At 42.9% G+C, this 144,179-nt stretch overlaps 5 protein-coding genes across 11 annotated transcripts; 3 read left to right on the top strand and 2 right to left on the bottom strand.

Moving 5' to 3' along the window:
* The first annotated feature begins 35,315 nt into the window (after window positions 1–35,315).
* SP6 (Sp6 transcription factor) lies at window positions 35,316–51,354 on the top strand. Its single transcript, XM_040435289.1, has 2 exons — window positions 35,316–35,783; window positions 47,818–51,354. Exon 2 carries the CDS (start codon window positions 47,848–47,850, stop codon window positions 48,865–48,867), a length of 1,020 nt encoding a protein of 339 aa, XP_040291223.1. The 5' UTR covers window positions 35,316–35,783; window positions 47,818–47,847; the 3' UTR covers window positions 48,868–51,354.
* A 7,356-nt stretch (window positions 51,355–58,710) lies between these two features.
* On the top strand, window positions 58,711–72,570 carry SCRN2 (secernin 2). 5 transcript variants are annotated; one of them, XM_040435287.1, is made up of 8 exons: window positions 58,711–58,830; window positions 62,912–63,083; window positions 63,170–63,351; window positions 63,680–63,879; window positions 65,100–65,315; window positions 67,280–67,445; window positions 68,595–68,732; window positions 71,774–72,570. In XM_040435287.1, the coding sequence occupies exons 2-8, from the start codon at window positions 62,916–62,918 to the stop codon at window positions 71,856–71,858; spliced, it is 1,155 nt and encodes a 384-aa protein (XP_040291221.1). In that variant the 5' UTR covers window positions 58,711–58,830; window positions 62,912–62,915; the 3' UTR covers window positions 71,859–72,570. The 5 variants fall into 5 exon arrangements, with proteins under 5 accessions (XP_040291221.1, XP_040291217.1, XP_040291222.1 ...); XM_040435283.1 differs by having other exon boundaries at window positions 68,552–68,732; XM_040435288.1 differs by having other exon boundaries at window positions 58,739–58,836; window positions 68,552–68,732.
* A 66-nt stretch (window positions 72,571–72,636) lies between these two features.
* On the bottom strand, window positions 72,637–85,732 carry LRRC46 (leucine rich repeat containing 46). 2 transcript variants are annotated; one of them, XM_040435279.1, is made up of 8 exons: window positions 85,599–85,732; window positions 85,058–85,145; window positions 80,706–80,814; window positions 80,077–80,123; window positions 75,580–75,689; window positions 75,412–75,481; window positions 73,753–73,907; window positions 72,637–73,641 (listed from the first exon to the last, which is right to left on the bottom strand). In XM_040435279.1, exons 1-8 carry the CDS (start codon window positions 85,606–85,608, stop codon window positions 72,911–72,913), a joined length of 1,320 nt encoding a protein of 439 aa, XP_040291213.1. In that variant the 5' UTR covers window positions 85,609–85,732; the 3' UTR covers window positions 72,637–72,910. The 2 variants fall into 2 exon arrangements, with proteins under 2 accessions (XP_040291213.1, XP_040291214.1); XM_040435280.1 differs by lacking the exon at window positions 80,706–80,814 and having other exon boundaries at window positions 85,599–85,726.
* MRPL10 (mitochondrial ribosomal protein L10) lies at window positions 85,653–108,897 on the top strand. 2 transcript variants are annotated; one of them, XM_040435281.1, is made up of 5 exons: window positions 85,653–85,758; window positions 90,829–91,004; window positions 99,711–99,875; window positions 99,955–100,099; window positions 108,636–108,897. In XM_040435281.1, exons 1-5 carry the CDS (start codon window positions 85,719–85,721, stop codon window positions 108,845–108,847), a joined length of 738 nt encoding a protein of 245 aa, XP_040291215.1. In that variant the 5' UTR covers window positions 85,653–85,718; the 3' UTR covers window positions 108,848–108,897. The 2 variants fall into 2 exon arrangements, with proteins under 2 accessions (XP_040291215.1, XP_040291216.1); XM_040435282.1 differs by having other exon boundaries at window positions 85,713–85,823.
* A 148-nt stretch (window positions 108,898–109,045) lies between these two features.
* Window positions 109,046–137,338, bottom strand: TBX21 (T-box transcription factor 21). The gene is made up of 6 exons (XM_040435278.1): window positions 136,393–137,338; window positions 114,585–114,739; window positions 114,329–114,450; window positions 111,774–111,920; window positions 110,418–110,503; window positions 109,046–109,584 (listed from the first exon to the last, which is right to left on the bottom strand). The coding sequence occupies exons 1-6, from the start codon at window positions 137,004–137,006 to the stop codon at window positions 109,083–109,085; spliced, it is 1,626 nt and encodes a 541-aa protein (XP_040291212.1). The 5' UTR covers window positions 137,007–137,338; the 3' UTR covers window positions 109,046–109,082.
* Between the last annotated feature and the right edge of the window lie 6,841 nt (window positions 137,339–144,179).

The raw sequence follows: 144,179 nt of genomic DNA, 5'->3' as shown, positions 1-144,179 counted from the left end.
GGAACCTGTCACCTGGATTTTGGGTGTAGAGCTGCGGACATGGGTTGCTAGATGGCCACTAGCACATTCGCAATACCCAGTCCCCATAGCTCTGTGTGCTTTTATTGTGTAAAAAAAAATGATTTGATCCATATGCAAATTAACCTGAGATGAGTCAGAGCTTGAAAATATGACTCTTCTCTGGTCACCCAAGTAAGATATGACTCTTTTATGTAAATTTGCATAAAAGGCGGGAAGTACAAAAATGCATAATACTTATTGAATTCGTCTGCAAATGAAATTAAAAGTGTAATTTATATGTTTAGGGTAACACAATGAACATTTAGAAATGCTCAGTGAGGGTAGCATAGTAGAGGTGACAGGTTCCCTTTAATGTCTTAGTTGATATATAGAATTAGTGTATTAAAGGGCGGTCTAATATATCACCGTCTGCATCTTGTTCAATTGCTGACACAATCCTGTTAATCTTATTTTATATATAGAATTACTGTTCCTCAGTATTAAAGGGTGGTGAAATATAGCACCATCTGCATATTGTTGAACAGCTGACACATTTGCAGTTAATCTCTTATTTTATACATAGAATTACTGTGCCTCAGTAATAAAGGAGGGTCTAATATATTGCCATCTGCATCTTGTTCAACTGCTGAGACATTCATAGTTAATCTGTTGCATCACTTGTACAGTTACTGTACACTATGGCCAACCGACATTTGCCTTGGCCCTCCAAAGGAACCGCTGCATCTCCCATTCGCCCCCACCCTCTCTCCAGCAGTCAGGGCTCGTCAACGTGAGCAGAAGAAAGCTAACTTTCCTTCCCATCAACTTGTCTATTGCTCCTGATACTCCTTCTCCTTGTTACGTGTTTTGAAAGCAATCAACACAGAGGTGATTGCAAAGAAAAAAAACAGTATGCATGCACTCATCCAATGGCGCAGAAGATGAACATGCACCTGGTCAAGTTACTGGTACTACAGTCCCTTCCTTTCTATGTAGTTGACTACGGAAGTAGTATGTAGTAGAATATGGAAATCATTCTCTTTTTTATGCACCCCTTAGGCCTCTTTCAGACAGGCGTTGCGGGAAAAGGTTCGGGTACGTTGCGGGAACATGCACGATTTTTCAGCGCGAGTGCAAAACATTGTAATGCGTTTTGCACTTGCGTGAGAAAAATCATGCATGTTTGGTACCCAAACCCAAACTTCTTCACACAAGTTCGGGCTTGGGATCGGTGTTCTGCAGATTGTATTATTTTCCCTTATAACATGGTTATAAGGGAAAATAATAGCATTCTGAATACAGAATGCATAGTAAAATAGCGCTGGAGGGGTTAAAAAAAATAAAAATAAAAATTTAACTCACCTTAATCCACTTGATCGCGCAGCCGGCATCGCTTCTGTCTTCTTTCTTTGCTGTGTGCAGGAACAGGACCTGTGGGGACGTCACTCCGGTCATCACATGGTTCATCACATGGTTCATCACATGGTCCATCACATGGTCCATCACCATGGTAAAAGATCATAGACAGAAGCGATGCCGGCTGCGCGATCAAGTGGATTAAGGCGAGTTAAATTTATTTATTTATTTATTTTAACCCCTCCAGCGCTATTTTACTATGCATTCTGTATTCAGAATGCTATTATTTTCCCTTATAACCATGTTATAAGGGAAAATAATAATGATCGGGTCTCCATCCCGATCGTCTCCTAGCAACCGTGCGCGAAAATCGCACCGCATCCGCACTTGCTTGCAGATGCTTGCGATTTTCACGCAACCCCATTCATTTATATGGGGCCTGCGTTCCGTGAAAAACGCACAAAATAGAGCATGCTGCGATTTTCACGCAACGCACAAGTGATGCGTGAAAATCACCGCTCGTGTGAACAGCCCCATAGAAATGAATGGGTCGGGATTCAGTGCGGGTGCAATGAGTTCAACTTACGCATCGCATCCCCGCGGAATACTCGCCCGTGTGAAAGGGGCCTTAGGGGGGCCACGTCTTATGATGACAATCCTCATCTTTTGCTGGCTTTCTTCTTGTGTCACTCTGGAAATGCCCCATGACCGTTTCTCTCTTCTCATTTAACAGTTCATTGGATCCAACAGTCACCTACTGTACCACAAGGTACGCTTCATATGTAGTTTCAGGATGCAAGGGTTAAAGGTAAGTATAACTTTATTAGGTAAAATATATATAGTGGTCAACTATTGGCCCCTTTATGTAATTCTCATACAAAGGGGCATTTTCAGGAGATTGCCGGCCACAACAGCAATAATTTGCAAATTGTGCAACGCACCTAGCTAGCCAAACCCCATACCAGCAACAGCCCCTGTGTGGCTAACATATTGTATGGCAGCTACTCGTTTTCAGGCTCCTGTCCCTTATGGCAATAATCCTGTGTCCATGTTTGATCCATCCACCATGTTCAGTCCATCTGGTATTAACCGTAATACATGTTTTAAGCAAAATATCATCTGTTTCATAGTATATATTTGTATAGTTTTCGGTTTTACACTTGAAATACGGAAATCATAATTTCTACATGTTAAAAAATAATTTCAGTTTTTTCAGTAGTTTAGCCATAACTTTTTTAATTTTCCATTCATATATCTATATGAGGGGGTTATTTTTTGGGGAATAAGTTATACTATTTAGGAGCACCATTCAATTTACCATGTCTGTTCAAAAATTGGAAAAAAATTATTTGTGGGGTTAAATTGAAAAAAATAAAATAAATATATACTATAATTCCGCCAAGGTTTTTGGGGTTTTACCAGCACGGTGTTCACTGTGTGCTGAAAATGTTATAACATCCTTATTCTGCGGCTCAATACGAATATGGCGATAAACTTGAATATTTTTAAAGCTAGAATGTACAAATTAGCGGCTCACCTGAGGGACTCCTATAGACTAGGCGCACTCCTCTGGAATCACCCAACTCCAAAAATAAAAATAAATCAAGTATATGAGGGGCACTCAAATATCTGAGAGCTCTGGACAACAATATATATCATAAATCAATATTTGTTGTACACCACTAAAAATACCATAGAACAAAGAAATTATAATATAAAATCAAATGGGTTATTGGCACATCAAATAGTTTATTGTAGGTAGCTGATGAGCAAATAGCACAAAATTTCATATAAGGACCGCTAAAAATGCTCTGATGTACAAGCAGTATCTGACATACTGTATATAGCAAACCTAGTTGTTGCATTCAGTATCAGTATTGCTGTAAAATGTCCCAATAGAACAAACTGATAGGGATTATAAAATGGTAAGTCATGCCGCCTGTTGGAAAAAAGGGGCTGCTTGAGAATGTCCCGTATTGGATTAAATCATGTGATTTAATCCAATATAGGACATTCCCAAGCAGCCCCCCATATTATTATTTTATGTGTTCTATGGTATTTTTAGTGGTGTACAATAAATATTGATTTATGATATATATTGTTGTCCAGAGCTCTCAGATATTTGAGTGCCCCTCATATACTTGATTTAAACTTGAATATTTAATCTACTTTAAAAAAATAATAATAATAATTTGAAAAAATCAAAATGTTCTTTTCCTTCACCATTTCCTTCAGCCCCGTAACGTATGGGTATACCTGACTTATAGCGATTTGTGACAAATTAATTCGTAACAAATCAAATTTCTTGTTGAAGTTCGGCGAATTGACTGAATCGACTTTTTCAAAACTCATCACTAATTATTTGTTAGGATTTGGGGGTTCTATCTCTCCTTTGGGAGAGAGCGCCTTTATCGTCATGAGGAAACTTATAGGCCATACATGGTCCTCTGGAATTCTGGGAAGAAAGGGGTGAAAATGAGCTCTTAACAAGCTCTGCCTCTGATGCCACCAGATGTAAGGCAGCTATCCTATAAGTCAAAGCTTGACACTTTACATAGGCCTTGAGATATGACTCAGATATTAAATAAGCCAGCATCTCATCTGCAGACAGCTGTTTCAGGGTGATTGCCCCTCATCTTGTTAAGAGCTCATTTAATATGGCTGCCTTACATCTGGTGGCATCAAAGGAAGAGCTAATTATTTGTAAACTTGACTTATCTTTGGTCAGGTCAAGAATAAGTCAGCCTGAAAACCTATAACTTCTACATAAGTAAAACCACACCTGAAATATCCAGTGCAGTTTCGATCACTAAATTATAAGACTTTTACAATTGTTCTTAGATAATTATACTCATGTGCATCCAAATGATAAATGGCATAGCTCTTAATTATGAGGCAACTTTAAAGTAATGGTTCCAATAAAGGACATGGTGTTTGACAAATGAAATGTAATTGGTATGAAATATTTTAGCTTGTCTTATTTTGTTATACTGATATCTAAAGGCATTTCTACACGGTGGTATTTTGTGCAGTGGCTTAACCTCTTCAGGACACAGGGCGTACAGGCACGCCCTGATATCCTGGTACTTAAGGACACAGGCGTACCTGTACACCCTGTGTATTTCCGATCACCGCCGCGCGGCGGGCATCGGAAGCCGGTGCCTGCTCAAATCATTGAGCAGACACCTTGGCTAAATGCATGGGGGGGGGGGGGGGCCTGTGACCCCCCTCCCCCCGTGCGGGGATCGCCGCAAACCACAGGTCAATTTGCGGATTTTTATTGTGCTGGCGGCGGCGGTGCCATCGGGTCCCCATGGGGCTGTAGGGGGGACCCGATGCCATGGAAGGCAGCGCGATGCCTTCCTGAGGCATCGCCGCTGCCTTCCTGTGATGTGCCTGTGAGATCTAGCCCCTGGAAGCTGTATGAGTAATACACACAGTACAGGGAGTGCAGAATTATTAGGCAAGTTGTATTTTTGAGGATTAATTTTATTATTGAACAACAACCATGTTCTCAATGAACCCAAAAAACTCATTAATATCAAAGCTGAATATTTTTGGAAGTAGTTTTTAGTTTGTTTTTAGTTTTAGCTCTTTTAGGGGGATATCTGTGTGTGCAGGTGACTATTACTGTGCATAATTATTAGGCAACTTAACAAAAAACAAATATATACCCATTTCAATTATTTATTTTTACCAGTGAAACCAATATAACATCTCAACATTCACAAATATACATTTCTGACATTCAAAAACAAAACAAAAACAAATCAGTGACCAATATAGCCACCTTTCTTTGCAAGGACACTCAAAAGCCTGCCATCCATGGATTCTGTCAGTGTTTTGATCTGTTCACCATCAACATTGCGTGCAGCAGCAACCACAGCCTCCCAGACACTGTTCAGAGAGGTGTACTGTTTTCCCTCCTTGTAAATCTCACATTTGATGATGGACCACAGGTTCTCAATGGGGTTCAGATCAGGTGAACAAGGAGGCCATGTCATTAGATTTTCTTCTTTTATACCCTTTCTTGCCCATTCTGATCCAGCCTGATCAGGAGAGACCTTTTATTGTGGAGGTGGATGCGTCAGAGGACGGCGCAGGAGCAGTCCTTTCACAAGGTCCTGCTAGCCTCACTAATCTGAGACCATGTGCCTTCTTCTCCAGGAAATTCTCTCCCACTGAGAGAAACTACGACATAAGGAATAGGGAGCTGCTGGCCATTAAATGGGCATTTGAGGAGTGGAGGCATTTTCTGGAGGGGGCAAGGCATTGTGTAACTGTTGTCACTGACCATAAAAACCTTATGTTTCTCGAGTCTGCTAAGAGGTTGAATCCCCGTCAAGCCAGATGGGCTCTGTTTTTTACTCGTTTTGATTTTTCCATCACGTTCAGGCCGGGAAGTAAAAATGTGAAGGCGGACGCATTATCTCGGAGCTTCCAGGCTTTTCAACCTACTGAGGTACCACCTGAATCCATTCTACCAGCAAAAATCTTCCTAGCAGCTCTTACCCAGGATATCTCGGCTCGCATTAGGTCGGAACAACATCTGGCACCGGTATCCACCCCAACAGATAAGTTGTTTGTTCCCGTACAATTTCGTCTCCAGCTGTTGGAGTGTCACGATTCTGCCTTTTGTGGACATCCGGGTGTTGAGGGCACTAAGGATCTGGTTTCTAGATCTTATTGGTGGCCCACTCTAACTAGGGATGTCAAGTCCTATGTGTCAGCCTGTGAGGTTTGTGCCAGGTCCAAGACACCTAGGACTCGCCCTGCTGGTAACCTACGACCCCTACCCATTCCCAGTAGACCCTGGTCCCATATCTCGATGGACTTTATAACTGACCTACCGCCGGCGGAGGGTAAGACTGTAGTGTGGGTAGTGGTGGATAGGTTTAGCAAGATGGTCCATTTCATTCCCCTGTCTAAACTCCCGAATGCCAAAACCCTGGCGTCTATTTTTGTGAAAGAAATTGTTCGATTGCATGGTATCCCGGAAAATATTGTTTCTGACAGGGGTGTGCAGTTTGTGTCCAAATTCTGGAGGGCCTTCTGTCAAAAATGTAAAATTTCATTGTCTTTTTTCTCTGCCTACCACCCTGAGAGTAATGGGCAGACTGAACGCCTTAATCAGTCTGTCGAACAATTCTTGAGGTCGTATGTTGCTGATGACCAGCAATTATGGGTGAAATTTCTTCCATTGGCTGAATTTGCTTTGAATAACCGTGTCAATTCTTCCGCTGGGGTCTCCCCTTTCTTTTGTAACCATGGTTTTCATCCCCGTTTTCATTCTGGGTCGTCCGTCTCCTCCTCTAACCCTGAAGCGGATAAACTCTCCTCCGAACTGTGCACAGTTTGGGCCCGGGTTCAATCGAACCTAGAAAAGGCTCAATGTTCTCAGAAACTCAAGGCTGATAGGAGACGTTCAAGGGGGGTAAATTTTCAGGTTGGGGATAAAGTATGGTTGTCCTCCAAGAATCTATCTCTCAAGGTAACTTCTAAAAAATTTGCTCCTCGTTTTATTGGACCATATAAGATCACGGAAGTGATTAACCCGGTATCTTTTAGGTTGGAGCTGCCCGAGTCATTCCACATTCATAATGTGTTCCATAAATCTCTGCTTAAAAAATATTTTGAACCGGTAGTACCATCAAAAGCCTCACCTCCGCCGGTTCTTGTTAATGATGCTGTCGAGTATGTGGTGTCTAAAATAGTGGATGTCCGGAAGGTGCGTAATTCCTTGCAGTACCTGATTCACTGGAAGGGGTATGGACCTGAAGAGAGATCTTGGGTACCTGCCAGGGAGGTTCATGCTCCTAGACTTGTTCGTAAATTTCATTTAGAACACCCTGAAAAGCCATCGCCTGAAGTCTTGGGTCCGGTGGCCCCTCGTAAAAGGGGGGGTACTGTCACGGGGTTCCGAAGGTGCACTCGGTCCCCCATCGCCCGAAGACCTGTTGCTTAGCTTTGGGAATGAGGATCTGTGTTTGACCTCATTCCCAGGGCGGCTTTACTAGCTGGGTGGCTCCCTGCTCCTAAGTCTGCCTTGAGCGCCGAGCTGATCACTCGGTGCTCGACTGGTTGGTCTGTCGGTCATGTGACGCTGGCCACGTCACATGACCCTCACTCCCCACTATAAATACAGGCAGCCTGCTGGCTACAGGTTGCCTGTTAATTTCTAGGTTCCTGGCTATTTGTTGGACTGCTGAATACTTACCTGATCCTGTTCCTTGACCATCCTTTTGCCTGATCCTCCTGTACTGCGCATCCGTCCTGGTATTGTGACCTCGGCTCCCACCTGACTACTCTCTTAGGACTCCTCTTGTACTTCTCTGCTCTCCTGGTATTTGACCCCGGCTTCTCCTGACCATTCTTTGCTTAATCCTTTGTACTTTGTAGCTTTCCTGGTATTGACTCGGTCCGTTCACGTCCTGTTGCTTGTCTGTCTGTCATCCCTGCACTTATTCCAAGTTAGGGATTGCCGTCCAGTTGTCCCCTGTCATTAGGACTCGCGAGGCAAGTAGGCAGGGCCAGGGGTAAAGGGTGGAGCGCAGTGGTCACTTCCCTCCCCCCCTGTGTGTGTGTGTACGCGACCGTTACAGATGGGCTCACTCAAACACAAACAGCATCGGGAACTGCCTTCTATGGGAACCGAGGAGATCCAGCCTCAGGCTGGGTCTCCTCGGCAACCTGTTAGTGTATGACTCAGTGTCATACACTAACAGGCAATGCATTACAATACAGATGTATTGTAATGAATTGCAGAGGGGATCAGACCCCCAAAAGTTAACATCAGAAATAAAGTAAAGAAAAAAAAAAACACATATTAGGTATCGCCGCATCCATAATGACCAGCTCTATAAATATATCACATGATCCACCCTGTCCGATAAATACCATAAAAAAATAAAAATAAAAACGGTGTAAGAAAAAAGCCATTTTTGTCACCTTACATTACAAAAAGTGCAACACCAAGTGATCAAAATGGCGTATGCCCCCCAAAATAGTACCAATCTAACCGTCACCTTTGTTTAAAAAATGCTGGTATAGTGTAAAATTTAAGTAAAAAAAAGGTGTAAAAATAAAAAAAAAGAAATTTTTTGTCACCTTACAATCACAAAAAGTATAATAGCAAGTGATCAAAAAGTCATATGCACCCCAAAATAGTGCCAATCAAATCATACCCTACCCGAAATAATCACTAAAAAAACTATGGCTCTCAGACTATGGAGACACAAAAACATGATTTTATTTGTTTCAAAAATGAAATCATTGTGTAAAATTTACATAAATAAAAAAAAAGTAGACATTAGGTATCGGCGCGTCCAAAATAACCTGCTCTATAAAAATATCACATGACCTAACCCTTCAGGTGAATACCGTAAAAAAAAAGTGTAATAGCAAGTGATCAAAAAGTCATACGCACCCCAAAATAGTGCCAATCAAACCGTCATCTCATCCCGAAAAAAAATTAGCACCTACACAAGACAGTTGTCCAAAAAATAAATAAAACTATGGCTTTCAGAATGTGGAGACACTAAAGATTTTTAAAATGCTTTGTTATGTAAAAATGAAACAAATAACCGAAAAAAGGAGTCATATTTGGTATTGTCGCGTCCGTGACAACCTGCTCTATAAAAATATGACATGATCTAACTTGTTAGGTGAATGGTGTAAATAACAAAAAATAAAAACGGTGCCAAAACAGCTATTTCTTGTTACCTTGCCTCACAAAAAGTGTAATATAGAGCAACCAAAAATCATATGTACCCTAAAATAGTACCAACAAAACTGCCACCCTATCCCGTAGTTTCCAAAATGGGGTCACTTTTTTGGAGTTTCTACTCTAGGGGTGCATCAGGGGGGCTTCATATGGGACATGGTGTCAAAAAAACAGTCCAGCAAAATTTGCTTCCAAAAACCGTATCGCATTCCTTTCCTTCTGCACCCTGCTGTGTGCCCGTACAGCAGTTTACGACCACATATGGGGTGTTTCTGTAAACGACAGAATCAGGGCCATAAATATTGAGTTTTGTTTGGCTGTTAACTCTTGCTTTTTAACTGGTAAAAATGGATTCAAATGGAAAATCTGCCAAAAAAGTGAAATTTTATCTCTATTTTCCATTAATTCTTGTGGAACACCTAAAGTTTGTAAAAATCAGTTTTGAATCCCTTGAGGGGTGTAGTTTGTAAAATGGGGTCATTTTTGGGTGGTTTATACACTGCTCAAAAAAATAAAGGGAACACAAAAATAACACATCCTAGATCTGAATTAATTAAATATTCTTCTGAAATACTTTGTTCTTTACGTAGTTGAATGTGCTGACAACAAAATAACACAATAATTAAAAAATGGAAATCAAATTTTTCAACCCATGGAGGTCTGGATTTGGAGTCACACTCAAAATTAAAGTGGAAAAACACACTACAGGCTGATCCAACTTTGATGTAATGTCCTTAAAACAAGTCAAAATGAGGCTCAGTAGTGTGTGTGGCCTCCACATTGCCTGTATGACCTCCCTACAACGCCTGTGCATGCTCCTGATGAGGTGGCGGACGGTCTCCTGAGGGATCTCCTCCCAGACCTGGACTAAAGCATCTGCCAACTCCTGGACAGTCTGTGGTGCAACGTGACGTTGGTGGATAGAGCGAGACATGATGTCCCAGATGTGCTCAATTGGATTCAGGTCTGGGGAACGGGCGGGCCAGTCCATAGCATCAATGCCTTTGTCTTGCAGGAACTGCTGACATACTCCAGCCACATGAGGTCTAGCATTCTCTTGCATTAGGAGGAACCCAGGGCCAACCGCACCAGCATATGGTCTCACAAGGGGTCTGAGGATCTCATCTCGGTACCTAATGGCAGTCAGGCTACCTCTGGCGAGCACATGGAGGGCTGTGTGGCCCTCCAAAGAAATGCCACCCCACACCATTACTGACCCAATGCCAAAATGGTCATGCTGGAGGATGTTGCAGGGAGCAGAACGTTCTCCACGGCGTCTCAAGACTCTGTCACGTCTGTCACATGTGCTCAGTGTGAACCTGCTTTCATCTGTGAAGAGCACAGGGCGCCAGTGGCGAATTTGCCAATCTTGGTGTTCTCTCTGGCAAATGCCAAACGTCCTGCACGGTGTTGGGCTGTAAGCACAACCCCCACCTGTGGACGTCGGGCCCTCATATCACCCTCATGGAGTCTGTTTCTGACCGTTTGAGCAGACACATGCACATTTGTGGCCTGCTGGAGGTCATTTTGCAGGGCTCTGGCTGTGCTCCTACTGTTCCTCCTTGCACAAAGGAGGAGGTAGCGGTCCTGCTGCTGGGTTGTTTCCCTCCTACGGCCTCCTCCACGTCTCCTGATGTACTGGCCTGTCTCCTGGTAGCGCCTCCATGCTTTGGACACTACGCTGACAGCCACAGAAAACCTTCTTGCCACAGCTCGCATTGATGTGCCATCCTGGATAAGCTGCACTACCTGAGCCACTTGTGTGGGTTGTAGACTCTGTCTCATGCTACCACTAGAGTGAAAGCACCACCAGCATTCAAAAGTGACCAAAACATCAGCCAGGAAGCATAGGAACTGAGAACTGGTCTGTGGTCACCACCTGCAGAACCACTCCTTTATTGGGGGTGTCTTGCTAACTGCCTATAATTTCCACCTGTTGTCTATCCCATTTGCACAACAGCATGTGAAATTGATTGTCACTCAGTGTTGCTTCCTAAGTGGACAGTTTGATTTCACAGAAGTGTGATTGACTTGGAGTTACATTGTGTTGTTTAAGGGTTCCCTTTATTTTTTTGAGCAGTGTATTATGTAAGCCTCACAAAGTGACTTCAGACCTGAACTGGTCCTGAAAAAGTGGGTTTTAGAAATTTTCTGAAAAAATTCAAGATTTGCTTCTAAACTTCTAAGCCTTGTAACGTCCCCAAAAAATAAAATGGCATTCCTAAAATGATCCAAACATGAAGCAGACATATGGGGAATGTAAAATAACTAGTTTTGGAGGTATTACTATCTATTATAAAAGTAGAGAAATTTAAATTTAGAAATTTGCTAATATTTTCATTTTTTCATTTTACCAGTGTCATGAAGTACAATATGTGACAAAAAAAACAATCTCAGAACGTCCTGGATAAGTTAAAGTGTTTTAAAGTTATTCACACATAAAGTGACACTGGTCAGATTTGCAAAAAATGGCCTGGTCCTTAAGGTGAAATATGGCCGTGTCCTTAAGGGGTTAAGTTAGTCCGCTAAATTTTCCAACCAATGTACCCAATATCCAAGGGTCAAAAATAATTGGTTTCTTATTATAGACCCTCAGGATTTACAATAATACCACTTGTGGGCAGCTTAAAGGAGTTGGCTATAAATTGTAACAAAGGGTTTCCAGAAACAGCACCATTCTTGTCCATGGGCTGTGTCTAACAGTACAGTATGTTCACGCAACCTACCCGTCGTGTGGAATAATCTGGCAAAGATTCCACGGCAGTGGTCCAAGGCTGACCACTGAATTTCTGTAGTAGATTAGCAATTTGAACTGCTGAGGTTCCACACGTTATTTTGCCCCATCCAGTGGGCTAATGAGGTTACCCACCACGGTATACAAGTGGAATCCACATTGAGAATTTACATGTAACTTCTTGACATGAATGTCATATGTACACAAAAAAAATCTGCTGCCATCTGCATAGCAATGCAGATTCCTATTGAAAATAATGGGATACTGATTTCACATGGATTTCTATGTTAGAAAAACGCTGTGTGAACATACCCTTATAGAGAAAGTCAGCTGTGTGTAACCACTTAAGGACCCTTGCCATACATGTACATCACAGCTGGACGTGACGTAAGGAACAGCAACATACATGTACGGCAGGCTAATCGGGCGGGTGCAGGAGCTGCGCCCGCCTGATCAGCGGCACGGACCCGGCAGTCACTGACAGCCGGGTCCCTGCTGCATACGCCGGCGTATTAACCCCTTGTATGCGGCGGAGAAAGCTGACCGCGGCATGCAAAGAGTTCGGGGAGGGTACGGGTGCCCTCCACTTCCCCATCGGGTCCCTGCGCTGCAGTGGCAGGGACCTGAAGGCAGAGAAGGCAAGCCCGATGCCTTCCATAGGCATCGGGGCTTGCTTCCTACGGAAGCCTGTGAGATCCAGCCCTTAGGCGGGGTCTCACAGGCAGACTGTCAGCATAAAAGCTGAGAGCCAATGCATTAAACTACAGGTTGTATTGTAATGCATTGCAGAGGGGATCAGATCCCAGAAGTTGAAGTCTCATAGTGGGACAAAAATAAAAAAAAACAGTTTTTCATAATAAAAAAAGAAAGTTTCAAGTAAAAAATTCCCCAAATAAAACCTAAAAATTGTGAAAAAAAGAAAAACAGACATATTGGATATTGCCGCGTCCATAATGACCGACTCTATAAAAATATTACATGATCCACCCCCTCACCTGAACGCCATATAAAAAATAAAATAAAAACTGTGGTAAAACAACCATTTTTTTGTCATCTTACATCACAAAAAGGGCAACACCAAGCGATCAAAAAGGCGTATGCCCCCCAAATAGTACCAAACAGTCACCTCATCTCGCAAAAAATGAGCCCCTACCTAAGACAATCGCCCAAATTTTTTTTTATATATATGGCTCTCAGAATATGGAGACACTAAACTTTTGTTTCGAAAATGTTTTTATTGTGTTAAAAGTGAAAAAAAGATAAAAAAGTTGACAAATTAGGTATCGCCATGTCTGTAACAACCAGGTCTATCACATGACCTAACCCCTCAGGTGAACACTGTAAGAAAAGAAAAGAAAAACTGTGTCAAAAAAGCAATTTTTGTCACCTTACATCACAAAAAGTGAAATACCAAGCGATCAAAAAGTCATACGCACCCCAAAATTGTACCAATCGAACAGTCATCTCATCCGGCATAAAAGGAGACCCTTCCTAAGACAATCTCCCAAAAAATAAAAAAGCTATGACACTGAAAATATGTACACACTAAAACATGATTTTTTTGTTTCAAAAATGCATTTATTGTGTAAAACTTAAATAAATTTAAAAAGTAGACATATTAGGTATTGCCGCATCCGTAACAACCTGCTGTATAAAAATATCACATGACCTAACCCCTCAGATGAACACCGTAAAAAAAAAATGTCAAAAACATTTTTTTGTCACCTTATATCACAAAAAGTGTAATACCAAAAAATTATACCAGTGAAATCTGCCCTTCAAAAACCATATGGTGTTCCTCATCATTCTGCACCCTGCTGTGTGCCCGTACAGCAGTTTATGACCACATGTGGGGTGTTTCTGTAAACTACAGAATCAGGGTAACAAATATTGAGTTTTATTTGGCTGTTAGCCTTGCTTTGTTACTGGAAAAAATGGAAAATCTGCCAAGAAAGTGAAAATTATGAAATTTTATCTCCATTTTCCTTTAATTCTTGTGGAACACCTAAAGGGTTATCAAAGTTTGTAAAATCTGTTTTGAATACCTTGAGGGGTGTAGTGTCTAAAATGGGGCCATTTATGGATGGTTTCTATTATGTAAGCCCCACAAGATGACTTCAGACCTGAACTGGTCCTTAAAAATTGGGTTTTGGAAATGTTCAGAAAAATTTGAAGATTTGCTTCTAAACTTCAAAGCCTTCTAATGTCCCAAAAAAAGAAAATGTCATTTACAAAATGATCCAAACATGAAGTAGACATATGGGAAATGTAAAGTAATAACTATTTTAGGAGGTATCACTATCTGTTTTAAAAGCAGAAACATTTAAATTTAGAAAATTGCAAATTTTAAATTCTTTGTAAATTTGGTATTTTTTATATATAAAAATGAAATATTTTTACTCAAATTTACCACTGTCATAAAGTACAATATGTGACAAGAAAACATTCTCAGAATGTCTTGGATAAGTAAAAGCGTGTTAAAGTTATCACCACCTACAGTGAGAAACAGAAGTATTTTAACACCCTGCGATTTTGCAAGTTCTCCAACTTAGAAATCATGGAGGGGTCTGAAATTCACATTGTAGGTGCATTCCCACTCTGAGAGACAGAATAAAAAAAAAAATTCAGGAAAACACATTGTATGATTTTTTAAGAATTTGTCTTGCAATGCTGAACATACAGTAAGTATTTGAACACCTGAGAAAATCAGTGTTAATATTTGGTACAGAAGCCTTTGTTTGCAATTACAGAGGTCAAACGTTTCCTGTAGTTCTTGACCAGGTTTGCACACACTGCAACATGGATTTTGGCCCACTCCTCCACACAGATCTCCTCTAGATCTGTCAGGTTTCGAGGCTGTCGCTGAGCAACACGGAGTTTCAGCTCCCTCCAAAGATGTTCTATTGGATTTAGGTCTGGAGACTGGCTAGGCCACTCCAGAACCTTGATATGCTTCTTACGGAGCCACTCCTTGGTTATCCTGGCTGTGTGCTTCGGGTCGTTGTCATGTTGGAAGACCCAACCACGACCCATCTTCAATGCTCTGACTGAGGGAAGGAGGTTGTTGCTCAAAATCTCACAATAAATGGCCCCATTCATCCTCTCCTTAATACAGTGCAGTCATCCTGTCCCCTTCGCAGAAAAGCACCCCCATAGCATGATGTTACCACCCCTATGCTTCACAGTAGGGATGGTGTTCTTGGGATGCAACTCATCCTTTTTCCTCCAAACACGACGACTGAAGTTTATACCAAAAAGTTCTACTTTGGTCTCATCTGACCACATGACTTTCTCCCATGCCTCCTCTGGATCATCCAGATATTCACTGGCAGACAGGCCTGGACATGTGATGACTTGAGCAGGGGAACCTTCCGTGCAATGCATGATTTGAAGCCATGACGGCATAGTGTTCTACCGACAGTGACCTTTGAAACTGTGGTCCTAGCTCTCTTCATGTCATTGACCAGCTCCTCCGTTGTAGTTCTGGGCTGATTCCTCACCTTTCTTATCATCAGTGATACCCCATGAGGTGAGATCTTGCATGGAGCCCCAGTCCGAGGGAGACTGACAGTAGTCTTTAGCCTCTTCAATTTTCTAACAATTTCTCCAACAGTTGATCTATTTTCACCAAGCTGCTTGGCAATTGCCCCATAGCCCTTTCCAGCCTTGTGGATGTCCACAATTTTGTCTCTGGTGTCTTTTGACAGCTCTTTAGTCTTGCCCATGGTAGTAGTTGGCGTCTGACTGACTGTGGGGTGGACAGGTGTCTTTAAAGAGCTCAGACAGGTACTACTAAGTTAGATTAATGAGTGGTTAGATTAATGAGTGATCACCACTGAGGAAGGGGAGAGCCGTCCCTGAAACACGTATGGCATTGGAATATGACCCTTTTCTATGAAGAACGGACTTTATCATAGAAACTAACAGTGCACTGTAAGATTTTCACATTACCTTCGAGAGCATCGATTGTTGTAACGAAGATACCTACCAAGAAAGATTGAAAGCTCTGTCTTGCCTGCTGATCACGTCACTTCCGGAATTCCGAACTATTCTCCGGCTGTATTTTTCGAATACACGTGGGACGCCGACTGTGAGATAGCCGGGATGCCGTCACCCAGCGGATCCCGACGAACTAGACGGACCAGCCAGAAAAACTGAAGGTAAGCCCACAAACTGTGGGTTATCATTACTGGCTCTAACATTTAGAAGACCAGATAATAACATCGAACGAAAGAAAATCGATTATACTGAAAAGTAAAGCTGACCATTTTCTTTTCTCCAATACCACTGATACCAGTGCAGCAGTGGATAACAATCTACCTGCACTTTTTTCTATAAGGGACAAAATTAATGAAGTGACTTTTATATTACCTACTACCTAGGAATTTTTCTGCAAATGGATACAAATGACTTTTGGTATTAGGCACTCCATGAATCATAAAGGTGTATTTATATTTTATGTTATAATCATCGATGATATATTATGCAAATTTATTGATGTTTTAGCGATTATTGAATGTTCATTATACCACACTGAACATATTTTTTATTATTATAGCAAGATTTTATCTGTTCAATTTTATTTGCATGTATAATAAATTCTGCTGTTTTGAATCTAGCCTTTTTTTTTTTACAAATATCAGGCAACCCCTCCTAAAGGGGTTTTCATGGATTTCAATATCTGATTGGTGGGGCTCCAACTTCTGGTACCCCGACAAGCAGAAATTTCAAGGGGACATGGTGCTTCTGTGAGTGCTGCAGCTTCCTCCTAGGCCTGTGATGTCACATTTTCATCTGTCACATGGCCTATTTGCAGCTCAGTGCCATTTAAGTGAATGAGCCTGGGCTCCAATACCAAACCCCACTACTAAAAGGTGTTTGGTGGCACTGTGCTTAGTTTGCTGTGAAGATGCCGAAGCGCTCACCGGAGTGCTGCAGCCTCTTCGAACGGCTGGGTGTTGGGAATTAGGGATATTGATGACCTATGTATCCTGAGGATAGGTCATCAATATTATACTCAGAAAACCCCTTTCAGCTAGATGTAAGGACACATTTATAAAATAGAAAACCTGTGCTGAAATTGGAGAATACTCTGGTGTTATTTTTGGTGCTGTTTTTGCAGGTTGCCCTCATGACAGTTTTCAGGACCTATTTATCACAAGCATGTTCCAGATTTATAAAGCCCGTGACATCAGGTCACACCTGGTGTACATAAGATACAACAGTTCCATTAATTTTGTGACATTTGTCCGACATTTCAGTCTTTTGGTGGCATCCTCCAAAATCTACAGGGTGGCCCACGAAAAAGTAGCCCGCCTCCAGTGATAGTATGACAAGATGAATGAGCAAGTGGATCTTTTATTTTATTTTTTTTAATTACCCACAAGTCACAAAAGATGCTGAAAGTGGTCCCTGTTCACGTCTATGCATCTTTAGACACGTCAGATTGTGTTGGCTGATACTACTTGTGATGCTTGTTAGTGGATACTTTCTGTTTTACATTTCACCACAGATAAAAATCGCATGTGGACCAATCTGGGGAACGTGGTGGCCATAACCCCTCGCTCACAGTTCGCTTCTCCATAAACAGTTCATGGACCCGTGCCAGTGAGTTCCATGAGATGTGGCAGGTCGCCCCATCTTGGTGGAAAAAGCAGGACATTTTTTCTTCTGCAGCATCACTGTTGAAGAGCTGCAAGCAGTATCGACCAACATAATCCGACGTGCCCAAAGATGCATAGACTTGACCGTATACCACTTTCAGCATCTTTTGTGACTTGTAGGTAATAAAAAAAAAAATCCACTTGCTCGTTCATCTTGACATACTATCGCTGGAGGCGGGCTACTTTTTCGGTGGCCACCCTGTAGATTTTAGAGGATGTCACCAAAAGACTGAAATGTCTGACAAATGTCACAAAATTAATGGAACTGTTGTATCTTATGTACACCAGGTGTGACCTGATGTCACGGGCTTCTTAAATCTGCAACATGCTTGTGAAAAATAGGTCCTGAAAACTGACACGGGCTACTTTTTCGTGGGCCACCCTGTAGTACCTGCATCAAATGTATGTACGAACCTGGGACATTCTAGTAAATTAGGCACACGTCTGGTAAATGTTAAATAATTTTTACTAACAAAAAACATTCCTGATACATGTGTCTCAATGAGGTTCTTTTTGTTAATGTAATGACTGTACATCTGTGCGTGTGACTTTCTTTTGAATTGGTATAACTGGAATTGTGTGTCCCAGGGTGTGTGCAGCCTATGACTCACTGAATGTATGCCTCGTCCATCAATCACTTTTTATGTTTCTTGAAAGGCAACAAATTATTTCTTACAAGACACGATCTTCTGAATGACAAGAGTCAGCTCCGGGAGTGACCTCTTAAGTGGCAGACTCAATGTACAAGGTCTTTTTAGGTCTAGTTTCCAAAAGGTGGGTGTCGGCATTTGTAAAATTGTAAGCACATTGTGATATTTTTCATAAAACATAAACCATTGTGTCACTCACAACTAGTTACTGAACTGTTGGATCTTATGCAGCAGTGGAATCCGGGGAGTAAACTTGACTTCCTGTACTTTGTTTATTGGGGTGTGGAGCAAATTTTAGCACCTGTTAACAATGCCACAATTCTAGAAATTATTATTTTTCGATGACAATGACAATCTGAACATAGGCTTTGGTGATATACGTTAAAAAAGCTAATGTAAGACATCACTACATGTCATTTCTGTGCAGGGCCCACATGATCAATATATTGTATGCTACCAGCACTTATGCCGAATAGTGAGTAGCAAGGGCTGGTCTTCAAAAGTTCTTGTTGGAGAAAACTGGAGGAGATTTAGTAATACTTGCACAGTCAGTGTATGACTGGAGTGGTACGTCAGTCTTCCCCCTCAATACAGTGTGCGCCTCATTCATCAACAGGACGCACTTGGTGTTATTTGTGGTAAATTATTTGCATTTGGCACAAATCTGAAACCTTGACGCAAAATGCAGCCTAAAGGCAGTAGATGATGTCTTGCCTTAACACCATGGAGGAGGGGGGAACTTATCAAGCCTTGAACTCTAGGAATTTGTGATTTTGTTGGGGGGCTTTATCAGTATAAAAAAAATTCTGCCATTTAGCATTTTTACACCACACACTGCAGCTTTAAAGGGCTTCTGTCACCCCACTAAACCTTTTTTTTTTTTTTTGCTTACTTATAATCCCCACACTTCGATTTATGCCTACATAATCAAATTAATCACTTTGGTCCTGTAGATTTTGTTTAAAACATGCTTTTAAAATATGCAAATTACCTTGCTACCAGCAAGTAGGGCGGCTACTTGCTGGTAGCAGCCGCATCCTCCGATCCTAAAGACGCCCCCTCCGCATTGTGATTGACAGGGCCAGGGAACGGAATCGTTCTCTGCTGGCCCTGCCTGTTAGCATTCAAAATCTGGCGCCTGCGCCGCGGCCGTACCTGTCTTCAATCGGCGCAGGCGCACTGAGAGGCAGCCGCTCGCTCGGCCGCTCCATCCTCAATGCGCCTGCACCGGGTGTAGATGTGACGTCATCGGTGCAGGCGCATTGAGGATGGAGCGGCCGAGCGAGCGGCCGCCTCTCAGTGCACCTGCGCCGATTGAAGACTGGTACGGCCGCGGCGCAGGCGCCAGATTTTGAATGCTAACAGGCAGGGCCAGCAGAGAACGATTCCGTTCCCTGGCCCTGTCAATCACAATGCGGAGGGGGCGTCTTTAGGATTGGTGTGGGAGAGTCGATGTGGTTAGCTATGTTAATTAGCTTTACTTCAGATTTATCAACTGAAACTTTTCAAAAAGTTTACATTTTTTTCTCAGTGTTAAAGGGGTTGTCTCATCATGGACAATGGGGGCATATCGCTAGGATATGCCCCTATTGTTTTATAGGTGCTGGTCCGCACCTATATCGAGAACGTAGTCCCGCAAGTGAAGGAGGGCGCACTGCCTATGCGCAGCCACCCTCTATTCACTTTCTATGGGGCCTGCGAAAATACTGGCTCGGCTATTTCCGTCGGCCCCACAGAAATGAATGGGAGCGGGCTCCGTTCTCGATATAGATGCGGGTCCCAGCGGTGCATTCCGTATTTTGTGGAACGGAACAGCTGGCCCTTCATAGAACAGTACTATCCTTGTCCGTAATGCAGATAATAATAAGACATGTTCAATTTTTTTGCGGAACGGAAATACAGACATACAGAAACGGAATGCACACGGAGTAACTTCCGTTTTTTTTATGCGGACCCATTTAATTGAATGGTTCCGCATACGGTCCGCAAAAAAACCCCGGAACATACACAGAATGAAAATATGTTCATGTGCAAGAGGCCTAAGAGTAATTTTGACCAGGGGGTGCACAAACTTTTGCATGCCAGTGATATATACCCACCAAGGCAGATCACGACATGTGACTTGCTTCATAAGCTATGCACTGCCAATGTTGAAAGTAGGAAGTGATAATAATAATGTGACTAGACTGTGTAATTGTCTCATGTTTAGGGAGGAGAGCAGGACAGGTAGGTTGCTGGGTAGAGACCTCCCATATGTTTCTCAGAGGAATAAATATTCATTGCATCCTATTACTGCTTTTTACCCACTCCGAAACATAGAGTGCGTGTGTGTATACACTCACCTAAAGAATTATTAGGAACACCATACTAATACGGTTCTTTGTAAAAATGTTTGCACTGTGGCCCACTGGTTGGGGAGGTAGTTGGGGGGATGGGGTGGGGGGGGGTGGAGGCAGGTTGGGGGGGCCAAGGGGAGGAGGTCCCATAGATCAGTTTCGCACCGGGACTCCATGGATTGTGTGTATGCCACTGCTGAAAGTTCAACATGGCACATCATGGCAAAGAACTCTCTGGTGATCTGAAAAAAGAATTATTGCTTTACATAAAGATGTACTGGTTTATAAGAAGATTGCCTGAAACTGAACTGCAGGACAGTGGCCAAGACCATACAGCAGTTTAACAAGACAGGTTCCACTCAGAACAGGCCTCGCCATGGTCGACCAAAGAAGTTGAATGCACATGCTCAGAGTCATATCCAGAAATTGTCTTTTCAAAATAGACATATGAGTGCTGCCAGCATTGCTGCAGAGGTTAAATGGTGGGGGGTCAGCCTGTCAGTGTTCAGACCATACGCCGCAAACTGCATCAAATTGATCTGCATAGCTGTAGTCCCAGAAGGAAGCCTCTTCTAAAGATGATGCACAAGAAAGCCCACAAACAGTTTGCTGAAGAAAAGCAGACTAAGGACATGGATTACTGGAACCATGTCCTATGGTTTGATAAGACCAAGATAAATTTACTTGGTTCAGATGGTGTCAAGCGTGTGTGGCAGCAACCAGATGAGGAATACAAAGACAAGTGTGTCTTACCTACATTCAAGCATGATACTGGGAGTGTCATGGTTTGGGGCTGCATGAGTGCTGCCAGCTGTGGGGAACTGCATTTCATTGAGGGAACCATGAATGCCAACATGTACTGTGACATACTGAAGCAGAGCATGATCCCCTCCCTACAAAAACTGGGCCGCAGGGCAGTATTCCAAAATAATAACGACCCCAAACACACCTCCAAGATGACCACTGCCTTGCTAAAGAAACTGAGGGTAAAGGTGCTGGACTGGCCAAGCATGTCTCCAGACCTAAACCCTATTGAGCATCTGTGGGGCATCCTCAAAGAGAAGGTGGAGAAGCACCAATGTTTCTAACATCCACCAGCTCCGTAATGTCGTCATAGAGGAGTGGAAGAGGATTCCAGTGGCAACCTGTGGAGCTCTAGTGAATTCTATGCCCAAGAGAGTTAAGGCAGTGCTGGAAAATAATAGTGGAAACACAAAATATTGACCCTTTGGGGCACAATTTGGTCATTTTCACTTAGGGGTGTACTCACTTTTGTTGCCAGTGGTTTAGACATTAATGGCTGTGTGTTGAGTTATTTTGAGGGCACACCAAATTTACACTGTTATACAGGCTGTACACTGACTACTTTAGATTATATCAAAGTGTCCTATCTACAGTGCTGTCCCATGAAAAGGTAGAATAAAATAATTACAAAATTTGAGAGGTGTACTCACTTTTGTGAGATACTGTATATACACTCACTGTATTTTTCGCCCTATAAGATGCAATGTCAGTGCGTCTTATGGGGCGAATACTAATGAGCCCTTCCATTTTGGATGCGCTCATTAGTACAGGAGGACCAGGGAGCGGTGAATGCAGTGCTGCCCGTGCAAGCTCTGTACTCACTGCTTCCTGGTCTTCCTCGGCCACTCGCTGTGCTGTGTCCTGCGCACAGCATGAGGATGTTGGCACTTTGTGACCTCATGCTGTACCACATCTGGTCACAGCACAGTGCAGCAAGAAGACCTGGAAAAGCACTGGGTCTCAGGAGAGGCAACGGCATCCAGAGCAGAGGAGGCAAGTTGATTATTTTTTTTTCTCTGATCTGAGGTCTGCTTCACATGGGGGACTTATTAACATGGTCTGATCTGAGGCCTGATTAGGCATCTGATCTAAGGTTTGATTGGGGGTCTAATCTGAGGTCTGAATAAGGACCTTATTAACATTGGGGGTCTGATCTGAGGTCTGATTGGGGGTCTTATTAACACTGAAGGTCTGTTCTGAGGTTTAATTAACATTGGGGTCTGATTGGGGCTCTGAGCTGAGGTCTGAAAAATTTTTTTTTTCTTATTTCCTCCTCTAAAACCTAGGTGCATCTTATAGGCAAGTGCGTCTTATAGGGTATATATATAGGCTTGTGTCCCCATATCAACAAACCTGGCTAGGTCACATAAGAGACCTAGCGATGCTGCTAAAAAGGTACGGACGCTTGCAGCTGGTGAGCATGAGGAGAAGTTGCAAGGGGGACCAAAGCTGAACTTTTGCACTGGGGCCCATGAGCCTTTAGTTACGCCCCTGTACTGTAGTCTTATTATATTATCAGGTTTATATAATTATGCCATACATACAAGAATATAACTGGAATTTAAAAACTGAAACACTTAACAGTAGATAATATCCCATCCCCTGTACAATAATGTATTGCACCCTTCACCGTAGCAGCCTTATCTGTCTTATATACATTCTTTACTAAGGTTCTGTTCCTCAAGATAAGTGTGGTTATGCTGTATGCAGAATAGTCTAATTCTCTGGCATCTCCTTCACATGAAATCAAATTTTTTGTTCTTTCTGTTAATGACATTCTCCCAGTTTTGTAGTTCTGCCCTCCCCTGAGGTAGCAAGGAGCGGGTGGGGAGGGGGGTCAATTATATGTCAATAAATCTGCCAAAGGTATGGGTAATTAACCCGGGCGTTAACCCCTCCACCCCCAGAAATTTGTGTGACTGGTACTGTGTAGTCTTATGTAATATGGCATGCATTGTATTTTAGAGTCAGGAGGAAGAAGCTTGGCAAGACTGTACTCATGCCAGTTCCCAGCTCATCTGCTGTGGTAAACGGTGAAGTTCATACAGAGGATAATTACTGATATACAAATCAAAAGAATCGCATTAGTAAATTTCCACCATGCGCTGACAAATCTCTCAATATATCTTATAGCAGTTATATTTTTATGATACAGGGCCTCTATGCAGACATAGGGTCAAAAGAAAACATTCTAGCCGTCTGCAGCCACCACTAGGGAGCGCTTACTGCATGAATATTGTCCCTAATTGGTGTGGACAGGGTCTCTAGTGGAGATAGCTTATTAGGGACACTATCTATGCCAATTAGGGACAGTATCCAAACCAATTCAAACAGGGTCCACTCCAAGTAGGGACAGTATGTGCATCAATTAGGGACAGTGTCCACACCAATTAGGAACGCTATCCACACCAATTAAGGACAGTATCCAAACCAGTTATGGACAATACCCACTCCAATTAGGGACAGTTTGTGCTCCAATAAGGGACAGTGTCCACAGCAATTAGGGACAATATCCATGTCAATTGGGGACAATACCCCTGCCAGGTAGGAACAGTGTCTATGACAATAAGGGACATTATCCATGTTAATTAGGGACAGTATCCATGCCAATTAGGTACTGTATCAGTGGTGCCTTCCTGCCTTAAAGGGTTTCTGTCACCTGAAAAATGGGTATTAAGCTGGCTGACATTAGCGATGTGCTAATGTCAGCTAAACTTAACTATATTAGTGCCATCTCACTTCCTAAAGCCTTTATTGAGAAAAACTAACTTTTATAATATGCTAATTAGCCTCTAGGAGCATGGGGCGTTGTACCTGCTCCTAGAGGCTCAGTTTGCCCAGGCCCTTCTCTTGATTGACAGGGCCAGGCAGCGCTGCTCTCCTCCCGCCGCCTGTGTCTGCAGTGTAAATCTCGCGCCGTTCAGTATTCAATGCAGACGCAGTGAGGAAGCCAGCAGCCGCCGAGCGTCCTTCCCTCACTGCGCCTGGCGAGAGTTACACTGCAGACACGGCTGGCGGGAGGAGAGCAGCGCTGCCTGGCCCTGTCAATCAAGAGAAGGGCGTGAAAAGAGATGGGCAAACTGAGCCTCTAGGAGCAGATGCAACACCCCCCCCCCCCTGCTCCTAGGGGCTAATTACCATATTATAAAAAATGAAAGCTGCACTGTGATTGGTTGCTTTGGGCAACAAAGACAGTTTTTAAAAAAAAAAATTAACATGTTTCTCTCCTTTTGTGTAAACAACTACGCCCATCAGGATCCAAACGGGAATAGGTCTGTATTCCCTCTATCAAAAATGCTTAAATGTTACTTGATCTGCTCCACTGGAACAAAGAGAAGTCTCCTGAGAGGTAAGGGTACTTTCACACTTGCGGCCGAGAATTCCGGCAGGCATTTCTGTCGCAATGCGGACACAAGCTGATGGCATTTGTCAGACGGATCTGGATGCGGATCCGTCTGACAAATGCATTGAAATACCGGATCCGTCTCTCCGGTGTCATCTGGAAAAACGAATCCGGTATTAATTTTTTTTGCATTTTTAAAAGTCTGCACTAATACACTTCAATGTAAATTAATGCCGGATCCGGCATTCCGGCAAGTGTTCAGTATTTTTGGCTGGAGAGAAAACTGCAGCATGCTGCGATATTTTCTCCATCCAAAAAACGCAAGAGGGACAGAACTGATACATCCTGAACGGATTGCTCTCCATTCAGAATGCATTAGGATAAAACTGATAAGTTCTTTTCCGGTATTGAGCTCCTGTGACGGAACTCAATACCGGAAAACAAAAACGCTAGTGTGAAAGTACCCTAAGTATGTTCTTCCTTTCAAACGAAAGATGGAACAGCCGTACTACTTTTTGCTGATGTCGAACGAAAATCCTCACCGCTGCACATTTGAAACACAATCTACTGCTGGTAAGATCTCTCTGTGTAATGGTCCTCAATCTCTCCGTGTGGAAAACCTTGGTCAAAAGATTAACCACATAGTGAAGGTCCACTACAGCAGAAATCGCAATGACCATTTATTTACTTACAAGATAAAACTTGTGTATCAGCATGTAAAAGTTAGTCCAGAAACACCCGACCCGGGTTTTTCTCCGCTTCGTCAGGGGCAAACCATGGATTCAATTAATTCTGGGCAGTGTTTAAAAAGTTCACCTACTCAAACTCATGAATGGAACCAGTTTGTGCATTCTTACTTATCTTTACCCTTGTTCAAACTAGGGACGAATTTCGCATCCATCACTGTGCCATTTGTCTGTAAATAGAAGCGTTCCCTATACCAGAAATAGTTGTGCATTAGACAAAAATCAATGCACTCTAGGATAAACTTTTTTGTTCTCCACTCACACTATTATCTTTTTCTAGAAAATGTTTGACTGCTTTTAGTCCTATTTCTTTTGGAATGATCGTATATAAAGTGACATCGATGGTCACGAAGTACATATCTTCAAAAAACACTCTGTCTTCCCTTAATCACTTTAAAATGGCACCTGTGTCTTTAAGATATGAGCGAGCCAGTTTGACAGATATTTCTGCAGATAGACATCCACATATTCAGACACCCGACTAGATAGGGAGTCAGTCCTGGAAATCCAGGGGAATTTGTGTGATTTCTGTGCACTTTTGGCAAATAATAAATTACCAGAGTGATAGGATGAGTGATCAACATTAGGGTTATTCACTTTAGAAAAAAGACGACTGAGGGGAGATCTAATTACTATGTATACATGTATCAGGGGTCAGTACAGAGATCTATCCCATCATCTATTTATCCCCAGGACTGTGACTGTGACGAGGGGACATCCTCTGCATCTGGAGGAAAGAAGGTTTGTACACAAACATATTCTTTACGGTAAGAGCAGTGAGACTATGGAACTCTCTGCCTGAGGAGGTGGTGATGGTGAGTTCACTAAAAGAGTTAAAGAGGGACCTGGATGTATTTCTGGAGGGTAATAATATTACAGGCTATAGCTACTAGAGAGGGGTCGTTGATCCAGGGAGTTATTCTGATTGGCTGAGTGGGGAAAATTGGCTTCTACCTCACATGTTTTTTTTTGCCTTCCTCTGGATCAACTTGCAGGATAACAGGCCAAACTGGATGAACAAATGTCTTTTTTCGGCCTTATATACTAACTAAATAGCTATATTTAAATACTCAAACTCTTATTTAGAATTGTTTTTTCTCATCCTTTATTCAATAATTTTTGTACATTTTTTTTTAAACATATTAAGTGGATTGTATTTGTATCTGTCAGGAATTTTTCCATTTCATTTTCATATGGACTCCGGTCCAAAATCACAATATTCCCCCTTCCTCCCTTTTGTCAGCTGGCTTTATAACTATCTGATTGTTTTCTTCCAGTTTTTTGAGTGCTACTTTTTCATTTTTCGGCAAATTTTTATTTCTTTTATGTTTGGTGACCATTTCTTCCAAACCTTTTAATACTACTCTTTGAAAAGCTTGCAAACATTAATTTTCTTTGTTTTTTGGGTAAAATGTTGACTTAAAGATATATGAGTATGGGGATCCTTCTCTATATTTAGTTGGTTCTGATTAGCTGTATTTGAAGTCATATATTTGAAAATATTTTGTTTTTCTTACATATCTATGAACGTCCAGATGTAGTTGACATTTGGTACCTGTATAAGTTGGGGCAAATTTGAGACCCTTAGTCACTACTTGCTTTTCATCCTATGTAAGTTTAAAAGTACTGAGATTGAAGATCCCTGTATCTTCTCTCTCACTTTTTTGTTTGCGGACTTGCCTCTTTTTTTTCTTCCCTCTGCTTCCTCTGATAGTGGTCTTTTTACCGGGGTGTTTTTTGCATAAGATTTGGGTTCTAGACTTGTCTTTTCTTTTTCTAGTTGTGTCCCCTTGATGGTCTGGTGGGGAAAAATTTTCTCTTGTAGTTTTTCTTGTCTTAATTCCTCAAACCTACTTTTGGTCTCTGCTCCTTCTTTTTCCAGAAATTCTCTATTTCCTTTTTCAGTATTTGAATAGGCTGACCCTATATTGTGTGGTCTTGGTTGTGGATGTCTATCCTGATTCAATCTCCTGGGCTGGTAGGTTGATTTATGGTTGGTTCTATAGCCTCCTTCATTTCGGGGTCTCCAAGGTTGGAGATAAATATCGTAACCATGTCTTCATCTTCCATTAATCCCACTCCTATCTTCATAACCAAATCTTGGTCCTCTGTAAGGCACAAAATGGAAATAATCTTCATTCCTATAGTGACCATTGTTTGGGTTATAATATCTCCTATTTCCACCATGATACTGTCTGTTCTGTCTCAGGGGTCCTCCATTGTTACTCCTAATTATGTCATATTTGCGACCATCTGTTCTCCCTTGTATGGGTAAGAATGTAGTTTCCTTCTTCTTTATACTTGCCTCTCTTTCTATCTGTTCCTTTTTACCTCTCACCTTGTAAGTTTGATTCTTTTTATAATCTTCAGTAATTTTAAAATATTTTTGTGTTTCTTCATTTTCACTTCAGATTCTGTTTTCATTAGTTCTTTCTGACATTTCATGGAAAGTTCTTTATATTGTGCTATCTCTTTATATGGTTCCAGTTTTCATTTTATTTCTTCTACCTCCCTACAAAGTTTGACTAATTTCAGTTTTTTTTATTGATGATAAACCTGATGGCGTTCAGCCCACACTCATTTAAGAATTTCTCACATACTTACCTCTCAGACAGGTTTTTGTTTTAGACAGTTTTGCCCTTACAGTAGTGCTTGACAGTTTGTGAACTCTTCTGAATTTTTTATATAATTTTTATTTTCTGAATAACCAAATCAAACAAATGACTCAAAATATAAGGCTTGGTCATTTATTTATTGAGGAAAATTATCCAATATCACCTCTCTGCGAGTGGCAAAAGTATGTGAACCTTTGCTTTCAGTATCTGGTGTGACCCCTGTGTGCAGCAATAGCTATAACTAAACATTTCCAGTAATTGTTGATTAGTCCCATTCCTCATACAAAACAGTGTAAAGTCTTATGTTGGTTTCCTCCCATGAACTGCTTGCTTCAGGTCCTTCACAGCATTTCTTTTGGATTAAGGTCAAGACTTGACTTGGCCATTACAAAACTTTAACTTTATTCTTCTTTAACCATTCTTTGGTAAAAACGACTTGTGTGCTTAGGGTTGTTGTCTTGCTGCATGACCCATGTTTTTTTAAGATTCATCACACGGCTGGATGTCCTGACTTTTTTTTTTCTTTAGAATTTGCTGGTATAATTCAGAATTCATTGTTTCATCAATGATGACAAACTGTCCTGGCCCAGATACAGCAAAACAGACCCAAACCACGATTCTACCACCACAGTTTAAAGGATGGGATGAGGTTTTTATCCTGGAATGCAGTGTTTTCTATTTTGGTCTCTTCCATCCACAAGATGTTCTAATAGCCTCCTGGCTTGTCCAGATGATCTTTAGCAAACTGCAGATGGGCAGAAATGTTCTTTTTGGAGAGTTTTCTTCTTGCAATCCTGCCATACACACCATTGTTAATCAGTGTTCTCCCTGGGCTCATGAATATCAACAGCTAATGTGAGAAAGGCCTTTAGTTGCTTAGAGGTTACTTTGGGTTCTTGGCATGATCTTTGTTGGTCAACCACTTCTGGGGAGGATAATAATGGTCTTGAATTTCCTCCATTTGTTCACCATCTGTTGGACTGTGGATTGGTGGATTCAAAACTCTTTAGAGATGATTTTGAGATATGACTTTGTAACCCCTTCCTCAGAAATCTTCTTTGTTCGTGCTATGATATACTTCAACAAATGTGTTGTGAAGATCAGACTTTGATAGATCTCTGATCTCTGTTTTTTAAATAAAACAGGTCCCCCATCACACCTGATTGTTCTCCCATTGGTTGAAAACACCTGACTCCAATTTCCCTTTCAAATTATCTGCTAATCCTAAAGATTCACATATTTTGCTACTCACAGACATGTGATATTGGATAATTTTCCTAAATATATAAATGATCAAATCTTATATTTTTGACTCATTTGTTTAATTTGGTTATCTTTATTTACTTTTAGGATTTCCATCTGGTGGCATTAGAGGCAGAGCTTGTTAAGAGCTCATTTGCATACCTTTCCTCGTAGAATTGCAGAGGAGCATGTATAGCCTATAGGTCTCCTCAAGCCGCCAAAGCACTCTCTCCCTAAGGAAATATAGTACCCCCAAATCCTGGCCTCCTTAAAAAAGTGAATTAGGAATGAATAAAGCTCATACAAGAGGGATATTCTACATTAAAAGGGTTGGCCACTTTCTGGTTATTGTTGGAGAATGTGTATCTAAGATGACTATTTGACACCTACTAATGTGGCCTTTGTTTAAATTCTGTGCCATTTTCTATATTTTATAACATATACCCCATTGTTGGCCAAGTGTTTTCTGCTGTCCACACAGTGGTCCTGTCCATATAATGGCTGCTGATGGAGGGTCATGTTAGCAGACAAATCACTCAGTCTCCTCCATTCACATGCACTGCACCTGCCATCTGCACTTGCACTGTCGGAATTTTCTGAAGGTGCAGTGTATTAAAATGGAAGAGACTGGGTGATGTGTCTGGTCACATGACCCTCCCTCAGCAGCCATCTTATGGACAGGATCTTGGTGCTGAGAGCACAGGTGATTTGCCCAACAAGGGGACACGGCTTATGAAATTGAGCAAATATCACAGAATTTCAACACATGCTATATTAGTAAGTGCCACATAGTCATCTTCCATACACAATGGTCATCAGTAGCCAGAAGGTGGCCAATCCCTTTCAGTAAAAAATACACTAATCCTAGAAAGACTTTCTGCAGGCTCTTGAAATAAGTAGTTCTGCAGAAAATCTTCTATTCTTGGAATGTGATTTCAGGACTCTAAGAAAGGTTGGGAGTGTAATACATGCCTCCAAACTGAATCAAAGAAGAGAAGGTAGAGAACATCATGTAGTGTGTGATGTACTTTATAAACAGCAAAAATGGTCATGTTTTCAATGAAGACCATATAATGAACTGCGCATTGGACCTGCCATGGTATATACATGTGCTACATCCCATGGTACCCACGGCAATACACAGAAATGCTGGTCTGGCCAGGTGATTAGATCTATTTTTGAGGCTACAACATTTTGTAACCTTGTAATTCAGGCATACAGAGTGTATAATTAGGTGACTGAATTGGGTTTCTATTCTGTGTGTGGTCTGATCTCAGGCTCCCACCCAAGGGCAGACATGCAGGTTGGGGCAGAATTCCCAAAATATTATGCCCAATACAATAAGCTCATCACCTCTGGATTGCCTTCAGATCTTGTTATGGAAGACATTGGCTATATAAAATAGACAGCGATAACAATACATTTGTGAATGATTCTCAATGGGTCCCCTACAGTGTCACATTAATATTTTTTTGTTTATTATATTGCATATGGTCCCAGGGCCACAGGCGTTTAATATTCGTTACATTTACAGTGAGAAATTCAGTACTTCTATACCACATACCACAACCACAGAAGCTGCAGAATCTCATTTTAATGAAGTTATAGCTTAAAGGGGTTTTCCAAACTATAAAACATGCCCCCAATGCCTGGGCCCCTCATATACGTTTTGATCCATGCGACAGGGAGCTGCAGCGCCGGCCCTGTGGGGATCAGAAACAACGCGGGTGTCGGGGAGCGGGGTATGTATAATCTATATGAGGGGCCCGGGCATTGGAGGGCATGTTTTATAGTTTGGATAACCCCTTTAACGTCAATCATTAAGTTGTTTCCTTTTCAAAATGAGTTTCTTCACTAGCTGAAGTGTATATACCTTTCCAGGCAGTATTGCCTTCTTAAAATGCACACCTCATCCTCCAAAAATCAGCCATTGTGCCTTTGAAAGTCATGATTATCTGTAAAAACACCAGAGCCTTTCCATACCAAAACAAAAGTTTATTAAAAAATTACATAAATCACAATACGATTAATATCTAATTAAAAACATGATGAGTTCACAGGAATAGGTCGACATCACTGGACAGCAATTATATCAATCCATTATCTCAAATGGCGTCATCTGTTTATATATAGTCATATTGATGGGTATGTGATTTAATATTAAAGGATTATTCCCATCTCAGACATGGGGGGCATATCTCTGGGACCCGCACCTCTGCTTAGAACGTAGCCCGCAAAGTAGAAGTGAATGGAGAGCTCCCAAAGGATGAATGAATGGAGGGCAGCTGTGCATGTGCGGTGTGCCCTCTGGGACTTAGCGAGCTCTGTTCTAAGCATAGGTGAGGGTCCCAGAGGTGGGATCTGCACCTATCAGACATTGATATGCTCTCAATGTCTGAGATGGGAATAACTTCTTAACATAATAGCAACTCTGGCTGTAGTAATTGCTGTGTTTGCACTCGTTAGTCTGCTTTATGTCCACTAGCACTTTATGCATTAGAGATTTCTCTTTTACGTTCAGGGATATATCAGCTATTTTGCACATATTCATAGGACTACATACAATATGACCAGAGGATGCCATCTGAGATCATGGATTGATATAATTAATTATGCTGTCCAGTGATGTCACCCTTTTCCTGTTAACTGTTTTTAATCATATTGTTATTTATGTAATTGTTTAATAAACTTTACATTTTGGTATGGAAAGGCTCTGTTTTTTTGTAGGTAATTAGGTTTAGGGCCCATTCACACAACCGTATTTTTCTTTCCATATCCGTTCCGCATTTTTGCGGTTCAGATGCAGACCCATTCATTTCTATGGGACCACAAAATCCATCCGTATGTCCGTTCCGTATGTCCTCATAAAATATAGAACTTGTCCTATACTTGTCCGCAAAATGCGGTCCTTCGCCCCATTCAAGTCTATGGTTCTAAAAAAAATGCAGATTGCACACAGAATGTGTTCTGTATGCAATCTGTATTTTGCGGATCCGTGTCTGCAAACGTTAATTTTGAACAAACAATTCAGATGCAGTTGAAGTTCAGACTTTCAGCTTTAATTCTGTGGGTTGAACAAAATTATTGCATAAAAATGTGAGAAACTAAAATAATTTTTTTAACTCAATCCCTTCATTTCAGGGGCCCAAAAGTAATCGGACAAATTACATAATTGTAAATAAAATGTTAGTTTCTAATACTTGGTTGAAAACCCTTTGTTGGCAATGACTGCCTGAAGTCTTGAACTCGTGGACATCACCAGACGCTGTGTTTCCTCCTTTTTAATGCTCTGCCAGGCATCTACTGCAGCGGTTTTCAGTTGGTGTTTGTTTGTGGGCCTTTCTGTCTGAAGTTTAGTCTTTAACAAGTGAAATGCATGCTCTATTGGGTTCAGATGAGGTGACTGACTTGGCCATTCAAGAATATTCCACTTCTTTGCTTTAATAAACTCCTGCATTGCTTTGGCTTTATGTTTTGGGTCATTGTCCATCTGTATTATGACATTATCAGTTTGGCTGCATTTGAGCACACAGCATGTCTCTGAAAACCCCAGAATTCATCCGGCTGCTTCTGTCCTGTGTCACATTATCAATAAACACTAGGGATCCAGTGCCAATGGCAGCCATGCATGCCCAAGCCATCACATTGCCACCGCCGTGTTTTACAGATGATGTGGTATGATCTGGATCATGAGCTGTACCATGCCTTCACCATACTTTTTTCTTTCCATCATTCTGGTAGAGGTTGATCTTGGTTTCATCTGTCCAAAGAATGTTCTTGCAGAAGTGTGCTTGTTCTTTAAGATGTTTTTTTTTTTTTAGCAAAGTCCAATCTAGCCTTCTTATTCTTGAGGCTTATGAGTGGCTTGCACCGTGCAGTGAACCCTCTGTATTTACTTTCATGCAGTCTTCTCTTTATGGTAGATTTGGATATTGATACGCCTCTATCCTGGAGAGCGCTGTTCACTTGGTTGGCTGTTGTGAAGGGATTTCTCCTCACCATGGTAATTATTCTGCGATCATCCACCACTGTTGTCTTCTGTGGGCGTCCAGGTCTTTTTGCATTGTTGAGGTCACCAGTGCTTTCTTTCTTTCTCAGGATGTACCAAACCGTAGACTTTGCCACTTCTAATAGTGTAGCAATTTCTCAGATGTTTTTTTTCTATTTTCACAGATGAAGGATGGCTTGTTTCACCTGCATGGAGAGCTCCTTTGTTGGATTTTGTTATATGTTATGGGATAGTTGATTACTGTTGTATAGTGGCTATCCTGTATTGGCTGTTTTTTTACTATTATAATATGTGCTGTTTTGTATTATGAATAAAAAAATAAAATAAAAAAGAGAGCTCCTTTGACCGCATGTTTACTTCTCAGCAAAATCTTCAAAATGCAAGCACCACACCTCAAATCAACTCCAGGCCTTTTATGTGCTTAATTGAGAATTAAATAATGAAGAAATTGCCCACAACTGCCCATGAAACAGCCTTTGAGTTAATTGTCCAATTACTTTTCGTCCCTCTAAAAACAGAGTGCCACATATAAAGGTGCTGAAACTCCTAAACCCTTCATCCAATTTTAATGTGGATACCCTCAAATGAAAGCTAAAAGTCTGGACTTTATGTCCATATCCATTATATAACTATAACTTGAATCTGTTTTAGTAAACAGGTAATAAAAACAAAATTTGTGTCAGTGTCCAAATATTATTGCAACAGAAATATGATTGTAATATACACTGCATGGTATATTTATTTTCTTTGAAAGTCATGGTATAGTACATTTAGGCTACTTTCACATTTGCAGCACAGCTCCACAGGCTGTTCCGGCATAGGATGCCAGGAATTGGTCAGACAAAAAAACGTTGCGTGCAGCATTTTTTGGTCTGGCTGAATCCCGGCATATTTGCCCGGTAGCAGCTGGATCTCCGCCAGACCCCATTATAGTCAATGGGGCAGGCGACCATTCCGATAACATCCGTCAATGCTGGATCCAGAGAGAACTGTCTGCCAGAAAGCTGTGCCACAAATGTGAAAGTAGTCTTACTGTTCAAATTTTTGTTCTAATCGAAATCTGGATGAAAAAAAATTGGAAAGGGAAATCTGAAGGAAAAATGTATACATTACTTTTTGGATCCCATGTAGGTTATTGGGGGGTGGAGTAGAGGGCAACAAGCACCCAGCACTGTAAACGGGATATGTGACCACTGCATCACACCTGTAGAATGTACCAATGGAAATGTACATACACGGATTGGGAGGGAAACTGACTCCTGACACCTGGGCCATACATTATAGGAAAGATATATCATGCTGTCACATGGTACTGATACCAAATAAATAGTTATATAACGTCAATCAAGTATATTTTTAGATTCAGAAAATGCCTGGAGCACTATGGGGCCCTGACAGAAGAGTAGGACAAAGATACAATGAATGCGGCAAGTTCCATGCTATAGATCTGGGGCACGGGCCCCTTGTGCTCAATGCTAGCAACACCCCTGATTCAGAAGCCATCTGATCAGTTGCATCATTATTATTATTTTTTTATAATCTCCCCCAATGTTTACATAAAAATGTTGCATGGTACAGAATCAATGTATCACACGTAAGACAACCTAGTGTATATCAGATATTTGCTCTAGAACTTTTCAAATAGCATAAGGATTTTTTTAAAATATATAAATATTATAATATATAATATGTTTTAAAGATGCACTTATATGAATTTCTCTTAATGTAAGCACTGGGAACGTGAACTGTTGAGGTCTACAATATAATCCAGGTGTTCTCCAAATATCGCTTGATCACTATGGATGCAGTCATTGCTTCCTTCCTAAGCACTCGATACATCCTGTAGACTGTGAGGCGCTTTTTACATTTCCTTACTAAGGTATATCTCACAGGTAATCCTTCAAATCCTTCTTCCTTTCTTGTGTGTTTCAGCCGTCTGCTGGGTGACACACCCCTCTTTTTCATGAGTTAAACTTCACAGGGGAAAGCAATGCAAACTACATCAAGGGTTAAAGTCATCAGAGAGGTGGAGGTGGAGCCCCACTGGGAAAAAGACAGAGAGGTGCAACCTGGAAAGTTTAGGTGTGAGAGAGGAGCAGCCATGAACTGACAGTATTTCAGGAGCCGAGCGTGGATGGGATCAGATGCTGCTGCCGAGTTCTCGAAGCATGGATGTTTGCAGAAAGCTTGTAACAAGAAACCTTCAGAGATCTTCATAGGACACTTGGTCAGTGGATGTCCTCAGGCTACTCCTTTCAAGGCAATGACTACCCTAACACCATAGACAGCAATCAGTAGTTCAACAACTAAGATTATAAAGGCTTCAATGGACGATCGAAATTCCTTTAATTCTAAGGAAAGAATCCTTTTTCTATAGCCGTAAGAAGAAAAAGGAGCCCCAAGAGCATAGTGTGAGGAGTCATATGGTTAGTGTGTGTAGGTATCCTCAAGCTTAAAGACTAAGAGAATAGTCTCAAATGGACTTGATCACATGATATTCCAAGATTGGTGATCACCTTGCATCTCGAAGACATCTTCATTGGAAGTATCCAGATTGTTAAGGTATGTAGGTGAATCAGTACAGTAAGGCCTCTTTCACATGAGCCGGATGCGTTCTGGGTGCGTTCAGTGAAACTCGCACTATTTTGCAAGCAAGTTCAGTCAGTTTTGTCTGCGATTGCGTTCAGTTGTTTAGTTTTTTCAATGCAATGCATTTTGATGCGTTTTTCACGCGTGTGATAAAAAAACGGAAGGTTTACAGACAAGCAACCATCAGTGAAAAACGCATCGCACCCGCACTTGCTTGCGGATGCAATGCGTTTTTCACACAGCCCCATTCACTTCTATGGGGCCAGGGCTGCGTGAAAAACGCAGAATATAGAACATGCTGCGATTTTTACGCAACGCAGAACTGATGCGTGAAAAACAATGCTCATGTACACAGACCCATTGAAATGAATGGGTCAGGATTCAGTGCGGGCGCTATGCGTTCACTCACGCATTGCACCCGCGCGGAAAGCTCGCTCGTGTGAAAGGGGCCATAGAAGTGAAAATATAGGGTCTTTACATCCTGCGCATTTTCACCTTGAGCAAGACCCACACTAAGGTCTTGAATTGAATTTTTCTTCTATTTTTGTGAACTGGTAAGATATTCTGAACATAGAGTTTAGTTATGTTTAATGTATATGAATGATATTAAGCAAGAGACAGAACAAAGATTAAGACTAAATGTTGGCAATAAAAGAAGTTTTGCAATGCCTAAATAAAGAATTTGAATGGGAGATCTATTCTCAAGAATCTAGCTTATGAACAATCTAGCCTGGTTATGTTTTCATCTCTTCTCCTTTGTAGGAGCATTCCCTTAATTTACAATTTATTTATAGATTATTAGTTATGTTGAAATCTTGAAAGCATCATGTTGATCTTCTCGGAAAAATACTAGTTGTGACAACTCAACAATTGCATGTAGATTTTGAATTTCCCAACTCTATGGCGACAGTAAGGCCCCTTTCACATGAGTGAGTTTTCCGTGCGGTTGCAATGCGCGACGTGAATGCATAGCACCCGCACTGAATCCTGACCCATTCATTTTAATAGGTCTGTGTTTTTTTCATGCATCAGTTCTGCGTTGCGTGAAAAATGCAGCATGCTCTATATTCAGCGTTTTTTCACGCAGCCCGGGCCCCATAGAAGTGAACGGGGCTTCAGTGAAAAACGCATTGCATCCGGAAGCAAGTGCGGATGCAATGCGTTTTTCACTGATGGTTGCTAGGAGGTGTTGTTTGTAAACCTTCAGTTTTTTACCACGCGCGTGAAAAACGCATCAAAATGCATTGCACCCGCGCGAAAAAAACTGAATAACTGAACACAATTGCAGACAAAACTGACTGAACTTGCTTGCAAAATGGTGCGAGTTTCCCTGAATGCACCCAGAACGCATCCGGACCTAATCCGTCAAGCTCATGTGAAAGAGGCCTAAAGCTGCAGTAAACCCATGTGAAGAGCCAAAGTTTCCACTGATATACTTTTAGACAGTGTTGAACTTGTAATCTTTGTTATTGTGCTTGTCACGGTTATCAATAGGAAACCAACCCAAAGGAAATAGACACAAGTGGCAAGTGGCGACTGGACTTTTGGGGCTCATTAATGTGATCAGAGGATCTTCTGGTACTTCAGAAGACCAGAGGAGTACATAGCTAAAATTAAATTGGGCTCTCTTCCTGGTTCATATCACCACACCCACAATGCCAAGAAAGGAGGGCCCGTAATTTCTTCACCTTATCACTCATCCCTTGCTTCCCAACCGTTTGTGAGATGGGGCTTATTTTACCCTTTTAGGTGGGGTGAGCGGTGGCCATCTCATGACCCTTTCATTGTTGTGTTTTCCATTTTGTTTCATTCATAGATCCATGGAATTGCTTACATTATATACATTCTGACCCTTTACCTGGTTCTGTCAGTGGAAGTTTGTATCTGGGAATATATTCTTACCTGAGTTCTGCTCTGTCACTCCAATTTCCCTACACATTAAGAAAACAAATAATTTCTGAAAATAGTTTAACTTTAGGTTTAGGTATTGCATTTAGGTTTTGAGTGCATGGCTATACTATGGTTCTCCACAGAAGCTGTATATATAGTGCCAATGACAACTGCATCCTGTCCTGAAAAATCAGGACAGCGTCCCTAAAGCAACCTGAAACCATCATGGTTCATAGTGCTTTCTACCTTATCTTGTCAGGGGGCACCTGACGTGCCTGGAACTGATGTTCTGCTAATGCTTTTTGACCATATAAACAGAATTAAACTCAGGGCCACATTTATCATAAAGATATGCCACTTTTGTGGCATGAAAAAGTTTTGCGCAAATGCCATTACTCTGTGGCCTCACCTTGTTTCTGAAAAGGGGGAGTGGTGAGGGTGGGGCACCACATTTCTTATTTTCTATGTCAGTATTCTGGTGTAGTAGAACACTGAAATCTCGGAAAACTAAAATTTCAGTTCAGGCTCCTGGACTGCCGGAAGCAGCTCATCATAAATGAGGCCCATCATCTGGCAATGCACCTGGGTTTTATAGCCCAGTATACACCACTGGACTATGATAAATCTGAACCTCAGTTGCCAAATTACCAAACTACGTGTTTAGCCAATGAAAACCTAGAAATGTACAAATGACAATGCCTAGTAATTACAGGCTAGTGATTTAGACAAATAAATGCATAATCTCAAAATGTATCAAATTCTAATCCGGAACATAAAGGGGTATTCTAGTTTTTTGACATTGATGCCTACATTTTATACAGCTGGCAGCATCACACTCACTTTGCCAACAGCTATCTCTCCCAACTGTTCCATACTGCTCCATGTCCCATGTGTTCTTAATTGGGAGTCGGGAGAAATCTGTTGACAGACAACACGGGTGGTGGCTTATATCCATGGGAACAAAAAGATCGGACATGTTGAAATCCAACTGTCCAGTCCTTATCACCCCTTACAGCTGCCCTCCGAGGAGAGTCAGGAGGCTTTTATACACAGTAGATGGTCAGCCTGTCCTGCAGAACTCGGCAGGTTTGGCCAACATACATCTAAAGTGTTTGACCAGCTTTACTTACACGGAAAGAAATTATCCCCAGCAATGACATTCCTAATTGCTTGTTATGCAAATCTAATTTATCGCTGGCATAACTAGGGCACTGGATGGAACAAACTTTGAAAAGTTAAGAATGTAAACACATTAATTTGATCCTTCGAAAGCCTAGAATTCTATTACTAAATGCAGTGAGGTAGTTAAAGGGATTTTCTGAGATTTTCTAACTGATGACCTATCCTCAGGATAGGTCATCAGAATCCGATCGGTGGGGGTCCGACACCCAATACCCCTGCTGATCAGCTGGTTGAGAAGGCAGCCGCGACCTTCTCTCAGCTTTTTCTAGGCCAGTAACAACATGTTCATCAATCACATGGCCTAGGAGCAACTCATTCAAGTGAATGGGGCTGAGCTGCAATACTAGGCACAGCCACTATACTGATGCCTTCTCAGCAAGGGTCCCGGGTGTCAGACCCCCCAAGATCAGTTACTGATGACCTAGCCTGAGCCAAAGACTGTATCTGGCTCTCTATACTGATATTTGGGAAATAGACAAGCATGTTTTGATTAAAACCCTTCTTGACCCATGAGTCAAGTTGCAAAAGTACCGTGCGATTCACCTGACCATAAGACACACCTAGATTTTAGAGGAGGGAAATAAGATAAAAATGTTTTTCATCAGATCTCATTTCAGATCCCCAATCTTCATTAGACCCCTAAATCAGACAACTATTTTTCATCTGACCTCATATCAGGCTTCCAAATCAGACCCAATGAGATCTCAGTTTAGACCCCATTCCTCATGAGACCTCAGATCAAATTCCCATCAGATCCCCATTGCTCATCAGGCCTCAGATCAGAATCTCATCAGACCTCCCATCAAACCCCCATCAGACCTCAGATTAGACGCTCATCAGACGTCAGATTAGACGGCCATCAGACCTCAGATTAGACGGCCATCATACCTCAGAGGAGACATGAAATAAATTAACTTACCTCTCCTGCTCTGGACAGTGCCTCCACTTGCAGATCCAGTGTGCTCTTCCTGCATTCACCACCCCCTGGTCTTCTACCGACGCCTTGCTGCACTGTGACCTGATGTCAGGTCATAGTGAGAGCTTACGCTGTGCTATTACTGCCAGCACAAAGAGCACTGTATTCACCACTCCCTGGTCCTACAGTGTGCTAGTGAGTGCTTCCATAATGGAAGTGCTCTCTAGTGACATTTTTTCTTCACTTTTGAGGGAAAAAAGTGTATCTTATGGTGTGGGAAAGACGGTATATAGCATATGACCAGCTTTACAAAATCTCTCACTTGAGAAAAATGCGAAATTCTTTTAAGACCTGTTGGATTTGCTGACATTTATTTCCTGGCTATGGTTTTAATTAAAGGCATATTATTGATGTGGGCTATTTAGGAAGTGTTACAATATGGGAGTTGCAAGATGCTTGAGGTTGGTACACTACAATTAATATTGTTCTGAATTAAAATATATTATACAAGAGATATTAGTTCTCACAGCCATTACTCATTATATGGAAAGTCACACAATATCCTGATTGCCACAATTAAAGCTGCATGGTTCAGATGTCAATGATGCTGTGCAGCTGATTGTGGCCAAGCTATTTGGCTTCATGTTACATTTGATATAGGACACACTTTATAGTCTGTAAGGTACACATATTTCTGTATAATCCTGCATGGTTCAGGGTTGTGGTGGTATGTGGTCTTATTGTGTATATATTGGTTTCAGACTAGTGTAATAGGGACACATTTTTCCTTTATTAGGCCCACAAAATCTGCCACACCAGCATATCTAGTTCCCAGAACTAGACATATCATAGTGATCCATAGCGCTATTAGTTTAGGCATTAGGGTTTCAAACTAATGGGATTTGCAGGCACAATATGGATGCAGAAATGGGACCATAATAAACTTGTCTGTAATCAGTCTTATTGAATATCGACTAAACGTCCCTTTACATTGGCCAATTTTGCAGGTGATTGTCTGGAAAGAAGCGTTCCGTCCCGGCATGCACCTGCTAGTCAGTGAAGGAGACTGCTGTGGTTACATGTGGTAATCGCCTCCACAGTATGGGGAGGAGCGATCGCTAATGCCATCACCCGTTCCCATACAGACTCGTTGCTTACACAGCACAATTTGCTGCCAGCAAATGACAATTTAGGTGCCTATACAAATGATCCAATTACTTGACAAACTAAAGTTTGGCTCAATTATCGGGTAATCACCGCCAGATAATCTCTAATAAGCGTTCCTATGAATGCTCATTAGTGTTTATCTGCCGGATTTTCGGTCTATGTAAAGGGCCCTTAAGTAAAAACTCTTCAGCAGCTTTTCAATACACTTTTATGTAAAGAGTTTGTTTATATTCAGTGATGGCCAGTTCGCCGTGTTTGCCTGCGAACAGTTCCGAGAACAGCCCGATGAAGGCCCCCGGTGGCTGTTCTCGGAACTGCCAGGGCCCGGTGACCGCATTTGTTTCAGACCGGCTCGCGGTGCAGGCACAGGTAAGGACTCTTACCTGTGCCTCGCCGGACTTGTGATTTAAGATGGCAGCTCACATGTGTTCGCGGGCGAACTGGCCATCACTGCTTATATTACATCATGTAGCTTTTGTATAATGACAGATAATGTTAAACACTGATAAAAACATACACATACATAGGAAACATTGCTTTTATGAATGCAATAGATACAAGGGGACATGTAATGAGGTTGATTAATTTATGGAGGGTAGAATGGAATACCTTACACTACAATAATGCAAATGTTATGCCACTGCATGAGTAATGACAAGAGCCTCAGGCAGCAGAATGGTTAGGCCCACACTTAAGCTATAGATGATACTTCTATAATTATTTCAATTAATCATTTCTCATAGATAAAATGCCATAATCCCATTTTCAATTTGAAATCTGAATAATAATAATGTACCTAATCCTGCATCATCCTAACAAATTGCTTGAACAAAATGCTTTGCTGTCAATGACTGGAATCCATTCAAAATACTATTCAGAACTAATATAGTATCATAGTTTGAAAGGCTGAAAAAATACATACTTCCATCCAGTTCTGCCTGTTATCTTGCAAAGTTGATCCAGAGAAAGGCAAAACACACAATGAGTTCGAAGCTGTAGGGAAAAGACTTGACTTCTGACTCCATTCAGCCAATCAGAATAACTCCCTGGATGAACGACCCCTCTCTAGTAGCTATAGCCTGTAATATTATTACACTCCAGAAATACATCCAGGACCCTCTTGAATTCCTTTAGTGAACTCACCATCACCACCTCCTCAGGCAGAGAGCTCCATAGTCTCACTGCTCTTACCGTAAAGAATCCTCTTCTATGTTTGTGTACAAACCTTCTTTCCTCCAGACGCACAGGATGTCCCCTCGTCACAGTCACAGTCCTGGGGATAAATAGATGATGGGAGAGATCTCTGTACTGACCCCTGATATATTTATACATATTTATTAGATCTCCCCTCAGTCTAACCTTTTTCTACACTATATAACCATAATTTGATATTCTAGGTAATGTAGTGGGCTTTGACTATTTCCATGTATTATATATTATGTATTTTATCGCATAGTAAGCAAAACTTGACATCCTAAAAATCTAACCTGTAGTTAAGGTCCTATTAGACCCTTGAATCTTTTTGTAATAGCATAAAGCAATCAAACGATGAATGATAAATCGTTAGTTTTTCGTGGATCAGACAAATCTGTCTCCCCTCGTCTAATCAGTGTAAATGCTCTCGGAATGAACAATGATCACAATAAGGAGCAATGCAGTGAAAAATATTCAGCGATCATTGTTTCACATAATTAAAAGTGTTTTCAATACTGAAAGGGATTTAAATACTGATAACCTATCCTCTGGATATCTGATCGGTGGGGGTCCGACACGGTAGGATACCCGCCAATCAGCTGTTTGAGAAGGCAGAGACGCTCCTGTGAACACAGGGGTCTTCTCACAGCTCACCAAGCACAGCGCCCTTCATTGTATAGCGGCTGTGCTTGGTATTGCAGCTCAGCCCCATTCACTTCAATGAGGCTCAGCTGCACCTAGGCCATGTGATCGATGAATGAGAGGTCACTGGCCTAGGAAAAGCAGCGAGAGGGCTGCAGCGCTACTGCGAGCATCGGTGCCTTCTCAAACAGCTGATTGGCAGGGGTCCCGGGTGTCGGACCCCGACTGATCATAGGATTGTCATCAGTAAAAAGAAAAAATTGGAAAACTTCTTTAAACATTTTTGAAGGTAAAAAAACTCATAAAATTGTAGTTCGCTGCTCATTAATCAAAAAATACCTTCCTGTTTATGATGAATATTTTTGCCCCATCCTTTTGTCCTCCTGGGAGATAAGCTGTTACCAGAAGTGTCTGACAGTGACTTTTTCCGCTCTCCCCATAGAATGCGCGTACAAGTTTGTCCAAACTGAATGTGTATGGAGGAGCTGTTAAGGAGTCGGACGAGATAGCTATCATCCGAACGATCATTCATCCGTCAGCTTTCGAATGTGTATGCCCACATTTAGCCTTCAGCCACCAAGCCACATGCAATGGGTCAGCCAGCTTCATAGGTACATATCTGCTGACAGATGCCCTTTAAAGATTATTTGTGACATTATTTTTCATTCATTCATTTATTTTAAATTGAATTTTCATTTAATTTCTTTACAACTGACAAGGCCAGGCTAAAGATCACTAGGCAGATGTATAGATAGATTCCATCTGCCCGATGATCTTCAGCCATGTACTGCGCGTGCGCTGAACGCTCTCCCGTTATACTTCAGGGCCAGGCGTGAGTACATCTATACTGCCTGACTCTTTCAGTCAAAGTGGTGGGGGCGTTACCAGCAGGAAGAAAATGAGCCGAGCCTAGGGTACAACAAGGTGCAACGGCAACTCCCTCATTGCACCATGGGGTTACCGTAATTGGCATAGCATAAAGAGGCTTATTTCTCAGGATTGGTGGCACTTATCAAGATGGGACAAATAGCATTAGAGTATGCTGGCAAGTCCAGATCTACAGAGGCTGATGGTTTTAGTTATAGGTATGTGGTGATAGATTATTTTTAAAGGGGTTTTCCCACAAAACAAACATATTCCGCATCCCAAGGATCGGGATATCTGAGCGTTGTACTCGGCTAGCTCCAGAAGTCCTATGAAGGATGAATGGAGTGGTAGGACACATGCTGCTACATTCATTTGGTGGAGCAGGTCTACTATTCTTGTGATGAGTGTGGCTTCTGGTGGTTGGGCCCCTAATGATCAGATACTTATCCCCTATCCTATGGATAGACTGTATTGTGAGAAAACCCTTTTTATTCTCGGGTGCTCATCAGGATACATACATAACATAACACACATGAACTAAATAAATGACAGATTTAGGGCTCATGCACACGAACATATTTTGTTTCTGTGTCCATTACGTTTATTTTGCGGCCTGTATGCGGAACCGTTCACTTTAATGGATCCACAAATAAACGGAAATGACTATTGTGAGTATTCTGTTTCCGTATGTGCACAAATGGCCGTTCCGCAAAAAAAGATAGAACATGTCCTATTCTTGTCCGTTTTGCAGACAAGGTCGGCATTGTTACAAAGAATCCACAAAAAAAAGTGGATGCAACACAGATGTCACACGGACATCATCCGTATTTTTTGCGGATCCGTGTTTTGCGGACCGCAAAAAATCATACAGTCATGTGCATGATCCCTTGGACTGAGGGAGAAAGAACCCTGCCTGTGAGAGCATACAATCTACAAGATACGGTATCTTAATAAGAATTACTTTTCAAGAATGTACAAATATATATTTTTAATTTTATGCCATAGACACAATTCACCAATTCAGTTGGTCTTAGAGGAAATTATCTAATGATCTATGCAAAAAAAAAAATATCAAAGGGAGGTTCTTGGACGTAAAATACTGATGATTTCTTGTCAACTGTATCACTACAGTTAGCAAAATTTAGAATTGCGCTTTCACTACGGTTTTCAGATCATTGGATAATATCCTAGCATGTACAGTATATGGTTTATATATTTTGATAGCTGAACATTTGTCTGTGTAAAAAAAAAAGCTTTAGGGGAGATTTATCAAACTGGTGTAAAGGAAAACGGGCTTAGGGTACTTTCACACTTGCGGCAGGACGGATCCGACAGGCTGTTCACCCTGTCGGATACGTCCTTCCGCTATTTCGCCGTGCCGCCGGACCGGCTCTCCGTCCCCATTGACTATAATGGGGACGGGATGGAACTCCGGCGCAGTACGGCAGTTCGCGGTGAGAGGCCGCCGGACTAAAAAGTCGGACAGCCTGTCGGATCCGTCCTGCCGCAAGTGTGAAAGTAGCCTTAGCTGCCCATAGCAACTAGTTTTGATAAATCTCACCCGCTGTATTTATGCCTAAAATAAATAGGTTAAGGCATAGCTAATGTAACTAATACAGTGTATGAGCAAATTAAATAATGATCCAGAGTCCTGGACCATATTCAGACGATTTATTTATTGAATAATACATGATACCCATTATCGGAATTCTAGGACTAAAGATGCAGGTCTTGGGCCCTATTCACAGCAGGGACCAGGAGCGGTGCAGGGAGCAGGGAGCCAGGTAAGTAGATTCAGTGTGAGGGACCCAGCATATACGGGAGCATTTGTTAGTCTCGGATAAACCCTTTAAAAGGAATGTTTCATCAGAAAATGACCTGCTGTTTAAATCATTTTTTAGGTTTCACATATTTTTAAAGAATTTTTGATGTTATTTTTAATTTTCTACGTCCCTTCTTATATTTAACCTAAAACCCAAAATCCTGCAGTTTTCGCACTGACCACTATGTCTAATAATAGTTACCTGCTTATCTGTCATTCTAATTCCGCCTGTAATGATATCACCTCTGTGTATAGATAATTCAGGATCCACCATTCACAGTAGGTGATGTCAGAGCTTATCTATTCCTTCCTTGTACAATGACCTCTGCACAGGTCACAGAGCAGGCCTAGAAAACTCTCCCATAGAAGTCAAGAGGGTCCCCTACTGACCATCGTGTCTATGGCCCATGGGGTTGTTGCCATAAAGCAATTTTTTAATGCTTTGTAAATGCTGCTAAGAACAGCTCAGGAAAGATGGCCGCCCCCATCATCATGTTCAGCAACTAAAATAAAATAAAAATCTAAATTAAAACAGATTAGATAAAAAAGGATATGTCCTACTATCTGATTTTAACTGGCAGATGAAACATTTCCTTTAAGAATTGATCAACACTGAATGGGTTAATTGTCTGCTCCCCAGACCTTCTGACCCTAATATCCTTGGGGTCTCTCTCTGCCTCCAGCGCTCGTTACGACTCAGACAATAATGACTGTAATTTGCATCCAGCAGCCCTTTATTACAGCAGCTGGCTCCTGGAATAATCAGGATGAAAGATAAACTGTATTCACATTTGCTCTGTATATCTGAACCATCTAATCAGAGTGGGTGACATGGGATCATGATCTGACAATTCGCAATCTAGAAGATTTAGGACCCAAGAGAACATATCAGAAATGAAGGGCCTTTTACAGGGCCAAACAATCATAGGATTGTTTGTTCTCAATCATCATTTTTTTTTTGTTGGCAGTCATAATGATCAGTTTTGGGCCGCACATCGCCCCAGGTAAATAGGGTGTCTGCTGCCGACCATAATGGAAACAAATGGCAGCATGAACCATCATAAGTTATCAATGATTGTTTGTGTGGTTGTCCACCCAAGGCAATTGCCCAATTTGAAGGGAACCTGTCACATTGAACATGGTGTCTGTACGGCAGCATGTGATAGAGCAGGAGGAGCTGAGCAGAGTGATATATAGCTTTATGGGAAAAGATTCAGTATAACATATTATTTATTCATTTATATTCCTGCTCATTCTGGGCTTTTAAGTCAAGGAGACGGTCCTATCAGTGATGGACAGCCTTCCCTCTATGACCATGGTTACATATACAGCAGTTATATTCAGGAGGGCATGTGCCGTCACTGGCTGGGTACTGATTCTGACAGCGTTAATTACTACTGAAAGCTCATTATGTACCTGCCCAGCGGCAGAGAGGGGGGCTTGGGCGGCCCCCTGGGCATCAGCCCACAGTAAGGTCCCTGTTATGGCCAATCCGCCCCTGCACTTCAATCACTAAGGCAGCTTTTAGACCCAAGTTGTACCTAAACCCATGTAGAAAGTTTTAGTTCTCCCACCTTTGCAGTGCATTGATCCCCTTTTTCAGACATCATCTCCCCTTTGCTACACCTAGCCCACCTTCAATTTGCATCACCCCATGTTTCTATTCATTTTTCAGCGCTTTGTGTCCCCTTGAATTTTGAAGCAGTTTATGACCCCCTATGTTGTATCTTACTCCTCTTGTGTTTCTAAGATGTTATACCCATTGTCATCCATTTTCAAAACAGCTGAGTGCTGTTTTTAGTCACCCGGTCGTACAACCTACATAGGAGAAAAATGTTTTGCTTACTCCTTGCCTTTTCCCCTTTGTCTTGTCCATATTTATCAGTTTTGTGAGTGTTACCTCTATAGTCACATCACAGTAATTCCTTTTGTGCCTAGTTAAATGAGTCCATTAGGGAAAGGCATTGCTACATTAAGGTTGGAATGGTCATCTGTAATCCCAGCTATAATCGAGGAGCTGGGAACGCAAAGTCTTCCTGTGAAAGGCCTGTTTCTTTCTACTTTAATGTGTCTGAGTTACCGAGTAAAATAACCACTATTACCCACATTTATAGTTCACAATAAATTTCATTGGGTACAGGAGTATCTGGACATGGTGTTCTCTTGTAAGATGAAGCAATGGGTCATACTGAAGGTGCTCATAATTTATCTAATATAATCCATGTATTTACAGTCTTCAGCTATATTTGGTTGCATACGGCAAATATTTTATTGTATGGGTGGAAGAGAATTAGCTTTCTAAACCTTTCCTATTGATATTTTCACAGCTAACCCTTGCCTGGACAAATTCATCTGCAATGTTGACTGCTGTATGTAGCTCTTTGGGAAACCAACAACCGGAGGCTCCTGGTTCCCCAGCCACCTCTGAGCTCTCCCTGAAGTCATATACCATCCCCTCAGACTCTGATCCAGGACTTTCTCTTCAGCAAGAGTCACCCCAAGAACCATCCTATACTCCTCCTGAGAGATACACATCTCTTTCTTCTGTACGAATTCCCTGTCAAACATTTGCAGGCCGAGAATCTGCTGAGAGCGCTTCATTTACCAAGTTTCTGCACCCATCCTTTGAGATGTCTCACCCATATGAATCCTGGATGAGACCTCCACCCCCAGGGGCTCCTGGTGAAGAGGCTGGTGTTCCTTCATGGTGGGATCTCCATGCTGGCTTCAGTTGGATGGATACGCAGCCTGGAACTGGAGGTTTTACTACAACTTCACCCCACCCGGCCACTTTAGGTGTATATGGCTCTGAGCTGTGTATTCCCCCGGCAAACATGCTCCCTCCTACACCGCATCTCATGGGAACATTGGAAGCCACAATGGAATCTCACGCTGTTGAACAAAGTTCAGATAGTTCCCCTCGTCCCAAAAGTTCCAGGCGAGCAATGCCACGTAGCTCTGCCCAAACTGCCTGTCGTTGTCCCAACTGCCAGGAAGCAGAACGTGTTGGTACCAGCGGAGATGTAACAAAGAGAAAAAATATGCACAACTGCCACATCCCAGGCTGTGGGAAAGCATATGCCAAAACCTCCCATCTAAAGGCTCACTTACGCTGGCACAGTGGTGATCGTCCTTTTGTCTGCAACTGGCTCTTCTGTGGCAAGAGATTCACCAGAAGTGATGAGCTGCAAAGACACCTTCAGAGCCATACTGGAGCAAAAAAATACCCTTGCCCTTCCTGTAGTCGTGTATTCATGAGAAGCGATCATCTCACCAAACACATGAAGACCCATGATGGAGAGACCCGGGGGTCCACAGAGGCTTCTAGTAAGGCTAAGAGGGAGCCTGAAGAGAGTACTAGTAGTCATACAAACTGAGACCCCTTCCCGTCTGATTGAGAAAGCTCTGTGATGGTGTGAGGTGTCTTTTCCAACATGATGCTTCACTGTACAGTGCTTGATTTGTGGAGAAGCTCCTATTACATGTTAATTTATTTGTAGATAGACTGTTGCTTCTGACATTACCACATACTGTTCCTGGAGTAGAGCAAGAGGGGCCAGTACATGCGTGACGCGGCATAGGGAAATCTAGAGAAATTCTAGGGGCAGAGAAGAGGAGATCAGCTGATATTAAATGGGAAAGGAGAATCCTTAGGGCTTGTAGTTCTGCAATATTAGATGATCGCAGGGTGCCTAAAATAGTTTTGAAGATCGGATAAAGCATTTCACCTTAAGAAAAAAAATTAAAGAAGGCTGTGCACAGAGTATTATATCTTTTTCATGGGCTTCACTTTAACTCTTTCGTTTTTTCCAGAGTTCATGGATTACAGGGAACACCCACTGTGAGGGGCTGCCCCTCCCGCAGAGTCTCCTCATGTTATGGGGGAATGTCTCTATAAAACTGGGTGTGGAGGGATATGGGCAGAGAACACCTCCACACCCAGTGAAGCAGCGGCACGCACTGGCTGCACCCAGGGGACCTGTAGGGTGCTTTATTAACCCCTTCCATGCTATTAGTTGGCTAGTCACTGTTTGGAACCCAGGTGATCTGTAAGCAGTTTAATTAATCAAATGGTGCGTTCATTTTTTGTTTCTGCCATGGACTTTGCTTGCTTCAATTTCTGCATATGTGACAACATTGCTCCTAAACATATTTGCCAATGTACAATTGTCTTCATTATGTGCATCAGGCTTTCTATGGGTTAAAAGATGTTCTCTTTGTTATTGCGACCCTGAAGGGCTGTCATTACCTTAAAAAGGGGTCTACACGATGCCAATTGATTATTAGAAAAGTAATTCACAGTTACGGCAACCCTTAAAAGCTGCTCCATGAATTTGTTCGACATGCCATTGCAGGTCAAATCTTAGATTTCTTATCATTTTGGCTCAGTCTCCTGTCCAGCCTTTGCAGGTTTATATTATTTATTAGAACCAGTCCAGTGGGACGGCCAGTAACTAATCATATGTACTTTATTATGATTGACATGTGACTTGAATGAATTCCGCTCATAACAATGTGACATGTTCAAACTTGATTTACTACCCAGAAGGAGCTGATGTTGGACCCATTGTAGTTCATCGCATTGTAAATAGGCTATATTTATAGGTAGTTTGGCGCTTTTAAGTTAAAAACACAAACACTTCTCCTCTTTTTAAAATCCCTACTTTCAGAAGGGTCTCTTGACAATAAGATGAGCACAAAGTGTCCTGCTGCTGGAAACTCCCGACAATCAGCAGTAATCTTTGGGAAACTCGCCTGTAAGTATTCAACCTCTTTGTAGCGCCACCACAGGGCAAACTAAGAATTACACAGGGCCTATTCAGATCGGTGCGCGGTCTGCATAATGCTGGAGGGAACGTCTCCTTCCCAGTGAGATGTTCTCTTTGTATACTACGAGCCACGACATGAGAATCCTAAACAGGGGGCCCTCCTTCTATTAAAGAGGACCTGTCACCACTAAATGCAGTGCAATCTGCAGGCAACATGTTATAGAGCAGGAGGAGCTGAGCAGATTGATAGTTTTTGGGAGAAAAAAATTCACAATAACTTGGTATTTCATTCATTTAACTCTCTGCAGTATCTGACTTCACTTGTGCACGCAGGTCATTTTACCAACTGTCCCGGATTTCAGTGGCTGTCCCGGGCAGGGGAGGTATGTCCCGCTTTCAGCTGTCTTTGCTTCCATAGGACGCAGAGACAGCTGATTATAAGCTCTCCGCTCCCCACTTCACCATTTACCTGAGCTGCCCCTCCCCCACTTTCCACTTGCTTGCAGCGTTTTGGTGTCCGCCTGACGATGCGGAGCCAAACGGATTAGCAGTGGAGAGAACATACTGCGACTGATTTAATGTAAGAGGCTGAGAGCCTGGGATATGCTGGGGGCTGTAGTTCTCCTGCTTGGAGGGAGGGAGTGATTATTTGCCTAGCACCATAGCTTTGAAGTGAGGGGAGTGATGTTATCTACATGGGACTGTATGTTGGAGGGGGCTGGAGGGAGGGGATGATGATATTTACATGGGACTGTACATTGGAATAGGCTGAAGATAGATAGTGATGTTATGTACATGGGACTGTATGTTGGAGGGGCTGAAAGGAGGGGAGCGATGTTATTTAGCGAGCCTATAGGTAGTGTTGAGCGAACTTCTGCTTTCAAGTTCAGCGTACAAGATTCGGGTTATCTAAGAATTCCGTTACGACAGACTACAACTTATGGTCCGTGGTATCGGAATCCATAACGGAATTCTTAGATAATCCGAGCTCGAACCTTGTATGTCAAACTTGAAAACAGAAGTTCGCTCATCACTATCTATACGCGAAAAATGGCGGTGTGAGGGCAGTTTAAAGAGGACCTTTCACCTGGATATCCTTAATCTAATTATTATCCTACCTTATAGTGCGGCCCCCACTGATGTCTTGGCATGTTTTTTTTTTTCTAAAGAACCCCTCGTTCGTCCGCTGTGGTCCCCGTATCTTTTGGCACCGCATATGCTAATGGGGCGACTCGGTTATACTAGGCGTGGACGTGTATTTCTCCTGGGCGCGGTTATCTTCTCCCTGGCTGAGAGCGCATCCAATCAGAGTGCCCCGCTCTTGGCCAGGGAGAAGGAGCTCAAGTTCTCGCGGTAGAAGGAGCTGAGATTCTCGCGAGAACTTGAGCTCCTTCTCCCTGGCTAAGAGCGGGGCACTCTGATTGGATGCGCTCTCAGCCAGGGAGAAGATAACCTAGTATAACCGAGTCAGCTCATTAGCATATGAGGCGCCAAAAGATACGGGGACCACAGAAAAAAAGCCAAGACATCAGTGGGGGCCGCACTATAAGGTAGGATAATAATTAGATTAAGGATATCCAGGTGAAAGGTCCTCTTTAAGTAACAGATGTCACACGGCCATTTTTATAACCAATTAAAGTCTATGAGGCTGGTCACATGGCTGTTTCTTTAACGGCCAGAGAATAGCGGCTGTCAGAAAGTAGGACATGTTGTGGGATTAGGTGTTTTGTTATTTTTAAATCAAGTTAGCGGCGTGGCCTAGTGTAGAAATAATTGCCGTAGCGCGCAAAGCACGCCACACATTATGTCCCTCTTCTCTCTTGTTGGGAGGTATGGTGATTGATAGCATTCTCTGTGTAAGTGTGTATGCAGAGATAGCTGTCAGTCACTGATAGTTGTACACAGGGGTGGTCTTGAAGGGATATTACCATCTCACACAATGATGGCATATCGCTAAGATATGCCTTCAATGTCAGATAGCACCTGATAGGTTGATAGTGGTGGGACCCTCACCTATCTCCAGAACAAGCCCCCCGAAGTGAAGGGAGAGCAGCCATGCATGTACGGCCACCCTCCGCTTATGGCTATAGGAGTTCTGAAAGCAGCAGAGCGCTGGCTCAGCTATTTCCAGCAGTCCCATTGCAGTGAATAGAGAGGTGACCTTGCATGTGACGCTTGCTCTCTATTCACTGCCATGGGAGTTCTGAAAATAGTCAAGCAAGTGCATTTGGCTATTTTTGGAACTCCCATAGCAGTGAATAGATAGTACGCTGCGCATGTGCAGTGTGCTCTACTTCACTTGGGGGGCCCCAATCTGGCATTGATGGCATATCCTAGCGATATGTCATAAATGTCTGAGATGGGAATGCCCCTTTAAGTATAGAAAGAGTAGAGGTTTGAATGTATAAATGACACGTTTTACTGAACCTTTTCCCATAAAACTATATATCAATCTGCTCAGCTCCTCCTGCTCTATAACATGCTGCCCACAGATTGCACTGCATTTCATGGTGACAGGTTCTTTTAAACCAGACAAAGGTTTGGCCTGAAGTATAAATAGGAACCAATATGGTTCTAGCAAATAACAAGCAGTTATAAAGTAGAGTTTTCTATGCCCCAGAGCTTTATAATCTGATACCCTACCTTACAGTATATCACAAGAACAAAAATTTAGGACGCGTGCCTCAGTTTGCTACCCAGGATATCTGCTTAGACCCTCACAGGGTATTAACTTTAGGGAGTCCAAAGGTGTCGGTAATACCTGGGCCCTACTTTCACACTAGCGTTAAAGTTTTCCGCTATTGAGTTCCGTCATAGGGGCTCAATACCTGGAAAAAAGTGATCAGTTTTATCCTAATGCATTCTGAATGCAGAGCAATCCGTTCAGTATGCATCAGGATGTCTTCCGTTCAGTCCCTCTCATGGTATTTGGCCGGAGAAAATACCGCAGCATGCTGCAGTATTTTCTCCGTCCAAAATTCCGGAACACTTGCCGGAATGCTGGATCCGGCATTATTTTCCATTGAAATGCATTAATGCCCACGTGTTCCGGCAAAACTGATACGTTTTTCCGGATGATAACGGAGAGACGGATCCGGTGTTTCAATGCATTTGTTAGACGGATCCGCATCCGGATCCATCTACAAATGCTATCCGTTTGCACACGGATTTCCGGATCTGGGAGGCAGTCCGGCGACGGAGTATGAAAGTACTACTACGCAAGTATGAAAGTACCCTTAGGAGACCAGTACTACAAATTAATTGTAATATTTGGGGTTCCCTGTTACATATTTGCTTTGTGGCCCAAGTTATTGTTTTGGACCTTCACACCAATTACCTGTTGTTGAAAACAATGAATTTATGATAACGTTAAGAATATGAATAAAATAAATCTGTATGATTTGTGATGAGTTTGTGTATTTTGTTGGGGCAGACACAGGGAGGGGGCAGGAGCTCAGGTCTCAGTCTGCTCCTCAACAGGCGTCAAGATGGTGAGCACTTTGTATAATCCATGAATCAGCATCTCCTGTGAGGTTTGTGGTCTCTGCAGGGATGGGCTTGGCAGGACTGAAATATGGTGAGCACCAGCAGAAGACATACATTTACCCAACAGGTAGAGTGTGCAAAACAGGAACAGATGTTCCTTAAATGTAGTACACACAGTTGTATCTATCTATCTATCTATCTATCTATCTATCTATCTATCTATCTATCTATCTATCTAATCTATCTATCGGTGTAGCTAGGATTTCCTGCACCCAGGGCAAGGATTCAGATTTGCGCCCCGCCCCCCGAACTGTAGTTATGTCCTTCTTGTGGCCTCTCACTGTAGTTATGTCCACCTTTGTGCCCATCACAGTAGTTATGCCCACCTTTGTACCCCTTCACAGTAGTTAAGTATGTATGCCCAGTTTGTACCTCCTCACTGTAGTTATGCCCAAATATGTGCCCCTTCACTGTAGTTATTTCCAGATATGTGCTCCTCACAGTAGTTATACCAGATTATGTGCCCCCTCACAATAGTTATGCCAGATTAGGTGCCCCCTCAAAGTAGTTATGCCAGATTATGTGCACCCTCATTGTAGTTATGCCAGATTACAGTATGTGCCCCCTCATTGTAGTTATGCCAGATATGTGTCCCCTCACTGTAGTTATCCCAGATATGTACCCCCTCACTGTAGTTATGCCAGATATGTGCCCCCTTACTGTAGTTATCCCAGATTTGTGCCCCCCTCATTGTAGTTATGTCCTCCTTTGGCCCCCAGTGCCCTCTCCAGACTCCAGCTACATGAAGGAAAAAACAAAACACAATACTTACCTGCTCCCCTGACGACGCGCCCCCCCCCCCCCCCCCCCCCCACACACACACATCGCGCTGCTGGCTGTGCAGGAGGCTGGTTTCCGGGCTTTCAGCTCTCCTTCCACTGTCAGCAGCGCGATGTGCGGCCTGAGGGGGGAGCGCCGGCAGAACAGTGAAGCAGGGAGCGGACGGCTCCCTGCTTCACTCTGAAAACGAACTACCCGGCAGTGAAAAGAACTGCCCCCCCCCCCCAACATCTGGACCCGGGGCACATGCCCCGCCTGCCCCCCCCCTTTATACTCCCCTGTATCTATCTATCGACATATCTATTTTCTATGTATTTATCTATCATCTATCTTATATCTAATAATACTAATAATAACTAGAAAAGCTACAATTTCTGGGGAGTGGGCGGAGTAACTGGGTGGAGTGGCTTGAGTAACTGTTGTGTGGTTGGAGTGGCTGGAGTAACTGTGGAAAGGTTGGACTGGACAAAGTAACTTTATGGAGTGGGCAGAGTAACTGTGTGGAGTGTTTGAAGTGAGTACAGATAGTAAAATTTACACTAACCAATTGATTGATCATATTTAAAAAGTGCACATGGCAAGCTTGATAGTGAGATATGCATTTCAACTTTTATTTATATAGCACATTTAATTGCAATGTTGTTGCCCAAAGTGCTTCACAGTTACATTAAAACATACATTTATAAAAACATTAGCAGCCGATTTGTGTGGGTGGGCTTGAAAATGAGGGAGTGGTGGCAGTTTAGAAATTATGTAGCTCACACTCTAGCTTTTGTCACTCTGCTGGCTGCTCACACACCTGGGTTCCTCTGGCAACTCACTACAGCAAGGGCAGAGAAGAGCAGTTAAAAACAAACTGCTCCAACTTGCTCACTTCACTGGCGGTTGCCATCTTCAAACGGTTGTAGTTTAAAAATTATAAATCCTACTTATATTGTGAGAATTACAAGACCCAGAACTACATTTTGATGTATAGTATGTCTCTGAAATATTAAAAATGAAGGCACAGTCGCAGTTTAGAAATTGCCCTTCAAATTTGAGGTGGCTAGAGTGGAGTTTCAATAAATGTCAATGGGAAGCATGAGTTGCAGACAAATGGTCATATTGTGAAAACTATCAGGACTATGACTTAGCCGTGGACATTTTTGATATAAGATTTGTGTAGGGAGTGGTGGCAGTTTAGAAATCATGTCCTGATTTTTGAGCTCACACTCTAGTTTTGAACATTCTGCCATTCATTCCTATGGGACCAATTTTTCCACAATTTTCGTGAACCATTCGGCGAAACGATTCACAAAGTAATAGCACACCAATCGGAAACAATCCGCACGTTTCGGTATATTACTGTCTATGTAGTGTAAAAACTGTGGGAGGAGTTAGGGTGGTAAATTTGGCTATAATAATAAGAATATATATGTGCGATAAAAGTAAGTGGTCTTAACCATGCAATAACACTTAATAATAATTTTTATTTATATAGCACAAAATATTCCACAGTGCTTTACAATCAGAGGGTATATGTACAAACAGAGTCATGGCAACAACAAGTCAACAATTAAAACAAGAGGAACAAGGGCTATGCTGACAGGAGCTTTCAATTTAGCATCTATCTATCTATCTATCTATCTATCTATCTATCTGTATCTTTGTATTTTATCTTAAAAATCTGTATTTTCTTTAACTGTCATTTTAATTTTTTTATTTTTACTACATACAGAAACCGTTGCATTGATGTTCAAAGCATTCAACTGCATTAGAAAATTGAAAATCTGTTCTACATCTAAGTCCCCACTTCTAGGTGGGATTCATACATCCATTTTCCGGATATATCCGTATTATTTGCATGTGTCACGGCCCAACTGCTGGTTTAACTGACCCAAACTCACAGCATCATAGATCCCATCACACATGCAAGTAATATGTTCAGAACATAGATGAGTGAATCCGGCCTTAGTGAGAGTTGCAAATATTTCTGAGACTGTTCACTACCTCTTGCAGAAGTAAATGTGTAGTACCCCAGATGTGGGGGTATTGCAAATTGTATTATGTATTTTACTGTTTGTTTTTGGCCATTAATACCAGCAAGGAAGGTTGAAAACGGTTGGCAGGAACAGGGTTAACCACCCTGTTCCTCCCCTCTTGGTAGGAGTGGGCTGGTCCTGCTTCCTGCCGGGAGGGGTAGTTCCTGCTGAGACTGGGAAAGGAGAGAAAGGAAGTTGCAGTGCTCCTGTTACAAAACTCCCCAGAGAGATATCTACTCCACTGGTCCTTAAGTAAAGCCTTAATAGTCCAGACCGCAGAGTGACATGCCACACCTGCATCTGCAGACACTGCTGTGAAGTGAGGGAATGTTGAAATGTGCTCCAAATTGACCCAATGAATGGAAATTATCTCTGCAACTCATCTGCCTCATGTGAATATTCTCTTAGGCTACAGCCACATGATCAGGTTTCCCGATGCAGTTTTGGAAGCCAAAACCAGGAGTGGATTTTGAAACAAGGAGAGGTCCTATCTGTCCTTTATACTTTCCTTTTATGACCCACTCCTGATTTTGGCTTCCAAACTGCATTAAAAAAATCTGAACTTGCGTCCATGGGGTTGTCTCACTTCAGCAAATGGCATTTATCATGTAGACAAAGTTAATACAAGGCGCTTATTAATGTATTGTGATTGTCCATATTGCCTCCTTTGCTGGCTTCATTAATTTTTCCATCACATTATACACGCTCATGTCCAGGGGTTACGACCGCCCTGCAATCCATCAGCGGTGGTCGTGCTTGCACACTATAGAAAAAAGAACCAGCCTTTCTTGTGGATGGAACGTACGTACCCATGTGCTGCAGTTTCCGCCCCGTCCACCTCGTTCGTATCTGTGGTCGTAGAGGCAATATGGACAACCACAATACATTAGTAAGTGCCTTGTAGTAACTTTCTCTACATGATAAATGCCATTTGCTGACGTGAGACAACGCCTTTAAGGCCCTTTAAAACAGGCCAATAAAAGGGGCAATTATCGGGAAGGCGGGTACCTAGGAAAGCTGGTTCCCCATAATTGCCCCGTGTAAACATGCTCATTCATTGGGTGACAGCATTGCTGATGTGGTCACCTAATTCATTGCTTCTGGGCAGCAGATCGTCCTATGTAAACAGTTGGGGATAAGCGGCTGCAGCAGCTGTCCCTGGTTCCCAAACCGATGGTTCTGCATAATTTCCTGCGTCGATGGCCCATGTAAAGGAGCCTTTAGACTGGCACAGAGGGGGTCATTTACGAACATGTCCAACCCCCTTTTTTGAGACTTTTGAAACACTAGTGCGACAAAATTTTGTCATATGGGTGGTTTTTCACTGAATTCAACACTTAGGAGTGGCGAGCGCATGGTGGCGGCTGGGCCAGGGCATCGTCACCAACAAATTTACCAACATTTACTCCTGAAAACAGCCGTACATGTTGGTGAAAAACTACTTTTTGTAGCTTGACTGACTTTAACTATTGATTGAGAGCTGCAGTCCTCGAGATTGCATTCGGACTGGAGCTGTAGTTCGACATTCGAAATCAGTCGCGCCAAAACATTTGCAGTGTTGCCGAGGTCTTAGAGACGCTGCTGTTTTCTCTCCTTGGATTATCCCGCCAAGCAGCACTCACTTTTGTGAGAGAAGTGAAAAGTTGCAAATCATTCTTTTTTCATGCCTTGGTGCATACAGTTTCAGAAATGCCCCTAAATGTCTGGACAGGAAGTCAGTGTCTCCATTCCTATGAGACTGACATCGAAGCTCTCATAGGAACGAATAGATAAAGTGACTTCCTGCCCACGCGAGACGTTATGTCGGTAGGAAAGTCAGAATACTGGTAATATAGCTAAAATGACAGGATAACTTACAGATCCAGCCACCGGTGAGAAGACTACCCTCACTACACTTTACATTGTGTACCTTTCTAAAGAGCTAAAGAATTAACATTTTTGTGGGAGATGGTGCACAAAAGAAATACATAACTGACACACTCAGCTCTGCTACATCTGTTCTTTCTATTTGCTAAAAAGAAATTATATTATTGTGATGATGATAACCTGCACAAGCAAAAAAAAAAAAAAATTATGTAATTCCAGCTTCATCCATTAGGGGCACTAAGTAGCTGTGCGGCCTACACCGTCAGGCCTTGACAGTTCCAGAGTTCAGCCTGATCACAGCTCTGCCTGAACAAGCCGTATCCGAAGCACCAGCTATACGTACAGACCTGAGGAGGAGGAGGAGGTAAAGTATTCAGAAGTATTATAATGTGGGCTATAACCGGGCAGAAGCACAGACAATACTGGCACAATGCGGAAAGGCTTAAAATATTGTGAAGTTTATTATTTTTGGTAACTTTGTAACCTGCACCTGTCCAGCTATTGCATTCTCAGTTTGCACTGTCACCACTTGGATGTACATGTTTCTGTGCAGAGACAGGAGGAGGCAGGGCAATGTATCCCCTGAGAGGGGGGGCAATGTAACTAAAAGGGGCACCCTGATCAATTGTGACTGTCTGATCTTTTCTTTTTTTACTTTTCAACTTGAATCATAACAGAAAGGAAATTTGATGTCAAAACTGGTGAGCATTAACCCTTTCAGTGACCGAACTTTTGGAACTTTTATAAGATTTGCAGAATTGTCTGAATTGCTGGGGCGGAGTCTGAAAGTGCAGGGTGCCACTGATAATAGGGTGCTGAGATCACAGTCAGGGTGCACCGGCTAAAGTATTGTGCTCAAACAATTTGACAAATAACACCGTAACCATACAATTGCCCACACAGTCCAGATAGATGTACGGCACTGTACATGGTAAACAATGAAGAGGACACGGTATTCGCTGGAGCGTTGCGATTCAGTTGGGGGGTTGTCGGGAGTAAGACCCCACCAATCTGATACTGATGACCTATCATCAATAAGGGTTTTCAGATTTTTTTTTTTTTTTACACTTGACCTGTCCTCAGGATAGGTCATCAGTAGGGATGAGCAAACTTGTGATTTCAAGTTCGGTGTACAAGCTTCGGGACATCTAAGAATTGCGTATGGGCCGTGGTAGTGGAATCCATAACGGAATTCTTAGATAACCCGAACCTTGTACGCTGAACTTGAAAACACAAGTTTGCTCATCCCTAGTCATCAGTATCTAATCGGTGGGAGTCCAACACCCAGGACGCCTATTGATCAGCTGCTTGAGGAGACTGCGGCGCTTCACAGCTCACCAAGCACAGCGCCGTCCATTGTTTAGTGGCTGTATTTGGTATTGCTGCTCAGCCCCATTCAATTGACTTAAAGGGGTTGTCCCATGAAAAATATTCTACAGTTTTCAAACCAGCACGTGGATCTAAATACTTTTGTAATTGCATGTAATTAAAAAATTAGCATAGTCACTGAGTTATTCAATGCAATGTATCTATATAGCTCCATCTGCTGTTTGTTTTTTTCTCATTTCTTTGTCCTGCTTACTGAGAAGGCCGCACATGCTCAGTTTCATCCTTCAACTGCCATATCCTACCATTATGCCACAGATGTTCACCTGAGAATACCCCTTTAAGATTCGTGGTGGTCACAAACCTTGAGTGCCAGGCAATCAGAGGTGCCCCTCCAGCCTGCGCAGGTTTAACACTGCTATATACCCATATATATAATAAAGACCATATTATCTATGTGTCTGTGTGTTCCTTTAAAACGCATTACAAGGAAGGATAGTTACGGGAGCCAGGGACACGAGTACAGGACGCAGGTTCTAATAGCCTCGGTTTCAGCAAATTCCAGGGTTTAGCTTCTTGAAATGATTGACTTTGTACTTTGCCTCCATTGTTTTGTACTGTACGATGCCAGGTATTCAGGATGACCACAGGCCCTGTTATTCCACGGCTCGCTGCACATCAGTTATCAGTCACACAGCAGTTAGTGTAAGACCACACCGCGCGGCAGTGCTGCGTTGGAGAACTGCGCAGCTGTAAGGGCTGCAGCGGGCTCTAATTAAACTAATCAGACTGCACGGATTTACTTCGTCTTTATTGTTAATGGCTGCACGGCACCTTCAAACAGCTGAAATCTGTCAATCAAGCTGAGCCGATGGAAAGAAGTCGTAAGGGAGCAACACTTGTGGTTGTTCTTCCTCCTTCCTGGCTTGTTTTTAAGCAGTAAGGGCGCCTTCACACGTGGCAGATTTTGTGGCAGAGAAATTCTGCGAATGAAAATCGCTTCCATTCATCTGAATGGGGCAGCAAGCACATGGATTTGTGCAAGGCCCATTAAGGTGAATGGAACTCCAGAATTTTCTGCCACAAAATCTGCCGTATGTGAAGGCCCCCTAAGGCCTCTTTCAGACGGGCGTTGCGGGAAAAGGTGCGGGTACGTTGCGGGAACATGCACGATTTTTCCGCGCGAGTGCAAAACATTGTAATGCATTTTGCACGCGCGTGAGAAAAATCGTGCATGTTTGGTACCCAAACCCTAACTTCTTCACAGAAGTTCAGGTTTGGGATCGGTGTTCTGTAGATTGTATTATTTTCCCTTATAACATGGTTATAAGGGAAAATAATAGCATTCTGAATACAGAATGCATAGTAAAATAGCGCTGGAGGGGTTAAAAATAATAATCATAATAATTAAACTCACCTTAATCCATTTAATCGCGCAGCCGGCATCACTTCTGTCTTCTTTCTTTGCTGTGTGCAGGAACAGGACCTGTGGTGACGTCACTCCGGTCATCACATGATCCATCACATGACCTTTTACCATGGTGATGGATCATGTGATGACCGGAGTGACGTCACCAAAGGTCCTTTACCTGTAATTAATGCTCACCACAGGTCCTGTTCAGCAAAGGAGACAGAAGGAGATGCCGGGCTACGCGATCAAGTGGACTAAGGTGAGTTAAATTATATATATATTTTTTTTTTAACCCCTCCAGCGCTAGTTTACTATGCATTCTGTATTCAGAATGCTATTATTTTCCCTTATAACTATGTTATAAGGGGAAATAATACAATCTACAGAACACCGATCCCAAGCCCGAACTTCTGTGAAGAAGTTTGGGTACCAAACATGTGCGATTTTTCTCACACGAGTGCAAAACGCATTACAATGTTTTGCACTCGCGTGGAAAAATCGCGGGTGTTCCCGCAACGCACCCGCACATTTTCCCGCAACGCCCGTGTGAACCCAGCCTAAGAGTTATGAAGGTGGCTCCCCACCAGCTTCTCCAGGCCTGTCTTGATTGATAGGTCTCACTGTTTTTCCTGTGGTGGTACTGCAGAGGACTTATAGGGTACAGCCACAGATGGTGGATTTTCCACAGTGGGCTTTCCACAAACAATTTTGCTGTGATTCCGAGGCAAAATGCACATGTTACATGTCGATTTATTGTGGTTTTGGCTGCAAATATGCAGTGGAATTATTTAAAAATTAGCACCATGGCTCAATTTACAGGGGTAATCCAACTTTTTTTTAGACCTCAGAGTAGCTGGACCCACGGTGGTGATCATACTTACCTGGTCCCCACCGCTGGGCCGGCTTGATCGCTCCAACTCCGGCTCTTGTGACTGCTGCAGCCAATCACCTGTGTGGCACGTGACCCAGTGACATTCTGCATGGGTGACAGGTCACTGCTGCGGCCATTGATTGGCTGCAGCGGTCAAGTGCCCCACCATCAACAGGATGTTGATGCTGAGACATAAAAGTTACAGAGCCGGTGGTGGAGCAATAGAGCAGGCACCCAGCATTAGGGACAAGGTAAGTATGATCACCACCAGGGGTCCAGCCACTCTGAGATCTGGGTTGGACGGCCCCTTTAAGCTGCAGAATTTTTCCTAAGCATGAGGACAACATTTACTAAAGATTTCTGTTGAACAGGGATTCGCTGAAGATAAACACGCAATCAAGCGATGGAAAATCTGCAGTGTATCCACCACGTGTAAATATATCCATGCACTTGCTTGATTCCTCTGCAAATCACAGGGTACAATCCGTCACTTATAACTGAGGCCGAGTTCACATCACCATTTCGTTTTCCGTTCCTCTGATCTGCAGCACTTTTTTTTCGTCCAAAATAACGTATCTTAGGCGGAAATGGCTAAAACGGACGCGAAATATGCATAACTGAGCATAACGGATGCTTAAAATACAGGATCTGTTTTTTATTTGTTGACGGATCAGAACAGAAAACTAAATAGTGTTATGAACTTGGCCTAAAAGGGATTTTCCAAAGCAGACAACCCTTTAAATCCTGCAGACACACGGGAACAGCTTTCTTATCAGGGACAAAGAAAGAATAACTGTAATGTGCTAAACACCTCGTTTCATCTGTCTACAGCAACATGTCCATACCGGAGTACCCCAGTTCTTGTGACTGCCTTGTTTCGCTTCCTCCAGCTTCACTTTCACCAGTTGTTATTTTTGCAAAGAACTCGGACCGACCTTGTTTGGAGGTCCAAGAGATTGTGTACTATGGGGCTGCCACCCACCCACCAGGGTCAAAGGTCATGGTAAGATGGATCAACCCCTAGCAATAATACAAATTAGCGGTATGTCTATCAAATTGTGTAATTCATTTCTAACATTTATTGGTTAGTGTACCTACGTAGAAGTGGAGCAGACACCAAAGACACTAGCTGTACTGTTAAGTCGTCCAGCATGGTTGTGGGGTGCAGAAATGGGTGCTAATGAAATGGGGGTCTGCATCGGAAATGAAGCTGTGTGGACTAAGGAACCTGTAGAAGAGTATGATGCTCTCCTTGGCATGGATTTGGTCAGGTGAGAAATCTAAACCACTATTAAGGCCTATTGCACACGACCGTATGGCTTTTTCAGTATTTTGCGGTCCGGAAACGGAATGCATACGGAGTAAAATTCTTTTTTTTTTGCGGACCCATTGAAATGAATGGTTCCATATACGGACCGCAAAAAACAAAAAAAAAAAAATATATGTTTGTGTGCAACCCTATATTAGCAGACCACAGCATGTAAGGTATCTCTAGATATCTATTGCACTTCATATTCCCCTCAAAGTGTATTTTACTGCATAAAGCACAGTTGTGCGGACATCACATAAGCCATCATTCTTTTCCACTATTCTGTGCAGACTTGCTCTGGAGCGCGCCCCTTCTGCTAAAGTCGCTGCCAAGGTAATCACTGACCTGCTCGCCCAGTATGGACAGGGAGGGAGCTGCAAGGAGGAGCCCCAGCCCTTCATGTACCACAACACATTCTTGCTGTGTGACCGCTTGGAGGCATATGTGCTTGAGACTGCTGGTCCATACTGGGCAGTTGAGAGAATTACAGGTAAGCCTTTATTAAAGTCGTTATCCTATAAATTGAAAACTTTTTTTTTTTACTCACTTATCTGCTTGTCTGGAAGATTTTCTTCCCTTTCTGTGGGTGAGTAACAACTCAAATGGGACAGTCAAGCATCTGCGTCTCCCGGGATGCAGGCGTAAAATAGTCGCAAGACCCTTTTATGAACGCTATTGCGACAAAATGTTGCACGGATGTTTTTGTGCCGCACTCGAAACTTGGAAGTGGCGAGAGAGTGAAAGAAGAATAGAAACTACTCCGTTCAGGAGCTAGAGTAGTTTTAACTCCAGGTTTATGGACTGCTGGCGGTGCACCTAATTTATAACAAGGCCTGAGTCTCATCCGCCAGGGCAGGGGGAAAACAAAGACCAACCTAAAATTCTGGTCTTTGTAAATGACCCCCATTGAGTGAATCTGGATATTGACTCCATACACAGGAACTCTAACAATCAATTATTCCCTTTAGGGCTCATGCACATGAATGTATTTTCTTTCCGTGTCCGTTCTGGTTTTTTTGCGGACCGTATGCGGAACCATTCACTTCAATGGGTCCGCAAAAAAAAACTGAAGTTACTCCGTGTGCATTCCGTTTCCGTATGTCCTATTATTGTCCGCATTATGGACAAGGATAGTACTGTTCTATTAGGGGCCAGCTGTTCCGTTCCGCAAAATACAGAATGCGCACAGATGTCATCCGTATTTTTTGCGGATCGCAAAATACAGACAGACAGTCATGTGCATGAGCCCTTAGGTCCAATTTAAGGGTATGGCCACACAGTTTTTTTGGAGATGGTTTTGAGGCAGATCTGCCTGTGGGATTTTCTGCCAAAGCTAGAAGTGGATCCACCAGGAGGGAGAAGTATAATTACTTCCTTTATATTTCCGATTCCTTTGAAATCCACTTCTGGGTTTGGCAGAAAATCCCGCAGGCAGCTCTGCCTCAAAACCTCCCAAAAACCTCTGTGTGGCCGTACCCTAAAACGGACACAAGTGTATGGGGGGTGGCAATGTCTTGGGAAGCAGATCATCTTGCCCCTACTCACAACTAAAGGATCACCAAGGGTCATAATTAGCATTGCATAGTGCCAAGTAGAGAAGTTTGAAATCATGGGTAGGCCAGTTCTTGCTTTGGTAGGAAAGCATGAATAATTCAAAAGGTAAGCATTTCATAGAATGACAACCAACAATCTAATATTTTGCCTACACAGAGGGTGCTCGGAACATTTCTAACCAGCTGAGCATTGGCACCATGATATGGCAGGAGCACCCTCAGCTCCGTTCACATGCCCTGGCACAGGGTTGGTGGAATGGCACTGAAGAGTTCAACTTTAGACTTGTCTATTCTTTAAAGACACAGCCAGTGCGTATGGAGGCAGCAAAAGCAAGATACAAGGCCGGGCAAGAACTGCTGCACAAACGAGAAGGTGAAGAGCAATGTTCTGCCACACAGGCAGTTTAACTATTTGTTTCATCCTATTCTGATCATTTTTAGGGCAGCAGCATCTTTTGTTGATACCCCCTATCTACCTACAGCTCTGAGGACCTTTCAGACAAGTGAAGTTCACATCTGGGTGCTATAGAAGTGTAGAACGGACAGCACGCGGACTGACCACTGATATATTACAGTCAATGGGCCAATCCATGTGTACGACTTTCCTCACAGATTATTGGTCCGGGCAGAGAAACCACAGCATGCTCTGTTTTGGTCCAATTTTCTCACTAGGTTCGCCCATTCAAATGAATGGGTTTATGAGAAAAAGCAATGCCATCTGTGTGCAGTCCTTTTAAAAAGGAGTCCACTTATTGTGGCTGGCACATGGACGAGTTTAACATTGTTTGCCTGGATCGGGCCTAAGGCCACATTCACACAGTCAATATTTCACATCAGTATCTTACTAGGAATGAAACCCACAGTAAAGTACACAGGCTTCCCCGAGCTGCATGAGATGAAAATGTGCACAGTGGCTGAAACAACACCGGTATCAAATCAGTTGGGGTCTGACTCCAGGTACTCCCACCAATCAGCTTATTGAATGGGCCACGGTGCTTCAGTGATCCGCAGCGCTGTGTCCAGGCATTTCAGCTCAGTCCCATCAATGGCCATAGTCCCTTAGCAGGCCAGGTCCCTTAGCAGCAGAAGGACTCAGTCCCATCAATGGCCATAGTCCCTTAGCAGGCCAGGTCCCTTAGCAGCAGAAGGACTCAGTCCCATCAATGGCCATAGTCCCTTAGCAGGCCAGGTCCCTTAGCAGCAGAAGGACTCAGTCCCATCAATGGCCATAGTCCCTTAGCAGGCCAGGTCCCTTAGCAGCAGAAGGAGTCACTCAAGACCGGCCTTCTTCAATACAAGAAAGAGATGTCAGAGTAGAAAGCATCTGCAGGAGATTCATTTTCAAAAATGTTCATTATGGGAAAGAGCCCACAGTGCCCTCAAAACAGTGGAAAACAGACAAGCTGTTCTTTATGGATGGTCAGAGCACTCCGTATACAGGAGCACTCCCGTCTCATGGTTATTTCTATGGCGGCTGATGGCCACATGTAGCTTCTGTGGGACCAGTCTGACCTCACTGTATAATGCCTCATGCACACGACCACCACCGTGCGCATTTTTTCAGACCCATTGAATTCAATGGACTGCATTTTGTGAACATGTTTTATCTTTTTGCTGAACGGACATATGGCTGCAGAAAGCACACAGATCATCCATATGTCCATTCCAACAAAAAGAATATGTCTGCAAAATAAAATGCGGACTGCGCACTGACCACATCCGTATTTTGCAGATCTGTGATTTGCGGACCGCAAAACGGATACAATCATGTGAATTAGGCCTTAATTAGTGCGTACTACCATAAATTACAAAGTGAGGCCTCTTTCACACAACCATTTTTTCTTTTCGTTTGCGGGCCGTTTTTTGCATTCCGTATACGGAAGCATTCATTTAAATGGTTCCGCAAAAAAAACAAAAAAACGGAATGTACTCCGTATGCATTCCGTTTCCGTATTTCCGTTCCGTTGAAAGATAGAACATGTCTTATTATTGCCCGCAAATCACGTTCCGTGGCTCCATTCAAGTCAATGGGTCCGCAAAAAAAAAGTAACACATACGGAATGTACTCCCTATGTCTTCCATATCCGTTCCGTTTTTGCGGAACCATCTATTGAAAATGTTATGCCCAGCCCAATTTTTTCTATGTAATTACTGTATACTGTATATGCCATACGGAAAAACGGACCGCAAAAACACAACAGAAACAAAAAATGGAACAACGGATCCGTGAAAAACGGACCGCAAAATACTGAAAAAGCCATACGGTCGTGTGAAAGAGGCCTGAACAGAACAAAGTGACCATAACAATGTCATTAAATCCATGTAATTATCTTCTAGGGAACATCACAGAAGAGTCAATGATGCAAATTTTGAGAGATAAGGAGAGTGGGATCTGTATGGACTCTGGGGGCTTCCGTACTACATCCAGTATGGTGTCTGTGCTTCCTCGCTGTCCTCATTCACCTTGCATCCATCTACTGACTGCTACACCTGATCCGTCCAGGTTAGAGTTGTGCAGGGGCTCTGCTGTGTTCCTAAAATAACTAAAGTCCAGTTTCTCTTCCAAGTACTCTACATTACCTGGCACACCTACCTTCCACACTTAGCTCAGCTTCTAAGATAATCAGATATCAGATAGATTAAAGTGCAGCAAAAATGCTATACTGTTACCTACCTCCAGCATTGCTGTGTTGCTTGAGAGCCACCGAAGGTGTCACTTGGTGCAGGAACATTTCAGAAAAAGTTTTGTCAGGGTTTTGCCAATGTACTGATGTGGTTTCGCCAATGTACTGAATGGAAGAAACAACCTGTCATTGCTTTAATGGAACATAATCAAGTTATAATGGGTGCCTGATTGGTGGCTGACTTGCACTGGTCTCTATGTCAGGCTCAGGCTACTTTCACATCTGCGTTTAACTTTTCCGATATTGAGAACCGGCAGAGGATCTCCATACCGGAGAAAAACGCTTCCGTTTTGTCCCCATTCATTGTCAATGGGGATAAAACCGAACTGAACAGAACGCAGTGCACCAGAATGCATTCCATTTGGTTGCGTTCCCATACTGGACAGACTGCAAGCAGCGGTTTTGTCTCCGGCATTGGAAGTGGAGCAAAACGGATCAGGCGTGACACACAATGCAAGTCAATGGTGCTGGATCCGTTTTCTTGGACACCCCTTGACTTACAATAGTTTTAGTGCTGGATCCGTCATTGCTTTTTAAAAGATGATACAATGATCCGTTCATAACGGATGCAGCCGGTTGTATTATCTAGAAGACGGAGGTGTTTTTTGCTGATCCCTACCGGAGTGTGAAAAAGCCCCAGGCATCACCCAGCATATTGCGCAGATGTATATGTGTGCATTGTTTAATTAATTCCAGGATTAGAAAAACTGCTTTCTTCCAAAATCCTCACCGCATCTGTCTGCAGGCTGTGTGTGGTGTTGTGACCTAGACCTATTCACGTCAGTGGGGCCGAGCTGCAGTACCAGACCCGGCCCATGGACAAGTATGGCACTATTCTGGGTCGAAATCAGTTATGTTATATGTATAATCCTGTACAACCATTTTAAAGAAACTGTATGGCTGATTGTGCTCATGTTTGTCACAGGTCTGTATTCAAGCCTTTTGTGTTTGGTCCACGGGTGACACAGGTGCCCTGGGTGTTGTCGCCCACTTTTGGAGAAAATGACCCTCTCAGGCAAACCCCTCGCTTTCAGACACATGTGGACAGAAGGCATGAGCTCTACAAGCATCATCAGAAGGCACTCGAGGCATCTGAAGGAAATGAGGTATGAAGGACGGCAATATTAACACTGCTAAGCATTTGCAGAAACCAGTCAGCCACATTGTCAGATCCCAATTCACATCTGAGGGGGGAGGGTGTGCTTCACCTTTACTACCTCACATAGTAATATGCACTTTTTCAACCATTTTTAGATCTCCAATTGAAAAGAAGCAACTTTGCAAATAGTCTTGGATACAATTATGTTACAATTTTATAAACACATCTCCTAAACGGACCTGTGTCTCCATGGTGACAGACTACAAACAAACCCTGTGCAGTCTGATCCTGCAGCCATGTCTTACTCCACTGCCGAGTCTTCTTGCCAACCTAAAGCCAAAAGTCTTGATTAAAAACAAGGTGGAGATTTAGCAAAACTTGTGTAAAGTAAAACTGGCTTAGTTGCCCATAGCAACCAATCAGATTCCACCTTTAACTTTTCAGAGCTCTTGTCGAAAATCAAAGGTGGAATCTGATTGGTGGCTGTGGGCAACTAAGTCAGGCCCTGTTCGCATCTGCGGCAAAAGGATCCAGCTTTTGACCAACCGAAAACCGTTGCATGCAACGGTTTTTGTCCTGCCAAAACCCAGCATTTATACTGGAAAGCAGTCAGATCATCGCTGGATCCGGCAGTGATCTGTAGAATCCAGCAGATCCAAGGAACAGAGGACAACCTGCCAGAAACGTTCGCAGGAGATGTTAACGTGGCCTAGGTTTTCCTTTACACCAGTTTTGATGAATCTCCCCCAAGGTTTCTGTAACCATGGAGACGCATAGGTCTGCACAGCAGCTGCATACATACAGCTAAAGTGGTTGTGAAACTTTGGAGAGCCTTTAATTTGGATGTCTGGTTGCTGCCTGCCTATAATGTGGTTGCTACTTCTTGTTGCTTCATTCTCCATAAAACATAGGGGGAGATTTAGCATCTCCCTTTGCGACAGAAAAGTGGCTTTAAAAAGTCGCAAGCTGTGTGTTTTTTTTATGCAACTTTTTTGGGGAAAATAGTGATAAGTGCCTCTTTTTATGCTGCCCTCTACACTTTTCCCAAAGGGGCGTGGCAAGGATGGGAAAGGGGTGTGGCCAACAGCAAAGACAAATGTATTTTCATTTACACCAGTGTTCTGGTGACGTAGATTTTTTGTTTAGGCGCCATAATGGGGACCAGCAGTTGTCAGGTAGCGCCTAGTAGTGCCAGATCCTGACATCTCCGGCAGACTGCTCCCTGCCGAAACAGCCTGCCAGAGATTTCTACCAGTGTATTACTCTACTGCGGTAGCAGCAGGAAGCGCACGGCGTCATAGAAACCCATGACGCCGTGCGCTCCTGCACTCAGAAGAAATCCAGGCTGGTATCACACGGTCCGTGTTTCACGGACGTGTGCATGAGGCTTTAGTCAAATTAACCTCTAAGGGGGTGATTTATTAAACAGAAAGGTCCTTTGTGCCCCAATCTGCCAGCTTAGGCCAGGTCTAAAAAGGGTCCGTAGTCAAGAGTGGTCAGCACTTTCAACCTCGTGGGACGCCTACACGGGAAGGAACAATCCACAATGTAGCAAAGAAATCCCAGCGGGCGCTTGATCTTTAATTCATGTATCCTCTGTAACAATGTACGCGTCAGCTGACGAAGGCTGGACGGGCCGAAACTCGTCCTTTGTTACAGAGATGAAATAAAGGATACATGAATTAAAGATCAAGCGCCCGCTAGGTCTAAAAAAGGGGGCTTGTTTTAGGCGTAGAAAATGGTCTAAATGTAAGACAGCAAGGAAGCTCTGACGAAGTTAAGGCGAAACAAACGCGCATCGACATATCCAAAACCTGACCTCGGTTTTTTGTTATATTTATTTGGGGTTCTCTCTTTTCTGTTTCTCCTGGTCCTATAGTGACTTATGAGTGGTTAACCCCTTGAATGGGTATGTTACTTCATCCCCTCCTTATTGTGTAGATTTGATCCCATTACTTCTTGATACTACTAGGATTGGTATAAGCCTACTAACCTTTGTGTGATGTACATTTCCATCGTTTGTGGGAGTTATGTTGGCGCTTTCGGATCCATACTTAGTGTGGAGGATATTGCTCCATATCTAAATGTTTTGTCCCCATTCTTTATGATTACACATTTATTTATATATGATGAAATAAAGAATATAATATATTTTTCTATGTCATAGGGCAAATGTGAAACAAGCCTAAAGCCAGCCCTATGGTATTAACATATCGTTAAGTCTTTGTCTTTCTAAACGTCCCTTTACACTGCCCATTGTTCGCCAGTAAAGGTACCGCCGATTACCCGAGGAACGAGTGAAATGCTCGTTTTTTGGCTAATAGATCGTTGGTGCAGTCACCTAAATCGTTTGCTGACAGCAGATTGTGCCATCTAAACAGCTGTCCAAGTTGTTTTTATTAATGACCTATCTTCAGGATAGGTCATCGATATCCGATCAGCGGGGGTCTGACACCCGGCACCCCCGCTGATCAGCTGGTTGAAGAGAAGGTGCTGCCTCCCCTTCATTGTTTACTTCCTCACCATCGTCATTGCAGCGGTGAGCAGGTGTCATTACTTCCCATGGAAGTGAATGGGACGGCTTAGGTGTAATTACACCTGCTCACTATCAACATCAGAGCAATGAAGAGAAGGCAGCGCTGACATGGCGTGTGACTTCTCTTCAACCAGCTGATTGGCGGAAGTGCTGGGTGTCAGACCCCCACCGATCTGATATTGATGAACTATTTGTGAGGATAGCTCATCAATAAAAATAACTTGGACAACCCCTTACCGCTGAGAGCATCAGATGACTATGTACTTTGCCAGTGGCAGTAAGGAGGGCTTGGGCAGCTCCCTGGGCATCGGCCCCACCGGGAAATTTCCCTGTAGGGTCTATGGCCAGTCCACCTCTGGCTGCATGTAAATGCGTCTTTCTTCTCCACTGACGAGCAGTGTAATGGGGACTTTAGAAGTCATTGTACAATGTTTGCCATCCTTTCTAATCTTCACCATCGTAAAAGGAACATGCTTTGCTGTATATGATCGTGTGAACTTCTCTTTACGCAGGATAATCAAAGGAACCTACAGGACAAGCAAAGGAAGATGGAAGCTGAAAATCTTAAACTCGTCAACAATCTTCTCAGTGGAATAGAGACTCCTGACCCTTCAGACTTGTCTGATCTATTTCTACACTGTGTGGAGCAGGAACTTGCATTATACAAGTGATCTAAGACTAACATCCTCCATAATTCGTACCTGTCATTCCCATCTTCAAGATTTTTCCTAAACTACACCTACTGTCTGGAATGCTACCCGGAATATCAGGTCAATTCCCAACTTCTCTACCTTCAAACGTGCCTTAAGGGAGTTGTCCAGACATACCCCCGTTTTCACCCAGGCAGCCCCCCTAATATGAGCATCGGAGCATTTCATGCTGGATCTGGTGATGTACCTTGCTCTCTATAGAAACTGCTTAGTGGAGGCTTCCGCCCAGCAGTGAGCCCGGTGATGTCACCGGCACTAATGGGTGGGCTTTACCGCTGCCCTAGCCTGTAAAACGGCTAGGGCAGAGCTAAAGCCCGCCCATCAGAGCCGGTGATGTCACCGGCAAAACTGCTAGGTGGACGCCTCTGCCTAGTGGTGTTAAAAACATAAATAAAAAAGCCGTTCCCATGTGCGATCCAGCGCAAAGCAAGGGAGAGCATCGGAACATTAGGGGGGCCGGAGGGGTAAAAATGGGGGCGAGTCTGGGTTCAGCTCTAAACCTGGACAAGCCCTTTAAAAACACATCTTTTCAGGCAGGCTTATGCTTCCTAAACTGACTTTTCCCCTACTAACCTCCCCCCCCCCAACTTTTATTTTACTTTATATAACGATCAACTACCTTATGTGTCGCCCCCACTTCCTCATAGATTGTAAGCTCTTGCGAGCAGAACCCTCACTCCTAGTGTTTCGGTTGTATATTAGACGGTAACTTTGTGATGTCTTTTGTTTTGTACATGAACCCTCTGAATTGTAAAGCGCTGCGGAATATGGTGGCGCTATATAAATACAATTAAGAAGCTCATGCTGCGTTACTCGGTTGGGTCACTGCACAATGTGATGACATTACTGTTCCAAGCAGTAACAACAATGATAATTATCTGTTTAATACATGTTGTTAAAACAATGGCCAATTATAAAATTATCTGGAAACCAAAATAATCAAGGTGACTTTTTTCGAGTTCCCTGTGCACCAGAATTGACTTTGAGCCGAGTCATTGCCAGCTTCTCTGGCGACTGCAAGATTTTCTTGACAGGTGCGGATGTTGCCTGTCTCTCATTCTGAGATCTTGAAGAAACAGTGGATGGGCTATGTCTACTTGAGACCTTCTCTGGTGCCGGCAATGTATTTTTGGTAGGGACAGCATTCATTTTCCTGGTGGAAGGAGCAGATATAGCCTGTCTCTCTTTCTGAGGAGTGTTAAGTGCACTAGGAGTTTTTACTGAAGGAACTGTATCTGGTTTTGATTGAGGAGCAGAAGGCAGCAATTTTTTACAAGAGGTCCTGTTTAGTCCTTCACTTAACCTTCCATTCCCCGGCTTCCTGGTAGAGACAGACTCTTGATTTCTCGCAATTAGTTTGGAAGGTGGCATTGCGGTGCCATTGTTCTGCTGATCTTTGAGTTGCTTTTTGACTAAAGCAGATTTCTGATGCTTTTTTTCAGAAATCATAGCATTTTGTGGCTTGGTCGCACAAGTTGATGCTTGCTTCAGGGACATGGATGAACATTCTTGAGATACTATGTTGGCAGTGGCATTCTGGGCTGTAATGAGTAGCTGTTTATTTGGGGTATCACTGAGCTCTGATAAACGCTCCTCATGTTCTCTTAGCGCCCTGTCCCTTCTCTGGTAGGACCGTTGTATCATCTCTTGGCTCACAGATGAGAGACCTTCTAAAGGAGAAGAGCGCATCAAAGATGACAGTATCAAGTGTCCAGGGCTATTAGATTAATGTGTAAACGAGTGTGAATGTCTGGATGTGGCACTGCCACAGCTTACCATACCTAAAACATCAAAGGGCAGACTCTCATCACTGTCATCACTACTACTTCCATCCTGCTCATCCTCAACGTCACTTAGAGAGTTTGAATTTGCAGAGTCCCTCACTGTCTCTCCGTCCAGTTGTTGAAGTAAAGGCAAGGCCTCTAGTATTTGAGGTCTGATTAGAGGAACAAATTAAAAATCAAGTAGCTCAGGATCTCATGACATTCATGTCTACAGTAGGGAAGGAGCTGTGAGAACTACACATTCATTTTCATTAAAAAGAGAATATTTTTCACAATGGGCGTTAAAGGAAATCTGTCATCAGGATAATTGCCATGGCCTAATAGCACTTAGTACATTATTTCCAGATGTGCCTTTGTTCCAGCAATAGATGTTTTCTATCTTCTGAAAATCCAGTTTATTTGGTATGCAAATGAGCCAGTAAGGTGCCCAGAGGGGCGTCACTCTTGCACGCCTCCGGCCACAATGTGTCCACCCACCCCTCCTGCCCACAACTCTGCCCCCTTATCCCTGCTCCCAGCATGAGGGTGGGCTTGGGCACTAGCAGGAGGCGTGCCTGGGCGCCTTCCTGCAAGAGTGGCGCCCCTCTGGGCCCCTTACTGACTCATTTGCATACCAAATAAACTGGATTTTCAGAAGATAAACATCTATTGCTGAAACAAAGGCACATCTGGAAATAAGGTACTAAGTGCTATTAGGCCATGGCTTTACTTCAATAGCGATTATCCTGGTGACAGATTTGGGAGGTAAATGATGCAAAACTGCTGACAGACATAGGTAGGGGTAGGGGACAGGAGCAAATACATACCTCTGCTATAGCTGCCACTCACTGCAGATGGTGGGACTGGAAGGCTGTTCATACATTGAGCCTAAAGCACTGCAACCTTCCTGGCGCGGTGCCCGCAGTATGCCCATCCCTGGTGCACTTGTGGGAGCGACACCTGCAGTGTTCATAGTTCATTTCTACAGCACTCCATTGATTAAAAGCAGGGACACAGATATGTATTATCCCCTGCCCCAACCAATGTATGTCAAAAGTTTTACATTGACCACACTGCTGACCAATATTTAACAGCTGCACAGTTACACCTAACACAGCTTAGGGTAGGTTCATAATCCAGCAGAGAGCAGCAGGCTGGAGATCACCGGATCTGGCCGTTCACCACCGGACCCCATTGACTATAATAGGATCCGTCCTCTTTCTGGCATGAGTGCAGGGTTTTGGCTGGATGAAAACCACTGCATGCAGCGATTTTTGTCCACCCGAAAGCCGGCACTCATAATGGAAAGAGGACGGATCCCATTATAGTCAATAGGGTCCAGTGGTGAATGGCAGTATCCGGCTAGGCCAGATCCGGTGAGCTCTGGCAGGCCAACCTCTGCTGGACCATTTAAATGGAGGTGAGAACCTACCCTTACAGCGTAACATACAATTTATGAATTTTGGGAGGAATTACCATTCAAAGGCATTATCTGCTTTCTTCCTAAAACACAGCCAGTTTTGTCTATGAGCAGAGTCTGGGATGGCAGTCCATCCTCATTCAAGTGAATGGATCTGAGCTGCAATTACAGACACAAACCACTGGACAAAAGCAGCACGGTTTCAGAAAAAAACCTTTTTTGTAATCTAGTCAACCCTATCGATTTTGATGTCTCACCTGTAGTCTTTTGCTTTGGTGCATGGATTTCCAGTAAGATCCAAGATGAGAAGACTCTGGGGTAATTCACCTGTACAGTGCAAAAAGCCACAGATTGAAAGATACATCGGTCACACATGTAATTACTATCTGAAGTCTGCTGGAGGATGGAGCTTATGAATGACTTACATGCATCCAGCCTCTTGATCAAATTGTGGGAAATGTCCAGGAACTGCAGATTTGTCAAACACCGGAGGTTTTGGATTTTTTCCACTCTGTTCCAAGATAGACTAAGGAACCTTGGAGAAAAGTGTGAACTTTCAGACCCACACTTAAAATAACAATCACAAGGCCCGAGATTAAGGATGCTTTTACATGTGCCATTTTGATGTCGTTTTTGAAGTTAAAGGGGTATTCCCATCACAATGATCACTGTTAAATCTGTTAATGATTTGACAGTGATCATTTTTGTAAATATATTTTATTAGCCAATTCCCACCCTTCTTGAGAATATTCATCCCCACTGCCTCATTGTAATTTAGTCTCCCGTAGTTACGGCCACCGCTCTTCTCCCAAATCCCGTGGCTGCGCAGAAGACACCTTATTTTCTCCCGGCCGGGCCGCGCGCTGTCCTGAAAGCACACGCCGCCGCGCATGCGCCATGGCGACTTCTTCCTGGCCAGTATAGTGACGACCCACGAACGCACACGCCGGCTCTGTACTATACTGGCCAGGAAGAAGTCACCATGTCGCATGCGCGGCGGCGTGCGCGTTCAAGACAGCGTGTGGCCCGGCCGGGACAAGCCTTCAATCAAGCTGATTAAGCCCGCCCTGCCTCACAAGCCGGAAACCAGGAAGTGAACGGCGAAGCTCGCAGCAGGTAAGTATGAAAACGGTAGATGGGACAAACCCTTTAAAGGTGTCCCATGAATAATGTAAAAAAATGAAAATCAAACATAATCTAGTACATGACGACCTCTTTATAACTAAGCCAGAACCAGCCCTGTACCTCACATGGATCCAGAGATCTCCACATTCATTTCTCCAACTGTTCGGTTAGATTTATTTCAATCTGGCAGTTTAGGGGGCGCGTGCTTTCTACTGCAGTAGGAGGCATTTGAAGGATGGAACTTAGCATGTGCTTCCATCTCAGTGAGCAGGACAGAGAAATTAGAAAAAGAGCAAACAGCAGGTGGCGCTATACAGATAGATTACATTAAACAATTTTATATTATATTAGATGCAATTACAAGAGTATTCAGATCTAGGCACTCATTGGAAATATTGCTGTTCGCGAATATTTTTCACGGGACAACCCCTTTATTTTCAAATGTTTTTATTTAAGGTGGACATAAGAAAGAGTAACATACATTTTACTAAGAGCAGTAATATTGATCAGTATTATTTATGACACGTCTCTGGTGATGGTCCCAATACAAGCCAATAAAGCAATATATTAAAAGTCCTTTCGCCACCTTCCGACATCGGTTTTTTAGAAGGGGAATGAGGGGAGGGGGAAAGGATGGGTGTGGGGAAAAAGTGGTGGAAGAACCATAACTAAATTCTCTGCAGACCGCGGAGCAAATAAAACATAACATTAGCCCAGCTCATTCATCTCCTCTCCATATTCAGTACATGGAAGATCTAAACATGCACACCTGATATAGGGGGGTCATTTAATAGGATTCGTGTCTGGTACCAGGTGAGCTGGAAGCATTTCTGAATACATCTCCTAACCCGGAGGGGCAATAAAACTCTCCCAGTACGCAAAAAATTGATTCACGTGAGCCTCCTTTTTGAAGATGCCTCTACCCAATCCATCTTCATTAAGAAGGAAAGTTTTTCAAGGAATAACGTAAATGGTGGCTGTGTAAGATCGATCCATGTATGGAGAATGGTCTTGACCCCTGCTGCTGCTACTAAACATAGTACTTTACGGCTGCCAGGGGTGCACCGCGTTGTGGTCGAATCAATGTATCAAAAAAAGGCCCATAGAGGGTCCAAAAGGTGCTGCTGACGTCAGATGGGTGGTGGTAAATGTGTGTATTTTACCCCAAAAGGATTGTATCACCGGGGATAGCCATAAGCAATGAAAAATATCTGCTCCTGTCCCTCTACAACGGAAGCAGCTATCCGATTCAAAGACGCCCATACAATGGCCCCGTACCGGAGAAATATATGCCCAGTGATAAATCTGCAGGGTCATCTCCCGGTAGCGACTGGACGGCAAATAGCGGAGGTTGCGTTCCAGGGCCTGATTCAAAGTGGACACCGTTAGTTGCGGCATATCGTTGAGCCACTTAGTTATTACCCATTGCCCTTGACTATAATCTAGATGGGTATTTAGAAATGTATAGTAACTGGTGGTATGTCCCTTTAAGGTAGGAGTATGTTTGAGAGAGGCCTGTAAAGCCAGATTCCATTCTCGAGGGGTTAGGTTGGGTAGTAACTTCTGGAGATAGCTGCTGGCTTGTAGGTAAGGAACAAAAAATGGAACTTAATGGTGGGGTATTTCGTTTTGAGAGTTTCAAATGACAGAATCTTATGTGTGGCGTGGTCCACCAAGTGGCCGAGCAAAGTTATACCTCTCTTATGCCATTCAGAAAAATCTCTATGTGGTGACCCCATTTGGAAATGTGGGTTAGCTAAGATCGTCTAATGTAATGACTTGTGGGGGTGTACATTTTTGAGAATTCTCAATTTTTGCCACGCCCGCCAAGTCGACATTAATAAAATATTTCCCCTGGCTCGTTCTGGGATCTCTCCCATTGGGGTATGGAGTAAGTTAGGAAGGGCTAGTCCGGGTATAAAGGCCTGTTCCTGATCCCTATTTGAGAACATGGACGTGTGGCATATCCAGTCTATAGCAATTCTCATGAGAGCTGCGATATTATAAGCCCTTATATTAGGAACGTTCAACCCCCCAATTCAATCCAGGCTGTTATAGGACAAGATAAGGTATCCTGGGGCGGCGACCCTGCCAGATAAATGTACGGTATATACAGTTGATTTTCTTCTCATCCCTAGGGCGTAAATAGATTGGTAGTGAATGTAAAAGGTATAACAAGCGGGGGAATTCCACCATCTTAAGAAGGTACGCCCGCCCCATGTAAGACAAAGGAAGGTGTCGCCAGCCTGCCAATGTGTCCTCAAGCGCACGTATATAGGAAGCGATGTTTGCATTGTATAATTTGCCCGGTGACTTGGTGATCTGTACCCCCAGGTATGATAGAGTACGAGCGCCATTGAAATGGGTAATGAGCAGTCCACCTCGGTCTCGTGTGGCCTTTAAGGAGCATGGCTTCAGATTTCTCCAGATTTAGGGTATATCCTGAGACTTGTCCAATATCCGTAAGATTCTGCAATGTTTGTGGGAGTGTGATTTCAGGGTTTTTGATGATTAACAGAATATCATCTGCAAATGCGGCCAGGGCGACTAAATTATGACTATGTTGTGTGGAGGTGTGGAGTGGCTGTAAGTGATTTAAGAGGGGGTCCAACAAGATATTAAAAAGTAAAGGAGAGAGAGGACAGCCCTGTCTAGTGCCCCTAAAAATATCCGATTGGAGATGACAAAATCAGAGAATACCGGGCCAAATCCTCTGTGAGATAGAGCAGCATTCAGAAAGGGCCATGACACTTTATCAAACGCCTTTTCGGCATCTAGTCTTAATAATAGTGGGGGGCATTACCATCTCGTGTCTCAAGGGTGGCGGCTCTAGCTGCCCTGATGTTTTTGACAGAATGTCTAGATTTAAGATTTAATGAAACCTCTTTGTGAGGGGTGTATGATGTTGGGGAGGATGTTGGACAACCCCTTTAAAGGGTTCATGCCAAGTATTAAAGTTATCCCCTTTCCCACAGAATACAGGATAACTAACTAATTGCTGAGGTCCGACCGCTGGGACCCTCCCCGATCCCGTGAATGGAGGTCCCATGTCTGGATGGAGTGGTAGGCTGATCATGCGCCTTTCCGCTCCATTCATTCTCTAAGGGATTTCGGGAAATAACTGAGCACAACAGTCCCATAGAGAATGAATAGGGGGGCAGAAATCATGCTTAGCCTGCCGCTCAGTCAGGCTATGGGTCCCCGTTGTCAGGATCGGTGGGGGTTCCCAGGGGATAACTTTAATACTTAGTACAACCTCTTTAGAATAAGGAGTGAATAGTTAAGGACAGGGGAATTATATAGGAAAGAGTCAACTTTTTTAAATTTTATCTGCTTCTAGTTTTGGCTTCAAAAACTGCACGAAAAACGACATGGGTGGAAGCACCCTATTGCTTTATTTCACGTAAGTCCAGATCACTTCTAGTGCAAATCCGGTGATACGCAGCACGTTGCCAGTTTAATGAGAGATGGGGGCGATGTCAAGGAGTTGGCAGTCTAATGCCAATCTAGTACTTCTGCCTCTCAAACATTGCCAATCTATTACCGACAAAGAAGCTGGCAGTCACTCACTAGACAGAGGTTAGACGCTGCCAGAGCGACAAGTGCTCAAACTTTGCCAATGTGTAGAAGGCTGTATTCTCAGAATACGGCACAAAGAGTGAAAAATACAATTTTACTATAAAAAAAAAAAAAGTGCTATTCAGATATGCGGACATTTTCAGGAGCGGTGATACAAGCAGATTTTTCATGATCATATCAGTCACTACACAGATACGGAGGCTCCCGAGTAAACTCACCTCAGATTCTTAAGGACATCTATATTTTCAATCTTCTTTATTTGATTCTAAAAAAAACAAAAAAACAAAAACAAAAGCAATAACAAGTCGTCATGGAGGCTGGCATTCCTGTATTCTCAAAATCCCATTCTATACCATTCTAGATTAATAGCAAAAGTTCAGTATAGCAAGATATATGTGCAAGAAACAATCAAATATGTGATAATGTAGTCGGGGGAGCAGTGACAGATAAAGTGGCTGCCCTAGCTGCCATGCCCTGATACCATCATACCCTGGGCACTTCTCCACCGCATGCCAGTAAATGATTTACATAGAAATGTTTTTACATAGCAAAAAGCCAAACACATACAGTATAAGGAGACTATTAACAAAGTATGATGTCACAATGCAAGCACAGCATAGGCTGCAACATGGTTTGGTATCCAGGCAGGCCATGACTTGTATGCTGGCATCCATCCTGAATCTTCACTGTGTTATCTGCTGCCAAACCAAGTGGGTGTTAGAACAAAAGAAAGGAGAAATAGGCCTGTATCCGAAGCCATGTCATATAGCAGGACACACCCCGTGCAGATAACAGGTAAGGGCCCCTCCCTCCAGTGTATTGTTGATAGGAGCAGGCATTAGGTTACCTCTTGTAGGTACAGGTTCTGGACCTCCTTAACCAACTCCAGATGCTTTAATGTTGCGATCCCTTCTCTATCCAGCCTCACAGTGTGTAGATGGAGCAACGCCTGAGACCTGCAGAGGAAGAGAACCGAATAGGAATCTACAAACGTGTCCAAGCCATGAACTGGCCAGGGCTAGGTTTGAGCATGAACAGAAAAAGGGGCTAAAACCATAGGGGACCTCCATTCTGCCAGTGGTTATTAGAGTTTTGGAGAAGGGTCATTGATCCACACTGGAGTCAGGAAAGCTTCTAGCTCATGGGGTTCCAGCCATCAAGAGGACTTCTTAAGGTTATTAGAATTCTGGAGAAGGGTCATTGATCTTATTGCCTGAAAACTGATTTCAACCTCATGGGGTTCTTTGCCTTCTTCTGGATCAACTTTGTAGAATAACAGGCTGAGCTGGATGAATGTATGTCTTTTCTCAGCCTTACAAACTATGGGGGTCATTTACTATACTGAAAAACGCCTAAATTAGGTGTATTTCAGGCGCAGATGGCGGCGCAATGGTTAGTTGCGCCGCTATTTACGACTTCACCCTGTGGGAGTGGTGTGAGCGGGAAGGAGGACAGTCCGGCAGGTCCGTCTCATTCACCATTTTTTACGCCTCTTTTAGGTGTAGAAAATGGTCTAAATGTAAGACATCTGTCTTAGGGTGCATTCACACGACCGTATAAATGGATCCGCATCTGTTCCGCAATTTTGCAGAATGGGGCCGCAAAAGATGCAGACAGCACACCGTGTGCTGTCCGCATCCGTTGTTTCGTAGCACGGCCCCAGAAAAAATATGGAGCATGTCCTTTTCTTGTCCGCGCTTACAGACAAGAATGGGCATTCTCTATATAGCGCCGGCCATGTGCGGTCCGCAAAATGCGGAACGCATTATTCACAATCATTTTCAATGAATGTTTCTAGTGAACAAATAAAAATTATAAAAAATAGAATCAGGAGTTTACGAGTAAGGCCTCCTGCACACAAACGTTTTTTTTTTCCCGTTTACGTTCCGTTTTTTTTCGTTACGTATACAGAACCGTTCACTTCAATGGATCTGCAAAAAAAACGGAAGGTACTCCGCATGCCTTTCGTTTCCGTATTTCCGTTTCGTTCAAAGATAGAACATGTTCTATTATTGTCCGCATAACGGACAAGGATAGTACTGTTCTATCAGGGGCCAGCTGTTCCATTCCGCAAAAAAACGGAATGCACACGGGCGTCATCCGGATTTTTTGTGGACTGCAAAATACCGAAAAAGCCATACGGTTGTGTGCAAGAGGCCTAATACAGCTGCATTATACAGTAGTTACATCACCCATCTAGTGGCATTGAGCGTAGGCCTAGGAGATAAGAAGTTACTCTGATATAGAGATGGCCAGTTTGCAGTGTTCGCCAGCGAACACATGCGAGCTGCCATCTTAACTGACAAGTCCGGCGAGTGCGCGAGCCGGTCTGAAATGAAATGCGGTCTCCGGGAGCAGGCAGTTCCCGAGATGGGCCCCCGGAGGCTGTTCTCGGAACTGCCTGCTCCCGGAGACCGCATTTGTTTCAGACCGGCTCGCGCACAGGCACAGGTAAGGACTTACCTGTGCCTCGCCGGACCTGTCAGTTAAGATGGCAGCTCGCATGTGTTCGCTGGCGAACACTGCAAACTGGCCATCACTGCTCTGATATACACTCCTCAACACTGAATTTGCAACACCAAGAAGGAAAAGTTGTGAAATTATGGAAATCACAGGTTCGACAGATATATTAATGATAAGCAAGTCCGTGATGCCAAGAGATGAGAGAGATGGTAACAGAAGGGAGTGGTTGACGGTGTCAAAGGCAGAGGACAGGTCAAGGAGGAGGAGGACAAAGTAATGTTATATGGCTTTGGCCGTTAGCAGGTCGTTGGTGACTTTGGTGAGGGCAGTCTCAGTTGAGTGGTGAGGTTGGAAGCCAGATGGTAGCTGGTCAAAGAGACAGTTCAAGGTGGACATGTTGTTCAAATAGCTTTGAGGCATATGGATAAAGTGATATGGGCGACAGGCCCGGCGCTATAATAAGGAAGACAAAGTGGCTGCCTTAGGGCGCAGAGACAGGGGGGCGGAAAAAATGAAACTTAATTTTTTTTAAATAAATCACTTGCGCCGCCGGCCGCCCGGCCTCTATGAGAAGTTACGCCCCCTCCCACCCACCCCCCCAGAACTCCCCCTAACACCAGCATCCCATGGATATATATACAGAGGGGGCAAATGGCACCGCACCTGGCATTGGCAAAAATCCTTGTACCGGTGATGGGCGATAACTATATAAAGAAGATGGGTCAAGGGAAGGCTTTTTGAGGGTGGGTGTAATGACAGCATGTTTAAAACCAGAGGGGAAGACACCAGAGGTTAATAGGTTGAAAACACTGTGGTGAGGTTAGGGATGAGGTGGGATGGGATCGGGTCAAGTGCACAGGTGGTGAGATGGGATCTGGAGAGTAGGGAGGAAAGGTTTTCCTCTGTAAGGCCTCTTGCACACGAATGTATTTTCTTTCCATGTCCATTCTGTTATGTTTGCGGACCGTATACGGAACCATTCACTTCAATGGCTCCGCCCAAAAAAATGGAAGGTACTTCATGTGCATTCCGTTTCCGTATGTCCGTATTTACATTCTGCAAAAAAATAGAACATGTCCGTAATATAGACAATAATAGGACAAGGATAGTACAGTTCTATTAGGGGCCAGCTGTTCTGTTCTGCAAAATGCGGAATGCACACAGATGTCATCCGTATATTTTGCGGATCTGTTTTTTGCAGACCGCAAAATACATACGGTCATGTGCAAGAGGCCTAATGGTGGAGAAGCACAGTTTGGGGGAAGAGGACTCAGTAGTTGTGGGGACTGCGCTGAAGCTTTCTCTGATGTTGTCAATATTTTGTTTAAAGTACCTAGTAAAGTCCTCAGCAGAGGTGACGGTGAGGGCACTGGGTGATGGAGAAGTGGTAGCTTTTTAAAAGTGCTAGGCCTCATGCACACGAACGTATGTATTTTATGGTCTCCAAAAAACGGATCCGCAAAAAATATGGATGACATCCGTGTGCATTCTGAATTTTGCGGAATGGAACAGCTGGCCCCTTATAGAACAGTCCTATCCTTGTCCGTAATGCGGACAATAATAGGACAAGTTCTATTTTTTTGCGGAACGGAAATACGGATATACGTAAAGGGAATGCACACGTCTTTTTTGTGGACCCATTGAAATGAATGGTTCCGTATACGGTCCGCAAAAAAAAACGGCACGGACGCGGAAAGAAAATACGTTCGTGTGCACGAGGCCTTAAAAAGATATTTAGGGTTGTGAGACAGGGAAAATATGGAGATGTAAAGGAGGTCTGTTTTGCAGCAGTGAATGAGGGCTATATATAAGCTCCTGTTACATCATAACTTCTTAGTGGACTCCTGTGACATCACAAATGGGCTTCTGCCAGGTAAGCTACCGTGACATCACAACTGTTACCGTGCAGGAAGCTACTGTGACATCATAAGTGGGTTTAGTCAGATAAACTGCTGTGACATCACAAATGTTTATACATCAGGTACGGTGCTGTGACATCACAACTGAGTATGTGTGAGTTTAGCTGTTGTGACATCACAAGGGGGTTTTAGTCAAGTAATCGGCAGTGACATCACAAGTTGGTTTCTGTCAGGTAAGTGACTGTGACATCACAAGTGGGTTCTACTTAGGTGCGCCACTGTGACATCAAAAGTATCTACCAGCAGGAAACCTTTTATGACATCACAAGTGGTTTTCCATCCTGTAAGCCATCGTGACATCACAACCAATTTTAATGTGGACTAGAGGCTGTTAAAGGTAAAAACATATTATTTTTTTGTATAATGGAAAGTTATACACTTTTCCACTATAGCTGTGCACCATTGTGTTCATTACATGATCAGGGCAGATTGTTAATATTCCTATTAGATGACTGCAAGCAGAGATCTTACAAACCAGGTGGAAATGATACAATAAGTCTGTTATTTGCAGACACCAACATACCCAGAATACAGAATTAGGGCTCATGCAGATGACTGTATGCATTTTGCGGTCCGCAAACCACGGATCCGCAAAAAAAAAAAAAAAATGGATGACATCCGTGTGTTTTTTTGCGGATCCATTGTAACAATGCCTGTCCTTGTCCGCAAAACAGACAACAATAGGACATGGTCTATTTTTTTTTTGCGGAACGGACTTGCGGACATGAAATGCACACAGAGTAATTTCCGTTTTTTTTTGCGGCCACATTGAAATGAATAGTTTCGCATATGAGCCCTTACTAGTATTATTACTCACAAAAGCTCCTGTGTTTCTCCATGTATAGAAGGCTCCAGGTTCCTCCTCACCAGGACTTCTAGTATGGAATCTCCATCCTTTCTGTCCCCTATAGTAAAGCATCACAGTGTTATACACGGTAATCACACAGTAGGTGTCCCGTGGCCCCCATCACAGTGTCATACACGGTAGGTGTCCCCCATCACAGTGTCATACACGGTAATGACACGGTAGGTGTCCCGTGGTCTCCATCACAGTGTCATACATGGTAATGACACGGTAGGTGTCCTGTGGTCTCCATCACAGTGTCATACATGGTAATGACACGGTAGGTGTCCCCCATCACAATGTCATACACCGCAATCACATGGTAGGTGTCCTGTGGTCTCCATCACAGTATCATACACGGAAATCACACAGCAGGTGTCCCCCATCACAGTGTCATACACGGTAGGTGTCCCCCATCACAGTGTCATACACGGTAGGTGTCCCCCATCACAGTGTCATACACGGTAATCACACGGTAGGTGTCCCGTGGCCCCCATCACAGTTTCACACTCACCCAATGCCATCTTGCATACCAGCAGTAGGGAGCTGCCTCCTCGTCCACGCGCGTCCTTTCGTTGCTAGGAAACCGCCGGCTCCCAGAAGGCTGTGCGTCGCCTCTTCGCTTCCGGAAGAAATGGCTGCGACCCTGGTTAGAGGAGCTGCCCGGGAGCTGGGTGAGATCCGGAGCACGTGATTAGTGTCGGGCGCCCGCGGGGCAGGGGTTCAAGGGCGGCACGGGTTAATGAGTGGGGTGCAGCCTGATGAGATTTGTCACTAATGTCGCCAGTGCAGCAGCACAGTGACCTCACCTGGGTGACACTGGTGACATATGAGTCGCTAGTCTGCATTGACGCGTGTGCCTGGTTGTGCCCACCTGCAGGTGGCATGCAGTCACATGAAGGACACTTGTATGAACCAATCACAGGGCCTCCTGTATTTTTCTAATAAGCAGTTACAGGGGTTGTCACATCTTATTCAGATAGGAGTGGGCCTCACCTCTGAGACCTGCACCCATCTCCAGAATGGGCCCCCAAAAGTGAAGGAGAGCACCCCATACATGCGCGGTACGCTCTGTTCATTTCTATGGGAATTCAAAAAATAGCTACGCTAACTAGCCGTCGAGCTCGGCTGTTTTCAGCAGTCCCATAGAAATGAATGGAGAACGCACCGCACAAGCGCAATCACCGCTCCTTTGGGTACTACGGGAATGCCGGTGTTCCGTGAAATTTCCCTAACCTCGTCACTTCCTGTTGTGACGGGGCCGCACCGGACATGACGTTCCCAACTTTGGAAGGAGGTGTTCCGCGCAGGCGCACGACGACTGGGTAGGGAAATTTCACACCAGAGTTGGGGAGAAGGGGCCACCTAATGCGCTTGCGCCTTACCTCTCAGCTGGCTCCAGATGATCAGACACTGCGCGTGCGCAGTGAGTGGTAGGGAGATTTAACAGAACAAATGGCCATTATCACTGACCAGTAATTTTTCCCTACCCTCTAACCGCTGCTGAGGCTCCCGGCGCATGCGCAGTGTCTTCCGGTGTCCAGCAGAGAGGTAAGGCGCAAGCGCATTAGGTTGCCCCTTCTCCCCAACTCTGGTGTGACATTTCCCTACCCCGTCATTGTGCGCGGCGCGGCACACCTTCTTCCAAAGCTGGGAACGTCATGTCTGGTGCAGCCGCGTCACAACGGGAAGTGATGAGGGTAGGGAAGTTTCATCGATACGGAAATTACACGGAACAGCGGAGATAGCCGAGCCAGAACTTAGCTATTTTTGGCAGTGCCATATAAATAAATAGAGGGCGGACGCACATGCGCTCTCTTCAGGGGTCCCGTTCCAGAGGTGAATCCTGCACCTATCTGATATTGTTGGCATATTCTAGCGACATGCCACCAATGTCTCAGATTAGACCATCCCTTTAAGACATGAAAACTGGGTTCTGATTGGTTACTACAGGGAGCAAGGACAATTTTTCTGTTCGACACTTTAAAGGGGTTGTCTGAGATTAGGGCTGAAACGATTACTCGAATTAATCGATTAACTCAACACAAAAAAAATCCTCGAAACGATCAAATAGATGATTTGTTTGTGCCATGTGACCACAGAGTGTGAGTGAAGAGCTTGCTATTACTCGTGCTCCGTGGTCACCCGCCTGCTCGCACAACACAGCTTTGGATCCTGACGTACACATATCGTCAGGACATTTTAGTTCACTGGCGCTGCGGCTGGGCACTGATCTCTAGGAGGGGGAGTGGGAGAACTGGTGGTATTGGGGGAAGAGCTGATGGCAGTGGGAGGGTGAGCAACTGATGACATGGGGGAGCTGGTGGCATTGGAGGGGGAGCTGATGGCACTGGGATGGGGGACATCTGAAGGCACCGGGGGAGTGGAGCTGATGGGACTGGGGTGGGGGAGTGGAGCTGATGGGACTCGGGTGGAGGAGAGCTGATGGCACTGGGGTGGGGGAGAGCTGATGGCACGGGGAATGGAGCTGATGGCACGGGGGGGGGTGATGGCACTAGGGGGAACTGATGTACTTGGGCTAATCGCACAGGGGGGAACGAAGGGTGTTGGCGACTGATGGCAGGGGGTCTGATGAGTTTTTTTTAAAGGAAGACAGTCTATTAATTCATTTTTTCTTATTAGAGTACTCGATTAATCGTAAAAATATTCGGTAGAATACTCAATTACTTAAATAATTGTTTACTGCTGCCCTATCTAAGATAATTTAAACACCTGGACAAGCCCTCTAGTACCCTAAAATAAAAAAAATCATGTCATATGCACCCCTTTCAGAGCCATTCTTTGCTGCGCTGGTCCGGTTCTCCTGCTGCTGCTTGTTTACAAACTGCAGAAGTAACGTGCCAATCACTATCCTCTGTGGTATATGGCTGACAGTGATTGGCTGCAGCAGTCATGTGCTAATCACTATCCTCTGTGGTATATGGCTGACAGTGATTGGCTGCAGCAGTCATGTGCTAATCACTATCCTCTGTGGTATATGGCTGACAGTGATTGGCTGCAGCAGTCATGTGCTAATCACTATCCTCTGTGGTATATGGCTGACAGTGATTGGCTGCAGCAGTCTTGTGCCGATCACTATCCGCTGTGGTATATGGCTGACAGTGATTGGCTGCAGCAGTCATTTGCCAATCACTATCCTCTGTGGTATATGGCTGACAGTGATTGGCTGCAGCAGTCATGAGACGATCACTATCCTCTGTGGTATATGGCTGACAGTGATTGGCTGTAGCAGTCATGTGCCGACCACTATCCTCTATGGTATACAGCAGACAGTAATTGGCTGTATCAGTTGTGCCGATCACTATCCGCTGTGGTATATGGCTGACAGTGATTGGCTGCAGCGGTCACATGCCATACACCTGTATGTCACCAACAGTATGAAGTACATAGTGACTTGTAGGTGTGTGGAACATTACCGCTATAGCCAATCACTGTCCTGGCACGTCAGTGCTGCAGTTTGTATACAAGCAGCGGCAGGAGGACCAGACCGGCACCAGAAAGGGGTGAATATTGACTGGCTTGTCCAAGGTTTTTAACTCCTTAGTGCACTATGCTGTAAATATACACTATGGCAGTTATTAATTCAATGTACCTTGCCAGAAATTTATGTCATAGTGATGGCAGTGGCTCAGAAACTGAGCTGCTGCTATCAGCAGCGCATGTCAGCTGTAACATACAGCTGACACCCTGGTGCAGTAGCCAAAATTGATGCTAGCAGCGATCCTGGCTGTTTAACCCCTTAGAGGCCACAATCCATAGTTACCGCTGCATCTAAGGGGTTTACAGATGGAAGGAACTCCCTCTCTCCCTCATAGGGCCCTCCATGACTCATCCACAGGGTCCTGATGGTTGCTATGGTAGCCAGAGGCCTTACAAAGGCTTCCAGGTCTGCCATGTACAGAAGCCTAATAGGCTAATCAAAAAGTCATATGTAAAAAAAAAAGGATTGTATTATGCTAACGCAGTAAAACATGAAATAAACGATGTAAATTTGGTATAGCCATATTGGTATCGATCCTCCGAATAATGTATACCGCCTGGTGAATCCAATGAAAATAAAAACATCACTGACAGAATTGCAGTTTTCAAGCCCTCACACCGCTACATTGACGGAATAATAAAAATGCTATGGATATTAGCATATGGCAAAATATAGCTGATTATTTAATAACAAAGTGATTTTTATCATTCAAAAGCAGTAAAATTAATTTGGTATCGCTATAATCGTATCAGTCTACAGAATAATAAAATATCTTATATTATAATTAGAGATGAGCGAATTTCATATTTTGGTAAAGGGTGAATTGGGTTATGCATTTCGTTACCACGGGCCATAACGCAGTTCTATGATGGAACGCATAACGTCCGGTTCAGTTTTGTCCCCATTGACAGTGAATGGAGACAAAACTGAAACGTTTTCCCCCGCCACTGAGATCCTATGACGGATCTTAATAGCGGAAAGGGAAAGCGCAAGTGTGAAAGTAGCCTAAAGCGACCAAAACTTACCACTAACAAGTACAATGTCACAAAAAAACTGCCTCAGAGCAACTCGGCTAGGTCAAAGCATTACAAAGCTATTACCTCATAAAGTGACACGTCAGATTTGTAAAATGCGTCCTTAAAGGGGTTGTCTCACTTGGCATTATTCATATAGAGAAAGTTAACACAAGGCACTTACTAATGTATTGTGATTATCCATATTGCCTCCTTTGCTGGCTGGATTCATTTTTCCCTCACATTATAGACTGCTCGTTTCCATGGTTACGACCGCCCTGCAATCCAGCAGCATTGGCTGTGTTTGCACACTATAGGAAAATTATATAGGAAACTATAGTGTGCAAGTACGACCACCGCTCCTGGTTGTAACCCATGGCTACGCGCAGTGTATAATGCGATGGAAAAATGAATCCAGCCAGCAAAGGAGGCAATATGGACAATCACAATACATTAGTAAGTGCCTTGTATTATCTTCCTCTACATGATAAATGCCACTTGCTGAAGTGACACAAGCCCTTTAAGGCCAAATAGGCTTCATCCTTAAGGGGTTAAAGAGGACCTTTCATTACAATAGAAAAAATGTAAACTAAGCATACAGACATGGAGAGCGGCGCCCAGGGATCTCCATGCACTTACTATTATCCCTGGGCACCGCTCCGTTCTCCCGGTATAGGCTCCGGTATCTTCAGATTTTCGGCTCAAGCGGGAGGAGCCTGCTCTTGTTTTCCTGGGCGTCTCCTTCTCAGGCTTCGAGCTGAGCGCTGCGATTGGCCAGCGCTACAGCCTGGGAGAAGGAGACGCCCAGGAGAACAAGAGCAGGCTCCTCCCGGTTGAGCCGAAAATCTGAAGATACCGGACCTTATACCGGGAGAACGGAGCGGCGCCCAGGGATAATAGTAAGTGCAGGGAGATCCCTGGGCGCCGCTCTCCATGTCTGTATAGTTAGTTTACATTTTTTATCGTAGTGAAAGGTCCTCTTTAATTATCTGGGATAACCTGTTTCAGGTCGTGGGTCTGTTTGGGGTTATCAGACCAGTAGAGGTGCAGTATGTGTGCCAAAATGATTGATGCTCTCCTAGTGTGACACGAAAAGATGGGAGCATTTGAGGACAGCGGAGAAGACGGGTGTGCTCTAGAGATAACATTCGTTCCTTTCTTTGATTTTATCGCTTCCTCTGGGCGCTTTGATATACTGACAGAACTTTCGCCTTTTCCCTCTACCTCAGCCTGGCTCCCGTCCCTGCAATGTGTCCGCCATAAGTCCAAAGCTGTCACCCGTCACAAAAAGGCCATGCACTTTGAGAGGCAGAAGATTTTGGCACTTACAAAATACATTGCACCTAAACCGGCTATAAGTGAGAGCTGCGTGAAACCGAAGGCCGAAGCCGACGACACAGTCAAGGTAATAATGAGAATGAATATTTTCCTGTAAAGCTATATATCGACCTGCTCCGCTCCTCCTGCTCTATAACATGCTGCCTGCACCTCGCTGCGTTCTGTATCTTGGACTGATCTCGAGTTGCAACCTATGTTCTAAAAAAGGAACCATACAGTTCATTCTCTGTCTGTTGCATCCAGTCAGTGTACGTAGTAAAGTACCTAGATAGACCGTAGAGTAACTGGTAGGGCTCAAATTTTTTTACCATAACCTACCGGAAATATGAGCCACAAAATCCCCAAAAATATGAAAATCTTTATTGATAACACAATATAAAAAAATGACAGTGCCTAAAATGAGGATGAGAAGCAGAAAAAGGTGTCGCCACTAGGGTTTAGCGAACCTGAACTTTACAGATTCGGCGTTCGGGTGGTGTAGGAATTCCGTTATAACGGAAGCCATTAAGAGGCATTCCGTTTTGTTCTGTCATATAATAGAAGTCTATGGCCAAGCATAACGGATCCGTCTGTTTGTTTTCCGTCCGGCATAACAGAAACCAGACGGATCCGTTATGATTCCCATAGACTTCTTTTATGACGGATCAAACCGGAAAGCCTCTTAGAGGCTTCCATTTTGCATTCCGTCTCCGAATTCCGTTATAACGGAATCCACAAACGCCAAACCTGAACCTGTAACGTTCGGGTGCGCTCCTCTGTAGTCACCACTGCTAGTCCTACACCACATAAGAGTATATGTATAACTAGGTAATCATAAATGATAGTATTGCAGCAAGGTGACTAGAAGTCGACGGGGTGTAGTAATCACGACATAAGTGGACCTTCAACCATCAGACAAATCTATCTTGGGCCAGGTATAAAAAGAACCCAAGAAGATAAACCGTTACTGCCTGCCCTGTACATCAACACACTAAGCCATATTCAAAGTAGCAGTGCAATAACTCTACCCATGGTGTATGCAGCCAGGGTGACGCCAACCACAACGAGCATTTTGTCTTCCCTTCGTCTGGGGCTGGTTCCACATTCCAGAGCGGTTCATCATTGGATACAGTCAGCAAGCCTGTCATCATACACACCTCCTAACTGGTTAGCTGAGCTGCTGTGGATTTATGGCAGGTAATTGTACAGACTGTACATACAAGTGTACAAATCATCAAAGCAGTCTCTGTAAGGACAGTGAGAAGGAATTCTAAGAGAGTTCAGCTCTGCAGCCTGCAGAACTGTGACTGCAGCTATAGATTATGATGCAGGTTGTAATTCGGGATCAGTACCAGATAACTAATGCAGTGTATTTACAAAGTGACTTAGCATTTAACATAAATTACTTTTGTATCTAAAATGATGACCAAGAATCATATTCTTGCCAAGAAAACCAAATTCTTGTGAATGACACCGTTTATTCAAAACGATATCTTATCAATTTATTAGGTTAAAGGGGTTGTCTCACAAATAATAGACATGAACGAATATTTTTGTAATTGCATGTTATTAAAAATGTAGGATAGCCACCGAGTTAATCAATAGACTGTACCTATATTACGCCACCTGCTGTTTGTTGTTTTCCCTATTTCTCTGTCCACCTCGCTGAGGTGGTCACACATCCTCAGTTCCATCCTTCAACTGCCACCCAATGAATATTTTTTTAGAAGCTGGGACCGTTTCAGGAAGAGAGCTGTCCAAGAAAGGACACATCCCCAAAGAAAAGACATGCCCACTGAACTACCTGTGTAGCAAATAGACACAAGTGGTCTGTGCTTTCAATGAAGGCACACTAGCTTGACTAGTGCAGTACACAGACGTCTTACTTGACTGCAGGTGGTTGCAGGTTTGGGCCTTCTGTTGCGATAGGAAGACCAGCTCTGGAGCACAGACTGCTGCTCCAACAAGTATAATAATGTGCAGTAACATTTGTAAGGATGTGTATGTTTAATTATTTAGACAAGAAGCATGTTGTAACATTTCAATACCAGTCAGCAAAGTAGTACACCAAATTATGTCCTTGCTGAGTGGTGGAAAGTTTAGTCTCAACCAGGGCTGTGGAGTCGAGGAGTCGGAGTCGGGGGAAATTTTGGGTACCTGGAGTCGGAGTCGGCAAACAATGCACCGACTCCGACTCCTACTAAATTTAGATTGGAATAAAAAAAAAAAAGCAAGTTTAAATGTCCCAATTCACAAAAAGTTATAATTAATGACTTCTCTACTGTAAGAATAAAGACCAATGCATGCAGTGCCTCACGTAACCGCAAAACGAACACGTTAAGTGACCGTGAAGAAGCATGCTTTTCATGTGCTTCACTATATGGCACGAAACGCACAATTAGGAGCTGCAATACTTATACTTTCCATAGTGTTGTGTTCTGCTTTTACAGGGAACGCAGCGTCCATGTGTAACCTAGCCTCTCACTGATAAGGGATTAAATAAATGTTTTTTGCAGGACTAGAGAGTGAGACATTTGTATAAGTGAAGGGAATGGAGGGCCAATAGTTCAAGACTGAAGCTGTAAACCATTGGAAAAACTGCTGTCATTTAGCTAAGGCTATAAAAACTTGTTGGCTTCCCAGCCAGTAGTCCTGTGGTAGGTTGCGTTTCTTTCCCTCAAGGAATGTATAAAATACATTTGCATATTAATACAGAGGAGTCGGAGTCGGGGAGTCGGAGTCGGAAGTACATAAAACTGAGGAGTCGGAGTAGGAACATTTATCTACCGACTCCACAGCCCTGGTCTCCACGATACATATATCTTAAAGGAACACTCCACTTTCTCCTCCGTTCTCCCGCTATGCCCTCCGGTATCTTCGGTCACTAAGTTATGGTAGGCGGAGTCTGCCCTTGTTCTGCTGTAGCGCTGGCCAATCGCAGCGCAGAGCTCACAGCCTGGGAGAAAAGAACCTCCCAGGCTGTGAGCTCTGCGCTGCAATTGGCCAGCGCTACAGCAGAACAAGGGCAGACTCCGCCTACCATAACTTAGTGACCGAAGATACCGGAGGGCATAGCGGGAGAACGGAGCGGCGCCCAGGTATAATAGTAAGTGCAGGGAGATCCCTGGGCACCGCTCTCCATGTCTGTATAGTTAGTTTAGATTTTCTATTCTAGTGAAAGGTCCTCTTTAATTCTTAGTTACATTCTGATTGCCACCCCTAACATGCCATTACATTCCGATATTCCATTCTCATCTTGCAGTAGCCATAGATTTATCCCACAAGCTATCAGAAAATCCCAATTTTTAGTGCTTACTGTTGTATAAGTAAATGAGAGAGGCTGCAGCACTCGCCACTAATGTAAAGACAAGGAAACAGTACTATCTGTGAGTACATCATTTGAAAGAAGAGACAGGCAGGCAGTACTATCTGTAACTACATCATTTGAAAGAAGAGACAGGCAGGCAGTACTATCTGTGCCTTGATCATTTACAAATAGAAACAGGTAGGCAGTACTATCTGTGCCTACATTATTTACAAATAGAGCCAGGAAGGCAGTACTATATGTGCTGTGATCATTTACAAATATAGACTGGCATGCAGTACTATCTGTGCCTTGATCATTTACAAATAGAGACAGGTAGTGTCACGGACATTCCTGTGGCAGGTACCAGGAGATCAGAGAGACTGGCAACACGTGGGTTAAATTGACAAGTTCCTTGTGGATCTTATTGTGTCTGTGTTTTGGTGCATGCCACACCCCTTGCTTCAGGTGTTGCTTGTTGGTAATTTACCTTCCCCATAAGTAGCCGCTTCTCACTCTTGGAGGTGTGGTTTATAGATTTTCTTCCTGTCTTCTAACTAGCTGGTCGGTTGTACTCTGTGGTGCTTCTGGAGTTGCCTACTTGTGCGATATAACGATATATCGCGATATATTATTTTCTTCTGTATGTATATAAATTACATGGCCATCATCATCCATGTCCCCCAGCCAGTGACATCAGCCCCATGCCATTGCCACTTGCCATCATCCATGTCCCCCAGTCAGCGCCATCAGCCCCATGCCATTGCCGCCATCATCATGACCCCCAGCCAGTGCAATCAGCCCCATGCCACTGCCACCATCATCATGTCCCCCAGGCAGCGCCATCAGCCCCATGCCATTGCCACCATCATCATGTCCCCCAGCCAGCGCCATCAGCCCCATGCCATAGCCATCCACCCCCCGGTAGATTCGGGCCCCTGCTAATATACTTATCTTTCCTGCAGGGTGCGCGGCTGGCTTATGGAGTCCGGAGGAGACACACCGCGTCTTCTTCCCAGCATGGACTGGGAGGGACCTGACGTCACACACAGCGTCAGCCAGTGCGCTGATGATGTGTGAACGCAAGGCCCTGTGGTGCGGTGCAGAGTCAGGAGGCCACGGAGCGGTGAGAGAGAAGCTTCTTCAATTCACTACCGCTCTGTGGTCATCTATCGCGATATAACTAAAATCTATATCGTGGCCGGAATTTATGACGATAATATCGTATATTGTTTATATATCGCCCACCCCTAGTGTCAAGGAGTAGTTGGGAGTAGAGGTACGATAGGTACTTGGGAGGTGATGAATTCAAGGGTAGTGTAAGGTTCTCTAACCAAGTTGGGTCGGTATAGCTAGAGGCAATAGCTTTCTTATATGTCATGCATGTGACTTCTAAGCCCATCTCTGCCAGAGGGGAGAGAAGCAGTTTGGGTATCTGTGGTATGATTGACTTTAAATAGACCGTGAGGTCTGAGGCTTTCCTTAAATCTTATATCTTACTGCCGGTCAGAGTTGACCAGAACCTTTGACATTCTCCATTCCTCTCCCTCAAAAAGTAGGGGAGAGTGAAAAGTGGCACAATTGGGGATAGCTTACCTGAGTACATTAGCAATGCCTTGGTTTTACTACAATAGTAAATTAGATTACGGGTGAGGTCACTGAGTAGGGTTGACTTTCTCATAGGACAGGGTTTCACCCACAAGAGGTGAAGAGCCTGATCTCCCATTAATGACCTCTCTATATCAGCAAATAGCTTAGTGTTATTAGAGGTCTTTTGTTGGACCATAGGAAGTTACAAAAGAGACCTCGAAAATCTGAAAAGAATTTATTGGATATTGGGATGAGCAGGCACCTCAATGTGTATAAAATCTGAGGGAGGACATATGTGGACAGTAGATTTTTCCTTCCCAACCAGGACAAGTAGGGAAGTTTAGTGGAATTCAGAAAATTCTTTATTTTAGTAAAGGGGGGGGGGGGGGGGGGGGGAGGTAGTTCAGTTTGAAGACTTCGATGGGTCAGAAGGGATCATGATACCCAAATACTTAACTGCTTCTGTGCTTCTGTCGGCCATTGAAAGGAGGAGAGAAAGCTCAACTGTCCTATACCTTCCCTGGGTGCGGAAATATTTTGTATTTCGGATTTCTCAAAATTGACCTTAAAATTTGAGATTTCACCATATTCCTCCAGTAACTTCCATATTCCATCAGCAAGAGGTCTTCAGCGAAGGCTGCCAATGTGTGAGTTTTATGTCCCACTTTTAAGCCCTTTATCATCTCGGATGTCCTGATCTTGCTGAGGAATATTTCTAGGGCTAGGATAAAGAGCGTCGGGGAGAGAGGGCAGCCCTGTCTCGTGCCATTTGTGATGTGGATCGAGGGGGAGAGGTATCCATTGGTTATAACTTTAGCAGTGGGGTGCCTGTAAAGGGAGAAAATTGCCGAAACGAACGCAGGGGCAAGCCAAAATGTTGCAGTGCTCTTTCCATGAAGGCCCAGTTGACTGTGTCGAAAGTATTTTCGGCATCTGTACCTAAGAGTATCAAAGGAGTCTTGTATTTCTTTGCATAATAAATGGCATGTATAACTCTGCTAACATTATGCTTTCCTTCCCTTCCCTTCACAAAGCCTACCTGCTCCTCATTAATTAATTGGGGTAAAAATTTGGCAATACGACGACTAAGGATTTTGGACCAAAGCTTAATATCTGCGTTAAGAAGGGAAATTGGTCTGTAAATACTACATTTAGTGGGGTCTTTTCCCTCCTTTGGGATGACTGTTATGTGGGCCATTAGAGACTGTGGAGGGAGAGGGCTACCCCGTAACAGGGAGTTGCACAAGTCAGTAAGGTGCAGAATTAAGGTCTTCTTAAGTTTTTTGTAATAGATGATGGGTAGGCTGTCGGGGCCTGGACACTTTCCAGAGGGTATACTTGAAAGGGTCTCTAGGACTTCCTTTTCGGTTATTGGGGACAATAACTGGTTCTTTTCTGAATCTGAAAGCTGGGGTACATGTACAGAGGCTAGGAAGGAGTCTATCTTCTGTTGAAGGTGTGAGGGGTCTCTTACTGGCAAATTGTATAAAGAGGAGTAGAAGCTTGGCAAATTCCTCTGCTATGGCAGGGGTTGTGGTAAGGCTGTGTCCCTGTCCGGATTTGATATGTGATATGAATCCCTTTGGCACCTTATTATTTGAGAAAGGAGTTTAGAGCCTCTATCTCCATGTACATAGAATCTGTACTTACTACTCTGAGAGCTTTGGCTGACTTAATGTTCAGCAGATATTTTAGTTGAGTGCGTAGTTTGACAATATCTGCGTGCGTGGAGTCAGAAGGGGAGAGTTTATTAATGTTCTCTAGGGTGGAGAGCTGAGAACTGATCGAGTCTACCTTACTAGTTCTTTGTTTACGTATCCAAGCACCTAGTGCTATCAGCTCCCCCCTGACAAAAGCCTTATGGCATTCCCATAATATAGGCTTATCTATTTGCGGAGAGGAATTCATCTTGTTCATTCTCTAAGCGAGTTTCGTTTAGCCTCCAGGTCCAAGCTCTCGGGGGGATACCTTTTAAGTGAACCTCTAGAGATACCGGCGCATGGTCGGAGACTGTGATTAGACCGATACTTGTGGATTTCACTCTCTCCAGGGCATATTTCGAGATGAACAGAAAATCCAGCTGCTAGTCAGATCCATGTATAACTGAGTAAAAGGTGAAAATCCTTTTCTCTGGGGTTCAGCAGTCTCCATACATCTGAGATTTGGTGTGCAGTCAGGGCAGTCCTGAGTCTGCAAATTTGGTTGATAGAATGTTTGGGGGTCACAGAAGTGGAATCCATTGGATGGTCTAGCACCAGATTAAAATCGCCACCCAAAATTAGTGTGCCCTAATTTCGGGGGGACCATATTAAACAGTATAGTTTACACAAGTTGACAAAAGTGTTCTCATAGAGACAGGGATAGGTCACCCATATAGCCCACCTAGAGTAACGATAAACATAATAACCATGTACAGGATTCTGCTGAGGAATCCATGGACTAGTGGAAAGATAGCGTATAGACATTATCATCACTATTGTAAGAGGGGAATAAGTCAGAGTACTCTCTAGCGGGAGGAGGAAAAACTGTGGGGTACACCAAGCCAGTGTGAATTCACACAGCACTCATATGCCAGAGATGCTCCAGCCACTACCTGTATGTAGCGGTGGCAGCTGGTGGTACCCACCAGTTTTATCATCGCGGCTGGAAGTGCATTTTGGGTTCCGGGCGGTTAAAATCCCAGGTCAAAGCCTATACAATAAGGGTAAAACAACAAGTAAAGAGCAGAAGTCAAAATGAAACCTGCTAAGGCAAATTGAGCAGTTATCGGTTCACAGCATAGACAACTGCAACGTGAAAAATAGGGAGTTAGCCCAGCGAGTCATCATTGGAGTTCCATTAAGTGGTATGACAAAACTTAAAGGGTGGTAGCGTGTGCACTAAAGGAAAAGTTTGTAAGGAGGGATGTGTGTAAGAGTTTCAGTGGGTGACAGAGATGACATTGAGGACCCACCGAAACACGCACACAAAAGTGAAGTAAGAATGAGGAAGGTTCCCCAATGGACAGGCATTACCAGACCCCAAGACCTAGGCTTGAATGCGGAGGCCAGGGATTCCTTTAGGAAGGCTCTGGTGATAGGGGTAGTGTCTCGGTCACTGTAAGCTTTAGACGGAGCACAGGAGCTTCCGTCGTCAGTCTTCCATGAGGACTTGAGCGCTATCTGCTTCCTGCACCATCTTGGGTCGTTTCTTCCGCAGGAATTTATTGATGTCAGATTGCTCTTTATGCTCTCGGGGAGTACCCTGAGACTTCCTGGATTTCTCCTTGGTCGGCTTGCCCATTTTTATTCGAACGGGGAACCCAAAGAGTGGTTTTGATGAGTGCTGTGATCAGGAGCTCTCGAGTCAGACAGCCATCTCCTGCGTGGCTAGCTCCACTTTCCTGCAGGCAGTACTATCTGTGCTGTCATCGTTTACAAATAGACCCAGGTAGGCAGTACAATTTGTGCCTTGATCATTTACAGGGATAGACAGGGAGGCAGTACTATCTGTGCCTAGATCATTTGCAGGAATAGACAGGTAGGCAATACCATCTGTGCCTAGATCATTTACAGGGATAGATAGGGAGGCAGTACCATCTGTGCCTAGATCATTTACAGGGATAGACAGGGAGGCAGTACTATCTGTGCCTACATCATTTACAAATAGAGACAGGTAGACAGTACTATATGTGCCTACACTCTTTACAAATAGAAACAGGTAGGCAGTGCTGTCTGTGCCTTGACTATTTCAAATAGAGATAGGGAGGCAGTACTATCTGTGCCTAGATCAATTTAGGAGTAAAATGATGTACAGCATCTAGGGTGAATTATTATAATCCACCCAAGTGCACTATGGTGGATTATTATAAAAATAATATGGCGGCAGTCGGTCCTTACATATAAATATTTTCTCTTTCAGGAAAACTTACTGGAGAAGTTTCTGTGTTCTCAGTTGGAGAATGTCATCCAGGAGAATAAGATGTTTGCCGTGTTTCAGCGTAATGCAATTGGAGCTAACGATTTTTTACATCTCAAGCACAGACTCCACAAGCATGAGATCTACATTAAGGTTTTCCCGCTCCAGGTATTGATGGTAGACAAAAAACACTATCACACAGAATGAACTAGGAGGCTTAATCCTTATGGTTTATATCTGCACACAGGTCATAAGAAAGATTCTAGGCCAGTCCCACCTTCAGGGATTGTTACCCTTGTTTATTGGGCATACTTTCGTGATAGTGAGTCCGCATGCCAAAGTGAAGGAAATGTTACAAGCAATTCGGACGGCACCGCAAATACAACTTCTGGGTAAGTAACTTACATAGAAATGAGCAAATCAATTCGTAATAATCAAATTGGTTCATATATCGGCCTTCTTGAGCAGGGAGGCTAGCCCACTGCTCAACAGACTTCCCCCTCTCCTTTGATTGACAGGGCCAGCCATGTCCCCTGACCTGTAACCGCTTACATTTGGGTACAGCCTGAAGTGCGGCGGCACATGCACAGTCTGCATCTGCGCTGCTCAGGTATTAGGAACAGAGTCCCTTGCTTGCACTGTTACCCCAATAAACTGCATAGGCATGAGACTGTCAGGGCCAGGTAAGAAGATCTTACTTGACCCTGTCAATCAGAGGGGAGGAGAATTTCTTGAGCAGCGGAGCCAGCCCCACACTGCTGTAGAACAGGCATGCTCAACCTGCGGCCCTCCAGCTGTTGTAAAATTACATCTCTCGCAATGCCCTGCTGTAGGCTGATACCTGTAGGCTGTTCGGGCATGCAGGGAGTTGTAGTTTTGCAACAGCTGGAGGGCCGCAACTTGAGCATGCCTGCTCTAGAAGACTGATTTTTGAATGAATACAATTTGTACACATCAATTCTCTCATCTCTGAACCTGCATCTTGGGCTGATATGTACCACTCTGTTGGATTGTTCCCCATTAGCCAGAGAGATCAAGCCTTCAGTAGCTTAATGTGACTATACTAAAAGGGGTAGTCCAGGTTTTATTTTTTTTTATTTGTTTATATGATCGGAAATTATACAATTTAAGGGTGCATTCACACGACTGTATGTATTTAGCGGTCCGCAAAACACAGATTCCCCCCCCCCCCCCCAAAAAAAAACTAAACAATAGATGACATACATGTGAAGTCGATGTGCATCCGTTTTTTGCGGACCTGTTATAACAAAACGGACAAGAATAGCACATGTTTTGTATTTTTTGTGGAACGGAAATACAGATGCGGACAGCGCGTAGGGTTCTGTCCGTTTTTCTATTTGCAGACTCCTAGAAATAAAAGGTTCTATGTGCGATCCACAAAAAATGCAGATCGGATGCAGACCAAAAATACAGTCGTGTGAATGGGGCCTTACATGTATTTAAAATGTTGCTTAAATACCTTTTTTATATCAGGTTGTTGACACCTGTATAGTTAATAAAGTTAAAGGGGTCGTCGGGGTTCAGGGTTCAACCCAGTTATAAGCTATTATTTATTCTTTTACTACACATAAGTGATGCATCAGAGCATTTCCTTGGTCCGATGTTCCCCTTTCCTTGCACTGCAATGTCACAGATTAGCGGTCTATAGCGCTACTGGAGGCGGGAACTATGTAAAGTAGCTTAGTACCCGCCTCCAAAACAGCCTAGTATATGTAAATAATAGACTCCCGCAGTCCACTGCTTAAAGTGCTGTATTCATTTATTAGGTGGACATCTGGTCATTTACTGAATGTTTTCGGCCAAAGGCTTTCATCAGAGTGCTACAATACATACAAAGAGCAATCACAGTAATGGTTTTCAATGTAGGACATAGTGATCATAACAAACAATTACACAGCAGAGTAAACTATGCCGAGATCAGTATTCAAAGTTGTGTTTCTTCATGATATCTTCAGTAGATCTCAGCATAGTTTACTCCACTGCAGAGAACAATACCAGGATAAGCCTTATACTTTATAGTCTTTTTCCACCATGTATTATGCAAATGTCTCCTTGAGACTGGATGTCAATATCAATCATGATAATAAGTGTGTAATCGTTTGTTATGATCACTGTGTCCGACTTTGAAAACCATTAGGGCCCATTCACACGCCTCTTCCTGAGGCTTGCTGTACTAAGTGGGCTTCTTATTAAGTGGAGTTAAAGAAAAGGAGTTTAAGACAAGGAGCAGGAAACTAAGGTTGGATATAATTTTCTTTTGTGTTGTTGGCTTGATACTAGCTAGTCCTCCAACTACAGCAGACAGGGTCTAATTCTAACTCATATTTACTGTTTTACTTTTTTACTGTTGTAATCCCCATTTAGTATGTGTTGCACAGTTGACAGCGCAGTCCAGTGCACATCTTGCATGATGTATGCAGTCCTGGAACAGCCGTTCGAGGGTGTATATCTTTGTTCAAGATGTGAGCAAATTGCCCGTTTGGAATCGCAAATCGAGTCTCTAAACGGGCAAGTTGCAACACTGAGAGGCATTGACAATTTGCAAAAGAGTTTGCTTCTCACCGAGCAAGCACTCTTTTTCGTAGATGAGGGGGAGGGTGACAGAGAGGAGGCTGAGGAAAGTGAGGTAGCTAGCTGGGTAACAGTTAGAAAGCGGGGTAGAGGGAAGAGTGCCAGGGAGGCTAGCCCTTATCTGACACACCCCAACAAGTTTGAATGTTTGGCAGATGTGGGGGATGTCAGTCCAGGGACGGCACTGCCGCAGCCGGACACTTCCTCTGCCAGTCAGGGGAATGTCAGCTCCAGTAAGCAGGAAACAAGGAGAGCAGGGTAGGCCATACAGGTGCTAGTAGTGGGAGACTTCATTATTAGGGGAACAGATAGGGCAATCTGTCACAAAGACCGTGATCGCCGAACAGTGTGCTGTCTTCCTGGCGCTAGAATTCGACACATCGCAGATCGGGTTGACAGATTACTGGGAGGGGCTGGAGAAGATCCAGCGGTCATGGTCCATATCGGAACCAATGACAAAGTTAGAGGTAGGTGGAGAGTCCTTAAAAATGATTTCAGGGATTTAGGTCAAAAGCTTAGGGCAAGGACCTCAAAAGGTAGTATTTTCCGAAATACTGCCGATACCACGAGCCGCACAAGAAAGGCAGCAGGAGATTAGGGAGATTAACAAGTGGCTCAAGAACTGGTGTAGGAAGGAGGGGTTTGGGTTCCTGGAGAACTAGGCCGACTTCTCTAACGGCTACAGGCTCTATCGTAGGGACAGGCTGCACCCAGGGTGGATAAAAATCAATGATTTTTAAAGAAAATCAGATTTTTTAATTTAAATCGATTTTTTTTTATATATATAAAATGCTTTTTGAGGAAAATATATTACCATCCAAAGGTTATTCCATCATGAAATAAAGATTCATTTTTTAATTATGTAGAATAAGGCTGTATATGTTTAATTTTTTTGGTAAATAAATTCCATTAATCCATTCACAATGGGAGGGAAGAAATGCAAATGAGCTATTAACAAGCTTTGCCTCGAATGCTACCCGATGTAAGGCAGCTATCCTATAAGTCAATATTCAGCTCTTAAAATAAGCCTTGAGACAGGACTTGGATATTAAATAAGCCAGCACCTCATCTGCAGACAGCTGTTTCGGGGTGATTGCCCCTCATCAGTGCAGAGCAGAGAGTACTGGCTTAACTGGGTAGGAGGCCTGTGTCCGAAACAGCTGTCTGCAGATGAGGTGCTGGCTTATTTAATATCCAAGTCATGTCTCAAGGCTTATTTTAAGAGCTGAATATTGACTTATAGGATAGCTGCCTTACATCTGGTGGCATTAGAGGCAAAGCTTGTTAAGAGCTCATTTGCATTTCTACCCTCCCAGAATTCCAGAGGAGCATGTATGGCCTAAAAGTTTCGTCACACTGATTAAGGTGCTCTCTCCCTAAGAAGAGTTAGTTTCCCCCTTTGTCCATTCACAATGTCATGCTCTTCCAGAGGTTTTTGTAAGATTATTGGGCAGTTTCTCTGCCTACAAGATATTATCACAGATGCTTGGTTTACTTTTGCAGTTCTCAAAACTGAATTTGACTCAGCAGAGATCACATGCCTCTTCTTCACAACAAAAATGTTATAACATGAACAGAGTTGAGAAAAAGACCTTAATCCTAACTTCTACAAACCTATGAATACAGAATCAACCTAATCAAACTAATATGAAAAGTTGTTATTCTAAAAATCTTCATCTACTTGCATATTCTAAGTTATACCAGCAAGAATTAGTCTTTATGTAGAAAACTATGATTTAAATCAAGCCTTACTGACTAGTAATTTAAATTGTGATTTAAATCAAATCCACCCTGTCTTCACATCAATGGGGAAGGGGCAGCTGTGTTGGGGAGAAAGATGGCTAGAAGGTTGGAGGAGTGTTTAAACTAGGGACTGGGGGGGGGAGGGAAATTACATTATAGGAGGGGAAGATAGTGCAGATAGAGACCGGGGGCAAGGTAATGGGACTGGGGGAGGAATGGAAGGAGGGACTAGAACAGTTCAGAAATAAAGGTGTAGGGTAAAAAATATACATAAACCTCTCAAATGTATGTATACTAATGCCAGAAGCCTGACTAATAAAACTGGAGAGCTGGAATTAGTGATGTGTGAGGAGAACTATGACATAGTGGGAATAACTGAGACATGGCTGGATGATAGCTATGACTGGGCAGTTAATGTACAGGGTTACAGTCTGTTTAGAAAGGATCGCCAAAACCGGAGAGGGGGAGGGGTCTGCCTTTATATAAAGTCCTGTCTAAAGCCCACAGTCCGAGAAGATATAAGTGAGGGACATGAACATGTGGAGTCACTGTGGGTAGAGATACATGGAGCTAAAAACAATAATAAATTAGTAATAGGAGTTTACTATAAACCACCTAATATACCAGAGTCCACAAAAAATCTACTACTAAACGAGATAGACAAGGCAGCATATCATAATGAGGTGGTTATTATGGGGCACTTCAACTACCCAGATATAGACTGAGAAACTGAAACTTGTATATCTCATAAAGGAAACGGGTTCTTGACAATAACCAAAGACAATTACCTCTCCCAACAGGTTCAGGACCCGACTAGAGGGACGGCCATACTGGACTTAGTATTAACCAATAGGCCTGACAGAACAACAGACGTGCAGGTTGGGGGACACCTGGGAAATAGTGACCATAAAGTAATAACCTTCCAATTATCATTCATAGAGCGTTTCTACAGGGAGGAACAAAAATACCAAGCTTCAAAAAAGCTAAATTTAGCCAACTAAGAGAGGCCATAGGCCTAACTAACTGGGACAAAGTCCTCAAAAATAAAAATACAGCCACAAAATGATATATCTTTAAAAGCATCCTAAAATCTCATTGTGAGAGGTACATACCTTATGGGAATAAAAGGTTAAGGAACAAAAAGAAACCAATGTGGATAAATAGAACTGTAAAGAAAGCAATAAATGACAAAAAGAAAGCATATAAATCACTAAAACAGGAGGGTAGCACGGAAGCACTGAAAAGCTATAAGGAAAAAAAATAGAACATGTAAAAAACTAATAAAAGCAGCCAAACTAGAGACCGAGAGATTAATTAGTAAATTAGTAAAACTAACCCTATCAAGTATCAATTAGTAAAACTAACCCTAAAATGTTCTTCAATTATATAAATGTTAAAAAGTATAAATCTGAAGGTGTCGGCCCTTTAAAGAGTAATGAGGGGGGAGTCGCAGAGAGCGACGAGGAGAAAGCAAAGCTGTTAAATATTTTTTTCTCCAATGTATTCACTGAGGAAAATAAACTGTCAGATGACATGCAGAATGTAAAAATAAATTCCCCATTAAAAGTGTCCTGTCTGACCCAGGAAGAAGTACAACAGCGACCTAAAAAGATTAAAATAGACAAATCGCCAGGACCAGATGGCATACACCCCCGTATCCTAAGGGAATTAAGTAATGTCATAGCCAGACCCTTATTTCTGATATTTGCGGACTCTATACTGACAGGGAATGTCCCACAGGATTGGCGCATGGCAAATGTGGTGCCAATATTCAAAAAGGGTCCAAAAACAGAGCCTGGAAACTATAGGCCGGTAAGTTTAACATCTGTTGTGGGTAAACTGTTTGAAGGTTTTCTAAGAGATGCTATCTTAGAGCATCTCAATGGAAATAAGCAAATAACGCCATATCAGCATGGGTTCATGAGGGATCGGTCATGCCAAACTAATTTAATCAGTTTCTATGAGGAGGTAAGTTCTAGACTTGACAGCGGCGAATCAATGGATTTCGTATATCTGGACTTCGCCAAAGCATTTGACACTGTACCGCATAAAAGGTTAGTCTATAAAATGAGAATGCTTGGACTGGGAGAAAACGTCTGTATGTGGGTAAGTAACTGGCTGAGTGATAGAAAACAGAGGGTGGTTATTACGGTACATACTCAGATTGGGTCACTGTCACTAGTGGAGTACCTCAGGGGTCAGTATTGGGCCCTATTCTCTTCAATATATTTATTAATGATCTTGTAGAAGGCTTGCATAGTAAAGTATAAATTTTCACAGCGGACACTAAACTGTGTAAAGTAATTAACACTGAAGAGGACAGTATACTACTACAGAGGGATCTGGATAGATTGGAGGCTTGGGCAGATAAGTGGCCGATGAGGTTTAACACTGACAAATGTAAAGTTATGCACATGGGAAGGAATAATGCAGGTCACCCGTACATACTAAATGGTAAACACTGGGTAACACTGACATGGAAAAGGATCTAGGAATTTTAATAAACAGCAAACTAAGCTGCAAAAACCAGTGTCAGGCAGCTGCTGCCAAGGCCAATAAGATAATGGGTTGCATTAAAAGGGGCATAGATGCCCGTGATAAGAACATAGTCCTACCACTTTACAAATTGCTAGTCAGACCACACATGGAGTACTGTGTACAGTTCTGGGCTCCTGTAAACAAGGCAGACATAGCAGAGCTGGAAAGGGTCCAGAGGAGGGCAACTAAAGTAATAACTGGAATGGGGCAACTACAGTACCCTGAAAGATTATCAAAATTAGGGTTATTCACTTTAGAAAGAAGACGACTGAGGGGAGATCTAATTAATATGTATAAATATATCAGGGATCTACAGAGATCTATCCCATCATCTATTTATCCCCAGGACTGTGACTGTGACGAGGGGACATCCTCTGCGTCTGGAGGAAAGGTTTGTACTCAAACATAGAAGAGGATTCTTTACGGTAAGAGCAGTGAGACTATGGAACTCTCTGCCTGAGGAGGTGGTGATGGTTAGTTCACTAAAAGAGTTCAAGAGGGGCTTGGATGTATTTCTGGAGCGTAATAATATTACAGGCTATAGCTACTAGAGAGGGGTCGTTGATCCAGGGAGTTATTCTGATTGCCTAATTGGAGTCGGGAAGGAATTTTTTTGTCCCCTAAAGTGGGGAAAATTGGCCTCTACCTCACTTTTTTTTTTTTTTTTTGCCTTCCTCTGGATCAACTTGTAGGATGACAGGCCGAACTGGATGGACAATTGTCTTTTTTCGGCCTTATGTACTATGTTACTATGTAAGTGTTTTGCGGATCTGCAAATTGCCGGCACTATAATAGAAAATGCCTATTCTTGTCCGCTATTGTGGACAAGAATAGGACATGTTCTATTTTTTTGGCGGAACTGAGGATGTGGATAGCACACTGTGTGCTGTCCGCATCTTTTCCGGCCCCATTGAAAATGAATGGGTTTGACTTCGCTCCCATGCGGAACGGATCCGGACCATTCATACGGACGTCTGAATGGAGTCTTACTGTGATTGTTCTTTGTATGTATTTTTAGCACTCTGATGAAGGCCTTTGGCCAAAAACGTTAAGTAAATGACTGGATGTCCACCTGATACATGAATGCAGCACTTTAACCCCTTCCTGACTGCCCACTGACTATATACGTCCTATCTGCAAATAGCGCTATAGACCGCTAATCTGTGCCGGTGACGTTGCAGCGCAAGGTAATGGGGAACATCGGAGCAAGAAAATGCTCTGATGCTCCACTCGTGTAGTAAAAGAATAAAGAATAGCTTATATCCGGGTTCGGCCCTGAACCCCAACAACCCCTTTAACTGTAAACATGAAGAGAGAACATACAGGGAGAACAATGGTAGATGTGCTTCTACACTGGCACTGGCAGACATGATGATAAGATGCTGCTGCAGGCAATATTGCTGAATATACTGTATACATGTGTTCTGTTCACCTCTTAGATATCTGGACAGTTAACTGAATGCCAGAGGTCACATGACAGACTTGAGGGACACCTTTGTAATTTTATTTTTATATGTAGCGTTCACTGTGCCTGTTGAATATCGTGATAATGTTATATTTTGGGATTGTTATGAATGCGATGATATTTATTATAAAAAAAATCTAAACAAGGTTTTTTTTTTAAAGGAGGAAAAGTTTTTTGTATTGACTTTTTAAAAAGTATTTTTAAACAATTTAATAAAACTTATTATTATTATTTTTTTTTTACTTTGTACTTTAGTCCTACTAGAGGACTTGAACTCCTATGGGTCTGATTACGGTATGATACACTGCCATACTGCACCATCACCATGGAATATTATTATTTGAATGACTGCCATGCAGCAGCCAGAAATGGCTGGTCCCCTGGCCTTAGACAAGCTAAGAGAACCCCTTTCATTCTGATTCATTGGCAGCACCTCACTAGAAACACATTATCATTGTGCAGTGTAGCACCCTCTGAGGACCACACAGAAAGCCATTGCCAGGTAGAAAGGGATAACTAAAACATGTAAAGGTGAGATGCCTTTTATTAAACACTGTGCCCGATTCACATATTTCTTTCTTTCCCTCCAGGAGCCTGTATTGAGAACAAACTACTGAGCAAGCAAGGAATTATAAACTACTCCAAACTGCCGAGCAAGGAGTTGTTGCAGGGGCAGCTTGTTGGAACGCTGACAATGCTCACCGCCCAGACATCGAATCTCCTGACTCATCATTCGGCACAGTTATGCACCATGCTGGAGCACCATAGCAAAGAAGAAGGCAAAGAAACCAAGGCCAATTGAGAAACCTTACTATGTTGATAGGACTCCTTAATAAAACTATATGTAATGAATATTGCATTGTGTATAAAATATTTTATTAGCAAGACCATGGAGTTTAATGTCTAACCACCTTTATAGAATGTGTGCTAAACATCAATGGTACCATTAGCAGTGTGCCCCTGCACCATGGTAAGTCCAAAATTACTTGTAATGTCCTCTGGTTTGTTAATAAATGTCATACAATTTGTAATTTGTGTTATTGGCTGTAGAACCCAGGAAAGGGAATGTCTATGTCTCTGTCATATGTGTGGGGAGATCCATCAGGTCTGTATGGTGAGAGTCTCCTTCGTTTGTTGTCCTCAACATAAGCTGTGAGGTCCCCCCAGTGGTTGGACTCTTCCTCTTTTCCACGGTTGTCTAAAAAGGGGTGAAACCAACTTGAGGGTGCAGGGCTTGGTTTGGGATGGTATTGTGCTGGTCCTGCCCAGGCAGACCCCAGGGTATCGGTATAGTATGCTAATGGTGATGGATGAGAGTAACACTTCATTGCATAGGCCGCAGCCATCTTGGTTGTTGCATCATAATGTGTGTAGTCCCGATGTGGAGCAATGTTTTGCGAGGACAAATACCAAGGCGGAGGCTCCTTCTGCTCTACAGAATAGAGGCGAGTGGTTTGCAGAGGGTCCTGCAGGTGAGAAGAAGGATAACGGACTGGTGGAGATGGAGTGAGGCGCTCACCTGCAGGCTGAATACACAACCTGTAAAACAAGGGAGATTGTAAAATTCATAGATTGCATATGTTTCTCTGCCTAAGAAGCAATCTTACTTAAAGAGTCACTGTACTTTCACACAATTTAATTTAATAGAGAATGGTGTAACTAGTAAATTTCTAAATCACTTCATTTAAAAAAAAGATATGCTCACATCCACTTGAAAAAAACAAACTGTAAAGTCATGGCCACTAGGGTCTCACTTCCACCTAATTTGCAGTCCATTGTCTGTTATCAGGCAAGATCCGTCCCTAGTAAGAGAGATTCAGAAGACTGCTGACACCAAATGGGGACGTGTCAGAGCTAGGTGAGATGAGCCTGATAAAAAGAACTGCTTCTACACAGCTTTTAAAGATTATAGTAGCCATCTATGTGTCGGTAAGTGTGATATCCCCCTCCTCATCTTTTCTGTGAGCTCCATAGCTGAAAACAAACATAGTGGGAAGTAGGGGAAAGGACATTGCAGCAATATAGTGCTGGCAGATTTCACAGAAGGGATTCCCGTCCCTTCTGAGCGAAATGCATCTAGCTGTGCAGCTGAAACATGGAATTATATGGCTGAAAAAGACATTAGGGAACCCCAAATAAAGACCTATTCCTTCACTGTCATAATTCTACAATGATGGCACAGCCATTATACAAACTTTTTTTTTTTTTTTTAGCTCAGGTACGCTTTAATATGTTTATAGGTGATTAATTTACCCCATTTAAAACTACTAGACTGGTTTACAAAATGCATAGATAGAATTTACTGCCAACATAATTCCAATAGAAGTGAAAATCAGAGAGGAACAGTTTGCCATGTATGATAGTTTACTGACCCCGTAATTCCACCGGGGACATGTGATTCACAGTGTTCTCTGAATCCTTTAGCAAATGGGTTGTGATCAATTTTCAGCTGTGTGATCTGCAACAGATTACAACAGATTACACAATGTACACACAAGTCCTGTCAGTACTTTGCCACGTCACCTTATGAAATAAAGACTGTGGGGTGAATGATGAAAGCTAGGGTTTACCTTGTTATTTGGGGCTGGTTATAACCCTGAAACCCTTGCTGGTGCCAACACGGTTTCTTATTTGTGGTGTGGTTGACTAAGAGCACAGTTTACATATTATTGCTTTTTCATATATAAGCACTTTTAGAATCTTGACAAAAAGGGTTTGAATGCAAGTATCTGTCAAGATTAATATAAGGAGTGAGATCCTACTCAATCATTTTTCTTATATGAAAGCCCTTTTTGAATAACAGCCTACATGCAATAAGCTAATCATCACGGCTCCTGCATCTTTAATGCTTGACGATCAGCTATTATCAAGTTATGCTGCTTCTGACCAAATATTTCTGCTGAGGCAGTGTAGCATGTCATCACCGCCATAGCAATGAATGGCCATCCTAAGCAGAGGACCCCTTCTATGATGTACATGTGCCACTAGTGAGATATATAAGTAGGGTCACACAAGTGTATTATGGGCACGTGTGTGCTCCCATTCTGACCCAAACCCACAGCCTCATAGATCTCTTTTAGGGCTTGCCTCCTTCCTGCTCACTGTCCGTGAACTCTCCCCTTGTACTCTTGGCACGCTGAGTGATGCCTGTGCGAGCGGTAAGCGCTCACTACAGGCAGTTTTAGTATATTACTGTCCCTATGTACAGTAGAGGAGCTTCTCCCGGCACTGTCTGTGGTGAGCGCTTACCGTTAATCACACAGCACCAGTAGTACAGGGGGAGAGTTCATTGACAGTGCTGGTCAATGAGCAGGAAGAAAGTGTACCTATTTATTAATATATATTTCATGTATTATCACTTTATTAGCCCCATTATATGAGAGAGCAGTGAGGGCAGACACCCACCAGCTTCCAGCCCGGCACTGCGCAGTTAGCAGCAATCTTTTTCAGAGCCGTCTTCCTAAGTGACATTTCAGCCCTAGTTTTCTCCTATAAATAAAGGTTTTCCCTAAATAAAGTATATTTATATAGAAAAATGGTCCCTATTCCTGTCCCTACCAAATAGCAAAAAGAAATGTATGTATAACTACATAGACTTTAACTGTAAACCTACTTTGTTCCCGGTTTGCATTTCATTTTTGGATGTAGGTTGCCGCTCATAAATCATGAACTAGTTTATTAGTGCAAACTGCTCAAAAGTATTTTTTTATTGTAATAAAGACACTCACTTCAGCATTTTGATAAGCAGTGACTGCTATGAATTGCGTCTCTGGAAAGGTGAAGGTATTACTTTGAGGTTCAGGGTTGCCTGAATCCAACAAGCGTGTGACATGGAGTCGAGGCTGGTACTTGTGAAGAGACTGCAAAACCACCATCTGTAAAATCAGAACACATGTCGAATCTCTTAAGAGGCAATACCTGACATGGGCATGTACTTTTATGGGAAACGATTTAGTATAACTTGTATTTCATTCATTTAAATCCCTGCTCGTTCTGGGCTTTGTAGTCGAGGAGGCGGTCCTATCATGAGTGGGCGCAAACCTGTTCTAGAGTGGTTTGCACTATGGAGCGACAGTCTCTTTATTTCTTCTAGGAATTTGATATGCAGTAGTTTCTAAAATGGGGTCATACTGTATATGGTTGGATTTCTATTATGTAGGCCCCTTAAAGTCACTTCAGAACTGAATTGGTCCTTAACCTCTTCCGGACACAGGGCGTACTGGTACGCCCTGATGTTCCGGTACTTAAGGACACAGGACGTACCGGTTTTTTGTTTCAAAAATGATATTGTGTAAAACTTACAAAAATAATTAAAAAAATAAACATATTAGGTATTGCCGCATCCGTATCGACTGGCTCTATAAAAATATCACATGACCTAACCCCTCAGAAGAACACCGTAAAAAGTAAAAACTGTGCTAAACATTATTTGTCACCTTACATCATAAAAAGTGTAATAGCAAGCGATCAAAAAGTCATATGCACCTCAAAATAGTGCCAATCAAACCGTCATCTCATCCCGCAAAAAAAGAGACCCTACCTAAGATAATCGCCCAAAATTGGAAAAAAATATGGCTCTCAGACTATGGAAACACTAAAACATGATATATATTTTTTTTATGATATCATTGTGTAAAACTTACATAAATTAAAAAAATTTATACATATTAGGTATCGCCGCGTCCGTAATAACTTGCTATATAAAAATATCACATGACCTAACCCCTCAGGTGAATACCGTAAAAAAATAAAAATTAAAACTGTGTAAAAAAAGCAATTTTTTTTCACCTTACATCACAAAAAGTGTAATAACAAGCGATCAAAAAGTCATACGCACCCCAAAATAGTGCCAATAAAACCGTCATCTTATTCTGCAAAAATCATACCCTACCCAAGGTAATCGCCCAAAAACTGAAAAAACTATGGCTCTCAGACTATGGAAACACTAAAACATGATTTTTTTTGTTTCAAAAATGAAATAATTGTGTAAAACTTGCATAAATAAAAAAAAAGTATACATATTAGGTATCGCCAGTGACAACCTGGTCTATAAAAATACCACATGATCTAACCTGTCAGATGAATGTTGTAAATGACAAAAAATAAAAACGGTGCCAAAACAGCTATTTCTTGTTACCTTGCCTCACAAAAAGTGTAATATAGAGCAACCAAAAATCATATGTACCCTAAAATAGTACCAACAAAACTGCCACCCTATCCCGTAGTTTCTAAAATGGGGTCACTTTTTTGGAGTTTCTACTCTAGGGGTGCATCAGGGGGGCTTCAAATGGGACATGGTGTCAAAAAACCAGTCCAGCAAAATCTGCATTCCAAAAACCATATGGCATTCCTTTCCTTCTGCTCCCTGCCATGTGCCCGTACAGCGGTTTACGACCACATATGGGGTGTTTCTGTAAACTACAGAATCAGAGCCGTAAATATTGAGTTTTGTTTGGCTGTTAACTCTTGCTTTGTAACTGGAAAAAAATTATAAAAATGGAAAATCTGCCAAAAAAGTGAAATTTTGAAATTGTATCTATTTTCCATTAATTCTTGTGGAACACCTAAAGGGTTAACAAAGTTTGTAAAATCAGTTTTGAATACCTTGAGGGGTGTAGTTTCTAGAATGGGGTCTTTTTTGGGTGGTTTCTATTATGTAAGCCTCACAAAGTGACTTCAGATCTGAACTGGTCCTTGAAAAGTGGGTTTTTTGAAAATTTCTGAAAAATTTCAAGATTTTCTTCTAAACTTCTAAGCCCTGTAACGTCCCCAAAAAATAAAATGGCATTCCCAAATGATCCGAACATGAAGTAGACATATGGGGAATGTAAATTAATAACTATTTTTGGAGGTATTACTATGTATTATAGAAGTAGAGAAATTGAAACTTGGAAATTTGCACATTTTTCAAAATTTTGGGTAAATTTGGTATTTTTTTTATAAATAAAAAAAAAAAATTTTTTGCTCCATTTTACCAGTGTCATGAAGTACAATATGTGACGAAAAAACATTCTCAGAATGGCCTGGATAAGTAAAAGCGTTTTAAAGTTATTCACACATTATGTGACACTGGTCAGATTAGCAAAAAATGGCCTGGTCCTTAAGGTGAAAATGAGCCCGGTCCTTAAGGGGTTAAGGATAAGACTAATTTGTCAAAGTGCAACATTAGATAAATGTGACATAAAGTACCCAAACACCGACTGAAGCAAAACTGACTTCAGATATTCCCCTCATGATAAATCCACCAATAGAGCATAGATATAAACATCTTTTCATTTCATACCTGTGTGATGTTGCTTGAGGCCCCTTTGTTGTTGGTTAGCTTCAATTTGCTGAATGTCACCTCCTGTCTCATCCAGTGTGCACCAGTGTTCGGGGAATCAATGTGATGGTAAGTTCGGTTTCCTGGCCAGGAAAGACGCATAATTTATTTATTTATTTATTAAGAATTCTATACAAAAATGCCCTTTAGACATATTCCACAACCGCAAATATTCTTGAACTATTTATTTTAATTATCATCTTTCTGGAATTAATACCTGGCATGTTGCCCTCAGCCTTGCCACACTGGATCCACTTTCCACCTTGGAATCTCCAGTGGTTCTGATCTGCCAACACCATATCCACATGTAGAGTGTACTGGGCCAGAGGATCCAACCCTGACACATGGAAACTGAGGAATGGGAACATGCGCCTGTAAAAGGAAACACATGCAACAATACTGCATTATTCTATTTCTTTACAGTAAAGTTGCAACTTCACATCTGCAATTAGAGTAAAAAATCAAAGAGCAGATACCCCTGGAAACGACAGCAATTCTATGCATGATTATTTTTGGTCCTTGATCAAAAGCACAAATTTCGAGGATCATGCATAAATTAATTGGGACATCATAGGCGACAACAGGAACATATACAGATTAACCCCTTAGTGACCACCCGTATTTACGGCGGTCACTAAGGGGTTAAAAGAAAAAGTAAAAATTTAAATGGGATTCCCTCCTGGTTCTGGTCAATGCCCTAACTGAAGAATCTTGGTCTTTCCCATCTCATGGGAAAGAAGTGGGTGTGCCTATGGCTTCATACAGTCTTTATATTGGTGCATTTAAGCATCCATATTACTGCTCCAGATCCTGGCCTAATCTCATTACTGATACTAAGGGATCTACCATAAATCCTTGCTTCTCCTAACAGAAAAGAAATCTGTGTCGAAAATAATTGAAGATCACACTGGTTAGAACAGACTTCTTCCATGGGCTAAAGACCTGCTTGCTGTGGTAGCAGGACCAGATGTGGTTTCCTCATTTACAACATTTCCTGTCACAGGACAGAGGTAGATGTCAATAATCAAAGACTTGGTAGTGAGGAGCAAAAATTTTAGTTTTTGGATGATAGTGAAAATTGTGATAAATTTTTTGTCACAGACACTAAATGTGTCTTCTAATGACAACAAACTTTTTCATGATAGAAACCATCCCACCATACTCCAGCTGTGGTCACTGGTGGAACCTGCGTCTGGACCTACATTTCCCTTGGAGTGGAAATAAAGTGTCATATGGCAGCCATTCATATGGATATCTGTTCGCCGCATCTCCTAGACCAGGGGTGCACAACCTTTTCTGGTTAGGGGCCACATTGTCAACGTGAACCAATTCCAAGGGCCGAAAATGAACGTTAAAGGGGTATTACCAAGTGAAATACTATATTTATGGCATATTGAACATACAGTATATATCATAAATGTCTAACCATGGCTTTCCTGACGCGAACTGACCGCATCATAGTAAATTATGATACAGTCAGTTCCTATCTGTTTTGGGGTCTATTGTACTGTGCTCACAACATCATGGAATCAGATAGGAACTGACTGTATCATAAAACACTATAATGTAGTCAGTTCGGGTCAGGGGAGCCGCAGTCAGAGATGCAGACCTAGCACAGTCGTGTCAATAAGTCCTTAGCTGTACCAGATCTGCACCAGACCAATGTGTGAAAACTAGTGCAGATCCAGGAGTTGCTTGTAATAAACAATTATGGTTTAGACAAGAGATGAGCAAATTTCATGTTATGAAATTCATTCACGCTTCATTTGGTGGTAAAAGCAGAATTGCGTTATGGATTTCGTTACCATGGACCATAACGCAATTCTATGACGGAATGCATAACGGAATGCCTTTAGAGGCATTCCGTTATTCATTCCGTCATAATAGAAGTCTATGGCCTGCATAATGGGTTAGTCCCGTTTCCGTTATGCAGGAGAGGACTCCCCTGCATAACGGAAACGGGATGGATCCGTTATGCAGGCCATAGACTTTTATTATGACGGAATTAATAACGGAATGCCTCTAAAGGCATTCCGTCATAGAATTGCATTTTGGTCCGTGGTAACGGAATCCATAACGCAATTCTGCTTTTACTACCAAACGAAGCGTGAACGAATTTCAAAATATGAAATTCGCTCATCTCTAGGTTAGACATTTTTTGCTCTTCCCTCTTAAAGTTTTAAACAATGGGATTCATAAACTGTGCAAAATATTTCAACATGGTGCGCCAAACTATTGATTTCTAACACATCACTTGATTTGTGCCATTTTGAAAAATATGGTGCAAATTTGCGCTTTTTTTTTTTTTTCAATACAACTCCAAAATGTTTTCCTCTGTTTATGTCACTGTGGTAAATTACCACAAAGATTAGATGTTAAATCCCATTCACATAGTCAGTTGTAAGGCTGCTTTCACATCTGCAACTCCATTAAGGGCTTCCGTCACAGAATTTATAAAAAATAGTGGCGAGTGCATGCAGGACTTTTTTCACTACTACAAAAATGTTCTCCTGAACAGAAACCGAATGGATCCCATAATAGTAAATGAGGCTTGTTAGGCTCCGGTTGCTTCAGTTATGTTTGTTTGTTTTTGTTTTTTATAATGTATGTGCCCCCTGTAATGTCACTTCCTCTGTAGCACTGTATGAGAAAAAAGATTGGTAGAAAAAAAATCCGTATGCCATTCGTTTTTTTTGTGGATCTATTGTAAGAATGCCTAAAACGGATAAGAATAGGACATGTTATTTATTTTTGTGGGGCTACGGAACGGACATACGGATGCGGATAGCACACGGTGTGCTTTCCGCATTTTTTGCGGTCCTATTGAAATCAATGGGTCTGCATCCTATCCGCAAAAAAAAAACCGAATGGACACGGAAACAAACAACGTTCGTGTGCATGTAGCCTAAAAATCAAGAAAAAAGCCAGACCCAGAGCACACTGCAGTTTGAAAAACACTGCAGTTTGAAAAACAAAAACTCCACTAGCCCAAAAAATGCACCTTCAAGGGTAAAAAAAAAAGGCACTACAAAAAAGCATTTCTCAAACTCCGACATATATGTACGGTAGAAGTCAGGTCTTTAAACTTGGCATCTACACAGCAGACACCTGCAATTACGACCACTGCATCTGAGAGGTTTTTCACGACTTGCCGAGATTGAGTTCGGTTGCTGTAGCAGCTTTGGGCCTTTTGAATGCCTCGAGGCCTGCCACAGCTATATTCCTCCAGTGGCAGGGCAACATAGGAACATAATAAATCTCCCAATTCATTGCAGTCTTTGGGTGAAACGATCTGAGGACTACAAAAAGAAACTTTAAAAAATATATAGAAAAAATTTAAATCTCCCCCATTTCAAAAATAAACTAAAGGATAGAGATAAGATCATAGGCGTTGCCATGTCCCAAAATGCCTGTACTATTAAAATATAAAGGTATTTATCCTGTAATTTGAACACGGTAACTGAAAAAAGCCCAAATGATATCAATAAAAACTAGAGATTGCCTTGCAAAAAAATGAGCCCCCACACAACTCTCTAGACAAAGATATAAAAAAAATTTATAGGGTCAGAATATGGCGATGCAAAGAAAAAGATAATTTTTTTAGTTTTTTTAAATTATAAAACACTAGAAAAACTATATAAATGTGGTATTACTGTAATCATTCTGACCCAGACAATTAAGGTAACAGGTCAGTTTTACCACATAGGGAACATGGCTGAATAGTTTTTTTTTTTCTCCAATTTTACCCCTTTTGGAATTTTTTCTAGCTTTCCACTACATTTTATTCAATATTAAAAGCTGCCATTAGAATGTACAACTTATTCTGCAAAAAACAAACTTTCATACAGCTAAGTGAATGGAAAAACAAAAAAGTTATGGCTCTGATAAGGCAGGGAGTAAAAAATGAAAATGCAACAGAAAACGTCAGGGGTCTTGATGGGGTTAATATTTCACATAGATTTCCATGCAACGTCTGGAGCTGGTAGGATTTTTCCAACCTAAAAAAACACATTAAATACCACAAAATGGCACAAAAATACCTAAACTGTGTGACATACTGTCTAATACAAAGACAGTGTAAACGTAGACAGACAGTCTTAGGGCTCATGCACACGACTGTTGCTGTTTTGTGGTTCTACCGGGTGCATTCCACATTTTGCGGAATGGAACAGCTGGACCATAAGAGAACAGTCCTATCCTTGTCTGTAATGTGGACAATAATAGGACATGTTTTATTTTTTAGCGAAACGGACATATGGACATGGAACGCACACAGAGTAATTTCCATTTTTTGGTGGCCCAATTGAAGAGAATGGTTTCACATACGGGCTGAAAATAACCCCGGAACAGACATGGACAAAAAATACATCTGCAGACTAACCAATCGGAGCGCTTTAGTGTGAAAATGCTGGTTTTAGGCTGTGATCTCCACGCTGGAGATCACAGCCTGAAATCGGGTAAGACCCCCAATGTGCCCCCAGTGCCCCTGATATCTATATTGTCCCCAGTAATTTAGTGGCCCCAATAATGCACAGGTCTGTGCGGCGCATTGCTTAATGATCTGTCACTTACCAGTAGGAGGAGCTCCTGGCCAGTCACAGACAGCGCGGCAGGTAAGTATGATGCTTCTAATATTGCTAAGTAACCATGGCAACCAGGACTGCAGTAGCGTCCTGGTTGCCATGGTTACCGATCGGAGCCCCAGCGATTAAACTGGGACTCCGATCGGAAATCTCCGCTGCCACCAATGATCGGGCGGGGGGGGGGGGGGGAGGCCGCACACTGGCCACCAATGATAATACAATAGAGGGAGGGAGGGGGGGCCGGGGGGGGGCGCACACTGGCTACCAATGATAATACAATAAAGGGAGGCAGGGGGGGCCGGGGGGGGCGCACTGGCCACCAATGATATTAATACAATAGAGGGAGGGGAGGCCGGGGGGGTCACCAATGAAATTAAAACTGGGGAGGGAGGGGGGTCTGCCCCCTGCTGCCTGGCAGCCCCTGATCTCTTACAGGGGGCTATGATACGCACAATTAACCCCTTCAGGTGCGGCACCTAAGGGGTTAATTGTGCGGATCACAGCCCCCTGTAAGAGATCGGGTGCTGCCAGGCAGGAGGGGGCAGTCATGTACACAGTTCGTAGTATATTCTAACTAGAAGCGTCCCCATCACTATGGGAACGCCTCTGTGTTAGAATATACTGTCGGATTTGAGTTTTCACAAAGTGAAAACTCAACTCTGAAAAAGCTTTTATGCAGACGGATCTTCGGATCCGTCTGTATGAAAGTAGCCTACGGACACGGATCACGGACACGGATGCCAATCTTGTGTGCATCCGTGTTTTTTCACGGACCCATTGACTTGAATGGGTCCGTGAACCGTTGTCCGTCAAAAAAATAGGACAGGTCCTATTTTTTTGGCGGACAGGATACACGGATCACAGAGGCGGATGACAAACGGTGCATTTTCCGAGTTTTCACCGGACCCATTGAAAGTCAATGGGTCCGCAGAAAATCACGGAAAACGGAACAACGGCCACGGGTGCACACAACGGTCATGTGCATGAGGCCTTAGTGAAAAAGTTTAAAAAAATTCCCTCAGTTTTGCTTCAGTGTTTTCTGTGATTCTGTTAAGTTCTTGCATCTTTCTTGTGTGGATGTCTTCAGTTTCTTACATGTGAAGAAAACCTGAAGAATAACCCACAGCACCTCCTAGCAGTCATCAGTGAGGAATGGGTCAACCATCAGTGTGCTTCTGCAATTTTTCACTAATTCATTGACCCAAGACCTGAGTGAAAAACACAATGAAACATGTATTGCATTTGGTTGTGTTTTTTATACAATATCTATGGGATCTATCTTGATCCATCAGGCAACCAAATCTTGTAACATTACTTAGGGGAAAAAAAATCAAACCCGAGTTAGATAGTGTAGGTAAAAAAATAAAGAAAGACAGCAGGCAGCTATACCATTGAATAGCAAAGTTTATCCATCCGAATAAGACCAGTTGCAATGGCCAGAATACGGGTTGTTAAAGTTCTGTATTTGTAATGACGCCAATTGCAGCGTGCACAGGATACTACCCCTAGGCCCTTCCAAGGTGTTATAACGCATGTCCAAGATTAGGAATGCCAGAGTGGTGTAATGGCTTATAATATCTCTATAGGGTGGTGATAATTGTGTCAACAGTATGTCCTACCTGGGTACGGCTGGACTCCTGGCTTACTTGCAATAAATGTGAGTGTAGTGATAGTAGAAGTAATGGAGGAATTTTCCAGCAGAAATGATGTCCAGACCTTTAGATGAAGTTTAACCGTTTCTTTACTGAAGATAACTTGTATCCAAGCAGTATGCAGCTTTGGTCTCTGGTCCCAGCAGGTTTTAGCAATGATTGGCAGGAAATGAATGCTTCTGCTTTAAAGGGACACTGACAGGCCCGATAAACATATTTAGTTATTCCTATGCAGTCATAGGTCTATTAAAGTGTATTACAATCACATAAGAGTACCCCCTGTCCGCATTTTAAACCATGTAAAAACAACTTTATAATCATCTGTCAATCACCTTCCTTTATGCCCAAGGGGCGGTTTTTCACATCTCTTTATGCCCAAGGGGCGTTTTTACTCCTACCTTTGTGCCCAGCCGCGCCTCAACTGTCGCTCCCTAGCGCCGCCCAGCTCATTATTATTCACTGGCTGGGCGGCTTTTACAGTCCCCGATCCTCCCGAGCCGACGCAGGCGCAGCAGGAGACGCTGGCATTGAATAAGGGACGCAGGCGCACTGAGAGTGAGGGTGCCGGGCAAGTTATCCGGCGCACGCGCAGAAGGTACAAGTGAGTTCAATGCCAGGGTCTCCTGCTGCGCCTGCATCGGCTCGGGAGGATCGGGGACTGTAAAAGCCGCCCAGCCAGTGAATAATAATGAGCTGGGCGGCGCTAGGAAGCGACAGTTGAGGCGCGGCTGGGCACAAAGGTAGGAGTAAAAACGCCCCTTGGGCATAAATAGATGTGAAAAACCGCCCCTTGGGCATAAAGGAAGGTGGTTGACAGATGATTATAAAGTTGTTTTTACATGGTTTAAAATGCGGACAGGGGGTACTCTTATGTGATTGTAATACACTTTAATAGACCTATGACTGCATAGGAATAACTAAATATGTTTATCGGGCCTGTCAGTGTCCCTTTAAATTTGGAGCTGGCAGGATAAGTCGTCTGCTTGGTAGCTCTGTAATTGTGACAGGAATTAATCTTCTGCACTTTTCTATAACTTCTGCTTTATGGGAACAGACTAGCTGAGGAGGAATGGCTTCTCCTAGGTCTCTGGACTTATCTCTCAGATGGTTTCTCAGGGGATGCTTTCTTCCTGGAACTCTGGAGGTTGTGTGTAGTTTTCTACTTCTTCATCCAGCTGAGGCTGAAGGAGCTCAGACTGGGAATATAACTAAATCTCAGACCGTGACTTGGTCCTTGCTGTCTTCCCTATGCAGGGGGTAACTCAACTGGCTCTAACTGGTTTTCCCTCCCTGGCTGCAGGAAGATGGAATAGTCCACCTCTCTTCAGCAGGGGGGCAGAATAGAACAGGATTGTTCCACTCTGAACTGCCATAAAATTTAAACTATCTCTACCAATGATGCTGCCACCTGCTGGTATACCAGAAAAATTACAGGAACAATTGTGGTTAACATGGTTTTAGATGCACATTTGTGGAGGACATAAGCAAAATCCCATCAGATGACAATATAATGGCTCATAGAAGATAGTAGCGGGGTAGAGGCGTGTAGTAACACAACTCTGGGGTGTTACATTCCCCCTTACTTTGAGTCAAGCAGTCCTCGGCTTGTGCTTAGGATAAGAGGAATTAGCTCTGGGGTACTAAAATAAATACAAAGTGTTGCATGAAGTACATATAAAGACAAACATAAACAACCCTAAGGTTCCTGCCCGAATGAGTAGGGTGTCCTAATTAACAGTTTCCCTCTCTGTATACCCAGTGAACCAAAGGTCTGCACTAAGCAATCATTACTGGCTTTCTTTTGAGCTCTAGTACGAAGAAAGCATGGAGGTGTCTTTACTCTGTAGTCCCACCATGGTGTAATGAAATGCCCGCAAATGGAAGGGTGGCTTTATCCTGTATTCCCTTCTCTGCACCAAAGTCTGAAAACAAGGCTTATAGCACAATCACTATGGTGACTAAGGGTAGCTAAAATGGCTCTAAGGTGGAGGCGCCATATCTTAGGCAAAGGCACAGAAGGGGAGGTATCAGCTTCTCCAAACGCTTCTGGCAATGTCACAGGAGGAGGGCATAATAATCCCATGGAACTCCTGGAAGACACACCAGGATGGGGGTTTTAGTAGTCCTATTACCAAGCCTTGCACATATAACAAACAGGAAGGAGGGGTATATGATTCCCCTAACCATTCCCGAAGCAGCGGGGTTACCCTTGTAGTTGCTGGACCTCCCTGGGACTTACCACTTGTCCTACCTGGGTACCTGGGATATATGACACCAGATGTAGGCCATTAGTATTAAGCGTCCGCAGAGGCAGTCCATATAAAGAGAACAGAGCTATAAAGCAAAGTGACACAAAAGCAAGGTGCTACTAATCTGGCTAAAGGCAAAAGTTAAGTGCAGTTTCACAAAAAGTGCATAAATTCACATTGCTGCATCTGTAAAAGACTCCATACAATGGGCATGAGTGCTTAAACGTTGCTACGCCTGTAAACATTTAAGCAAAATTAGTGCAAGATTAGAACAGTATAAGTCACACAGAGCTCAGGTACACGTTTGAGTCTTTTCTTCGGGTGCAAGCTTGTAATGTTGCATAACTTGTAACAAGTAGGAAAAACACAAAAATCTAAAATCATTTGTAATCCAACATGAGGTATGGCTTGGCTGATAGATGGAGTCATTATGTCCAGGCACAAACAGGTTAGATGAAAAAGGCCAAAATGTAAACAATAAACAGGTGGCAATGTTCCTTACCAGTAAAAATTTGTCCTTGGCTTGGCTACTATAGTCTAATGGATGGTTCTCCTGACAGCAAGAGGTCTCTTACAGAAAGCGCTGGAAGTCTTCCTCCTGGGTCCCATAGTTGAGGGTGTAAAAATCCTTCTTTAAAGGGTTTCTGTCACCCTGCAAAACTCATTTTTTTTTTTTTTGGATAGTTAGATTGCTCATAGTGCGATATAGCAGAATATAATGCTCTTACTTACTTTCATGCGGCCGATTCTTTATAAAACGAACTTTTATAATATGTAAATGAGGGCTCTACCAGCAAGTAGGGCGTCTACTTGCTGGTAGCTGCTGCAGAAATCCGCCCCCTCGCCGTGTTGATTGACAGGGCCAGCCGTGATCTCCTCCTCCGGCCGGCCCTGTCAGTAATTCAAAAATCGCGCGCCTCGCGTCATTTGGCGCAGGCGCTCTGAGATGAGGAGGCTCGTATCCTCAGCACTCCCTCAGTGCGCCTGCGCCGATGACGTCTTCTCTTTCGGTGATGTCATCGGCGCAGGCGCACTGAGGGAGTGCTGAGGATACGAGCCTCCTCATCTCAGAGCGCCTGCGCCGAATGACGTGAGGCGCGCGATTTTTGAATTACTGACAGGGCCGGCCAGAGGAGGAGATCACGGCTGGCCCTGTCAATCAACACGGCGAGGGGGCGGATTTCTGCAGCAGCTACCAGCAAGTAGACGCCCTACTTGCTGGTAGAGCCCTCATTTACATATTATAAAAGTTCGTTTTATAAAGAATCGGCCGCATGAAAGTAAGTAAGAGCATTATATTCTGCTATATCGCACTATGAGCAATCTAACTATCCAAAAAAAAAAATATGAGTTTTGCAGGGTGACAGAAACCCTTTAAGCTGTGTGACATCCTCATCACTGTGACTGCTAGCGCTGGTGCTTTCTGCAGCTGTAACTCCAGCAGAATCTTCATCTGCGATCTGATGGCTTTCTGTGGCAGAACTTGGAATTGCAAGATCACCTTTCTCTGGAAAATCCTCTGTAAGCATTGGCCTTTTCCTGGTAGGTGACAGATTCTCCGGACAGCAATAAAGGATAGACCCTTGGTCTTTCATAGCAAGAAGCTCTGGATTCGGTGGTGGTTCCGGAGTACATGGAGCAGTATCAGTGGATTCCTCCTTATCCTCACACACCTCAGGGCAGTGCTCCTGTTTGGTGGGTTCAGGCTGTACAGCAGTAGTAGTAGTAGTAGGCCCAGAGATTTCTGTAGTGGCAGAGATAATAGCCACAGACTGGTAAAATCTGCCTGGCAGATGGCCTGCTGCTCCCTACCGGAGGGACTGGAACTCTTTTTCGCTGTTGTTGCAGCGGTTGAAAGTCTCTAGTGGCAATGACAATGGCCACAGGGCAGTCCTTCTCTGACTCCATTATGGCAGTAGTTAGAGGCATGATGCAGGTGGCTGCCGCTGCTGCTGGTGGATCACTGCGGTCCAAGTGGGTGTTATCCTCGTTGTCAGACATGGCCCTTGATACCCAGTACCAGATTAGAGGGATAAGTATGGGCTACAATGCAATTTAGATGCAGGTTGCTATAGGCGACCGCAGCAGAATTGGTGCGTGGCTCCATTAAGAGTCGCTGCAACTGCTCAATTTCGGGGAGTATGGTGCTCTGGCAGACAGATTATAACCCTTAACAGTCTTTAGCAAGGTTATTTTCACAGTAGTACTCACTCAGATCCACGGTTGATGTTTCTCCAACATCCAAGGCAGAAAAGACTGTATTTTCCCTTTTTCAAGATGGCCGCCGCTTCACCTCCTGTATGGGCAACGATTTCTCTGTCCTCCTGGGAATTTGTATTCAGCACTTTAGTTCCTGCTGCAGTAGGAATGCTTTCTCAGTGGAGGCAGGCTGTTTGGTTCATTCCCCTCTGCTGGGTAGAGATATCTAAGATGACCGATTAACCCCTGCTCTGCCACTGTCCTGCAACTGGTGCAAACCCACACTCTTCAGCAGTAAGTACATGCAATAAAAGTCTCTTTTTCTGGGATTTTGGTGATTACTATAGCCTGTATTATAGGCACAAAGGTAAATCCTGTTCACTGACGCCACTTTAATGCAATGGCCAGGATACGGGTTGTTAAAGTTCTGTATTTGTCGTGACACCAATTGCAGCGTGCTCAGGGTACTACCCCTGGGCCCTTCCAAGGTGTTATAACGCATGTCCCAGATTAGGAATGCCAGAGTGGTGTAATGGTTTATAATGTCTCTATAGAGTGGGGATAATTGTGTCAACGGTGTCTCCTACCTGGGTATGGCTGGACTCCTGGATCACTTGCAATAAATTTGAGTGTGGTAATAGTAGGAGTAATGGAGGAATTTTGCAGCAGAAATGATATCCAGACCTTTAGATGAAGTTCAACTGTTTCTTTACTGAAGATAACTTGTATCCAAGCAGTATGCAGCTTTGGTCTCTGGTTCCAGCAGATTTTAGCAATGATTGGCAGGAAATGAATGCTTCTGCTTTAAATTTGGAGCTAGCAGGATAAGTCGTCTGCTTGGTAGCTCTGTAATTGTGACAGGAATTAATCTTCTGCACTTTTCTGTAACTTCTGCTGTATGGGGACAGATTAGCTGAGGAGGAATGGCTTCTCCTAGGTCTCTGGACTTATCTCTCAGATGGTTTCTCAGGGGATGCTTTCTTCCTGGAACTCTGGAGGTTGTCTGTAGTTTTCTGCTTCTTCATCCAGCTGAGGCTGAAGGAGCTCAGACTGGGAATATGACTAAATCTCAGACCGAGACTTGGTCCTTGCTGTCTTCCCTATGCAGGGGGTAACTGTCACGGATGGTGTTGCAGAAAACTGGAAGTTATAAATAAACATCCGACTGACTTGATCCCAAACTAAGGAACATATGGGTGAGCCCTATAAAACCCCTAGAGCTCTCCCTGACTGCTATGCCCATGCAAAGATCTTTATGATAGATAATTGCATGCCCTCGTACCTAGACTGTGTGACACCTGAAAACCCTATAATAGTGAGAGGACACGACCACCGGCTCCCTGCACTTAATACGGAGGGAGTCAGGGTCACCTAGATTCAAGCCAGCACGGAAACACAAATAAAGGAAAAGACTTATCTGAGGAACCAGCAGTTGCAGCCTCTAGCAGTGAACACAATCCAGGAAGTAGTATAAACCGCAAAGTGAGGCAGTATGGGAGGGAATATAAAGGGAGGCAATCAGTGTAAATAGATGACAGCTGGGAGAAGGAAAAGAGATGACAAAGTGAAACCAAAACAAAGAACATCATGCAAGAGGTACAGAAGAACGTCTGCCAGAGCTTCTCAGAGAGCTGGCGGTGACAGTAACTCAACTGGCTCTAACTGGTTTTCCCTCTCTGGCTGCAGGAAGATGGAATAGTCCACCTCTTTTCAGCAGGGGGCAGAATAGAACAGGATTCCACTCTGAACTGCCATAAAATTAAAACTATCTCTACCAATGATGCTGCCACCTGCTGGTATACCAGGAAAATTACAGGAACAATTGTGGTTAACATGGTTTTAGATGCACATTTGTGGCGGACATAAGCAAAATCACATCAGATGACAATATAACGGCTCCTAGAAGATAGTAGCAGGGTAGAAGTGTGTAGTAACACAACTCTGGGGTGTTACACAGTTCAACCACCTTTCCCATCTTATATGGGAGATATCTTTTGTTGCAAACTGTAAACCCAGCACCTTTCATATCGGTAGTATGTATTTTAACCCTAGGTGGAATTCCTGCAATATCTGGGGGTTCATGTGACTTCCAATTTGCAATGATTGAACAGCAAGTAGCATCTAGGACGCGTGCCAAGACACTAGGAATCTGCTCTATTCCTAAATTTAGTAACAAAATTTCTGGACTTGGTGCCACTCTGCATTTAACCATTTGCAAGATAAACTTAAATATCTCGTCCCAGAAGATTTTCATTTTAACAGACTTCAAGAGCATGTGGAACAAATCGCCCAATTCTCCACAGTCCCTTCAGAAAAGCTCTGAGGTTTGTGGGTTAATCCTTGCCATTCGTATGAATTTTCTTCACCGTAGCAACAAGTACAGCTATTCGCACCATCCCATTCCTCTCTTGTGAATTCATTCTCAATGGGTTGAACTGGCTCACCAGAGTACCAGAGGATCCTCTGATGGGCCCTGGCTCTGATACCGTAGTGAGCGCCAAAGGTTCAAGAGAAAAAAAATATTTGTCTGTATTTGGAGGCAATGATTTGCCGTTGGGGTCTATTTCTTTGATTCAAAACTTATTAAAGTTTATTGATGATATAACAGTTCTGCCTTTGAGAATAATTTACTCTGGTGGGCCCCAAGAACCCCAGTCTGACCCTGCTTATCAATATCCCTTTCCCATTCAACCACATATGGTAACTTGGGATACCCTTGATATAGCACATCAGAGAAAGTTCCACTTCTAAGGAAATGAATAAAATGTAACATAATGAGAACGGAAATTATTCCACCTATGCAGGTTAGTAAGAATATTATATGTTGTTATCATACTGTTTAGTATCCTCAGCAATAAAAAATCAACCCCTCGGGCATTTGGGTGACTCTCAATTTTATCATTCAAGGGCAATTAATTTGGACCATATACAACCTCCAGGGTACTGATCCCAGTATTTCTGCCTACCTGCCTGTTAAAGCATTGAAAAAATGTAGCTTAAAGTCACTTAGGGTGCCGCCTCACGTTCAGTTTTATTGATGCAGTGTTTTCAGCCAAAACCAGGAGTGGATCGAAAAAAGTAGAGAAGTTGTGGCAGCACGCTTAGTTTAATCCTTATGAAATTAATATTTGGCTTTATATGCAGAAGTTGCTTGGGTCTCGGGGAGTTTGGAGGTTGGGAAAATCAGCAGTTGTTTCAACATTCAATTCTTTGGTAGCGACACTTCTTCCAGTTGCACCCAGAGGGCCCACCAACATTTAACCTTCTCTAATCTAGAGGCTATTAGATAATCCTTTATATTCAGAAACCCTCCTTCGTAAGATGAAGTCTTAAAATTCTTCCTGAGACTCTCATTTCTCCCTGAGATTTAAACTGAAGTCTAAAGGTGTACATCTGTATACGTACCGAATTTTAGGATGAGTGCACATGTTAGTACAAGAGATCATAATATCATCCGCATATAAGGTGGTCCTTATTCCCAACCCAAATCCTTAACGCATGTTTGTTATATTTCAGTGCAACTGCTAAGGGTTCAATACCTACATTAAAAATGACAGGTAAAAGCGGGTAACCTTGCCTTGTTCTATTTGGAATATCAAAAGCATTCGACACAAACCCATTGTACCGTACCAGGGCATTGGACCTAGAATAAAGACTAAGATTTGATTTAAGTATTGGTCTTGCTAGACCATATTTCTTTAAAACTACTTGAAGGACGCCCCCTCTTTCTGCCCAGTCCACAAGATTAATTATCCTCCGTGTGGCATCTCCTGTTTGCTGCTCTGGAATAAAGTCCAATTGGTCCTCCAAAAAGAGATATCTGGTTACAGAATTTTATCGTTTAGTCAGCATACAGGCAAAAACATCTCCATTCAGTAGAGAAATCGGCCTATGGCTTCCTGGTGAATGTGCTCCTTTCCTTTCTTTTGGGATAGTTATAATTAAGGCCGGGTTCACATCACCATTTATTTTTCCGTTCTCCTGTTCCGTCAGAAGAACAGAAAAATAGAGAAAAAACGGATCCTGTATTTTAATCATTCATTATGCTCAGTTATGCATGCAGGACTTTTTTCTGTCTAAAATAACGGATTCAGACGGAAATGGGTAAAAAATACCAAACGTGCATAACGGATGCTTTGAATACAGGATCAATTTTTTCTCTATTTTTCTGTTCTTCTGATGGATCAGAAGAACGGAAAAGTAAACGGTGATGTGAACCCGGCCTTAGGCCTCTTTCACACTTTTTTAGTATTTTGCGGTCCATTTTTCACGGATCCGTTGTTTCGTTTTTTGTTTCCGTTGAGTTTCTGTTTCCGTTCCGTTTTTCCGTATGGCATATACAGTATACAGTAATTACATAGAAAAAATTGGGCTGGGCATAAGATTTTCAATGGATGGTTCCGCAAAAAAAACGGTTCGCAAACGGGGAAAAAAAACGGTGGTGTGAAAGAGGCCTTAACATTTCCTTTGTAAATGGAACACCTACACATGTATGGTTGAAGATCCTAACCAGAAATGGAGGCAAAATGTTCCCATACAACTTCTAATATTCATGTATTAGTCTGTCCAGAAAACTGATAAAACATATTCCTTTCAAGTTCCGGGAGTACAGTCTTGAGAAAGGACTTACTAGTCGATCTTATTTTACTTAACGGAAGCGTGCAGCGGCAGGTGTAATCAGGATTTAATCCACCAGGAAGCGCGAATGCCAAGTTATGCACAGGTCCATGGCATGTTAACTATTGATTTCTCTCACCATCTGCAAACCAGTCCTTCTAGAAACAGGTCTTATACATCGTACAGGGCAGAAGACAACAGTAAAAACACAAAGGGTTTTTATGTATATTCCACAGCTATTGTGGACAAACTGGGTAAACCTGAGAAAAAAATTAAACTGTTAAAAAAAAACTTTTTACACCATCTAAGAAATTGAAAAGTTTAGTGAGAAGGAAATGATAACACCATTCTTAACGTAAAAAGCTAAGTAAAAATAAACTTGTAAATGATGCGATTGTGTGAACGCCTTAAATCAGGATGTTGCCGTAGTTATGACAAACACCATATGTTTTGTGACACATCGAGAAGCACTTCAAAAATATTTTATTAGCAAACTGTAACTGAAAAAAGGAAAAAAATTAATTTTTTAATGGTAATTAGATAAATTTTACAATTATTAAAAGCAACTTCATGCTATAAAAAGCATAGAAACATAAGGAAGACATAAGGCTGGTTTCACACCTGTGTGGCCAAAGGCTAACGGCACACGTAGCTGTATGTGTTACTCCATATAGTTTCAGTGTTATTACAGACGTACAGATAGAGCCGTATTCTGCATTAGAAGGCTCCTAGCTCCGGTGTAAACCTGCGTTTAGCACATGCCAAGGTAAATGCACACATTTCGTGAAGATTTTCCATGCAGACTTAATGATCGAAAGTCCGCCATATTATAGAGAAGCAACAAAGTAGAGGACTGTAGGACTTTAACAAATCTCATGCACATGCTGCATACATTTTCTGCTCATAAATTTACCTGTGGTGCAGATTTAAAAATCCACAGCATATCAATAAATTATCATATCATGGATTTTCACTAAAGATTTCACTCTTTTCAATGAGGGGTAAAATCTGCAACAAAATTTGCATGCAGGATTTACATCCGACAAATCTGCCCCGTATACAGGTAGCCTATGCACACGACTGTGTTGCAACACCCATAGAAATCTATGGGCCCATATTGTACCTCCGTATTTCCTTCTGATTGCATATAGGGGCAAACTCTGGCATGTTCCATTGTATGCCATAAAGTAGAGCAATGCTTCTAGGGGAGACATACAGCGCACATGAAATGTGTAAGGCTTCATTATATGGCAATGTAGGGACTCGGTGTGCTGCCATATACCACCATAGCACTTTATGGGTGGGTCACACACAGCTTACTTTGGAGAAAAAAAAGCTTTAGCTTTTGTTAGCCAAAGTCAGAAGGGATCTAGTAGCAAGAAGTATTAGTCCTTCCTTTATATTTCTCTTTCTTTTTGAATCCACTTCTGATTTTGGCTCAAAAAATACAACAAAAAGGGTGACTTTTTTCCTTAGGCACAACTGGAATACTTACACATTTCTTGAGTGTCCCTACAGCAAACCAACCTTGCTTTGCACAATGAACACTAACAAACTGAAATCTATACAACAGATGTAGCAGAGCTGAGGTGACCAATAAGTATAACTCATGTTATCCTGATGTGATTGGTGGCTTTATATAGGATTGCAGGTTTAAAGTTACTGGATTATTCTAAATGTTCACAATGCGAAGATGACACAACCTTCTCATCTTCCTCCACCTCTTTCCCCACCTTCCATTATGCAGCTTGCTTAGACAGAATTGTAATTCCTTTATAAAACAAAGGTCGATATGATATACATTTTATATTTTCATTGTATTTGAAACGATCATGTAAAACTGACATTTTGAAATGCTACATTATAGTATATCTATCTTTCTATTTATTTATCTCTCATATCTATCTGTCTATTTATCTATCTCATATCTATATCATACCTGTCTATCTATCTATCTATCTATCTATCTATCTATCTATCTATCTATCTATCTATCTATCTATCTATCTGTCTATCTCATATCTGTCTATCCATCTCTCACATCTATCATCTATCTATCTCTCACATCTATCTATCTATTTATCTATCTATCTATCTATCTATCTATCTATCTATCTATCTATCTATCTCTCACATCTATCTATCTATCTATCTATCTATCTATCTATCTATCTATCTATCTATCTATCTATCTATCTCATATATATATACACTCACCTAAAGAATTATTGCCTTCAGAACTGCCTTAATTCTACGTGGCATTGATTCAACAAGGTGCTGATAGCATTCTTTAGAAATGTTGGCCCATATTGATAGGATAGCATCTTGCAGTTGATGGAGATTTGAGGGATGCACATCCAGGGCACGAAGCTCCCGTTCCACCACATCCCAAAGATGCTCCATTGGGTTGAGATCTGGTGACTGTGGGGGCCATTTTAGTACAGTGAACTCATTGTCATGTTCAAGAAACCAATTTGAAATGATTCGAGCTTTGTGACATGGTGCATTATCCTGCTGGAAGTAGCCATCAGAGGATGGATACATGTTCTCATTCTGTTTACGCCAAATTCGGACTCTACCATTTGAATGTCTCAACAGAAATCGAGACTCATCAGACCAGGCAACATTTTTCCAGTCTTCGACAGTCCAATTTTGGTGAGCTCGTGCAAATTGTAGCCTCTTTTTCCTATTTGTAGTGGAGATGAGTGGTACCCGGTGGGGTCTTCTGCTGCTGTAGCCCATCCGCCTCAAGGTTGTGCGTGTTGTGGCTTCACAAATGCTTTGCTGCATACCTCGGTTGTAACGAGTGGTTATTTCAGTCAACGTTGCTGTTCTATCAGCTTGAATCAGTCGGCCCATTCTCCTCTGACCTCTAGCATCCACAAGGCATTTTTGCCCACAGGACTGCCGCATACTGGATGTTTTTCCCTTTTCACATCATTCTTTGTAAACCCTAGAAATGGTTGTGCGTGAAAATCCCAGTAACTGAGCAGATTGTGAAATACTCAGACCGGCCCGTCTGGCACCAACAACCATCCCACGCTCAAAATTGCTTAAATCACCTTTCTTTCCCATTCTGACATTCAGTTTGGAGTTCAGGAGATTGTCTTGACCAGGAGCACCCCCCTAAATGCATTGAAGCAACTGCCATGTGATTGGTTGACTAGATAATTGCATTAATGAGAAATAGAACAGGTGTTCCTAATAATTCTTTAGGTGAGTGTATATATATATATATCTATCTCATATCTATCTATCTCATATCTATCTATTTATTTATCTCTCATATCTATCTGTCTATTTATCTATCTCATATCTATCTATCTATCATATCTATATATATCTCATATCTATCTATCTAATATCTATCTATCTCATATGTATCTATCTCATATGTATCTATTTCATATCTATCTATCTAATTTAAGCTAATCTTTGCCTCGGCAGCTATGCAGGGTATGATTCTGATGTGTCCAAATTCTCAGAAGATCACATACAGCAAAAGGGTATAACTTTGTCCAAACCACTAAACCACAAGGAAGTTTGAGCAAATGTGAGGGTATATGTTTTTAAACTAAGGATGTATTTTTTTTACTTAGCTGTGTGCATTTCTACTAATTTCCATTCAATTTAAAGCAGTCAAACAGCGCTGCATAGTCTCACTTACTTAGAGATCGTTACCGCCTACACATCTAAATGCCTTAAAATACACAGTGCATAAAGTGATAGCTCACCATTCTTATGAATCACTGTGGAAATTATAACTTTTTAGTGCTAGTCAAGTAGACGTATGTCAGCAAGCTTAGGATGCTCGCAATACTGCACACTTCAGGAGCCTGTTGGCTCTTATAGTGGCCCACCAATATCAGTTTAGGCTCTAGTAAGAGACCGTTGGGAACATTTGCGCTTGTCCATCACCTAACCTGTGATGGCTAACCTCTGGCACTCCAGCTGTGGTAAAGCTACAACTCCCAAGATGTACACTTGCTTGGCTGTTCTCAGAACTCCGTAGAAATGAATGGAGCATGCTGGGAGTCATAGCCGGAGGTTAGCCATCACAATGCTTAATAGTAAACATGGTGCAAGCCTCCACAAACCTTGGCTCAGAAAGTTCATGGATAGTAAAAAAAAATGTTTTTGGCTCAATAAAAGGACCAATTTTTCTTTGGAGTGCTGCCTGGATTATGTTTTTTTAAATATAAATATATACACACAGAACTGACGTACGAAGACAGCCACATATGCATTGACAAGACCGGTGAAACGTTCACAGAGCCATCTATATAGAAGATGTAACAATCACTTAAAGTAGTAGTCAATTTTAAAATATGAAAAATAAATGTATTATGAGAAAGATTACCAGTGTATAAAATCTACTATATATATACACACACACACACACACACACACACATTTATATTATTATAATCTATTATAATAAATGTATAATACTGTGCTACCCCAGGTACCAGTGCCTCAGCACCCCATAATATAGATACGCCATTCCACTGTAAGTTTAGTTACATAAAAAGCTAGATGAGCAGTATTTTTGAGATTTCAAGTAGTTCGCATTGTTACACAGTGGGAACATTTCAGAGTAAAAAAGAAGTATTGGGGTCAGATATAGGGAGCGAGTCAGTACTTATGGAAAGCGATCGCTCCACCGGAACATCTGAATGGGCTCATGATGAAGGCCTGACCATAGCTTCCTCACGGCTCTAGTAAATTGTAATAGAAACTTGCAATGTATGGTAATAATAACCGTAGAATTATGACTGTAGTGTATATTTTATGTGTAAATCCACTTCAATTTTAATACTCTTTTGAATTGTTCTGTTTTGTCGTTTGATGCTTAGTAACATGAACCACTTAAGGTTTATGTTAAAACTTTGAAGGATATAAAATCCGTTATTAAGATCAAAAAACACATTACAAATTAGAAAATACATCTGGTTAGTTTACAATAAAATTTGAAGAAAATAACAATGAGTCACATGAAACCCAAAGATTAGTCAAAGGAGCAGGCACACAACAAACTATTAGTGAGGAAATGAAAGGCGGCCATATTAAATGCAACTATTTTTCCGTTTCAGACACTTGCATCTATGTATCATTTTACGGAACAATACTTATATGTCACACTTTCTTATGATTTTGCAAATTCTCTTTTTCACAGATGCAAGAACAGTACGATTAAAAACACTAATATATAAAATGTTTGACATATATATATATTTCTTGTCTGGTACAAGGCCGTGTGGCCATGTATGAGGCCTACTTGGGGAATAATAGTATCTCTTTACCGTAAGAGAACATTTTGCAGAGTTACCCCTAAGTCCGTCATCACACCATCAGTGTTTTGTCAGTGAGCCAAAACCAGGAGTGGATCAAAAACACAAAACAGGTGCAGATCTTTCTATAATACTTTATGTCTGTGTTGGCTTTATTTGTGGTTTTGGCTCACAATCACTGATGGCAATCACTGACCAAACACTGAGTGTGTAAAAGCAGCCTAACAGTTTGCAAAACATTTCTAACAAATCCATAATAAATTTAAAAAATCAAGTAGACTGTATGTTTTATGGGTAGGCCTATAGCAGCGGTGGCGAACCTATGGCACGCGTGCCCGAGGTGGCACTCAAAGCCCTCTCTGTGGGCACCCGCACCCTGGAAAAAGTCTAAGGTGTACCAATATGCCTTAGACTTAGATATACTATACTGGACTGTAGTATCCAGGTTACGTTGCCGTGTTGGCACTTTGTGATAAATAAGTGGGTGTTGGGTTGCAGTTTGGGCACTCGGTCTCTAAAAGGTTCACCATCACTGGCCTATAGTCACCTGATTATGGGTAGGAAATAAAATGTTGTTATAAATATATAGTCCTGACGAAGGGGGCAATCCAGCCCCAGAAACACGTAGACTACCTGTGAATAAAGATTCTTTGCATCAACTAAACCACTTCCGATGCATCATTCAACCCAATCCTGGCAGCGCCTCCAGTGATCCTGATTTTTTTTTAAGCTTTCTTCTAAACCTATCGTTTGACTTTGGAGCAACACAGAGGACCATGGCTGCAGCCTAGGATAACCGCCCACCGGTCGGTATTTGAAATAACCGGCTAGCGAACTACAGCCGTTGTGACTTTTCATCTGGTAAGCACAATTTTGTGTGCCTAAAATCCATTTGTATACAACTGATACCGCACATTTGGCGCCCCCTTTTTCTTATTTGTATCTTTATATATAATATAAAATATGTAGTTATATCTATCTATCTCATATCTATCTACTAGCTATCTATCTCTGTCCTATCTGTCTATTTAAATAAACCAATGGTATTAAAATAATTTTGTGCCAGAGACATTGAACTTAGTTGATCTAAAAATATTCAGGATATAACCATTCAGATCTGAACTTCTGTGTCATCATTGTTCTAGGTGTTTTCTGATAAATTTGAGATTGCGTGTTTTCTTTTAATCTTTCGATCTTTCAGCATTGTTGTGTCTATACATGGAGTGTAATAGATGATGTTTATAATGATAGTTGTCAGTAATATAATCATTGTAATAGTAATTTTATGTTTATATGTATGTATATATATATGTATATATATTTATATCGTATTATTTTATAGATGCTTTTTACTAGTATTATGAGAGCCTGTGCATTTTATGTGCTATTAGTTCCGAATCGCATTTCTTCGAGAATAACAGAACCGTTACTTACCTGCCCTGCTTTGTGATGATCATCTCTGTCTGATGCTTGTGAAATTTGTCCCATAAGGTATAGTTAGCTAGGTTTACCTGCACCTTTTCTGACTTTTGGCACCCCCGGCTTGGGGTGCCAGTGAAGGACTGTGGGAGGGGTAATGAGTATGATAGATTCCCATCATCTTGGGCATAAGTTTCAGCATCTTCCACATGATATTCCTGACTATAGGAGTTGGAGTGAGGTAAGTGGCGGGAACCATGGGGGTAGAGGTAACTGGGAGGTAGGTTTTCATCTCTGGAACCGGCGTCCTCATATCTGCTCTGCTGTGTTGCAGCGTGCTGCGTGTTCTGCAGCTCTCCAGTCGTCAGTGTAAGTTTTTCACTTTGAATCCCCACCGTGACTTTTTTTCTCACCGCACTCTGCACATCTGTCCCACTCTGTATCTCCTCTGCACGCCGCATGTCCATTGAGCTTTGCATCTCTGTCTTGCTCTGAAGACCTGTTAGGCTCTGCAGTCCTATGCTCTGCATCCGCAACATATTTGGCATCTTCAAAGTGTTTTGCAGCTCTGGGGTGCTCTGCATGGGGTGCTCTGCTGACAGGCTGTGCATTCGAGTTTCTCTATGCATTCTCACACGTAATGCTCCACTGCACCCATGGAACTATCTCAGAGCTACTCCTTTGGTGTCAGTGTCACACCAGGTGGATGTCTCACAGGGGTCACGTGTGTGTTGTATGTGTGTCTGTTGCCAGCCCCTCCTCCAACTAAACACATCTGTCACTGAGTCCCCATCACTTTGACACGTGCCAGTCCCTTTAACTTTCACACATGTTTCTTCCCAATAAAGTGTTTCTGACCCCAAGTTTCTTTTCCGTGTCTACTAGCTCGAGGGTCTGAAGGAGCTTCTCACCATGTGCTTCTCACCCAGTCACTTGTCTTGGAAAGTTCTCAATCTGTCAGTCACTGCCTGTCATCTAGTTCCTGTGCCTCTGCGTGTCTCTGATATCAAGCTTTTAATGACGGGAAGATTGACTGATCACTGATTGGTTAATGTCGCCCCCCTAATACTGCCGACAGTGTGACCTGTGGCTGTGCCTTAAAGTTATAGACACATATAAAGGCAAACCGACACGTTTAGTGTTAGGTATACATCACATAAAAAACTTACCAACTCAAGTGCCTATAATGGGGAAAATCAGACAGTTTATTATTATTGCTACTGTAACAAAGCATGATGACAATCGTTAAGGGAGCCGTCTACCACCCAGCTTTCCCAGGAACCTGACAGAAGATGACAACTGAAGGACTGATACTTTACTCTATGCTCTATAGAATGTCACATGTTCTTCTATAAGAAGTTATATAGATAGGGTCCTGTGTTTGTGTCTCTGACTATGTGTGTCTTTGCTGGAAGGCATTTTGTGCAGTGAGCGTATTTATTTCAAAGTGTGTGAGTTGGTGATTCAGCGCTCTGCGTGTTCTGCAACATGTGCAGGAAGCAACTCCTCGGATTACCGGCAGCTCTGGGAATCTGCCAGTAACATGAGCAGAGACAGGAGAAAATGTACAGGGTCACTATATAAATATATACACATATTGAAAATATAAATATTCTTTGTGGAAATATATACATTTTTATTTTATTTTTAATATATACATTTTAGTTTTTGTAGCATAAAAATACCCTTTTCTTAAAGGGGTTTTCCGGGATTTTGATACTGATGATCTATCCTATCCTTGTCATCAATATCTGATCGGTGGGGGTCCAACACCTGGGACCCCCGCCGATCAGCTGTTCGAGAAGACACCCTAGCTTCTGTGAGAGCCACAGCCTTCTCCATGCTTACCAAGCACAGCGCCGTACATATAGGAGCTCTGCTTGGTATTGCGCTCAGCCTCATTCACTTCTATGGGGCTGAGCGCGATACCAAGCACTGCCGCTATACAATGTACAGAGCTGTGCTTGGTAAGCATGGAGAAGGTCGCATCGCTCTCAGGAGCATCGGTGCCTTCTCAAACAGATGATCGGCAGGGGTCCTAGGTGTCAGACCCCCACCGATCAGATACTGATGACCTTTCCTGAGGATAGGTCACCAGTATCAAAATCCCAGAAAATCCCTTTAAAGGTTATGCTTAGATGTGTCCCCTTTGTGCTGCTGAACTGTACTGCAGGTGACAGGCTGTGGACAGAATCCATCTGCTTCTCCCTCTGGCAGCTTCAAATATACAGGGTGGGCCATTTATTTGGATACACCTTAATAAAATGGGAATGGTTGGTGATATTAACTTCCTGTTTGTAGCACATGAGTATATGTGAGGGGGGAAACTTTTCAAGATGGGTGGTGACCATGGCGGCCATTTTGAAGTCGGCCATTTTGAATCCAGCTTTAGTTTTTTCAATAGGAAGAGGGACACATCAAACTTATTGGGAATTTCACACGAAAAACAATGGTGTGCTTGGTTTTAACGTAACTTTATTCTTTCATGAGTTATTTACAAGTTTCTCTTTGTTTACAGCCATTGACATGTCGCCGAGGTTAACACGGATAGAAATAGTGTTGATGTCTGGTGAACGCAGTAACCGGGTCATTGCAGCAGATTTCAATGCAAGACACCCTACGAGACCACCCATCTCCCATGCTACAGTTAGCAAACTGCTTGCTAACTTTCGTGAAACTAGTTCAGTGTTGGATTTGCCAAAATGTGGACGCATGAAATCTGTCTCTAATGAAGAAACATCAGTGGCTGTCCTAGCTTCATTCAGCAAGAGCCCACAGCGTAGAACTCGCCGCATGTCACTGGAGAGTGGCATTAGTCGAACATCCCTTCGGCGGATATTAGCTACTCACAAATGGCACCCTTACAAACTCCAGCTACTGCAGCATCTCACGAGGATGACCCAGATCGGCGCACTGAATTTGCAGAATGGGCAAAACAAAAATTGGAACAGGACCCTCAGTTTACGCAGAAGATTTTGGCAAACTTTTATGTGAATGGTGAAGTTAACAAACAAAACCACCGCTATTGGTCTGACACTAACCCACATTGGATAGATCCCTCCAAGACTGTTGGAACAAAAAAATTTATGGTATGGTGTGGTATATGGGGTACAAAGATAGTGGGGCCATTCTTCATCAATGGAAACCTCAAGGCCACTGGATATGCGAAATTGCTACATGATGATGTGTTTCCCTCTTTATGCACTGAAGCTGGCACGTTCCCTGAGTTTTTCCAGCAAGATGGTGCACCACCACATTATGGGTGTCAGGTCCGAGCATTCGTTGAAGAACAGTTTCCTGGAAAGTGGATTGGTCGTCGTGGGCCAGTTGAATGGCCCCCAAGGTCTCCCGATCTGACCCACTTAGACTTTTATCTTTGGGCTCATCTGAAGGCAATTGTCTATGCTGTGAAGATACGAGATGTGCAGCACCTAAAACTACGGATACTGGAAGCCTGTGCTAGCATTTCTCCTGCGGTGTTGCTATCGGTGTGTGAAGAGTGGGAGAAGAGGGTTGCATTGACAATCCAACACAATGGGCAGCACATTGAACACATTTTATAAGTGGTCAGAAACGTATAAATAACTCATGAAAGAATAACGTTATGTTAAAACCAAGCACACCATTGTTTTCCTTGTGAAATTCCCAATAGGTTTGATGTGTCACATGACCCTCTTCCCATTTAAAAAACAAAAGTTGGATTCAAAATGGGCGACTTCAAAATGCCCGCCATGGTCACCACCCATCTTGAAAAGTTTCCACCCTCACATATACTAATATGCCACAAACAGGAAGTTAATATCACCAACCATTCCCATTTTATTAAGGTGTATCCATATAAATGGCCCACCCTGTAGTTCACTCCCTTCTTATTTTCCCTGCAGAATGAGTCTTCTCAGCTATACTGCAATAGAGACTCCAGCAAGCAGAGCAGAAAGCTTTTTCTATTTGCAGTGAACAGAGGGGCCACTATGCAGAGCACTGGCTGTGGGGAGGATGACTGAGCATGCATGTTCACCAGCACTCAGCTCATTAGCTGGATGGGCCATTGCTATACAGTTTGAACACCTGGTGGCATCTTACTACATAAGTAAATGTCATATCTCTTCAATGCATCATGTTTTATCAGTATGTAGATTAGGCCTGCTAAAAGAAATGCTTGGGCTCCACGTAACCAAAAGATCTAGGCCCCCACGCCCCTAGCGAGAGGCATGGTAGTTTAGGGAAGGGGAAAAGTTAGGGGCTATGTGGTGGGGGAAGTGAGGAGAACAGAAGGTGGCAGAGGCTTTGTGTGGGGAGTGGGAGATACAACCTAAAAAGGGGCATGGGGGGGGCACAAGCTAACAGAGGCTCTGGGAGGTGGGGGACACAAAATGGCATGGGCTGTGTGGGGGAGCAGGCGCTTTAGGATAGCATACAACTGTAGCTGCTGCTTGAACATTACAAACAGGCAGTAGCCTCGGGATTGCCTCTGACCTCCTTCCTACAGACACTCAGAGTCAGATTGGAGTAGTAGTTCATGCTGCACCTGCCGCTCACTGCCCACTGCTGCTTGTTCCAGTGACAGGCTTCGAGAGATTCTGCCACCGCTGTCTTTATGTTCAGGGTCAATGCAGTCGTCTGTCACACAGACAGATTCTAATTATGTGATAGGGACCTGTATTAACCAGTGACTGCTGTAGTAAGGGTATGTTCACATGGCCCTTTACCATGGAATTTTGCCTCGAACACAGGTGCTGAAATTTTACCAAAGGCTCTGTGGTTTCTGTCTCCAGTTCATTTCAATGAGAAGCAGCACTGAATATCATACCTTTCTCCAGAACTGGATCCCAAAAGTAAAGGAGAGAGCACCGTGCATGAGCGCCTTGCTCTCCATTAACTTCTATGGGAGTTACGAAAATAGCCAAGCTAGAAATGAATGGGGACAAGCCAGTGCTCGGCTATTTTCGTCAGACCATGCATGTGTGGCTGCTCTCTGCTCACCTTCAGGTTCCTGTTCTGGAGAAAGATATTGGTTTCGGAAATGCGACCCGCTCCTATGTGACTTTGCTGGCATATCCTAGTGATATTCCTTGAAAGTCTGAGATGACACCAACCCTTTAAGGAACCCCTACAGGTAGAATCACAAATGTCCCAGCACTCAGCTATTTTCATCAGTCCCATAAAAATGTGGCCCGTTCTAGAGACAGGTGCAGGTCTCATAGGATCGACCTGCACCTATCTGACATTGGTGGCACATTTTAGTGATATGCTACCAAGATGAGACAACCCCATTAAACATACTATATATATACTGTGCAAGTTGCTATATCATGAAACATAGAGGTATCCTCAAATCAATGGTTCCTAACTGTCAGGGGGTCACACATAGTCATTTGCACACTATCAGAGCTCATTTCTTAGATATGAAGTACGAAGTAAGTGTTGTGGTGTGACACGTACACCTCAACTTTAGGCTTGACCTACTTTTTTACCCACAATACACACAGGTAAAATTACTGAATGTAATTTACTATTTGGCTGAGAATTTTGTAATAACTCTAAGCCTTGTTCACATTTCTGTCATGGAGATCCGGAGACTATTCCAGCATTGAGCAGCCTGCCGGATCTCGCAGGATGCAGCATTACCGGATTCTCTACTTCACCGCTACATCGCCATTGACTGTAATGAGTTCCGGCAGACACTTTCCGGCATAAGCCGGGTTTCTGACGACAAAAACTGCTGCATGCAACGTTTTGTTGTCCGGCCATCATTTGTGATATATCAGGCAACCGGATCTCCGTGATGGAGATGTGAACGAGGCCTACATTGATTTAAAAGTATTTATCTTGATATGTCCCGATTCCCAGCTGCTAGACGTCCCACAAATCCTATTTGTATGTCATACAATGTAATAAGTGGAAGCCCTATTTAAATAAATATGCATTTATGAAAATCGGCACAAGAACAAGCACACAAATACAGTATATGGTATGCGCAATAATCACTCAAATTGTGTTATTTCCCCCATGCTTGCTCATTATTATGTATGAATATGATGTACATGAGATATAAGGATTGACATATATATATATACAGGGAGTGCAGAATTATTAGGCAAGTTGTATTTTTGAGGATTAATTTTATTATTGAACAACAACCATGTTCTCAATGAACCCAAAAAACTCATTAATATCAAAGCTGAATATTTTTGGAAGTAGTTTTTAGTTTGTTTTTAGTTTTAGCTATTTTAGGGGGATATCTGTGTGTGCAGGTGACTATTACTGTGCATAATTATTAGGCAACTTAACAAAAAACAAATATATACCCATTTCAATTATTTATTTTTACCAGTGAAATCAATATAACATGTCAACATTCACAAATATACATTTCTGACATTCAAAAACAAAACAAAAACAAATCAGTGACCAATATAGCCACCTTTCTTTGCAAGGACACTCAAAAGCCTGCCATCCATGGATTCTGTCAGTGTTTTGATCTGTTCACCATCAACATTGCGTGCAGCAGCAACCACAGCCTCCCAGACACTGTTCAGAGAGGTGTACTGTATTCCCTCCTTGTAAATCTCACATTTGATGATGGACCACAGGTTCTCAATGGGGTTCAGATCAGGTGAACAAGGAGGCCATGTCATTAGATTTTCTTCTTGTATACCCTTTCTTGCCAGCCACGCTGTGGAGTACTTGGACGCGTATGATGGAGCATTGTCCTGCATGAAAATCATGTTTTTCTTGAAGGATGCAGACTTCTTCCTGTATCACTGCTTGAAGAAGGTGTCTTCCAGAAACTGGCAGTAGGACTGGGAGTTGAGCTTTACTCCATCCTCAACCCGAAAAGGCCCCACAAGCTCATCTTTGATGATACCAGCCCAAACCAGTACTCCACCTCCACCTTGCTGGCGTCTGAGTCGGACTGGAGCTCTCTGCCTTTTACCAATCCAGCCACGGGCCCATCCATCTGGCCCATCAAGACTCACTCTCATTTCATCAGTCCATAAAACCTTAGAGAAAAATCAGTCTTGAGATATTTCTTGGCCCAGTCTTGACGTTTCAGCTTGTGTGTCTTGTTCAGTGGTGGTCGTCTTTCAGCCTTTCTTACCTTGGCCATGTCTGTGAGTATTGCACACCTTGTGCTTTTGGGCACTCCAGTGATGTTGCAGCTCTGAAATATGGCCAAACTAGTGGCAAGTGGCATCTTGGCAGCTGCACGCTTGACTTTTCTCAGTTCATAGGCAGTTATTTTGCGCCTTGGTTTTTTCCACACGCTTCTTGCGACCCTGTTGACTATTTTGAATGAAACGCTTGATTGTTCGATGATCACGCTTCGGAAGCTTTGCAATTTTAAGAGTGCTGCATCCCTCTGCAAGATATCTCACTATTTTTTACTTTTCTGAGCCTGCCAAGTCCTTCTTTTGACCCATTTTGCCAAAGGAAATAATTATGCACACCTAATATAGAGTGTTGATGTCATTAGACCACACCCCTTCTCATTACAGAGATGCACATCACCTAATATGCTTAATTGGTAGTAGGCTTTCGAGCCTATACAGCTTGGAGTAAGACAACATGCATAAAGAGGATGATGTGGTTAAAATACTCATTTGCCTAATAATTCTGCACGCAGTGTATATATATATATATATTGTATAAGAGAGAGAGAGAGAGCAGAGGGAATTTCCAGTTATGTAGCTAGGGGGCAGCTCCACTTTCTACCAAGCGCAGCATAAACTGGAAGTGAAACTAATGTAGAATTACATTACGAATTACAATTGTGCCAATAAAGATCCCATGCAGACTTG

This window comes from Bufo bufo, chromosome 6 (genome assembly GCF_905171765.1).
Source record: "Bufo bufo chromosome 6, aBufBuf1.1, whole genome shotgun sequence".
NCBI classification, from domain to species: domain Eukaryota; kingdom Metazoa; phylum Chordata; class Amphibia; order Anura; family Bufonidae; genus Bufo; species Bufo bufo.
This window is presented reverse-complemented; position numbering and strand designations above follow the sequence as displayed.

What these genes read in the sequence shown, in the direction of transcription:
- MRPL10 (XM_040435281.1), top strand. Translation starts at nt 85,719, where the DNA reads ATGGCTGCGACCCTGGTTAGAGGAGCTGCCCGGGAGCTGG. An exon ending in AGGAGCTGCCCGGGAGCTGG is followed by an intron (nt 85,759 to 90,828) that starts GTGAGATCCGGA and finishes CCTCTACCTCAG; the next exon opens with CCTGGCTCCCGTCCCTGCAA. An exon ending in AAGCCGACGACACAGTCAAG is followed by an intron (nt 91,005 to 99,710) that starts GTAATAATGAGA and finishes TTTCTCTTTCAG; the next exon opens with GAAAACTTACTGGAGAAGTT.
- TBX21 (XM_040435278.1), bottom strand. Translation starts at nt 137,006, where the DNA reads ATGCATAGAGAAACTCGAATGCACAGCCTGTCAGCAGAGCACCCCATG. An exon ending in ATCATCACAAAGCAGGGCAG is followed by an intron (nt 114,740 to 136,392) that starts GTAAGTAACGGT and finishes TTCCTTTTACAG; the next exon opens with GCGCATGTTCCCATTCCTCA. An exon ending in CCTCAAGCAACATCACACAG is followed by an intron (nt 111,921 to 114,328) that starts GTATGAAATGAA and finishes CTGATTTTACAG; the next exon opens with ATGGTGGTTTTGCAGTCTCT.
- LRRC46 (XM_040435279.1), bottom strand. An exon ending in GATGTCCTTAAGAATCTGAG is followed by an intron (nt 75,690 to 80,076) that starts GTGAGTTTACTC and finishes CTTTTCTCCAAG; the next exon opens with GTTCCTTAGTCTATCTTGGA. An exon ending in GATCAAGAGGCTGGATGCAT is followed by an intron (nt 75,482 to 75,579) that starts GTAAGTCATTCA and finishes TGCACTGTACAG; the next exon opens with GTGAATTACCCCAGAGTCTT.
- SP6 (XM_040435289.1), top strand. Translation starts at nt 47,848, where the DNA reads ATGTTGACTGCTGTATGTAGCTCTTTGGGAAACCAACAACCGGAGGCT.
- SCRN2 (XM_040435283.1), top strand. Translation starts at nt 62,916, where the DNA reads ATGTCCATACCGGAGTACCCCAGTTCTTGTGACTGCCTTGTTTCGCTT. An exon ending in CTTGGCATGGATTTGGTCAG is followed by an intron (nt 63,352 to 63,679) that starts GTGAGAAATCTA and finishes TATTCTGTGCAG; the next exon opens with ACTTGCTCTGGAGCGCGCCC. An exon ending in AGGCATCTGAAGGAAATGAG is followed by an intron (nt 68,733 to 71,773) that starts GTATGAAGGACG and finishes CTCTTTACGCAG; the next exon opens with GATAATCAAAGGAACCTACA.